Source organism: Mercurialis annua, linkage group LG1-X (genome assembly GCF_937616625.2).
Source record: "Mercurialis annua linkage group LG1-X, ddMerAnnu1.2, whole genome shotgun sequence".
Taxonomy (NCBI): domain Eukaryota; kingdom Viridiplantae; phylum Streptophyta; class Magnoliopsida; order Malpighiales; family Euphorbiaceae; genus Mercurialis; species Mercurialis annua.
In genome coordinates this window covers 33,926,576-34,070,754 of record NC_065570.1, presented here as the reverse complement: position 1 = coordinate 34,070,754, position 144,179 = coordinate 33,926,576, and the positions used below count along the sequence as shown (strand labels likewise).

The following is a 144,179-nucleotide window of genomic DNA, read 5'->3' as shown; positions in this document are numbered from 1 at the left end:
CGTTACGAAACAAATCCAAACGTTTCACCTTTTTAGCGATTTAAGCCAAACGTTTACAAACGCTACGAAACAAATCCAAACGTTTCACCTTTTTACCGATTTAAGCCAAACATTTACAATGGTTTTCAAACAAATCCAAATGTTTCACCTTTTTATCAATTTAAGCCAAACGTTTACAAACATTACGAAACAAATCCAAGCGTTTCACCTTTTTAGCAATTTAAGTGAAATGTTTACAAACGATACGAAACAAATCGAAACGTTTCACCTTTTAGCGATTTAAGCGAAATGTTTAAAAACGTATTGAAACAAATCCAAACGTTTCAACTTTTTAGCGATTTTAGCCAAACGTTTACAAATGTTACCAAACAAATCCAAACGTTTCCCCTTTATAGCGATATAAGCTAAACGTTTAGAAACGTTACGAAACAAATCCAAACGTTTCACCTTTTTAGCGATTTAAACTAAACGTTTACAAACATTACGAATCAAATCCAAAAGTTTGACCTTATTAATATTAATTTAAGCCAAACGTTTACAAAAGTTACGAAACCAATCTAAACGTTTCGCCTTTTTAGCAATTTAAGCCAAACGTATACAAACATTATGAAACAAATTCAAACGATTCTCCATTTTAGCGATTTAAGCCAATCGTTTAAAACGTTACGAAATAAATCCAAACGTTCCACCTTTTTAGCGATTTAAGCCAAACGTTTAAAACGTTACGAAACAAATCCAAACGTTTCACCTTATTAGCGATTCATGCAAAACGTTTACAAACATTACGAAACAAATCCAAGTGTTTCACCTTTTTAGCGATTGAAGCCAAATGTTTACAAACGTTACGAAACAAATACAAACGTTTCACATTTTTAGCAATTTAAGGCAAACGTTTACAAATGTTACGAAATAAAAACCAAGTGTTTCACCTTTTTTTAGCAATTTAAGGAAAATGTTTATAAACGTTACGAAACAAATCCAAGCATTTCATCTTTTTAGCAATTTAAGACAAACATTTATAAACGTTTCGAAACAAATCAAAGCGTTTCACCCTTTTAGCAATTTAAGCCAAACGTTTACAAACGTTACGAAACGAATCCAAACATTTCACCTTTTTAGCAATTTAAGTCAAACGTATACAAACGACAAGAAACAAATCCAAACGTTTCACCTTTTTAGTGATTTCAGCCAAACATTTACAAACGCTACGAAACAAATCCAAATGTTTCACCTTTTTAGCAATGTAAGCCAATAGTTTACAAACGTTTCAAAACAAATCCAAGTGTTTCACCTTTTTAGCAATTTAATCCAAACGTTTACAAACGTTACGAAACAAATCCAAGCGTTTCACCTTTTGAGAAATTTAAGCCAAACGTTTACAAACGTAACGAAAAAATCCAAATGTTTCCTTTTTTTAGCGATTTAAGCAAAACGTTTAAAAGGTTACGAAACAAATCCAAATGTTTCACCTTTTTAGCAATTTAAGCCAAACGTTTACAAACGTTACGAAACAAATCCAAGCGTTTCACCTTTTTAGCAATTTAAGCCAAATGTTTACAAACATTACGAAACAAATCCAAGCATTTCACCTTTTTCGCAATTTAAGCCAAACATTTACAAACGTTACGAAACAAATCCAAGCCTTTCACCTTTTTAGCAATTTAAGCCAAACGTTTACAAACGTTACGAAACAAATCCAAACATTTCACCTTTTTAGCAATTTAAGTCAAACGTATACAAACGACAAGAAACAAATCCAAACGTTTCACCTTTTTAGTGATTTCAGCCAAACATTTACAAAGGCTACGAAACAAATCCAAATGTTTCACCTTTTTAGCAATGTAAGCCAATAGTTTACAAACGTTTCAAAACAAATCCAAGTGTTTCACCTTTTTAGCAATTTAAGCCAAACGTTTACAAACGTTACGAAACAAATCCAAGCGTTTCACCTTTTTAGCAATTTAAGACAAATGTTTACAAACATTACGAAACAAATCCAAGCATTTCACCTTTTTCGCAATTTAAGCCAAACATTTATAAACGTTTCGAAACAAATCAAAGCGTTTCACCCTTTTAGCAATTTAAGCCAAACGTTTACAAACGTTACGAAACGAATGCAAACATTTCACCTTTTTAGCAATTTAAGTCAAACGTATACAAACGACAAGAAACAAATCCAAACGTTTCACCTTTTTAGTGATTTCAGCCAAACATTTACAAACGCTACGAAACAAATCCAAATGTTTCACCTTTTTAGCAATGTAAGCCAATAGTTTACAAACGTTTCAAAACAAATCCAAGTGTTTCACCTTTTTAGCAATTTAATCCAAACGTTTACAAACGTTACGAAACAAATCCAACCGTTTCACCTTTTGAGAAATTTAAGCCAAACGTTTACAAACGTAACGAAAAAATCCAAATGTTTCCTTTTTTTAGCGATTTAAGCAAAACGTTTAAAAGGTTACGAAACAAATCCAAATGTTTCACCTTTTTAGCAATTTAAGCCAAACGTTTACAAACGTTACGAAACAAATCCAAGCGTTTCACCTTTTTAGCAATTTAAGCCAAATGTTTACAAACATTACGAAACAAATCCAAGCATTTCACCTTTTTCGCAATTTAAGCCAAACATTTACAAACGTTACGAAACAAATCCAAGCGTTTCACCTTTTTATCAATTTAAGCCAAACGTTTACAAACGTTACGAAACAAATCCAAACATTTCACCTTTTTAGCAATTTAAGTCAAACGTATACAAACGACAAGAAACAAATCCAAACGTTTCACCTTTTTAGTGATTTCAGCCAAACATTTACAAAGGCTACGAAACAAATCCAAATGTTTCACCTTTTTAGCAATGTAAGCCAATAGTTTACAAACGTTTCAAAACAAATCCAAGTGTTTCACCTTTTTAGCAATTTAAGCCAAACGTTTACAAACGTTACGAAACAAATCCAAGCGTTTCACCTTTTTAGCAATTTAAGCCAAATGTTTACAAACATTACGAAACAAATCCAAGCATTTCACCTTTTTCGCAATTTAAGCCAAACATTTATAAACGTTTCGAAACAAATCAAAGCGTTTCACCCTTTTAGCAATTTAAGCCAAACGTTTACAAACCATACGAAACGAATGCAAACATTTCACCTTTTTAGCAATTTAAGTCAAACGTATACAAACGACAAGAAACAAATCCAAACGTTTCACCTTTTTAGTGATTTCAGCCAAACATTTACAAACGCTACGAAACAAATCCAAATGTTTCACCTTTTTAGCAATGTAAGCCAATAGTTTACAAACGTTTCAAAACAAATCCAAGTGTTTCACCTTTTTAGCAATTTAATCCAAACGTTTACAAACGTTACGAAACAAATCCAAGCGTTTCACCTTTTGAGAAATTTAAGCCAAACGTTTACAAACGTAACAAAAAAATCCAAATGTTTCCTTTTTTTAGCGATTTAAGCAAAACGTTTAAAAGGTTACGAAATAAATCCAAATGTTTCACCTTTTTAGCAATTTAAGCCAAACGTTTACAAACGTTACGAAACAAATCCAAGCGTTTCACCTTTTTAGCAATATAAGCCAAATGTTTACAAACATTACGAAACAAATCCAAGCATTTTACCTTTTTCGCAATTTAAGCCAAACATTTACAAACGTTACGAAACAAATCCAAGCGTTTCACCTTTTTAGCAATTTAAGCCAAACGTTTACAAACGTTACGAAACAAATCCAAACATTTCACCTTTTTAGCAATTTAAGTCAAACGTATACAAACGACAAGAAACAAATCCAAACGTTTCACCTTTTTAGTGATTTCAGCCAAAACATTTACAAAGGCTACGAAACAAATCCAAATGTTTCACCTTTTTAGCAATGTAAGCCAATAGTTTACAAACGTTACAAAACAAATCCAAGCGTTTCACCTTTATAGCAATTTAAGCCAAACGTTTACAAACGTTACGAAACGAATCCAAACATTTCACCTTTTTAGCAAATTAAGCCAAACGTTTACAAACGGTAAGAAACCAATCCAAACGTTACACCTTTTTAGCGATTTAAGCCAAACATTTACAAACACTACGAAACAAATCCAAATGTTTCACCTTTTTAGCAATGTAAGCCAAACATTTACAAACGTTTCAAAACAAATCCAAGTGTTTCACCTTTTTAGCAATTTAAGCCAAATGTTTACAAACGTTAAGAAACAAATCTAGACGTTTCACCTTTTTAGCAATTTAAGCCAAACATTTACAAACGTTACGAAACAAAGCCAAGCGTTTCACTTTCTAAGCAATTTAAGCCATATGTTTACAAACGCTACGAAACAAGTCCAAGCGTTTCGCATTTTTAGCAATTTAAGCCAAACGTTAACAAATGTTACGAAACAAAAACCAAATGTTTCACCTTTTTGTAGGAATTTAAGCCAAACGTTTATAAACGTTACAAAACAAATCCAAGCATTTCATCTTTTAAGCAATTTAAGCCAAACGTTTACAAACGTTACAAAACAAATCCAAGCGTTTCACCTTTATAGCAATTTAAGCCAAACGTTTATAAACGTTACGAAACGAATCCAAACATTTCCCCTTTTTAGCAAATTAAGCCAAACGTTTACAAACGGTAAGAAACCAATCCAAACGTTACACCTTTTTAGCGATTTAAGCCAAACATTTACAAACACTACGAAACAAATCCAAATGTTTCACCTTTTTAGCAATGTAAGCCAAACATTTACAAACGTTTCAAAACAAATCCAAGTGTTTCACCTTTTTAGAAATTTAAGCCAAATGTTTACAAACGTTAAGAAACAAATCCAGACGTTTCACCTTTTTAGCAATTTAAGCCAAACGTTTACAAACGTTATGAAACAAATCCAGGCGTTTCTCCTTTTTAGCATTTTAAGCAAAACGTATACAAACGTTACGAAACAAATCAAAGCGTTTCACCTTTTTAGCAATTTAAGCCAAACGTTTACAAAGGTTATGAAACGATTCACCTTTTTAGCGATATAAGCCAAATGTTTACAAACGATAAGAAACAAATCCAAACGTTTCACCTTTTTAGCGGTTTAAGCCAAACGTTTACAAACGTTACGAAATAAATCCAAACGTTTCACCTTTTTAGCAATTTAAGCCAAACATTTAAAAACGATACGAAATAAGTCTAAATGTTTCACCTTTTTAGCGATTTAAGCCAAACGTTTACAAACGTTACGAAACAAATCCAAACGTTTCACCTTTTTAGCGATTAAAGTCAAACGCTTACAAACGTTACGAAACAAAACCAAACGTTCAAAACGTTGTGAAACAAATCCAAACGTTTCACATTTTTAGTGTTTTAAGCCAAACGTTTATAAACGTTACAAAACAAAACCAAGCGTTTCACTTTCTTAGCAATTTAAGCCATATGTTTACAAACGCTACGAAACAAGTCCAAGCGTTTCGCATTTTTAGCAATTTAAGCCAAACGTTAACAAATGTTACGAAACAAAAACCAAATGTTTCACCTTTTTGAGCAATTTAAGCCAAACGTTTATAAACGTTATAAAACAAATCCAAGCATTTCATCTTTTTAGCAATTTAAGCCAAACGTTTTTAAACGTTACAAAACAAATCCAAGCGTTTCACCTTTATAGCAATTTAAGCCAAACGTTTACAAACGTTACGAAACAAATCCAAACATTTCTCCTTTTTAGCAAATTAAGCCAAACGTTTACAAACGGTAAGAAACCAATCCAAACGTTACACCTTTTTAGCGATTTAAGCCAAACATTTACAAACGTTACGAAACAAAGCCAAGCGTTTCACTTTCTTAGCAATTTAAGCCATATGTTTACAAACGCTACGAAACAAGTCCAAGCGTTTCGCATTTTTAGCAATTTAAGCCAAACGTTAACAAATGTTACGAAACAAAAACCAAATGTTTCACCTTTTTGTAGCAATTTAAACCAAACGTTTATAAACGTTACAAAACAAATCCAAGCATTTCATCTTTTTAGCAATTTAAGCCAAACGTTTACAAACGTTACAAAACAAATCCAAGCGTTTCACCTTTATAGCAATTTAAGCCAAACGTTTACAAACGTTACGAAACGAATCCAAACATTTCCCCTCTTTAGCAAATTAAGCCAAACGTTTACAAACGGTAAGAAACCAATCCAAACGTTACACCTTTTTAGCGATTTAAGCCAAACATTTACAAACACTACGAAACAAATCCAAATGTTTCACCTTTTTAGCAATGTAAGCCAAACATTTACAAACGTTTCAAAACAAATCCAAGTGTTTCACCTTTTTAGAAATTTAAGCCAAATGTTTACAAACGTTAAGAAACAAATCCAGACGTTTCACCTTTTTAGCAATTTAAGCCAAACGTTTACAAACGTTATGAAACAAATCCAGGCGTTTCTCCTTTTTAGCATTTTAAGCAAAACGTATACAAACGTTACGAAACAAATCAAAGCGTTTCACCTTTTTAGCAATTTAAGCCAAACGTTTACAAAGGTTATGAAACGATTCACCTTTTTAGCGATATAAGCCAAACGTTTACAAACGATAAGAAACAAATCCAAACGTTTCACCTTTTTAGCGGTTTAAGCCAAACGTTTACAAACGTTACGAAATAAATCCAAACGTTTCACCTTTTTAGCAATTTAAGCCAAACATTTAAAAACGATACGAAATAAGTCTAAATGTTTCACCTTTTTAGCGATTTAAGCCAAACGTTTACAAACGTTACGAAACAAATCCAAACGTTTCACCTTTTTAGCGATTAAAGTCAAACGCTTACAAACGTTACGAAACAAAACCAAACGTTCAAAACGTTGTGAAACAAATCCAAACGTTTCACATTTTTAGTGTTTTAAGCCAAACGTTTATAAACGTTACAAAACAAAACCAAGCGTTTCACTTTCTTAGCAATTTAAGCCATATGTTTACAAACGCTACGAAACAAGTCCAAGCGTTTCGCATTTTTAGCAATTTAAGCCAAACGTTAACAAATGTTACGAAACAAAAACCAAATGTTTCACCTTTTTGTAGCAATTTATGCCAAACGTTTATAAACGTTACAAAACAAATCCAAGCATTTCATCTTTTTAGCAATTTAAGCCAAACGTTTTTAAACGTTACAAAACAAATCCAAGCGTTTCACCTTTATTGCAATTTAAGCCAAACGTTTACAAACGTTACGAAACGAATCCAAACATTTCTCCTTTTTAGCAAATTAAGCCAAACGTTTACAAACGGTAAGAAACCAATCCAAACGTTACACCTTTTTAGCGATTTAAGCCAAACATTTACAAACACTACGAAACAAATCCAAATGTTTCACCTTTTTAGCAATGTAAGCCAAACATTTACAAACGTTTCAAAACAAATCCAAGTGTTTCACCTTTTTAGCAATTTAAGCCAAATGTTTACAAACGTTAAGAAACAAATCCAAATGTTTCACCTTTTTAGCAATTTAAGCCAAACATTTACAAACGTTACGAAACAAATCCAAGCGTTTCACCTTTTTAGCGATTTATGTCGAACGTTTACAAACGTTACGAAACAAAACCAAATGTTTCACCTTTTTAGCGATTTAAGCCGAACGTTTACAAATGTTACGAAACAAGCGTTTCACCTTTTTAGGGATTTAAGCCAAACGTTTAAAACGTTACGAAAAAAATTCAAACGTTTCCCTATTTTAGCGATTTAAGCCAAATGTTTAAAACGTTACGAAACAAATCCAAACGTTTCACCTTTTTAGTGATTTAAGCCAAACGTTTACAAACGTTACGAAACAATTCCAAACGTTTCGCTTTTTTAGTAATTGATGCCAAACGTTTACAAACATTACGAAACAAATCCAAACATTTCCCAATTTTAGCAAATTAAGCCAAACGTTTACAAACGTTTCCAAACAAAACCAAGTGTTTCACTTTTTTAGCAATTTAAGCCAAATGTTTACAAATGTTACGAAACAAATCCGAACGTTTCACCTTTTTAGCGATTTAAGCCAAACGTTTACAAACGTTACGAAACAAATCGAAATGTTTTACCTTTTTAGCGATTTAAGCCAAACGTTTACAAACGTTAGAAACAAATCCAAACATTTCACCTTTTGAGGGATTTATGCCAAATGTTAATAAACTCTACGAAACAAATCGAGACGTTTCCCCTTTTTAGAAATTTAAGCCAAACGTTTACAAACGTTATGAAACAAATCCAAGGGTTTCTCCTTTTTAGCAATTTAAGCCAAGAGTTTACAAGTGTTACAAAACAAATCCAAATATTTCACATTTTAGCGATTTAAGCCAAACGATTACAAACGTATGAAACAAATCCAAACGTTTCACCTTTTCAGCGATTTAAGCCAAAAGTTAACAAACATTACGAATTAAATCCAAACGTTTCACCTTTTTAGCGAGTTAAGCTAAACATTTACAAACGTTACGAAACAAATCCAAAATTTTCACCTTTTTAGCAATTTAAGCCAAGAGTTTACAAGCGTTACGAAACAAATCCAAGCGTTTCACCTTTTTAGCAATTTAAGCCAAACGTTTACAAACGTTACAAAACAAATCCAAACATTTCACCTTTTTAGCGATTTAAGCCAAACGTTTACTGACATTACGAAAAAAATCCAAACTTTTAACCTTTTTAGCGATTTAAGCCAAACGTTTACAAACGATAGGAAAGAAATCCAAACGTTTAAAACGTTACGAAACAAACGTTACGAAACAAATCCAAACGTTTGCAAACATTACGAAACATACCAAACGTTGCACCTTTTTGCGATTTACGCCATACGTTTACAAACGTTACAAAACAAATCCAAACGTTTTACTTTTTTAGCGATTTAAGCCAAACGTTTACAAACGTTATGAAACAAATCCAAACGTTTCACCTTTTTAGCGATTTAAGCCAAACGTTTACAAACGTTACGAAACAAAACGAAACGTTTCACCTTTTTAGCGATTTAAGCCAAACGTTTACAAACGTTACGAAGCAAAACCAAACGTTTTAAACGTTACAAAACAAATCCAAACGTTTCACATTTTTAACGATTAAAGACAAACCTTTACAAATGATATGAAACAAAACAAAACGTTTCACCTTTTTAGCAATTTAAGCCAAACATTTACAAACGTTACGAAACAAATCCATGTGTTTCACATTTTTAGCGATTTAAGCCATACGTTTATAAATGTTACGAAACAAATCCGAACGTTTCACTTTTTTAGCGATTTAAGCCAAACATTTACAAACGTTATGAAACAAATACAAAGATTTCACCTTTTTAGCGATTTTAGCCAAACGTTAACAAACGTTACGAAACAAAACCGAATGTTTCACCTTTTTAGCGATTTAAGCTAAATGTTTACAAACGTTACGAAAAAATCAGAGCGTTTAAAACGTTACGAAACAAACATTATATAACAAATCCAAACATTTACAAACGTTACGAAACAAAACCAACCGTTTCACCTTTTTAGTGATTTAAGCCAAACGTTTACAAACGTTATGAAACAAAACCAAATGTTTCACCTTTTAGCGATATAAGGCATACGTTTACAAACGTTACGAAACAAATCCAAACGTTTCACTTTTTTAGTGATTTAAGCCAAACGTTTACAAACATTATGAAACAAATCCAAACTTTCACCTTTTTAGCGATTTAAGCCAAACGATTACAAACGTTACGAAACAAAACAAAACGTTTCACCTTTTTAGCAATTTAAGCCAAACGTTTACAAACGTTACAAAGCAAAACCAAACGTTTAAAACGTTACGAAACAAATCCAAAAGTTTCACATTTTTTGCGATTTAAGCCAAACCTTTACAAATGATACGAAACAAAACCAAGCGTTTAACCGTTTTAGCAATTTAAACCAAACGTTTACAAACGTTACGAAACAAATCCATGCGTTTCACATTTTTAGCAATTTAAGCGAAACGTTTACAAACGTTACCAAACAAATCCAAACGTTTCACCTTTTTAGTAATTTAAGCCAATCATTTACAAACGTTACGAAACAAAACTAAGAGTTCCCGTTTTTAGCAATTTACGTCAAACGTTATCAAACGTTGAGAAACAAATCCAAGCATTAACCTTTTTAGCAATTTAAAAACGTTACGAAACAAATCCAAACATTTCACCTTTTAGCGATTTAAGCCAAACGTTTACAAACGTATGAAACTAATCCAAATGTTTTACCTTTTTAGCGATTTAAGCCCAACGTTTACAAACATTACGAATCAAATCCAAACGTTTCACCTTTTTAGCGATTTAAGCAAAACATTTACAAACTTTACGAAACAAATCCAAAATTTTCACTTTTTTAGCTATTTAAGCCAAACGTTTACAAACGATACGAAACAAATCCAAGCGTTTCACCTTTTTAGCAATTTAAGCCAAAAGTTTACAAACGATACGAAACAAATCCAAACGTTTACAAACGTTACGAAATAAATCCAAACGTTTCCCCTTTTTAGCGATTCAAGCCAATCATTTAAAAACGTTACGAAAAAATCTAAATGTTTCACCTTTTTAGCGATTTAAGCCAAACGTTTACAAACGTTACGAAACAAATCCAAACGTTTCACCTTTTTAGCAATTTAAGCCAAACGTTTACAAACATTATGGAACAAATCCAAACGTTTAAAACGCTACGAAACTAAATCATATGCCTTTGATATTTATATGTTGGCAAAGTATCTCTTTAGTCCTTTAAGTTGCCACCTCCTTTCGCTTCAATTTCTAACCTTTCTTTCGTCCGATTTAGTCCACTAATCGCTTAATCATTCGATTCTCGTTAGATTCTGTATTATTTATTTCCAAATAAATAACTTTAATTCCATATCTTATACTTTTACTTTCCAATAATTTATTTTTGCAATTTTGGCCAAAAACGCTCAAATTTCCATTTTGAGCTAACTTGCACTTTTTCTCACTTTTTCGTCTAATTTTTCATATAGTTCATGTTCGGTTCGTTTAAATTTTATAGTGTTCATGTTCGGTTCATGTTCAGCTCGTGTTCGTTCGTTTAGCCGCTAAACGAACAAGTTCACGAACGAGCTCGATAAGTACTAAACGAGCTCGTTCACGAACAAGCTCGCGAACGAACTCGATAAGTACTAAACGAGCTCGTTCGTGAGCCCGCTCGTTTAGCGGATAAACGAACGAACACGAACTTTTAAATGAACAAACACGAATATGAGCTGAATAAATTAAAAACAATCTAATCGAACTCGTTCACAAATATGAGCTGAATAAATTGCAAATATAATTATACAAATTAATCTAAATATGAATTAGTTTGCGAACACCTAATCGAGTTTCTAAACGAGCTTGTTCGTGAACTATATACGAGTTCGTTCACGAACTTGTTTACGAACTCTTAATCGAGCTTGTTCACGAGCTTGTTCATGAACTCTTATTCGAGCTGTTCGCGAACATAAACGAGCCGAACACCGCTATGTTCATGTTCGGCTCGTTTATATTAATGAACACAAAATCAAGTTCGGGCTCGGTTCGTTTAGAATACGAACGAACATGAACCGAGCTTTTATCGAGCCGAACACCGAGCTGCTCGTGAACAGCTCGGTTCATTTACACCCCTACTACCGATAACCACTTTATCGATATTATTTTTTTATATTGAGAAAATAGAGTAAAACACAACTTCCTCCGGAAGTTTGTGGTTAAAAGTCAACTTTAGTCCTTAAAGTGGTTAATTTACACTTTAGCTCTTATTCTTAATTAATCGCCAAACTTTCTTCTAAAACGATTTCGTATACTTACGAAGCTTTCACGATCATTTATTAATAATATTTCACGGACCTTGGCGTGAATATTATTAGCTCTGGTTTTTCATCTTATTTTATTTTATTCTCTTTTTATATTGATTAAATCTAATTTATCGCATAATAATTTTCCATTTAAATTATTATTCTACGATAATTCCAATAGACCCGCTTCGGTCTAAGTCCTTATTATCCAATACTAATCTGATATTCTCGTTCTTAATCTTTACGATTATGCCTCGTGGCACTACACGTAATAACTCAAAAATTTAGGTTATTACATGTTGGTTTCTTGTTCAATAGTTGGCGGTCATTGTGATTTTAAATTTGCTTGGCTTCGATTCTCTGTTTGTTCTTCTTCAATTGTTGTTGGCGGCAAAATTCATTTTCAAAAGCGTGGTGACCATTCTTTATTACTGTGTGAGTTGAGATAGTTATTCCGAAATTGATCACTAGGTGGAAAATAATGTTGGCCACTGTTGGTTTAAATTTAATATTTTGGTTGTTATTTGATTTCACGTGAATGGTTATATTATCTATGTCTTGGCTATTAAAAATTATGTGCTTATGGCAAAAAGTTATTGTGGTTGTCGTGGGTGTTCAATTGTTATTGGTTGGTTTATCATTATGATTTAATCAAAGATTTTTATTTGATTATTACTGATTTGAAACCGAACATTCGTCTATCATTTTAATTTTTAAATTTCTAATCGATAATTTTTTTTAAATAAAATCTAAGAATAATATTAGTTTCGATTCTAATTAATATTGTTTGAGTATTATAATTCGAAAACAATAATTATTTTATAATTTTTTTTTTTAAATAATTGATAATTATATATTTTTTTTAAATCTTGACTTGTTGTGCCAAATTGGCTAAATTACAAATTAGCCCTTAAACGTTTTATTTAAACTTATTTAATTAAGTTTTGATTTGTAACTTGGGTAACTTGAACTTTAAGCTATGCGGTTTGACTTTAAACTATTATTTTATTAAGATTTTTTAATAATTATAAACTAATTTTTATAATTGGATACTATATATGGATTTTATCAAGTTATTTTTGGGATTATAAACTCTGTTTTATAGCTTGATAAAATATTTGGGTCGGGCATGACTTGGGTCGCCCGACATGTGAGGTTAACTTGATAGTTATTGATAACTCGGTTAACCCACTGTTTTGGAAATTGAGTTAATTATTATTTAATATTTATTTAAATAATATTTTATGAAATGGATTTTAAAGCGAGAACTCAATATACTTGTATTAATTGGCATTATTACTTATTGGGTATTTTGTGTTGCTCTTGATTGTTTTACCCTGACGTATTGTTTGTGCTAGTCCTATGTGGTGTCTAGTACACTTTAGAGTTAGGGTCCGTTTTTAATTTATTATTTATTTGTGTTTAGACTCGTCGACTGTTCGTGTTTTTGAGGTGAAATGAGTCTAGGTTGCTTGCCAGGAGTTTTCACGTGGATTAGCAAGCAGTGAGTTTGTACTTACTATTTACAACTTTATTAAGTAAATTGTTATTTTGATATATAAATATATATTGTACGTATATTTCGAACTGTTTTTCCATTATGGCTCTTAGTTGAAACATGCTACCTAATGGGCACCATTAGGACTGCGTGCGCACCGGTATTGATCTAGATAAGTTATGTGATATGTGGGGGTAACTCGGTGGTAGCCTAGCTCTCGGAACCCAGTAGAGTAACTCGGAGTAGCTCAGCTCTCGGGACTCTTGTCATGGATTAAGTGTGGTCGGTGGTAACTCGTTGTAGCTCAGCTCTCGGAATCAGGCCTTATGAATAAAGTATACTAGTAAGAATATTGTTGTTTAGGGTTCCAACTATTATACGTAATGTTTATATTATATATTTTAAAAGGGTTTTAAAGGTTTTACACTTGATAAATGTAAATAGTGGTATGAACTCATCTCAATATATCTGACCCCGTTGTTTTCCCAATTTTTCCAAGGTTATGATTTGAGCAAGTCAGCAGCTCTCCGATTCTTTATTTCCTCGAAGGTTTACTTTATATTTTAATAAAGTTATTAAACTAATTTTATTCTTAGACCGCAGTAGTAACTAGAAGTCTTATTGTTTTAGTACTTGTTGCCAGATTTATTAGATGGATTTAATTGATTTTTGGCATTCTTATATTAACTTGGCTTAATACGTATTTCTGCTATATTTAAGACTCAGAGTTGGCTGAGCACTTTATAATAAATGTTATATATTATGAACTGCTAGAACTATGCTGAAGTCTCAGTTGCCCTCGAGCATTGGTTTTCTTGCAGGTTTATGTATTTATCGGTTATCCGCAAGGCTAGCTATGGGTTTTGGTACAACCGTACCCATACCCTAGCGCTGGTCGCGATTCATGAAAATGGGTCGTGACAGTTACGAAATAAATCCAAACGTTCACAAACATTATGGAACAAAAACAAACGTTTCACATTTTTAGCAATTTAAGCCAAACGTTTACAAACATTACGAAACAAATCAAAAGGTTTCACCTTTTTAGCGATTGAAGCAAAACGTTTATAAACGTTACGAAACAAATCCAAATGTTTCCACATTTTAGCGATTTAAGTCAAGCGTTTATATACGATACGAAACAAAATAAAACGTTTACAAACGTTACGAAACAAATCCAAACGTTTACAAACGTTTTGAAACAAATCCAAACGTTTCCCCATTTTAGCGATTTAACCCAAACGCTTACAAACATTATGAAACAGATCCAAACGTTTCACCTTTTTAGCGATTTAAGCCAAACGTTTACAAACATTTACAAACGTTGCGAAACAAATCCAAACGTTTACAAACGTTACGAAACAAAAACAAACTTTTCACATTTTAAGCAATTTAAGCCAAACGTTTATAAACGTCACAAAACATATCCAAATGTTTCACCTTTTTAACGATTGAAGCCAAACGTTTACAAACGTTAAGAAACAAATCCAAACCTTTCCCCATTTTAGCGATTTAAGCCAAACGTTTATAAACGTTACGAAACAAAACCAAACGTTTACAAACATTAAAAACAAATCCAAATGTTTATAAACGTTACAAAACAAATCCAAACATTTACCCATTTAAGCGATTTAAGCTAAACGTTTACAAACATTACGAAACAAATCCAAACGTTTCACCTTTTTAGCGATTGAAGCAAAACGTTTATAAACGTTACGAAACAAATCCAAATGTTTCCACATTTTAGCGATTTAAGTCAAGCGTTTATAAACGTTACGAAACAAAACAAAACGTTTACAAACGTTACGAAACAAATCCAAATGTTTACAAACGTTTCCCCATTTTAGCGATTTAAGCCAAACGCTTACAAACATTACGAAACAGATCCAAATGTTTCCCCTTTTTAGCAATTGAAGCCAAACGTTTACAAACATTTACAAACGTTGCGAAACAAATCCAAACGTTTACAAACGTTACGAAACAAAAACAATTTTTTCACATTTAAAGCAATTTAAGCCAAACGTTTATAAACGTCAAAAAACATATCCAAATGTTTCACCTTTTTAACGATTGAAGCCAAACGTTTACAAACATTAAGAAACAAATCCAAACGTTTCCCCATTTTAGCGATTTAAGCCAAACGTTTATAAATGTTACGAAACAAAACCGAACGTTTACAAACATTAAAAACAAATCCAAATGTTTATAAACGTTACAAAACAAATCCAAACATTTACCCATTTAAGCGATTTAAGCCAAATGTTTACAAACGTTACGAAACAAATCCAAACGTTTCACTTTTTTTCGCGATTTAAGCCAAACGTTTACAAACGTTATGAAACAAATCCAAACGTTTCCCCATTTTAGCGATTTAAGCCAAACGATTACAAACGTTACGAAACAAATCCAAATGTTTCTCCTTTTTTGCGATTGAAGCCAAACGTTTACAAACTTTATGAAACAAATCCAATTGTTTCACCTTTTTAGCGATTTAAGCCAAACGTTTACAAACGTTACGAAACAAATCCAAGCGTTTCGCCTTTTTAGCAATATAAGCCAAACGTTTATAAACGTTACGAAACAAATCCAAATGTTTCACCTTTTTTGCGATTTAAGTCAAACGTTAACAAACGTTACGAAACAAATCCAAATGTTTCCCCATTTTAGGGATTTAAGCCAAATGTTTAAAACGTTATGAAACAAATCCAAACGTTTCCCCTTTTTAGCGATATAAGCCAAACGTTTACAAACATTACGAAACAAATCCAAACATTACACCTTTTTAGAGATTTAAGACAAACATTCACAAACGTTACGAAACAAATCCAAACGTTTTCCCATTTTAGCGATTTAAGCCAAACGTTTTGAAATTAAACCAAACGTTTCACCTTTTTAGCGATTTTAGTCGAACGTTTACAAACGTTACGAAACAAAAACAAACGTTTCTCCTTTTTAGCGATTTAAGCCAAATGTTTAAAACGTTATGAAACAAATACAAGCATTTCACCGTTTTAGCAATTTAAGCCAAAAAACGTTAAGAAACAAATCTAGACGTTTCACCTTTTTAGCGATTTAAGCCAAACGTTTACAAATGTTACGAAACAAATCCAAAAGTTTTCCCATTTTAGCGATTTAAGCAAAACTTTTGAAAACGATACGAAACAAAACAAAACGTTTAAAACATTACGAAACAAAGCCAAACGTTTACAAACGTTACGAAATAAATCCAAGAGTTTCACCTTTTTAGCCATTTAAGCCAAACGTTTACAAACGTTACGAAACTGTAATATCCCGTGTTTTCAAAACTTGCTTTGATGGTTTGGTTTTTTGATTAAATTTGGTTTGTGATGGACTTTGGTTGTGTTTTCGCTTCAGAATGTTCTCGTTTTGATTCCAACTTATTTTCGGATTGATATATGTTCGGATTAGCATATGTGGTGCCTTGGTTGTGTTTTGTTGAGTGACTTATGTGTACCCCTTGAGCCTCTAAGTATTTGATGTTAAATTGATTTATTTCCGGGTTGTTATCGAAACAATGTTTGCATGTTTTTCAAATCTTCCATGTTGTAGTAAAGCGTACATATCTCCCAATTGAACCGTCGGATCGAGCTGCCCTTTGGATATGTCGTACATAAGAGGATTATCTTTCATTCGACCATTCGGATCGTCGTTTCGACCTGTTTTCGGGTCAACCGGACATGTGAGCCGGACCTGCTGGGTAGATCAAGCCGTAGGTCCGGTCCACTTTGTTTTTGGTTAGAACAGTGGGTCAACTGGCCCTATAGCCGGACCTGCTGGGTAGAACCGGCCGTAGGTCCGGTCAGCTTCGTTTTTGTATATTTAAACTCCGTTTCTGCGACCTAATCAGCCCCCTTTCGATTTTAGAAACCCTAAACTCATTCTAAACTCTTTCTAAACGTTTCTCACTCGATCTTTGGTGCCTCAATCAATTGGTAAGTGATTAATCCATCTCTTTTCATTCCAAAACTTTGAATCATCATTTGATTCGATTAGTGGTTCATCTTGTCTTTTGATTTCGTTCTTGTAGTGTTGGATCTACCTTGTTTCTGAGATTTTCTTACTCTTTGGATTGACAAGGTATCGAATCGTTTTACTCAATTGGATTGTTGTGTTGTGGTGTTGTTGTTCATATTTTGTGATGTTGTTTGTTGTGAATATGGTTTGGATGAATAGTGGCTGTTCTTACATGTTGTAGGGTTGATTTATTATGTTGATATTATTGTTATCATCCATTGCATGTTTATTGAATCAAATCAAGAATCGGTTACCTTTGATTCACAATTTCGTATTGCTTTATGTATAAACTGTTTTGAATTGATTAGGACTGTCCATAACTAAATTATCATGTTATTAATAATTGGATTTTATTATTGTTGATTCATATTAGGAGGATTATGTATAACGCCGATTGATGCATCAATTTGTCATTCTTTGTAGTAATTGACTCGTATGTTCTTGGTTGGTTAATTTGAATCGGAATTGAGTTATCCAATTGTTAGTTCATGTGTGGTTTAGAATTATGGATTCATTTGGATATTATAAATTGATTGGTTGCCTAGATTTGTCCAAGCATGATTATAGGGCTGATTTGCATGTCTTTGCGATTCAAAATTGTTGGGCTATCTATTGTTGTTTCGAATCCAAGTTTGGTGATTGTTAAATGAGTTGGTATGTTGATGAATGCCTGTAAACTGTTTTGGCTTAATTTAAATGTTTAGGGCTGTTTTGTATAATGTTTTTAGGATAATGTTATACTTGGATTGTGGTGGTTAGTTTGGTTATTGGCATTGCTTGGGTATGAGGAATACGCTTATTGTTAATTTGTTTGCTAAGGCATGTTTTGACTTGTGTTGTCTATTAAAGCGTGTTGGTTCATTATGGATTTTATCAAACACTTTGTTACGTGTTGATTAATTGGTTAGTTAAGTGATGTTGAGTTCCTTGCTTTTTCAAACTTGGGTTTTGGATTATTAATTGATTCTGGATTTTTAAACATTGGTTTACAACTTGGTTATATTGGATCGGGTTAGACTTGGGTCGCCCGACATGTGAGTTAAGCTTGGAAGTCTTGGTTGACTCGGCTAAGTACAATATTGGCTTTTGAAATGTTTTACCAAATAGATTGAAAAGGTTTCCGGATTATGTTTTCAAATGGAACTCAATAGGGCTTAACCTGTTTTGCGGTTTTGGCATATGGTTGGTGTTTGTGTAATCAATCTGCTTTAGTTTGTGCTTTGGCTTTGTTGTGTTGTGCTAGTCCTATGTGGTCTTTAGTACTCTTTAGAGTTAGGGTTCGTTTTTAATTTATTATTTACACATTGTTAGACTTGTCGATTGTTCGTGCTCAGGAGACGAACCAGGATTAGTTGCTTGCCAGGTTATCACTTGGATTAGCGAGCAGTGAGTTTGTACTTACTATTTACCGCTTTATTAAGTAAACTGTTATTTTAATATCTATATATTGTGTACGTACAATTGCGAACTGTTTTTCCATTATGGCTCTTAGTTGGAACATGCTACCTAATGGGCTTCATTAGGACTGCGTGCGCACCGGTATTGATCTAGATAAGGTATGTGATATGTAGGGGTAACTCGGTGGTAGCCTAGCTCTCGGGACCCAGTAGAGTAACTCGGTGTAGCTCAGCTCTCGGGACTCTTGTAATGGATTAAGTGTGGTCGGTGGTAACTCGTTGTAGCTCAGCTTTCAGAATCAGGCTTTATGAATAAAGTATACTAGTAAGAATATTGTTGTTTAGGGTTCCAACTATTATACGTAATGTTTATATTAAATATTTTAATAGGGTTTTAAAGGTTTTACACTTAATAAATGTAAATAGTGGTATGAACTCATCTCAATATATCTGACCCCGTTGTTTTCCCAATTTTTCCAGGGTTATGATTTGAGCAAGTAAGCCGCTCTCCGATTCTTTATTTCCTCGGAGGTTTTGCATTATATTTTAATAAAGTTATTAAACTAATTTTATTCCTAGACTGCAGTAGTAACTAGAAGTCTTACTTTTTAGTACTTGTTGCCAGATTTATTAGATGGATTTAATTGATGTTTGGCATTCTTATATTAACTTGGCTTAATACGTATTTCTGCCATGTTTAAAACTCAGAGTTGGCTGAGCACTTTATAATAAATGTTATATATTATGAACTGCTAGAACTAGGCTGAAGTCTCGGTTGCCCCCGAGCATTGGTTTTCTTGCAGGTTTATGTATTTATCGGTTATCCGCAAGGCTAGCTACGGGTTTTGGTACAACCGTACCCATACCCTAGCGCTGGTCGCGATTCATGAAAATGGATCGTGACAGTTACGAAATAAATCCAAACGTTCACAAACATAACAGAACAAAAACAAACATTTCACATTTTTAGCAATTTAAGCCAAACATTTACAAACATTACGAAACAAATCCAAACGTTTCACCTTTTTAGCGATTGAAGTGAAACGTTTATAAACGTTACGAAACAAATCCAAATGTTTCCACATTTTAGCGATTTAAGTTAAGCGTTTATACACGTTACGAAACAAAACAAAACGTTTACAAACGTTACGAAACAAATCCAAACCTTTACAAACGTTATGAAACAAATACAAACGTTTCCCCATTTTAGCGATTTAAGCCAAACGCTTACAAACATTACGAAACAGATCCAAACGTTTCACCTTTTTAGCGATTTAAGCCAAACGTTTACAAACATTTACAAACGTTGCGAAACAAATCCAAACGTTTACAAACGTTACGAAACAAAAACAAACTTTTCACATTTTAAGCAATTTAAGCCAAACGTTTATAAACGTCACAAAACATATCCAAATATTTCACCTTTTTAATGATTGAAGCCAAACGTTTACAAACATTAAGAAACAAATCCAAACGTTTCCCCATTTTAGCGATTTAAGCCAAACGTTTATAAACGTTACGAAACAAAACCAAACGTTTACAAACATTAAAAACAAATCCAAATGTTTATAAACGTTACAAAACAAATCCAAACATTTACCCATTTAAGCGATTTAAGCCAAACGTTTACAAACGTTACGAAACAAATCCAAACGTTTCACTTTTTTCGCGATTTAAGTCAAACGTTTACAAACGTTATGAAACAAATCCAAACGTTTCCCCATTTTAGCGATTTAGGCCAAACGATTACAAACTTTACGAAACAAATCCAAATGTTTCCCCTTTTTTGCGATTGAAGCCAAACGTTTACAAACTTTATGAAACAAATCCAACTGTTTCACCTTTTTAGCGATTTAAGCCAAACGTTTACAAACGTTACGAAACAAATCCAAGCGTTTCGCCTTTTTAGCAATATAAGCCAAACGTTTATAAACGTTACGAAACAAATCCAAATGTTTCACCTTTTTTGCGATTTAAGTCAAACGTTAACAAACGTTACGAAACAAATCCAAATGTTTCCCCATTTTAGCGATTTAAGCTAAATGTTTAAAACGTTACGAAACAAATCCAAACGTTTCACCTTTTTAGCGATATAAGCCAAACGTTTACAAATATTACGAAACAAATCCAAACATTACACCTTTTTAGCGATTTAAGCCAAACATTTACAAACGTTACGAAACAAATCCAAACGTTTTCCCATTTTAGCAATTTAAGCCAAACGTTTTGAAATTAAACCAAACGTTTCACCTTTTTAGCGATTTTAGTCGAACGTTTACAAACGTTACGAAACGAAAACAAACGTTTCTCCTTTTTAGCGATTTAAGCCAAATGTTTAAAACGTTATGAAACAAATACAAGCGTTTCACCGTTTTAGCAATTTAAGCCAAAAAACGTTACGAAACAAATCTAGACGTTTCACCTTTTTAGCGATTTAAGCCAAACATTTACAAATGTTACGAAACAAATCCAAACGTTTTCCCATTTTAGCGATTTAAGCAAAACTTTTAAAAACGATACGAAGCAAAAAAAAACGTTTAAAACATTACGAAACAAAGCCAAACGTTTACAAACGTTACGAAACAAATCCAAGCGTTTCACCTTTTTAGCCATTTAAGCCAAACGTTTACAAACGTTACGAAACTGTAATATCCCGTGTTTTCAAAACTTGCTTTGATGGTTTGGTTGTTCGATTAAATTTGGTTTGTGATGAACTTTGGTTGTGTTTTCGCTTTGGCATGTTCTCATTGTGATTCCAACTTATTTTCGGATTGATATATGTTTGGATTAGCATATGTGGTGCCTTGGTTGTGTTATGTTGAGTGACTTATGTGTACCCCTTGAGCCTCTAAGTATTTGATGTTAAATTGATTTATTTCCGGGTTGTTATCGAAACAATGTTTGCATGTTTTTCAAATCTGCCATGCTGTAGTAAAACGTACATATCTCCCAATTGAACCGTCGGATGGGGCTGCCCTTTGGATATGTCGTACATAAGAGGATTATCTTTCATTCGACCATTCGGATCGTCGTTTCGACCTGTTTTCGGGTCAAACGGACATGTGAGCCCGACCTGCTGGGTAGATCAAGCCGTAGGTCCGGTCCACTTTGTTTTTGGTTAGAACAGTGGGTCAACCGGCCCTATAACCGGACCTGCTGGGTAGAACCGGCCGTAGGTCCGGTCAGCTTCGTTTTTGTATATTTAAACTCCGTTTCTGCGACCTAATCAGCCCCCTTTCGATTTTAGAAACCCTAAACTCATTCAAAACTCTTTCTAAACGTTTGTCACTCGATCTTTGGTGCCTCAATCAATTGGTAACTGATTAATTCATCTCTTTTCATTCCAAAACTTTGAATCATCATTTGATTCAATTAGTGGTTCATCTTGTCTTTTGATTTCGTTCTTGTAGTGTTGGATCTACCTTGTTTCTGAGATTTTCTTACTCTTTGGATTGACAAGGTATCGAATCGTTTTACTCAATTTGATTGTTGTGTTGTGGTGTTGTTGTTCATATTTTGTGATGTTGATTTTTAATAGTGGCTGTTCTTACATGTTGTAGGGTTCATTTATTATGTTGATATTATTGTTATCATCCATTGCATGTTTATTGAATCAAATCAAGAATCGGTTACCTTAGATTCACAATTTCGTATTGCTTTATGTATAAACTGTTTTGAATTGATTAGGGCTGTCACTACAAAAAATTTGACTTGTTGGGACGAACGAAATTCATCATGTTAAGCCCAAAATTTGTCATAACAACGTTATTGTGACTACTTTGTGACAAATTTCGTTGGTCAAAACAAACAAGTCACAATAAGTCCATTTTATAGTTTGTCACCATAAATTTTCTATTGTGATAAAATTGTTTTGTCACATTCATATTTATTGTGACGAAAATGTATATCACAAGTAATCAAATCTTGTCAAAATTTGTCGTAATATACATCGACTTCTAGTGACAAAATGCTAATAACGTGACAAAAAAAATATATATCACAATTCATATAAATTTATCACTACATACACCGAATTATTAGTGACAAAAAGATTATGCAGTGACAAAACCATATTTATCACAATTAATATACATTTGTCACTACATACGCCGAGTTATTCGTGACAAAACGATTGTGAAGTGACAAAAAAAATTTATCACAAGTAATCTATCATAACGTGACGAAATTAATTGTCATAATAATCAATTAGTTGTGATAAATTTAATTTATCACAACAAGTAATTTAACATAACGTGATGAAATTAATTGCCATTATAATTAGTTAGTTATGACAAATTTAATTTATCACAAGAAGTAAATTAACATAACGTGACGAAATTAATTGTCATTATAATTTGTCAACGGTGATAAATTTAATTTATCACAACAAGTAATTTATCATAACGTGACAAAATTATTTTTCATTATAATTAGTTAGCTGTGACAAAATTAATTGTCATTATAATTATTATTTTATTTTATTATTTCCATTTTTATCGATAATAAAACAATTGAATACGATAAATTGTTGCTAAAATCAATGAATAAAAAACTAAATCAATTCAAATATTACATAAAATTATAAATGAATAAATCTTCAATAATACTAAAATAACCAATTGTATGCAAACATTTAAAATATTCGCTAAAAAACTGAACTAAGCCTAACTTTTGATATAGCTAGGAAAACGTCCATCTTGATTTCATTTCTTTCATTCCAATAATTTCCATCTGCAAGAAAAAAATTAATGATATAATATAGATACTGAAAATAAGAAATTGAACCGAAAAAACAAGAAACACATTGCAAGAAATCTATTTTATAGGCTAAATACAATTCCTAGAAATTTATAATTTCAATTGTACTGTATATAGCCTAAATTTCACCAGCAGATAAATATGCAAGTCTAATGTTCTTAAAAGTTAATATAACAAAAATGTTTTATAAAGCCAAACAGTAGGAAGTAAAATATAGGAAAGGTACGACACAGCAGAATGAGAACGGAATGGTCCAATTAACTAAAACAAACACCTAATGTAGGTATCTAACTTTGATTTGAGGACAAATATACAATAAGGCTGTGTCCAGGAATAAACAGATATTTCTACACCTTAAAAAAATATTTCCCCAAATATATAGTTTGCTTTACTTTTTGTTTCAAATGGTCAAAGTTTATGATTCAGCTTTAAGCATATTTATAATTTATAACTATTTTAGTACGAAGTTAATACTCCAAGAAATTATGATGTTGCAAAACTTACTTAGAATGTGCAAATATTTGTTGCCAATTAGACCATGACGAACCAAATACACAAGATGCTGGCACAAACTGCAAAAAGACAAGAATGTTCAATAATATCATTTAACATAGAACGCTGGCCAAGGGAAGTAGACATGCTCAAAAAGCTTGGATCAACACTATCTTGTCTAAGTCTCAATAAACTGAATAAGCATATATCAGTTCACTTGAATAAATCAGTTCATTTACGTATATTATAAAAATGATGAAACATTTAAAAGTAATGAATGAGATAGAACAAAAAAAATGAGGTTTCGTAAGTTGGAATTTCAAACTAAATAGCTTCACTAGTTGATAAACTTGCCCAGTGAACCATAATGGAACTTACTGTGAATGATGACATAAGAAGAGACCAATTACTGGTCTTTGGTATGTACCTTTGTCAAATGATAAGAAAGAAAATCAATATCCTATTGTAGATTTTTAACTCCAAAACAAATAACGGCAAGAGATAAAATTTGTGTTCTACCATAATTGAAAAAATACGTAAGTATCCATCTTATTACTTTAAAAACCACAAGTCATATACTCATAGTCGAGTTGGACAGCCACCACCATCATGTAAACTTAATACCCCAGCTGAATTTCAACTATAATTAACTTTCTTTCAGAAGAAAATGGAAAAAACAAAGATCTTTTTTGTTGTTGTTGTGTAGATTATACTTATCAACGTATAACAGTAACAGGTGCTTATCAAATCAAACCAAAAGAGTAAAATGACAAAATAAAACCTTAATGCCATAGGAATTACAGTAAGGAATTTAATAATGTCAAAAATGGAATTTCCATAAGTTTTAGTACTATCTTAAGGAATTTACTTATTAATCGATTGTAGCAAGAGGAAAAATATAATGTTTCCATTCAGTTCAGTAGGTTCATATTAACTTTATCAAGGATGTGTCATTGAGGCTTACTCCAAGAGATGTAAACGACTAGATCCTGGAGAGATGATTTATAAATGTCACAATTTGTTTTTTAAAGATGCTCTTGATGAATTACATAATTCCTCATAGGTCATTGCTGTGAATGCAGCTAAGTCCAACTAGACAATGACAAGGTTTAATCAAGTTGGACCCAGATAGATATTTAGATATATTATAGTCCAACACAAAGTCATTAACGAACAGATATTCACAACTTTGTTGCGGTACAAGAGGCAAAATTAATTCAACTTTTGAGAAGCACAACACAGTAATATGCTAAATATTATCATTCAAAGAATGGGGAATAGAACACTTACCTAGAAGCAGGGAGAGAATTAGAAGAAGCACTCCAGCACATGAGTAGAGAATCAATAGCTTGCACGAATGAGGATAGACAGGAAATAGGCAAATCGCTAGAGTCAAAACAGGCCAAAAAAAGGGGAGGAGAGTCTGCCACAACGGCCGTTGTTTTACAAATGTCCATGCAAAAGAGGCATAATATTCTGAAAATATTTGGTCCTGCCAAAAAAATAAAATGCAGATCTTAGACAACATAAAATATTTCATTTTCTCTTAATTTCTTACATCAAAAGGGAAATCCAAAATAACAAAATTACACTGATGTGAAAAGGCTATAGGATGTAGCTATGACGGTTGATTGAATATAATGCCTATGCAAAAAATAGAAGATTTAAAAACGGAAACTTCATAGAGAGTGGCAGTACTTTGTCTACTTATTCTTGTGTTAAAAGAAGAAATATCTAAATATGATTCACAAAAAAGTATAATCTACACAACACTAAAAAATAAATTAAAACGTAAATCTGCATCCAAAAAGAAGATCAATGCATAGATTCAAGAATGAACAATTGAAACTAACATAGAAAGTTAAAGAATTTAATAAAATCGAGAACAGTGGAAAAGATAGAATTGCCAAAAGATAACAATGGAAAAGGCATTTTAATCTTTGGTGGATTATATTTTCCGTTTTACTATACTTGTCTGTATTTCATTATCACACAATTAAAAAAATATAATTAATGTTATAATTATTATTTTTCTATTTTTTAATGTGTTTTTATTTAATATAGAAACTAATTCTCATTTTAGTTCCAAAAAAACTAAACTTAGACTATATTCTCTATGTAATGTCCTGAAGATAAAATTAAAGCACTAACGTAATAAGACAATAAATTGACTAGTAAAGCTGGTAGGAGAAGACTCCTTAAACATTACAGAAGACAAGGAAACCAATTCATCCGAGGCTTAATTAGTTGGGGACAGAATATAATATTGTGGCTATCTAATGGCTTAACTTTAAGACCAGAACAAGAAAGAAAAACATGAACAAATAAGCCATTTATCATTAAGGGAAAAAATCATTTTTCTTGATAAATGCACAGTTAAACAAAACTATGAAAGCAACATAAGCAACCGAAGCTACATTAAAATTTGGAGACCAGCACTGTCATTTATAATGAGATATCGGTAATTGCTCATCAGTAATGGCACGGTGAAGCCACAACAGATTTTCTCTGTTAAACCTCATTTTTCTCTGTTGGGCCTCATTTTTCTGATAAGAAATTGACACAACGAAGTTTAATTATTGGTCTATTTAATTTACAGTGGAAGAAATCCAACAAAGAATTTTTATGGACTAAAATCATCAAAACAGAGTACTTGAACACAACCTGATAACAGAAACATTTAAAATTGAAATCAAAGTAATGAATAAAAATTAATAATTTCAGAAAGAAGATGATCTTACTCACCGGTCGTTGAATGGAAGGTTAAGAGGAAACTCCGCAACCGCACCTCATCCTCGCATATAAGCTCTTCCTTCTCACTCACGCTGAAGCTCAAGTCACTGAGAAAGTCCGCTTCAAGGAGGAGGTCTCCGCCGCCGTTAAAGCTGGGACGAACCGGTTGAAGTTAGGGTGGAAATTGTGGAAACGGAACCACAAGTAATTGAAAAGGGACAAATAGGAACAGTTATCAAAATAATTAACTATTAACAAAGAAATTAAATGCACATACTTGTTGAAGAGCAGCAACAGCGATGGGTGGTGAGCAGCGGCAATGGGTAGTGAGCGGCAGTAACTGTTGATGAGGAGCGGTTACTATTTTTCAAACAATTTCAGAGAGCAGTTGCATATCCGTTTGAACCTTGCAATCAAAACCTATGTTTAGGGATCAGTTAACAATTATATTTTCTCTGCTTTTGTTGAGGATAATTCAGAGTTGTGGATACTCTAAACGCATGTTACGCATCTAATGAAAATTCCTTCTCCTCTTTATCCACTAAAACATGGCCGTCGCTTCTTCTCCCACGCTCAATTTCACACCGACGACTTCACCGCCGTTGATAATCAAACAACTAAACACATTCTTACAATTCAAGCCGCCACCGGTGACAACTATCGGCAAACCCACGACCGCAATTAATGCAAAATCGAGAAGAAGCGGACTTTTCATGATTCGAGCATTGGAGGAAAAGAGTAAAAAGAGCACGGAATCTGAGGTAGTTATTGAAACGGAATTGTTGGAGGATGAGTCGAGCAGCGAGTTAGGGCAGGAGATTAAGGAGGCGATGATGGAGAGGAAGGAAAAAGAGAAGGAAAAATTGTATTTGAGAGATTTTAGGTTTAACGATTTAGAAAAAATAAAATAAGAGGGAACAATTTTCAGTTTGCCGCTCATAAAAAATAAATTTTACTAATTTTTTTTAAAAATAACTTCTATAAAATAAATGTTACAAAAGATAATAGAATTGTTAGTATTAATAATAATTTTTAGCATTATTTGTAGAAATATCATATAAAGATAATTTTATCACTTTAAATAACATTTTTAAAAATTGTTATTAGAACAATGTCATTATAGGTCAATTTTTATTGTAGTGTAAGAAACCCTTAAAATAATAAGCTTAATCGCAAAATAAACCCAAACCTTTACGACTTGTTGTTATTATATCCAAACCTAACGATTATGCCCAAATCATACAGGTTTTGGTGTCAATGATGGTATACGAGTGATAGGAGTGGAATACAGTTTACTATTACAGTTTACTATTACAGTTTACTAACGGTTTATTATCAATATTATAAATACGTGCGAAATTTGCTTTTGTATTTACTACTAGTTTAGTAAAATAACAAGTTTGTTACTAGGCTATTATCGATTTACTTAAAAGAAGTAACTATTGGTTTATTTAAAATATATATTTACTGATAACAAGACAAATAGACCGGGAGTAAAAATCGTCCTACTCTCTTATTTATAGCATTTAGCACTTTTGGAAACTTCTGTCATCTTCAACTGCTCACGTTCCACAACTTCCCCCACTTTTCAGACTGCTCCTGAAGTGTCGCTTCGTGCGTGAGATGTGGCCAATTAATCTTTTGACAAAAATATCCTTGAGCTACTGGCCAATTAAACATAGTTTGACGGCCAATCTAATTATGGGCTTATTCTTTTGAGGATGAAAATAAAGATTATTTTTTAGCTTCTGACCAAACCTCTGACATCAGCTTCTGGCCAAACCTCTGAATTAATCTTCTAGTCAAACCTCTGGCCAAACCTCTGAATTAATCTTATGGTCAAACCTCTGGCCAAACCTTTGGAGTTAGCTTCTAGCCAAACCTCTGGAGTTAGCTTCTGAAACTATCTGTAATTAGCTTCTGGTCAAATCTCGAGAGTTAGCTTTTGGGCAAACCTCTGGAGTTAGCTTCTAGCCAAACCTTTGGAGTTAGCTTCTGGACAAACCTCTGGAGTTAGCTTCTGGACAAACCTCTGGAGTTAGCTTTTAAAATTGTTTGTAATTAGCTTCTGGCCAAAACTCTGGAGTTTGCTTCTGGCCAAACCTCTAGAGGCCAAACCTCTAGAGTTAGCTTCTGGCCCAACCTCTAGAGTTAACTTCTGGCCAAACCTCTAGAGTTAGCTTCTGAAACAAACCTCTGAGCTTAATCTTCTGGTTAAACCTCTGACCAAACCTCTGAAATTAATCTTCTAGCCAAACCTCTTAAATTAATCTTCTGGCCAAATCTTTGAAGATAACTTCTGGCCTTAATATTTTGGGCTTCTGGCCATTGTGGACTCTGAGAAGATTCTGGACTTTTAGGCCTCGGGCTATTTTTAATTTTGGTATAAACAGTTAGTAAACTGATAGTAAATTTTTTGTTAGTAAATCGTTAGTAAACCAATAGTAAACTTACCAAATTGACATCATAATTACTAATCAAAATTCAATACTAGAAAATTCCCATAATCATTCAAATGAAATATCATTATGATAATAAAAATTCATAATTATGTTTATTTTTTCGGTTATTTTCATCAAATTAGGAACAATCCACTTAAAATTTTGAATTGTGCTTTGAAACAAACCCAAAATAATAGAAACAAGACTTGAGCAGCAGTTTCCAAATCTTGAACAGGAAGCCGAAGAACAACAAACGGGACACCAAGGGGGACACGAACGGTGGCGCGGAGAGTGCACCAAAATGTTCACCGCGCTCAACACAACCATGATCCTGACGGATTGCCAACTGCGTCTTCCGTCAATAAAGTATAAAACATTTTATATTTTGATTAAGCATAACGACAAGTTACCATCACAATCGACTGTTGGTAATCCGTCGAGTTCGTAAAGTCCAATTTAATTTAACTAAACTGCTATGCTTAAAAAAATTAAATTCTTATACTGATCAGAATACTTAACTGCTTTTTCTCTATATATCCTTCTCCAATTTAAATTAGGATTATGTTTTACCTCTTTTTATTACTATTAATTAGAGCAATACATGTTTAGTTTTAGTTTATCTTAAATCCTGCTATTCTCCATCTCCAAATATTAATGTGAGAGCGATTGAAATAACGCGATCAACTCTTACTTTTAATTACACATTAATTATTTTAACCATAAATCACCTTAATATCAACCATTTATTAAATTTAGACTTTTTATTTTGCATTTTGATATGGGATACGAAGACTTTTTATTTTACATTTTGATTCTAACTATCTAAAAAAAGTGGTGAATTTTTTATTAAGTTGAAGAAAAGGCTATAAATTCGTAGAGTATTTCACATTTTATGCAATAATATATTTTGAAAAAATCTAAAATTGATTTGATTTGCCAAAATTCTGGAAAATCAAATTAGAAAAAGAGAAAAATAAAATTCAAATCGGAGGAAAATGAAATTAATATTAGCATTTTATACATGCGGAAAAACTGCTTTCTAACGATAAAATTTTAACGAGGGTGAATAACATTTCTAATTAAAGACTCGATTTGTATACTTTTTTATGAGAGTATATAATTTTCTTGATTAGAAATCTAAGGGAATCTCTACTTTCTAATAATTGTTAATATTGCCGTAACCATAAAGTAAAATTTTGAGCAAAACATTCCCACCATATATTTAAGGGTTTCCCGCTCTCTCTTTTCATTAGAGACCCACTTTCTTTTTAAGTCATATCTACTATTGTATTCTTATAAAACTCACTGCTCATGTCCACTTTCTTTTTAAGTCATATCTAATAAAAAAAACAAATTCTCTAATTTTATTCTTATGAAACTTGCTGCTATACAATTCTTATTTACTCTTCTCCTAATTAAATTCAGTTCATCACAATCATATTTTTTCAATTTTATTTTATATAATTTTCTTGCTTTTTTTTTGTTTAGCTATCTCCGAATTTCGTTTTGATTCAATTTAACGATTGAATCTGCTCTTCTCGACTCATTACAAACAATTCCTCTACTAACCTAACTCTAGAAGCCTGCAAAACAAACCCAAAATCAACAACCTTTCCTACAGATATCACAAAATTACCCAAATGGATAATCTTATAAAAGGCTGTGTTAATTTCACCGGGTGATGATCAATTGTGGTGGCGGAATTATTCAAGGTAAGAAGAGTATCTTCAGGTGTTAAACCAGCAAGAGTGATGAAATTCTTTGTTTTGGGTACATAAACAGGTTATTTATATATTCCAGGAGCTACACGGATTACTGTACGGCAAGTGGTGCTGAAATTTAGGTTGTTCCTTCCTTCTAAGTGTTCTATCCTAAAACAGTCTAATTAGAATTGTTTTCAATTTTAACTTTTCACCTTTTTCGTTTGTGTATGTATTATATAAAGGTTGTTCCTTCCCTCAGCAAGCTGCTTCTATTCCATTGAGCAAAGATATGCACCGATTGGCTTCACCATTCTTGGAGAATAGACTTGCTGAGGGAGCTGAAGTGGAAATGGAAGTAATTCCAATGAATGATAACAATCATGAGCTGTCAAACTCATTTAAGGTTGCGTCACCTTTGGTTGTGGATGAAACTCTGCTGGAGAAAGTACTAGGGGTAATAATTCTGCCTCAGTTTTTCTATTTTTCTACAGTATCCGCTATATATGGTTCTTTATTCGTCACGTGCACTGTCGAGATTTTTTTCTTTATATTTTATCTGCAAGATTCTTCTCTTTCAACAATTAACATTCATTAACATTTGGTTGGATTAAACTTGTCTTATAGCTATGCCATCGTGAATAAGTGCTTTGTGTTAATGCACTTGCTTGCAGAAACTGGTGGATGATTTTAATAGATGTTTAATTACACAGATGAAGTGAAAATTCTTGATCAAGATCTACTGTATTCTTTTACTTTTATTATCTGGTCAGTAGTTAAGAAGCGCAGGGGATTTTATCAATGTCTTAATAATCCTTATAATCTTTATTTTTCACTTTTTGGAATCTGGTTATTTTTGGAATACATCATTGCCAACTACTAAATGATCTGGAACTGTCCACTCTTTTTTCTAAATCTCAGAACTCCTTCCTTCACTCAGTATATTTTACAACTTTCATGTGTTCTTTCTTTTTAAGTAGAGTAAGCAGATTCATTAGCTAAATGCGCTTTTGGACCATAAATTTTTTTAATCATTTGAAGTTTTCTTACACTCTGCACATGACAGTAGATGCATAATATAGAACGACGTTTATCTTTCATGGAATTTGTTTATTTTTGCTTTAGTTGTAGGATTTTTTTGCGCACCCCAAAAATAGCGGTATAGAGTTCTTTTTTTTCTAAATTGTTTTATTCTATAATATTGGCGGCATGGAGATGGGCATATGTAGGCGGTTTTGGACCACGTAAAACTTTCCCTGAATCTGTTATCCTATGCTATGAGTCGGCCTAAGAAGTTAAGAACTCATAGTTGCAATATGGATTATATCTTCTGCTTCTGTCCTTGATGTGGTGAAGTTTGAAGTTCAGGTAATGCAATTTCTATAATGCATGATCAGTTTTGTTTTATTAGCTTTATGTGGATGATAATATCACAAAAACTTATATAAGCGTATTGATGCATGGTCTTGACAGCTTTACAGAACTCGGGAGGAGAAATACTTGCTCGATTTTCATGCGCTTTCAAGAATTGTTTAATGGCAGTAAATTTCATCTCATGAAGTCTCTACAATTCTATCCAACAATTTTGGGTACAATTTCTCTCCTTTCTTTCTATACAATTTTGTTAGTATAGGATTTTGATGGATATTTTTTTCTATCGCTTAATTACTTTCAATTGGATATTTTAATTGAAAATAGAATGTTGATGCTAAACTAATTAATTATTTTATCAATTTTGTTTGACAATGAGCAAAATCTCAAAACAAATTTTACTTTGGAGTTAAATTGCTAAGATGAGCTGCAAATTTCAAACCTTGTTTATATAATGGAATGGAATAGTAGAGACTTGAAGTTTAGGTGGGGCATCAGGGGTCATATAAGATGAGCTGCAATTTTAGGTGGGGCATCAGGGGTCATATAAGATACACACGTTGTTTACAAATAATGATGAAAATTGAATTTAGAAGTTTGTCTTTATGTATTTTAGTATGTAAATTCTAATAACTAATTGATATTGGGGCTATCAACTGATGTTGTTCTTTTGTGACTGCAGGTGTGCGTTACTTTTCAAAACTCATGTGCTCAATTACATTTTATATGTGCTAATTTGTTTTGTTGAAATTGAACCCCGATGTCTTAGTATGGATGAATTTAGTTAATTTTTTACCCTTTCACCCAATTTGCAGAGCTAATGTGCTACAATTATAATGAGATCTCCAGAGCCTTGAAGTCTACAATTAAAACTTATCCATTATAAATCAGATATCGTTAGCTATTTTAAACTTATCTCCAATTTCTTTCCCTGAACTACCTACGGTTCTGAAACAAGACTAACATTTGTTTAGGGTTACTGTTAAAAAGGTTGAAGACCCTCTCGAATGAGGTATTATTAGCCAGAAATTCTGTTTAAACTTGCATAGGTTATTAGACCTTAGAAATTTCATGCCATTTCAGTTATAAACATACTCGAGGTAAGGCTATATAATCGACGACTTTTAAACGTTACTCGAGTTTATACATCTTTTGCAATGTTAAAACTCGATGTCATGCTTAAGACTCGACGAGTTACATCCTTAACTCGACTTTTTTTTATCTCTGTCAAAGCACAAATTTGATGTAAGTCTTAATACTCGACGAAATGGAAGCATAACCTCGAGTTCTTGTTTTTACTGAGATACAAAACTCGAGAATAGGTGATAACTCGTCGAGTTTGAAGCCCGGCCTCAAGTTTTTACGAATTAGTTGAAAATTTAAATTATCAATTGAACAAATAAGCAATTTGAATGTGAAATTCAACCTACATTAATCAATTTAGTCTTTTTTCTTAAGTTAAAAAAATACCTGGACAAATAAGCATCAACAAACACAGAATCAATGAAAGTACGGCGGCGTGAGAAGTTTTTTTCCCTAATGAAGAGTGCTTTGATAAGATAAGAGATTAACCTAATTTGGATATTTGAATCTTAATTGTCACATACCTTTTTTATCAAAATAAAATATAATTTCATAACCCATTTAATCCTGTTATCATTCAATTTTTTTTCAATTGCATGGTGACAAAACATTTATTAATCACAATATCATTTAATTTAGCTTAATTGCTGAAAAATAAAATTATTCACAATATTTTTACATATTATGATAAAATTTATTTTATCATAATAACTGTATTTTTAATATACAGTGACAAAACAGTTTTTGTCAAAACCCATTGTCACAACAAACACAATTAATTGCTATAGTGACAAAAATATTTGACACAATATTTAATTATCACAACATTACATAATTTTAATTAATTGCTGCAAAATAAAATTCGTCACAAAAGTCTTTAAATATTATGCTAAAATTTATTTTATCATTATAACTGTATATATTTTCTATTTTACCATTTATTTTCTGCAATTAGTTTCTCTTTCTCTATTTTGTGTGTATTTTGTATTTCATAATGTTGATATATGGCCGACAAACGGTTCATTTACGGTTATTATAACTATAGTTTAAAATACAGGCACAAAACATTTGTTTTGGCAAAATACTTTGTCACAACAATATATTTACTTTTTTATATAGTGACAAATAAATATGACACAATAAACTATAAATATTTTGTGTTTATTTTGTGTTTTATAAGGTTAACATAAGGTTTACAAAAGGTTCACTTTAAGTTATTATAACTGTCTTTTTAAAATACCGGCACAAAATATTTGTTTTGACAAAATATTTTGTCACAAAAACAAATTTACTTTTTTTATTGACAAATAAATTTGACGCAATAAACAGTAGTGGAAATAGTGTTTTTCGAGTTATTATTTAACATATATATTTTCTGCAATTCCTTTTTCATTCTCTATTATTTTGTGTTTATTTTATTTTTTATTAGGTTGACATCCGGTTCATATACAGTTGTTATAACTGTAGTTTTAAAATACGGAAACAAAACATTAGTTTTGGCAAAATACTTTGTCACAAAAACATATTTACTTTTTTTTAGTGACGACAAAATTGGACACAATATTAATTTATTACAATATCATTTATTGGCAAAATACGTTGTCACAATAAACATAATTAATTTTTATAGTGACAAAATATATCTAATAGCTACAAAATAAAATTTGTCACCATCTTTTTAAATATTATGATAAAATTTATTTTGTCATAATAAAAATATTTTAAATTACGGCGACAAAACATGTTTTTGTCAAAATAGTTAGTCACAATAAACATAATTAATTTTTATAATGACAAAAATGGTTGACACAATATGTATTTGTCACAATATCATTTCATTAAACTTTCATTGTGACAAAATATTTTTTTTTGTCACAACTAACCTATTTATTATGACAAAATATAGTTTGTCACATATTTTTTTGTCACAACAAGCCAATTTTTTTGTAGTGTGTCCATAACTAAATTATCATGTTATTAATAATTGGATTTTATTATTGTTGATTCATATTAGGAGGATTATGTGTAACGCCGATTGATGCATCAATTTGTCATTCTTTGTAGTAATTGACTCGTATGTTCTTGGTTGGTTAATTTGAATCGGAATTGAGTTATCCAATTGTTAGTTCATGTGTGGTTTAGTTCTTTGTTACGTGTTGATTAATTGGTTAGTTAAGCGATGTTGAGTTCCTTGCTTTTCAAACTCGGGTTTTGGATTATTAATTGATTCTGAATTTTTAAACATTGGTTTACAACTTGGTTATGTTGGATCGATTTAGACCTGGGTCGCCCGACATGTGAGTTAAGCTTGGAAGTCTTGGTTGACTCGGCTAAGTACAATTTTTGCTTTTGAAATGTTTTACCAAATAGTTTGAAAAGGTTTCCGGATTATGTTTTCAAATGGTTGGTGTTTGTGTAATCAATCTGCTTTAGTTTGTGCTTTGGCTTTGTTGTGTTGTGCTAGTCCTATGTGGTGTTTAGTACTCTTTAGAGTTAGGGTTTGTTTTTAATTTATTATTTACACATTGTTAGACTTGTCGATTGTTCGTGCTCAGGAGACGAATCAAGATTAGTTGCTTGCCAGGTTATCACGTGGATTAGCAAGCAGTGAGTTTGTACTTACTATTTATCGCTTTATTAAGTAAACTGTTATTTTAATATCTATATATTGTATACGTACAATTGCGAACTGTTTTTCCATTATGGCTCTTAGTTGGAACATGCTACCTAATGGGCTTCATTAGGACTGCGTGCGCACCAGTATTGATCTAGATAAGGTACATGATATGTAGGGGTAACTCGGTGGTAGCCTAGCTCTTGGGACCCAGTAGAGTAACTCGGTGTAGCTCAGCTCTCGGGACTCTGGTTATGAATTAAGAGTGGTCGGTGGTAACTCGGTGTAGCTCAACTCTCGGGACCAGGCCTAATGGATTATGGTTATATTAGTATTGTGGATTAGGGTTCCAACTATTATACGTAATGTTCATATTAAATGTTTTAAAAAGGGTTTTAAAGGTTTTCCACTTGATAAATGTAAATAGTGGTATGAACTCATCTCAATATATCTGACCCCGTTGTTTTCGCAAATTTTCCAGGGTTATGATATGAGCAAGTCAGCTGCTCTCCGATTCTTTATTTCCTCGGAGGTTTTAGTATATTTAATAAGGTTATTAAACTGATTTTATTCTTAGACCGTAGTAGTAAATAGAAGTCTTATGTCGAATACTTGTTATAAATTTATTCAATGAATTATTGCTATTTTGGCATTCTTTTATTAACTTGGGTTAATATATACTTTTGCCATATGTAAGACTCAGAGTTGGCCGAGCACTTTATTATAAATGTTGTATATTATGAACTGCTAGAACTAGGCTGAAGTCTCGGTTGCCCCCGAGCATTGGTTTTCTTGCAGACTTATATATTTGTTGGTTATCCGCAAGGCTAGCTACGGGTTTTGGTACAACCATACCCATACCCTAGCGCCGGTCGCGATTCATGAAAATGGGTCGTGACAAACTTGGTATCAGAGCTTTGGTTTCAAACCAAGGCCTTATGCATGTTATGTTTTTATTCGTTTGGCATGATAAGTTGACGTCGTGTCTTAGGAACTACTGCGGAATTAGGATTCGTGTCTTGTCTTTTAAACATCATCTTTTGTTTTCAAACTTTCAGCCTACATCCTATAGGTGATATGTGTCAGTCATTATTTAGTTTTGATGCTATGATTGATAATTGTTTTCACTTGGATGTTACTTGCTGTGTTTTATCATGTTGAGGTTATTTCACTTGGGTGATCATAATCGCTTTCGATTTCTTGGGAAATCTTATGATGGCAAATTTTTCTGAAACTCATACTTGTGTATGATGTTGTTTGATAAACTTTGGCGTTTATGCCTAATAAGATTTTGAGTATATGGTATGGTTACGGCTATTTTACATGATGCGTTGAATTGCTTTTGCCTTATTAATAAAGTACATCTTGACTTTGGCCTCGATTGTTGATTTTAAATGCGATCGTATGTTGGGCGTTAGCCTTGTTTTTCTATTAAAGAGATTTTAGGTTAAACTTTAAAACGTATTTTGGTGGTCATACATTGTTTGGCCAAATGTTGTTTTAAAGATTTTTATTGAGAATATTGTTTTATCTGATTTATGTTTCGACAAAGAATCATAAGAGAAATTTGACTTTTAATTTTTTAAAGGTTTCATTTTGGTTAAGTGGCCAGTAAAAAAGAAATTTCTTGTGTTTTCAAATATAGTGTTTGGTTTAGTGTTAACAGACGATGATTTCAAAAAGATGTTTTTTTTGTTTGAGATGAATCATTGATTTAAGAATTTAACGTTGAAGTTAGTTGACCATGTTGTAGTATGTCAACATTTTGATTTTTGGGATTTACGGAATGGTTGTTTGAGATTAAAGATTTCTCACTTGAGTTTTAAAATTATTGTTCAGCGGTTGGGTTAAGTTGAGCTCAAAATTTGAAAGGGTGGAAATTTGATTAAAATATTTTTCCGAATTTACAAATATTTTGAATACGTTTTATAAACGGTTTATTTTGATTTCGGCTTGGGTCACCCAAATTTAGGAGTTAAGCTTGGTAGTTGTAATGGCTCAGCTAACTCGATGATTTTATGATTTGAGATATTTGGGTATCCGTTTTAAAGCAATTGATTAATAAGAAGAGACTTTTACAAAAAGTGATTTTGTTTTAACCGTGGGACTCAACAAAATTTGGAAGTTTTCGTATTTGACTTTTAGATTTCAAAATGAATTTTAAAGCGCATTCTTAAAAGACGACATAGTTATAACATAATTTTGGTGCGAAAATTCAAGCTGGTTGTAGCATGTCCTGATTTTGTCTCAAAGTATATTTGGATTAATTTTGTTCAATGGCATGCTTACGTGGTTTATGGGTTGTAAAAATCGTAATATTTTCGGTTTTGATTTGCGTTGTATAATTCGCTTACTTGTTGGACTAAGTTAATTGTTTTGTTTCTTCTCCTCGTGTGAAGTAGCACGTGAGATATGGTAAATACCTGATGTTTTGTTTGATTGAGAGTCGAACTTTTGTTCAGACCCTTTATTGATATAGTTTCAACTGGAGATAAGCTGGGTTTGCTGTATTGTTGTTATGGATCGAAATCTTTGGGTTTCGATATCGAGAAAAACGAGGTAAGTATTCCCTTGGAATGGTTGATGGTTTCTGATTATCCTGGAAAGGATATTGGAAATTCTGACCCGAGAAGGTAGATCAGTGTATTAATACACTGGTGGCTACATCAATTAATGATGCAATGCGGGAGCTGGCGGTAAGTTTCGTAGGAGCGTATTTAAGTGTTATTTCTTTGGGAATAAGCTCATTCTGGATTGAGTTTAGTCTGATACCTTATATGGTAGAGTTGTAATGAAGTAATTAAGATGAGTTGTTGTATAGCATCGAATATTGGTAGGTTGCAAGTACGGAGTTTGAGGAATATTTTGAGGTTATCAAGTGCACATCTCACAGAGTGTAACGTCTAGCAAATATTTATTGAGAATTTGGTTTCAAAGGTCGGTTGTTGAAATTTTTGAAATATTTTTAAAACGTAATTGTGCCCAGACATATCATGAACATGCATTTTGAATGTCACGAATAGGATTGCATTGAGCATTGAGTATGTTCACTATGTGAAAAATAAATCAATAATTGATACATGCATAATAGTACATGCATCACGTGCATAGAAATAATTAGGGTTGGATGCAACTCTTTGGGGACGAGAGATGTCATCACCCTAGCGCACAATTATGTAAAATGGATTTTTTATCGATAAAGTGTTTTGAGAAAAGTGTTTAGAAATGAGCTTGCGAATCATAGTGTGACAAACTTATTTATAAGTTATCGGATTTCAAATGATTTTGAAACTGTTACTGAAAGGTAGCTAGACAAATACTCTGTGATGAGGGTTGTAAATTTTAGACGATTATGTTGTAGTGCACCAGTCCGTATTGTCAGAATCGTGTGTTTCATAGAAAATGAAATTAAATTTGAGGTTGCACTCGCGATATAGTTGTGCCAAGTGCGTTGTATGGTTAGATTCAGATTGAGGAGTGCTTGTGATAATTTCCAAATTATGATTTAAGGATTTGTGAATTAAGGGTGTTGGTTGTGCTCAGGTTTGTATACCCTATATTTTTGTTTTAACGAAACTTTATCTTTTCAGAATTAAATTAAAAATTATTGTTTTCCCGTAAATAATCTTTTAATTGTTATTCTCGAGATTTAATTGGCTAATTTACATTTTGGTCCTTGAACTTTTCAAAAGTTGCAATTTAAACCAAAAACGCATCCGCGTCCAAATTTTAAAAGGTCTTTGATTGACTCGAAACTTTAACCACTATTACTATATAGTATTTCGCGGATCTTGGCGAAATAATTTCCATTACGGGATTTATTTTTTATTTTATATTAATTTTCTAACCTTTTTTCTCAAATCCGGCTAATATGCTTAATGAAAATTAGTTTAAATTTCCAGTACTATTAAATTAAACCCATATTAGTTTAATTTATCGGAATTTACTACACGTGGCACAATTTAAATATTTGGGACATTACATTCTTCCCCTCTTATAAAAATTCGTCCTCGAATTTTCATATACTTTTCTTATATACTGTATTCTATCGATATCCTTACCAATTTCCATAATAGTATATGGAATTGATATTCCAATTCCTGTTCTACTTAAACCACAACTTCAGTTGTCGTTGACAGCTTTCATGTCATTATCTTCTCCTATCGTGGCGTCAGTTGTATTCTTATGCCTCATGATTCCTTACCTTTAATTTCTTTTCCTTGATCTTATATACATGATCTTTTCACCTGTTCCTTGTCTGGCCTTCAATATTATACACTCTTGTCCCTGTAATTGAACTTTTAGTTCCTTACTGATGTCCAATGGTAGTTCGTCCTAATGATGTCTTATTACTAAAGATGATAATCTTTGTCATTCGATATCTTCCTTTTATGACGACACTAGTCGTATTCATATGTACTTACGATTTACCGTTCTTGATTATTTACTTTTGTTCAATACGTCTAATCCTATGATCACTTCTTATTGAGTGATATGGACACTCAATTAATACGTATTTTACTACTTACGTTTTCCTTTTCGTATTACTATTGTCGTTACCCAATTGTTATTCGTCGTAGTGCTAGGAACTTATTCCATTATTTGCTATCCTCTTTTGTCTCGTTACTTCTCTTCTCGTATGAAGATCATTTTGTTATTGTTGCTTATCATGGTTATCCATGAGGTGAATCTTTATGATGTATCTTTATAAGGTCTTTGTTTACTTTCCTTGTAAGGCTTACTTGCCTTTCTTCTTACGTGAATGTATCTCGTATAGTGTTGACCTACTTCCTTTTTCTTTAGCGTGACGCGCTATTCTTGAAAATCTTTGTCATCTCTTACTTTTCATCAATTTATTTATCTTTCATTCTTTATAACCTTGGATAACTGTCTTTGTTATCCCGTTCTTTACTTCCTTTTACGATCATTGCTATCATCTTCTAAAGATTGTTAGTCTTACTACGTTTCTTTACATCACCGTTGCCCGTACCTTCATGCTTGATGTCCTATAAGAAAGAGATGTTTAATCTCTTTGTGAACCTTCTTGGTTCGCGCACAGCTGTTACATATACGATCTTCGTACTAGTAGAACAACGATTGTTACCACATTGGAGTTTTACTCTCGATTTATTCGATGTACTTCATTTACTCATTTTCGTTGAGGATCCTCGATTCTTTTAACTTTTATCGTCGTCTTTTTCTTTTGGCAGTGTCGTCACTGTCACCATCATCGCGTATAGTGTATACTCTTATTGATCTTCAAATTCGCTAATCCATTATCTTATCTTACCAAACTTGTCTCCGCATCCTTGCGAAGTCCTTTGTTTATCCTTATCAAGAACGTAGACTTTCCTTACGTTATACTAATCTTTGTACGCACTATTATATCAAGTCCTCGTTGGCATACTTGGCAAAATTTGTACTCTATTTACCTTAATCTTCTTTCGATGTTCCTTTCTCTTTCTAGTGAATATCTCACTATATACTTCGTCGTGATTTATCTTTTGAAACTTAAATGTTAACCTTAGTATTAAACTTTAGGTTATATTCATCTTTAACTTCTTTTCCACACTACTATCTTATCTTACCTAGGCTCTTCTTTCCTTTGTCGTCTCCTCGACATTGATCGTCATTTGATCTTCAACGATGCTTTTAGCATTCACTGTTAAAATCTAATTATTCCTTATCTTCCCTTTCTTATACTCAATCTTAGTTTGACTCTTAGTTTCCAAATTATCTCCTTTTGCAATCATGTAGCTTTAGGTTTACCTTTTCTCACTATCCATAATTTTATTAATTCCATTCGCAACTTCTTCCTTTAATCTATATCGTAGATATATTTCTTTATGTTTCTTCTTTGGCTTCCTATTCCTAATCAACCATTAGGATTAATAGCTTCAATGTTAAAATCCTATAATACTTTTCTTATATTCCATATTCATGCTCTTATCGTGCTTCTCGATCATCTTCTATTGCAGTTTTTTGCATTTCCCCCTTCATCGCATCTTGTACATCGTATACCTCTTCTTTTTGCATCCACAACATCGACCATGAGTGATAGTCTTAGCATATTTCTTCTAAATTTCTCGACGTGGTGCTTTCTTGATTGTTTACATATTGTCTCTGTCCTCGTTATCCTTCTTTGTTTCTATGTGTCCGCGACTACATAGAATTCCATTTCTCTAATCTCCTTGTCAACTCTCCACGTGACTTTACTCTTTTTCTTTTCCCGGTCTCTTTAATCGAGTTTCGTGCGATATACGTAGGTAACCTATACTTTCTTGATACTTATATTTTAACTGATCTCTTGCTATCCTTAATCCATTTTTGAATCCTTATACCTTATCAAATATGCCTTATACCTTGGTATATCTTACTTTCATCTTTCATCTTCTATCTCCATTTATCTGATATCACTTTCTTTCACTTATCTTGATGTACGAAGTTTCATCCATATGTCCGATGAATTCGATTCTACATAATGCATCTAACCTTTCAAAGGTCATCATCAATCTCGTATATTGACCGCATTATGCACTTTACTCCTTATCATTCCAGCGGAAAGCTTGAGACTCGACACACCACATACGTTCGTTACATTTATACCGTTCGTGGTATACTAATTTACTTTATAATTACAATTGGTGTTGAAGAATCAGACTCCTAATTCACCGATCGCGACACTTATCGGATATCTCATAATCTCCCTTCTAATGCTCTTCAAACCATTTAATTCGTTACATGCTTGATGTTAGTTATTCTTAATTGATCCAATTCCCTTCTCCACACTTTATATTCTTACCACACGTCTACTTAGCTCGTCACTTTTATCAGTATACATCCATCATTGATACTCTTATGAAAACTACTTCAAGTTCTTGGTTTGACAATCCTATCGGTTAATACGCAGGTAATCATCTTATGAATATCGTATCCCTATATCAATTTGATCCAACGGCTTAGTAGGGGGCTGTCACAGTTTTACTAAACCTTCACGACTTATGGATCATATCTATAGCTTATCACATCGATGCATAGTAGACTATGCATGTTCCTTGCACTATGGTATACACCTGTCGATCCTTTGATTATATTTTTATATATACTTCTCCTCTTTTATAACGTAGTTTAATATCTTTAACGTCCCGTCAAGAGATACTTATTTTATAACTTACCACTAATCGGGGTGCGCATCACTTTCCGATACATCTGTGATTTTAGCTATATTCTAGCTCGTTAATTCAAGACTAAGTTCATATCCTAGAAGCATAACTTCTATGTTCTCGCAATTATATGTATTTGATCTTCTCGTGGCCTTGATCGTAGCTTGCTCGCGAGCACTTCACTTCCGTCGCAGAGTTTTGGTCTAGGTATACTTACATAAAAACAAAACTTCTTGAAAACTCTTCCAAATAAAATGTCTCGTTTCGAAATTTAAATCAAAATTCATTGAAATCTTAGCAAAATTGTGCACTAGGGTGATGATGTCTCTCATCCCCAAAGAGTTGCCACAGCTCACCTTTTCGTATGAGCATAATGCATATGATGCATGTACTATTAATGCATGTCTTCATTTATTATTCTCTTTATTAATTATGTATGTAGTGATGCATTCCTATCAATGTCGTGTCTAGCATACATTTCTATATCGGGTCTAGGCACAATTATGCTTGCAAAATCATTTAGATAAACAACTTTAACAAGTTATAAACATTGAGTTTTGTAAGTTCTCTAGACCTTTAAACTCTGTATTCGGCAAGTTCTATCACCTCTGTAGCTTTATTCTTCTTTGCTATCCGCCTCCTGGCGTTTCAATCGATCATTTTGATAGTATCTAGCCTAGACGTGCCAAAACATGAACTGCCTCATAGTAGAATTTCATCTCCTCGAGGTTCCATCTGGGTATGCATATCACATATGCATATCTTATCGAAAACGAAATACGCGCGTGTATCTCATATGCGTATGTCGCAACAAACAAACAAGCACTTCACAAATCAATCAATCATACTTATCGCAAAACAACAATGCAAACTACTTGGATCAGACAGAACTCAACTCTATAGCTGCAGTAGTTCATAGGTAACTTAATTGACAAAACACATATTAGTAGAGGTAACTGGACCACCTGCTCTGATACCACAATTGTCACGACCAAAAATATTGAGCCGAGACCGGCGCTAGGGAACGGGAGTGGTAGCTCCAAAATCCGTAGCAAGCCTAAATCACTATAAACTTTTCGCTATTGTTATATATAATGCGTTATCAGAAATCTTCTTTAAGTAATATAATTCAAATATCAAAATAACGTATTCCTTTTCTGAAAACATTCTCGAAACATTTCTTAGAAACCAGGGTCTTACTGAGCGCCATCTCATATCCAGCACCGCCCTGTTTCTAGTCACAATCATAACCAATTCCACTCATGGTAATTGGTACCAAATTCGAACAGAGAAAACGTCATTTTTATAAACAACTTATTTATAAAATTATATCAGAGTTTACATTTCAAATACCGTTTGAAATCAAATCATAAACCTTATACTGACACCTACTGACTACTGCAGCTCTATGAAAACTCGTACTTTGTGTAAGCCAAAAGGGTGCCGACATAAAGGAGATTGTCTGTCTAATCCTACTCCGATCACCTGAAAGAGAACACTGTGAGGGGGTCAGTATTTTGGGAAATACTGAGTGAGTTTGCATATTTCTATCGGTATTGAAAAAACGTAACATCGCATTGCACATAAACTTTAGTATAAAAATACATATATCAAGCATTTGATCCGTTAGAAACTAATATCCTAAAATGTGAGACAACTTCACGAATATTCAAATCATACTGATCCAAATGGTCCGATCCGGGAGTGTTCACACTCTACCACGTCGATCGTGACCAATCGCTTAATCCCAAAGTGTGAGTCCAACTCACTAGATACGGGGACTCCAGGTTACACCGTAACCGAGTGCTCACTCGTATCGAATTCATTGTCCAAATTCGAAATTCATACTCATATTCATATTCATATTTATATTATGCATGTATATCAAATCATTTATCATATGCAAACACACTAGACTGACTAGATACTGGTAATCACACAGCCTATTGACACTCAATAGGTAGCTAGTTTCTTCGGATCTCATACTAGAGTTTCAGCTCAAAACAATCATTCAAGTAATCAAATCATATAAATGTGATATATATATAATCATAATATATGAAAATAGCTTTAATAAACAATACGCGAAAGTAAAATGCAACTCACAGAACTCGCTATCCTAAAACTGCATTATCGCCATCTAATCATGTAGGTTCCATGCATCGTTCGATCATTTAGCTACTCCAGCTCGTCGGCTCGTTAGCTTGTAGGTACGTCGGTTACTTATCCAAATTATTTGTACGTTTAATTCATAAACGTAAACTTAATACTAAAATCCTAAGTGATAAAACTTAGGTTAGCATGATCGTATCCCAAATACGACTCTTAACTTTGATAATCTCTCAATCACATTTCATTATTAAACGTCCTAGTTTATGTTTTGAAATTCAATCGAATTATGATTGATTACGCGACTTGAAATTGTCCGAAATCAAGTTTCTGCGTCGCGTCAGGGCCCAGAAAAGCCCATTTTGAAAATCCCCATTGGCGAAGGACTGCACGTTCGAAACCCTAAACCAGAACGTCAAGCTTACCTTGATTTGATGCTCGAAATAGACAGAGAATTTAATTTTGAACAAATCGATATAAAGAACTCGCGATTTGGAAGAGATATGGCGAAACGGCGGCGGATGGACGATGATCGTCGTTTTTCTTTCTCTGCCCTAATCACTTTCTTTCTTTCCTTCTTCATAAGGAAACACATACACACACACATATATATATATAAATATATATATATATATATATATATATATATATATATATATATATATATATATATATATATATATCTTGGCTAATTAGCCACTTTAGTCCTTCATTTCTTTAACATAAACCAATTCTCTTTTAAACCTTCTAATTTAACCAAATGGTTAAATTATCCTTTTAACTCTATTACATACGTATTATTTATATACATATAAATAATACTTATTCAAAATTATTTTTTTCCCATCAATAATATCTTATTTGGTATTCTCGAGATTTAATTGGCTAATTTATATTTTGGTCCTTGAACTTTTCAAAAGTTGCAATTTAGCCCAAAAACGCATCCACGTCCAAATTTTAAAAGGTCTCTGATTGACTCGAAACTTTAACCACTATTACTATATAATATTTCGCGGACCTTGGCGAAATAATTTCCATTACGGGATTTATATTTTATTTTATATTAATTTTCTAACCTTTTCCTCAAATCCGGCTAATATGCTTAATGAAAATTAGTGTAATTTTCCAGTACTATTAAATTAAACCCATATTAGTTTAATTTATCGGAATTTACTACACGTGGCACAATTTAAATATTTGGGGCATTACATTTTTCCCCCCTTATAAAAATTCGTCCTCGAATTTTCATATACTTTTCTTATATATTGTATTCTATCGATATCCTTACCAATTTCCATAATAGTATATGGAATTGATATTCATATTCCTGTTCTACTTAAACCACAACTTCAGTTGTCGTTGACAGCTTTCATGTCATTATCTTCTCCTATCGTGGCGTCAGTTGTATTCTTATGCCTCATGATTCCTTACCTTTAATTTCTTTTCCTTGATCTTATATACATGATCTTTTCACCTGTTCCTTGTCTGGCCTTCAATATTATACACTCTTGTCCCTGTAATTGAACTTTTAGTTCCTTACTGATGTCCAATGGTAGTTCGTCCTAATGATGTCTTATTACTAAAGATGATAATCTTTGTCATTCGATATCTTCCTTTTATGACGACACTAGTCGTATTCATATGTACTTACGATTTCCCGTTCTTGATTCTTTACTTTTGTTCAATACGTCTAATCCTATGATCACTCCTTATTGAGTGATATGGACACTCAATTAATACGTGTTTTACTACTTACGTTGTCCTTTTCGTATTAATGTTGTCGTTATCCAATTGTTATTCATCGTAGTGCTAGGAACTTATTCCATTATTTGCTATCCTCTTTTGTCTCGTTACTTCTCTTCTCGTATGAAGATCATTTTGTTATTGTTGCTTATCATGGTTATCCATGAGGTGAATCTTTATGATGTATCTTTATAAGGTCTTTGTTTACTTTCCTTGTAAGGCTTACTTGCCTTTCTTCTTGCGTCAATGTATCTCGTATATTATTGACCTACTTCCTTTTTCTTTAGCGTGACGCGCTATTCTTGAAAATCTTTGTCTTCTCTTACTTTTCATCAATTTATTTATCTTTCATTCTTTATAACCTTGGATAACTGTCTTTGTTATCCCGTTCTTTACTTCCTATTACGATCATTGCTATCATCTTCTAAAGATTGTTAGTCTTGCATTACGTTTCTTTACATCGCCGTTGCCCGTACCTTAATTCTTGATGTCCTATAAGAAAGAGATGTTTAATCTCTTTGCGAACCTTCTTGGTTCGGGCGCAGTTGTTACATATACGATCTTCGTACTAGTGGAACAACGATTGTTACCACATTGGAGTTTTACTCCCGATAAATTCAATGTACTTCATTTACTCATTTTCGATGAGGATCTTCGATTCTTTTAACTTTAATCGTCGTATGTTGCTTTTGGCAGTGTCGTCACTGTCACAACCATCGCGTATAGTGTATACTCTTATTGATCTTCAAATTCGTTAATCCATTATCTTATCTTACCGAACTTGTCTCCGCATCCATGCGAAGTCCTTTGTTTACAAACGTTACGAAACAAAATCAAACGTTCACCTTAGTAGCAATTTAAGCCAAACGTTTACAAACGTTATGAAACAAATCCAAACGTTTAAAACGTTACGAACCAAACGTTACGAAGCAAATCCAAATGTTTACAAACATTACGAAACAAAACCAAACTTTCACCTTTTTAGCGATTTAAGCCAAACGTTACAAACGTTACGAAACAAAACCAAATGTTTCACCATTGGCGATTTAAGCCATATGTTTACAAACATTACGAAACAAATCGAAACGTTTCACTTTTTTTAGCGATTTAAGCCAAATGTTTACAAACGCTATGAAACAAATCCAAACATTTCACCTTTTTAGCGATTTAAGCCAAACGTTTAAAATGTTACGAAACAAAACCAAACGTTTCCCCTTTTTAGCTATTTAAGCCTAACGTTTACAAACGTTACGAAACAAAACAAAATGTTAAAAACGTTACGAAACAAATCCAAACGTTTCACATTTTTAGCGATTTAAGCCAAACCTTTACAAATGATACGAAACAAAACCAAGCGTTTTACCTTCTTAGCAATTTAAGTCAAACGTTTACAAACGTTACGAAACAAATCCATGCGTTTCACATTTTTAGTAATTTAAGCGAAACGTTTACAAACGTTCCGAAACAAATCCAAACGTTTCACCTTTTTAGTAATTTAAACCAATCGTTTACAAACTTTACGAAACAAATCCAAGCATTTCACCTTATTTGCAATTTAAGCCAAACATATAGAAACCTTACGAAACAAATCCAAACGTTTCACCTTTTTGGCAATATAAGCTGAATGTTTATAAACATTACGAAACAAAACAAAACATTTCACCTTTTTAGCAATTTATGCCAAAGGTTTACAAATGTTACGAAACAAATCCAAATGTTTTCCCATTTTAGCGATTTAAGCTAAACGTTTTAAACGTTATAAAAAAATCGAAACATTTAACCTTTACCGATTTATGCTAAACGTTTACAAACATTACGAAACAAATTCAAACGTTTCACCTATTTAGCAATTGAAGCCAAACGTTTACAAACTTACGAAACAAATCCATTCGTTTTGTAATTCCCCGTAAAATTAAAGGATTAAATTATTCCACGTAAGGAATAATTTATAGGACCGGGAGAACGTAAATTAAATTTAAGGATAAATTTAATTTATAGTATCTCCGGAAATATAAAATAGTTATAGAAGTTAAAATATAAAAAAATTGGATATTTATATTTTAACTAACGGGTATTAAGAAATGCTTATAAATTAAAATAGGATAATTTATAAGTCCCGTGTGAATATTTTTGGAGTCAATATTCACGAAATATTTTTAGAAAGTTACCCCTAAAATTTAATAGAATTTGGAGATAGAAATTTTATTAAGTGGGTCTAATTTAGCCCTAATAAATCTTTAATGAATTATTAAAGATAAAATATAAGTCCCGTGAGAATAAAAATTACGTTTTTATTCTAATTACGAATTATGGAATTCGTGGTTAAAATTTCATAAAATTTGGAGTTCGTTGTCCGTTTTAGTTACGGACGAGTATTTAAGAATTTGGGTTAAAGTAACGCGTGAATACCTAAGGGCTAGTTTGGAATTTAACCAAACTATATATTATAACAATTCAAATGAATTGTTCATATGCAGCAGAAATAGAAAACTTAGGTTTTCATTACAGAGAGAACGGCGACGACGCACGCGACGGTAGGTTCGACGATTTCGATCCGATTTCTCGTTTCTAACTCAAATTTCTTCGGTAATCCATTAATAATCGAAGTTATAACCGTTATTTTGAATTTGGATATATAGAAAATGGATTATATTCGAATATATAACGGTTACCGTATCGAATCGAATGTATACGTAATGATTTTACGTTCCGATAGTGAAAATGGATAGATTGGCATTTGTATATGCGTTTAGGATCGGAAAAATGGGTTTACCTCGACGGAAATCAGCCTGGGAACGGAGTTCCCGTGGCTGTGTGGCACAGCCACTGTGCGTCGCACAGTGACTGTGCGCACGCACAGCCCGACTGTGCGAGCGCACAGTCTCTTTAAGACTGTGCGACCGCACAGTCACCTGTGCAGACGCACAGGGACACTGTGCGGGCGCACAGGGCCTCGCGCCAACGCGTGTTTCCGACGTGCTTTCGCACGTCGGGTTCCGAACCAACGAGTTTTGAACAATTTTGAACGGTACGTTCAATAAGGACTAAAAAGAACTTGGACGTTTATGGAAGTTCGATTAATTAAAACTTAGAAATGTTTTAATTAGGTCCTCAATTAATCAAAATGATTAATAGCTAGAGGACTATGAGTTGAGATTAAAAATGAGTATAGACTAGATATGCTATATGTTTAGTAATGTCAATAGAGAGTCTACTCTTTAGAGTTAGAATTCTTGTTTCAATTGTGTTTAATAATTGTTTTCTAACTAGATCCGACGAGCAAGCAAGCTACCAGACCAGGAGAGTAGAGGGTGAACGAGAACTGTTTTGTGGATAACGGTTTTGTGAGTTCGCATATTTACTTTTGAATATTAATGCCAAAACATTTATAACTAAAAATGTGTTTGAAATTGCATTGCATAGAGTCGATTTGAAACCAATATATAGATCCACTGGAACGTGCTATCTATTGGGCAACAATAGAACTGTGTGATCACCGGTATTAATAAATCATTGCATTGCATACTAGTTGGGTTCTTTGGCCAGATGCTTGCAAAGCGGCCAAGACCTAACAGGTTATCCTGGGGAGCCAGTAATTTAATTTACGGCCCAGCAAACCTTACACAGAGATAAGATGATTATGATAACGTGAGTTCACATTTCATCCTGTGTTAAACAAGAGAGCATGAACTGTGACATTAATCACAGTTAACCAAATGGGGTTTCTCTTAGGGTTTCATTTGGATCGGTTATTTGGCTGCACAAAGTGCGTTTACATGCGATTTCTGCTTTTATTAATATGCTTGAGTAATTATGTGAATTCACTCATATTTGACCCCCGTTGATTTCCCTTTTCACAGGTAAATGATATTTTGACGTGACCAGACTTCCAATTCTTTCTCTGGAAGTTGTAACTAAATAAAGGTCACTCTAGAGCTGCAGAGTAGTTCTAGCTCCGAACAGTAGTTCAATTGTAAATGCTTAAACTCTGATATGAAACTACTGTCAGTATCATTTTGGGACAAAAGCATGTTTTTATAAAAAGGGCTTTTGCCAGTTGTTTATAAGAAACCTGGTTTTGATAAAAGCTTTGTGATTAATTAAGTGGCATGCTTAAACCAGTTACTTGACGTGATAACTGGTTTGCACCGCTGGCATTGTTTTTGGACAGGGTTGTGTCAAGGTGTGTGCAGTATACATGTATTACCCTGAGTCCAGAAATGTGATTGCATGGTTTTGATTACACATTTATTTGAAGGTTTTCAAATACTTGCGAAAAGAAATTCAAACCTCTTATGTTTTCAAAACGCGAAAAGTTTTTACTGTTTTTCTTAGGCTTGCTACGGGTTTCGGAACAACCATTCCCATTCCCTAGCGCCGGTCTCGACACGAGTTTCTAAACGGAAATCGGGTCGTGACAAAGTTGGTATCAGAGCAATGTTGTAGAACTGGAGTGTCTACAGTAACATTGCCGATACTCGAGTAATAGGGTTTAAGGAACTACTGCAGCAATAGGATTTGAGTCATGTCCTTGATATGTCATCATTTAATTGTGAAATATTCAGTTTTTCCTTAGGTTGTGAATTTAGAATGTGTCTGATATGAGTTATATATTGTGATACGCATGAGCACGTGGAGTGTGACCATGGAGATGGTTATATGCGTTCATGTTGGATTTGTATTTGTTGTTCTTCATTTGATTGCAGTGTGGTTTGAATTGGTTAGGATGGCTGACCAAAGGCAAACTCGTGGTCGAGCTGCGATGATACGAGATGCACCTGAAGAGGCTCATGATGAGTCGTATGTGCATATAGGGCAACATGAACCGGCCAACGTAGCAGGTAGAGGCCGTGGGCGTGGTAGACCTAGAGGTAGAGCTAGAGGTCAAGCTGTGGAGGAACAAGAACCGGTTCAGGCTCCTGGGATACCACAACAACCTAACGCGCCAGGCTTTGACTTTAATCAGTTCTTAGCTGGAGTTGCAGCTATGCAAGCTAACCAAGTGGAGAATCAGGCTATGCATAGGGAGCAATTATTGAACCAACAACAGCGTGTTGGTGCAAATGTCGATAGAGACAGTGTTTTGGCTTATATGCGGCTCAAACCAGCAGAATTTGATGGTTTAGGAGATGCATTAGATTTTCTTGAGGAAGTTGAGCGTAATGCTAGACGTTTGCAGGCTGACGAGAGACATTCAATCTTGTTAGTTGAAATGTCAATGAAAGGACCAGCAAAAGATTGATTTCGACGTATAATTCAACCTACGATGAATCAAATGACCTGGGCAGAGTTTGTTAATCGGTACAGAGAATTTTATCTGCCATTTTCTGTGACCGAGAGTTATCGAGATCAATTGCTGAATTTGAGAAGAGGAAATAGGTCAGTGCAAGAATATGTGACGGAGTTCACTAGGTTGGGAAGATTTGCACCTGATTTGATGGCTGATCCAGCAAGGGCGAATGCGAGTTTTATCAAGGGTTTAGGACCCGAGTTTATTAGCCTTGTTTCTGATGTGAACCGAGATTTGATCAAGCTGATAGACAGTGCACGTCAGATGGAGACTTCGTTGGTACAGTTTGGCAGAATTGTAAATTCTACTACACCAGTGTCGACAAGGAGTGATCAAGTTGGTGCGACAGCCAATACACAAATGTGGTTTTACTGGACCGCGACGTAAAAATTTTAAAGGGAAGAGTAATAAGCGTTTCAATACCCCTGGAGCTAGTTCAAGTGGACATAGCTCAGGAAGTTCTGGAGTTTTAACTCCATATTGCCAGAATTGTCGGAGGAAACACTATGGAGTGTGTCATCTTGCTCCAGGAGCGTGCTTTGTTTATGGCCAACCAGGCCATTATGCAAGACAGTGTCCGATGTCAGGGGCACAAGGGTCTGCTGCCAGTGTTGCTCAACCTTTTCAGCAGCAGCGGAGACCTATGTTTCCGGCGGCATCTGGGCAAGGTCAAACTGGTAGTACGTTTACTAGTTAGAGAGCAAGAGGTTTTGGTAATAATCGAGGGGGAGGAAGAAATGGTGTAGGAAGAGGTACTGGTCAGAACTCTCAAGCGGAGGGGAGTCAAGCCAGGGTGTTTGCACTAAACCCACAAGAGGCTCAAGCATCTAATGCAGTTGTGCAAGGTATTTTTACTATAGCCTCTATAGATGCTTTAGTATTATTTGATCCGGGTGTAACACATTCATTTGTTTCACCGAGTTTTGCGATTAAGATGGGAAAGCAACCCGCTTACTTGCAAAATCCATTATCAGTAGCCACGCCAATGGGTGAAAGTATGGATGCGGACATAGTTTATTCGTCTTGTCCTGTGAATGTTCAAGGACGAGAATTGCTTGCCGATCTAATTTTGCTAGAAGTACTAGCATTTGATGTTATATTAGGTATGGATTGGTTAGCTCGACATTATGCGAGTGTGGATTGTCGCGAGAAGTTAGTGACATTGTCACGACCCGATTTCCGCCTCGAAACTCGAGCCGAGACCGGCGCTAGGGAATGGGAATGGTTGTTCCGAAACCCGTAGCAAGTCTAAAACCTCTATAAATTTTTCGCCTCCTAAATATAAATATAGATCGTACCTCGCGTACGACCCGTTTTCAGAAAACACCGTTAAAACATTTTTCCGTTTAACGTGGAAATCACATTATGAAAATATTCATATAAGCGAAATCGCGTTTTCAGAAATGCTGGTTGAATAACCCTAGTTATTCTGACCCACGCGCATTTCTGAAAACCGGTGCGGTGGTACAGGGACTTAGCTCACGCGCCTTGCCTCGCAGGCAGCCCTGTCTCAAACCACGCAGCCGAACAATATGTTTAATAAAATTTATCGAACACTTTCCTTTTCAAAGCGTTATATCAAACATATTAAAAACATGCACAGCAGGCACACAAACGTAAGGCCAGCTAAAACTACACACAGTGTCTTTGCAGACCAAAGACACGAAGCTCGGCCACCCGTAGGGGACACCATAAAACACCATATGCCTATTAAGTAGCCACTTATTAGAACTAGACAAAGTCAAGTTCCTATCAGAGTATATAGACAGAGGAACCATGACGTGGCCACAGGCATATCAAACATATATACACTATTGCAGCATCTAAGAGTTTAAAGTGTTATTTACATAACAACAGAATAAGCTTCCCTGATGGAAAAAGGGTGGAAGCTCGACCAGAACCCGGTAGCTAGGTAACTGAAAAATGATAAACATCAACGGGGTCAGAAATATAAATATTTCTGAGTGAGTAGATAGGTTTACAGTTAAATACCAAAATCACGTATAGACAAAATATCGGTATATAAAAATATTACCAGTCCTCGATCCAAATGAAACCCTAGTCCTGTTTACGTTATAGTGCTATCATATATAATGCATATGCACAACTCTTGTTTAATACAGGATGTGCTGTATACATATGTATCACAGCCATCTTGACTCTGTATAGGGTTGCTGGGCCGGAACTTAAATCACTGCCACCTCAGGACTACCCATTAGGTTTAAGCCGCTTAGCAAGCATCTGGCTTAAAACCTAATCTCAATTTGTATGCTTATAATATTTACCTCTCATCTAGTTCATTAACACCGGTGATCACACAGTCCTATTGTTGCCCAATAGATAGCTCGTTTCAGTGGATCTTCCTTGGCTAAGTTTCATACTTAGTGCGATTTATGGAGTTAAAACAATTGAATACTAATATTCAAAAGTAAACAAATGAACTCACAAACACCGCTAGGTCTGGAACTTAATCCTGTGATTGTGGTCAGACTGCTGGCTAGCTGGTCGGACTAAACACACAAAGCAAACAGGATAAAACACATCAATATATGTTTCCTATAAAACTTCAAGGTCCTTAAACCCAGATCTAGGTCAAACATATAATCATTTAACACGTAACACTTATGGTCTGTTTTCTTTTAAAACCATATTATAAATTCTCGTTTTGAGAAAACGTTCTAACTTCTCTCTGGAAGTTATTTTAGGTATCACAATACCTAAAGAAAACCATTTATAGTATAGACCTAGTTGTCAAAACAATTTTCGGTCATATACTAAGTATTTAGCAAAACTGATTGCTAAATCTTTAAAACCGTTTAAACGTTGACTTTAACTCTTTTAAAGTCCATTATAAACGTTTAACCTTACTTTTAAAATCTCCTTTTAAAAGTCTTTAGGTATATGTTATAAAACCTTTTCACTTTCTTCTATCACAAGTTATCATTTTAAAATATCTAACTTTAGTTTAAAAACATTTATTAAAAATGTTTTAGGTTCGGTTGGAAAACACCTCGGGTTATTAGGCGAAAGCACGTCGGAATCGCCCCCGGAAAGTCCCCCGAAAATCTCGAAAGAAACAAACCCCGACAACCCGTCGGGGTTGCTGTGCGCCCGCACAGCAGTACTGTGCGGTCGCACAGTACAAACTGTGCGATCGCACAGCTTGGCTGTGCGGTCGCACAGCATTATCATGCTGTGCGTCCGCACAGCATAGTGTGCGCCCGGACACTATGTTGTGCGGTCGCACAGCGGGCTGCGTACCCGCACAGCCCCGGAAACGAATTTCCGGGACCTCCCGTCCTGCTTAAAACGTCCAAAACGCTATTCTAACGTCCAATAATCACGTATACACAATTCAAAATCAATACAGACGTTAAAAACGATAATTCGATACGGTAACCGTTTATAAACGAGTTTATATTCGAAATAAATCGAAATAAACGTGTAATACGGATATAATACCTCGATTACGTGAGTAATCGTTGAAAAAATTGAGTTAGAATCGAGAAACGGATCGAACGGCCGAAACCCTAATTGTCGCCGCACTTCAGAGAGCTAAGCAGCTCTTTTTATTCTTTCAAAATGAAAGAATGAGGCCTCTGCCTCTAATTTACAACCTAATGTTTATATATGTAGTTTTGGATAAAGTGCAGTTTAATACTAGCTCAATCATGCACTTTAAACCAACTTCTAAACTAGTCGTCCGTGGCCTAAACGGAAACGATTTCCAAATTTCGTAAAAATTTTACCAAAAATCAAATAAAATATAGAAAGAATAAAAATATTATTTTTATTCCCATCCGACTTATATTTTATTCTTAATAAATTATTTTTGATTTATTAAGCCCGCATTAACTGCGCTTGATAAAATTTCTGCTTCCAAATTTTATCAAATTTTCACGATAACCTTTTTAAAATATTCCGCGAATATTGGCACCAAAAATATTCGCTAGGGACTTATGAATTATTCTGCACCCAATTCATAAATCCATATTCTCTCCGTTAACTATATAGTTAATCAAATTTAAATTCTAAAAATTTAAATTTGTAATCTTATAGCCATATTAAAATTTAGGGACACTTGTAAATTAAATTTATCTTTAAATTTAATTTACCTACTCCCGTCTAATAAAATATTAGACACGTGGCTATATTTTAACTCTTAAATTTGCGGGTTATTACATTCTCTCCCCCTTATAAAAATTCGTTCTCGAATTTACATATACTTACTTTTCACTTATAATCCAAACTTTACTCATACTTAATCTTACTTCATGCTTCGGAAAGCATAGCACCATCTTGACTGGCATTCTCAATCATATCTCTCTTCCTCGCTGTTGTTCATATCATCTGTTTGAACTTCCGTTCTACAAACAGATTATCCACTTTCTATACTCCTCTTGATCCTATAACCCGTATAGAATACCTTTTACTCCTTAACTTAGCGTCCTGCAATGCATTTTAAGAACTAATTTCTAGTCTCTTTCTTGCTAAGCGATCCAAGTAGGTAGGTATAAGTTAATACCATTTAACTTACTCCAGGGTTACCATAAAACTAGGTTACCTTTGCTAGCTTCTGATAACTCCTCTTTTAGTATATCACCTTTGTCATACATACTCATTTATTCTATTTTTCTTTCTTTTGTTTTCTTTTCAACCTTAGTTGTTTGTTTATGGCTCATCTTATTATTGAGATGACTTTTAGTATGTTTTATGATTACAGTTTTATAAACTAACTACTCATCTTTTAGTTTCCTTACATTTCTATACCTTGTATAGAATGTCCTTTTATTTACTCCTCAATCTATTGTAACTTCCTGTTACAGATTGGGTAACTAATCTTCTCTCTTACCGGAATGTGGTTGTATAAGAGTGGGTGTGGTTATAATCTAACTATCTTATCGTAAAACACCTTTTAACGTCCTTTACAATCACCGCAAAACTATATTTCCATTACTAGTTTTCGGGATATCCAATGTTAATTAGACTTCTTAACTTCTTCTCCATATACATATCTTCCTTGTTCACAGCTAACAGTTTTTTTTTTCATAACTGTACTATAGCTGTTACTATCGCGTTTAATTAACTGATTATCAACTTTAGCTCCAATTTCAAAACATTTTACACTAAAACAAAATGTTCAATAAATATTTTCCACTTTTAGTCGGCCATGCATTATGCATTTCTGGCCTGACACTTAAAATACATGTATACTACATGTATATTCCGTTACCAGTCAGCCTCGACTTCCTATTCATAAGCCTCGGTTCTCGGAATTTTTATCTTTTGAAATTACTGTCTCAATACAGTTTTCAAATTTATTTTTTATACATATATGGAGCTTATGTTGATAATTCCAAGTTAATTAAAGTTTACACTTATTATCGTGATCACTTGCGCTTTTGGCTCACTGTCAAAAATTCACGCAAGTTTCACAGCATCACCTCCATCATCGAACACCTTGTAACGCTCCATTCAACGATCGCAACGGTTAAAACTTAGATAACCGTCCTGGGATTATCCTATCCCAATATCAAACCGATCTAACGGTTCGATTACTAGTTACTAGGGTTTTACTACTCTTTGTTAGTTTCCAGATAATATCTGAAACTTAATCCTTCAGTTCACTATTTTTATCTCTTTCTCACCTTGATAACATTTCCATTTATGTTAATCCAAGGTTTATTATACTATTTAAGTATATTGTTTATTCATTAAATAATTAATAATTATTTATTAATGAATACTTTCTTTGATACGACTTCACAAAGTCTGTCAGTCGTTAACATAATCAACGACTCTCTTTATTCAAATCAGATCTAGTAGTATAACTACTTAGTTCTGAAAATTATTTTCCTTTTTTTTTCATCTTTCTTTTAACTATTCGTTGTTATTTATTGGTTAAGTGCTGAGGTTTACTCCTCTCAGACTTATGAGTTTTGGTTTATCTAACCACTCGTTTGGATTTAAGAGATATGTCCATTACTGACATCTGCTCTGTCTGTAAGACCAATCTCAAATCCATTTTAATTAAACACATGCGTATGACTTTGTTCACCGACAGTTACTTGAAGTCAAACTAACCGAGTTGTGTTTAATTATATCCTACTCTCTCTTATCTTAATCGCAATTATCTTCTATTATCTACTCTTGAACTTTTATTTATCATAAAAGTCCATCACTAGACTTACCTCTCAGTCTATCTCAGAGTAAGAATGTAAATTCTCATTTTTTTCTCAATCCTTAGTATTTCTGATGTTTCGGAATGAAACATTAGAATCCAGATCTTTATTGTTTATTATGAACAATAAAAATCACATCTTATCTTGGCTATCTTGTATCCTACCTTGACTTTATTACAGAGTTTTCGTTCGAGTATACTTACATTTTAAAACAAATACAGTTTGTTTTATAAATAAATTGTTTCTCAACAATTTATTTCACAAAAATTTTGTTTAATAAACAAATGGTTTCTCAAAACAATCGTTTCAAACATATGTGCATATACACATATTCACCCACATATATAAGTATATATGTGTGTACCAGCTGGATTTTCTTTAATTTCATCTCTTCAAAACTGTGAATCTAACAATTCACATTTTAAAAGTTTTGTATAATTGTGGCTCAGGGTGATGACATCTCTCATCCCCAAAGAGTTGCTATACAATTCAGTTTCTCTTTGATATACAATATACATGATGCATGTCCTAACAAAATCATTTTTGTATAGGTATATGGAATTCAAGTGATCCTTTTTCTATAGTGATTGTTGCAATGTGCATTCATGATGCATCTGAGCACAATAATACATTATTTAAAAACAAAACTATATACTCACTCTGTAAGCTTCTTTCAAACTACTTCTCCGTAACATTTCAAGTTTCTTAATCCTAATAATTTATTCTCACATTAGGATTATTATTACTTCACATCATTTGGTTGTTTATCAATAATTATTGATTTCTATTTTAAGGATGCACGTTTCTAACATCCCTAACTTATCAATTCTCATTTATCATTTACTTTTAATGTTTACTTATATGTGTATTTCTTTTTGTTTAAGGATATGATTTATATTTGTAGTTTATGTTTTCCAATTCTAATGTGAATATTGAAAACACATAAACATACTAACTTAAACATTAAACACATAACTAAACATTACCTGATGATGATCGCGAAGACGGAAACGCCTCACGAATCATCGGGCCTTTACCTCGCCCTCCGCGGAATTTTAGTTTTCCCTTATCCTTTCCCCCTCGCGGAACAAAGTAGGGGTTGTAGTGCCTCGCGGGTCCAGAGTTTCCTACCCTAGGAAATGTAGCAGTAGGTTCTTCAGGTTTGATGTAATAGTACGGCTGGAGGGGTATATCATTCCTCCTCAACTTACTCTCTATCTGCTTCGCACGCCCAGCCAGATATGCCACAGAATCTGACTTTACCGCCATGAGTTCCTCGAACTCAGGCCCCAAACCTTTGACGTACCTACTCGCAACTTCCTCACCATCACGAACTAACTCAGGTACCTCTTCGCATAAACGCGTAAACTCAACAGTGTATGCCTCCACATTCAAATCTTCCCTAGTATACTTGTCCATATAATCCCTCAACCTATCCAAACTTTGGTTCTCTTGCACCTCCCACTCGCTCACGTATTCCCATGACTGATTTGGTGAGTGTCTTATTTGCTGTTGAACCCTCCTTAGATGGTCCACCTCAGCTAAGAACTCTTTTACCTTAAATCCCAGATAAGCTGACGTAGCAGTCGATTCAGACACAGAGCTATGACTATTTCCAGTACTGTTTATGTCTTCATTCAACATTCTCTCTAATTCCTCTACTCCAATAGCATCCTCCCATATGTCCATGTCACATGCTGATGTTGAGTCAACAGCCTCTATGGGAACAGATGTATCAGGTATAACAGGCAAACCTGGTACATTATGTGGATCAGACCCCACATGCGTATGAGCTCTACTTGGCCCAGACATACTGAAACACATGAATTTTCAGCATAAGTACCGTATGTAATAATTATAGAAAAATCACATTTTCATATAACAGGTATTAACTATTAAACCCATATAAGCAAAACACATAACAATCACACACAATCCAGAGAAAATCTAACTATTTTCTCGAACAAAAATTCAAAGGAAATCTTCGCATTGTCCTGTGTTCAAACAGAACCATTCTCCTCGAATACGGGTCATCTGTTCTGACCATTCCACTTCATGATTGTAACATGTTTCCAACTTAGGAACATCTCACATGTTCTATCAGTTGTAACGTGTCTCGAACACAAAAACAACTCATGTGTTCCTGATCAAAATATCAATACATACTACACACATGTATAGTTGCTATCTATAGTTGATTGTATTCAATAACTGACAACTGATCAAGACATGACTCGAATCCTATGTTGCTGCAATAGTTCACTAGGAATTTTTTATGACTTCTAATACCTCTACTTAATATATATCAGCAACAATACTTCGGACATTGAAGTCCTAAAACATTGCTCTGATACCACACTTGTCACGACCCGATTTCCGCCTCGAAACTCGAGCCGAGACCGGCGCTAGGGAATGGGAATGGTTGTTCCGAAACCCGTAGCAAGCCTAAAACCTCTATAAATTTTTCGCCTCTTAAATATAAATATAGATCGTACCTCGCGTACGACCCGTTTTCAGAAAACATCGTTAAAACATTTTTCCGTTTAACGTGGAAATCACATTCTGAAAATATTCATATAAGCGAAATCGCGTTTTCAGAAATGCTGGTTGAATAACCCTAGTTATTCTGACCCACGCGCATTTCTGAAAACCGTTGCGGTGGTACAGGGACTTAGTTCACGCGCCTTGCCTCGCAGGCAGCCCTGTCTCAAACCACGCACCCGAACAATATGTTTAATAAAATTTATCGAACACTTTCCTTTTCAAAGCGTTATATCAAACATATTAAAAACATGCACAGCAGGCACACAAACGTAAGGCCAGCTAAAACTACACATAGTGTCTTTGCAGACCAAAGACACGAAGCTCGGCCACCCGTAGGGGACACCATAAAACACCATATGCCTATTAAGTAGCCACTTATTAGAACTAGACAAAGTCAGGTTCCTATCAGAGTATATAGACAGAGGAACCATGACGTGGCCACAGGGATATCAAACATATATACACTATTGCAGCATCTAAGAGTTTAAAGTGTTATTTACATAACAACAGAATAAGCTTCCCTGATGGAAAAAGGGTGGAAGCTCGACCAGAACCCGGTAGCTAGGTACCTGAAAAATGATAAACCACAACGGGGTCAGAAATATAAATATTTCTGACTGAGTAGATAGGTTTACAGTTAAATACCAAAATCGCGTATAGACAAAATATCGGTATATAAAAATATTACCAGTCCTCGATCCAAATGAAACCCTAGTCCTGTTTACGTTATAGTGCTATCATATATAATGCATATGCACAACTCTTGTTTAATACAGGATGTGCTGTATACATATGTATCACAGCCATCTTGACTCTGTATAGGGTTGCTGGGCCGGAACTTAAATCACTGCCACCTCAGGACTACCCATTAGGTTTAAGCCGCTTAGCAAGCATCTGGCTTAAAACCTAATCTCAATTTGTATGCTTATAATATTTACCTCTCATCTAGTTCATTAACACCGGTGATCACACAGTCCTATTGTTGCCCAATAGATAGCTCGTTTCAGTGGATCTTTCTTGGCTAAGTTTCATACTTAGTGCGATTTATGGAGTTAAAACAATTGAATACTAATATTCAAAAGTAAACAAATGAACTCACAAACACCGCTAGGTCTGGAACTTAATCCTGTGATTGTGGTCAGACTGCTGGCTAGCTGGTCGGACTAAACACACAAAGCAAACAGGATAAAACACATCAATATATGTTTCCTATAAAACTTCTAGGTCCTTAAACCCAGATCTAGGTCAAACATATAATCATTTAACACGTAACACTTATGGTCTGTTTTCTTTTAAAACCATATTATAAATTCTCGTTTTGAGAAAACGTTCTAACTTCTCTCTGGAAGTTATTTTAGGTATCACAATACCTAAAGAAAACCATTTATAGTATAGACCTAATTGTCAAAACAATTCTCGGTCATATACTAAGTATTTAGCAAAACTGATTGCTAAATCTTTAAAACCGTTTAAACGTTGACTTTAACTCTTTTAAAGTCCATTATAAACGTTTAACCTTACTTTTAAAATCTCCTTTTAAAAGTCTTTAGGTTTATGTTATAAAACCTTTTCACTTTCTTCTATCACAAGTTATCATTTTAAAATATCTAACTTTAGTTTAAAAACATTTATTAAAAATGTTTTAGGTTCGGTTGGAAAACACCTCGGGTTATTAGGCGAAAGCACGTCGGAATCGCCCCCGGAAAGTCCCCCGAAAATCCCGAAAGAAACGAACCCCGACAACCCGTCGGGGTTGCTGTGCGCCCGCACAGCAGTACTATGCGGTCGCACAGTACAAAATGTGCAGTCGCACAATACAAACTGTGCGATCGCACAGCTTGGCTGTGCGGTCGCACAGCATTTTCATGATGTGTGTCCGCACAGCATAGTGTGCGCCCGCACACTATGCTGTGCGGTCGCACAGCGGGCTGCGCACCCGCACAGCCCCGGAAACGAATTTTCGGGACCTCCCTTCCTGCTTAAAACGTCCAAAACGCTATTCTAACGTCCAATAATCACGTATACACAATTCAAAATCAATACGGACGTTTAAAACGATAATTCGATACGGTAACCGTTTATAAACGAGTTTATATTCGAAATAAATCGAAATAAACGTTTAATACGGATATAATACCTCGATTACGTGAGTAATCGTTGAAGAAATTGAGTTAAAATCGAGAAACGGATCGAACGGCCAAAACCCTAATTGTCGCCGCACTTCAGAGAGCTAAGCAGCTCTTTTTATTCTTTCAAAATGAAAGAATGAGGCCTCTGCCTCTAATTTACAACCTAACGTTTATATATATAGTTTTGGATAAAGTGCAGTTTAGTACTGGCTCAATCATGCACTTTAAACCAACTTCTAAATTAGTCGTCCGTGGCCTAAACGGAAACGATTTCCAAATTTCGTGAAAATTTTACCAAAAATCAAATAAAATATAGAAAGAATAAAAATATTATTTTTATTCCCATCCGACTTATATTTTATTCTTAATAAATTATTTTCGATTTATTAAGCCCGCATTGACTGCGCTTGATAAAATTTCTGCTTCCAAATTTTATCAAATTTTCACGATAACCTTTTTAAAATATTCCGCGAATATTGGCACCAACAATATTCGCTAGGGACTTATGAATTATTCTGCACCCAATTCATAAATCCATATTCTCTCCGTTAACTATATAGTTAATCAAATTTAAATTCTAAAAATTTAAATTTGTAATCTTATAGCCATATTAAAATTTAAGGACACTTGTAAATTAAATTTATCTTTAAATTTAATTTACCTACTCCCGTCTAATAAAATATTAGACACGTGGCTATATTTTAACTCTTAAATTTGCGGGTTATTACAGACATTCAATACCCCTGGAATTGAGGTGGTTTCACTTCAAAGTGAAAAATTAAAATCCACTGCTAGCATAATCTCAGCTATGAAAGCTCAACGAATGATGAGAAAAGGATGTCAAGCATTCTTGGCTATTGTGTTGGATACAGAGAAAGCTCAAGGAACTGTACAGAATGTACCGGTGGTAATGGAGTATCCAGATGTTTTTCCAGACGAATTACCGGGATTACCACCAGATAGGGAGATAGAGTTTTGTATTGAGTTAGCTCCTGGTACCAAACCGATATCAATACCTCCTTATCGAATGGCGCCAGCAGAGTTAAAGGAACTGAAAGATCAACTAGAGGAACTACTTAGTTGTGGTTTTATCAGACCAAGTGTTTCACCATGGGGAGCACCTGTTTTATTTGTTAAAAAGAAGGACAGATCATTTCGGCTCTGTATAGATTACAGACAGCTGAACAAAGTTACAATCAAGAACAAGTACCCATTGCCAAGGATTGATGATTTGTTCGATCAACTGCAAGGAGCAAGGTACTTTTCTAAGATTGACTTGCGATCAGGATACCATCAGTTAAAGATCCGAGAGGATGATGTTTCGAAAACTGTTTTTAGGACTCGGTATGGTCACTACGAGTTCCTAGTTATGTCATTTGGATTGACAAACGCACCAGCGGCTTTCATGGATTTGATGAATAGGATATTCAAACCCTTCTTGGATCAGTTTGTAATTGTTTTCATTGATGATATTTTGATCTATTCGCGTACGGAGGAGGAGCATGCACATCATTTGCGCATAGTTCTTCAGACATTGAGGGAGCATCAATTGTACGCCAAGTTTTCAAAGTGTGAATTTTGGTTAGAAGAAGTGGCATTTTTGGGACATGTTGTGTCTCAAAATGGAATCAAAGTAGATCCAAAGAAGATTGAAGCAGTCGTGGAATGGAAACGACCAACTTCGGTGACTGAAATTCGTAGTTTCCTTGGTTTAGCAGGATACTACAGAAGATTTGTGCAAGATTTCTCAAAAATCTCTGCACCATTGACGAAGTTATCTCAGAAGAATGCAAAGTACGAATGGACAGAGAAATGCGATAACAGTTTTCAGAAATTGAAGGAGTGTCTAACGACAGCTCCAGTGCTAGCATTACCTGAAGGTATTGAAGGATTCACTGTTTACTGTGATGCTTCAAGGGTTGGTTTAGGATGTGTTTTAATGCAACATGGACGAGTAATAGCTTACGCTTCTCGCCAACTGAAAAAGCATGAAGTGAACTACCCTACTCATGACCTGGAATTAGCAGCAGTGATTTTTGCATTAAAAATCTGGAGACATTACTTGTACGGTGCAACGTGCGAGATATTCACGGATCATAAAAGTTTGAGGTATATCTTTGATCAACGTGAATTGAATCTCAGACAGAGGAGGTGGTTAGAGTTGCTTAAGGACTATGATTGCACTATACAGTATCATCCGGGTAAAGCCAATGTGGTAGCTGATGCGCTAAGCAGAAAGTCTGCAGGAAGTTTAGCACACGTTACAATAGAGTGGCGAAGGCCATTGATCAAGGAGATCTATATGATGTTCAGTCAGAACATTAGGTTTGAAGTTTCTTATCTTGGAAGCTTGATAGCCCAATTAAGTGTGCGACCAACTCTAATCGACAGGATTAGGGAAGTACAAGGTGAAGATCCTCAACTAAAGCGTGTAATGGAGGAGGTAGAAAAAGGAAAGTGTCAAGACTTCAGTGTTGTTAACGGAACACTGAAGTATAATACCAGATTGTGTGTACCAGATATTGAAAATTTAAGGCAAAAGATCATGGAGGAGATCCATGGATCAACTAATAGTATTCATCCGGGTTCTACCAAGATGTATAGAGATATTAAGGAGATGTATTGGTGGAACGGAATGAAGCGAGATGTTGCGGAATTTGTAGCAAGATGTCCAGTGTGTCAGCAAGTTAAGCTTGAACACCAAAGGCCATATGGATTTTTACAACCCCTACCCATACCAGAGTGGAAGTGGGAGAGGATTACAATGGACTTTGTGGTTGGATTGCCTAAGACGCAGAAAGGTTTTGATTCTATATGGGTTATAGTGGATCGTCTGACGAAGTCGGCCCACTTTATACCTATTAAGATATCACATACTGCGGCGAAATTGGCACAAGTATATATTGTCAAGATAGTCAGTTTACATAGAATTCCTGTGTCAATAGTTTCAGATAGAGGTTCAGTATTTACCTCTAGATTTTGGGGAAGTTTGCAAGAAGCGATGGGAACGCGGTTAGATTTTAGTGCCGCATTTCATCCGCAAACTGATGGACAGTCTAAAAGGACTATTCAGACTTTGGAAGATATGCTTCGACTGTGTGTACTGGATTTTGGAGGTAGCTGGGATGTGTATTTGCCATTAGTAGAGTTCTCATACAACAACAGCTATCATTACAGTATCGAGATGGCTCCATATGAGGCATTATACGGTCGTAAGTGTCGATCTCCTATCTGTTGGGAGGAAGTTGGAGAAAGAAAATTGACAGGGGCAGATATTATCCAAATTACCTCAGAGAAGGTACCATTAATTAAGCAGCGATTAGAAACTGCTTTTAGTCGCCAGAAACGTTATGCGAATCTAAAGAGAAAAGAGATGGAGTTTCAAGTTGGTGACTCTGTATTTCTGAAAGTATCACCAATGAAGGGTGTTATTCGTTTTGGAAAGAGAGGCAAGTTATCTCCCAGGTATGTGGGACCTTACGAGATTATAGAGCGCATCGGAGCGGTAGCATATAAATTAGATCTACCGCCAGATATGTCACAAGTTCATCCGGTGTTTCACATATCGATGCTGCGAAAGTATATCGCAGATCCTTCTCATGTGATTCAACCACAAGCTGTGGAGGTTAACGAGGAACTTTCTTACGAGGAACAGCCTGTTGAGATAGTAGATACTCAACTGCGGAAACTTCGTACTAAGGAGATTCCTATGGTGAAAGTGTTGTGGAGAAATCATTCTGTAGAAGAGTGTACGTGGGAGACAGAGATGGATATGCGTCAGCGATATCCTTACCTATTTTTACAAGGTACGTAGTTCTTATTGAAATTCGAGGACGGATTTTAATAAGGTGGGGAGAATGTAATACCCCGTAAAATTAAAAGATTAAATTATTCCACGTAAGGAATAATTTATAGGACCGGGAGAACGTAAATTAAATTTAAGGATAAATTTAATTTATAGTATCTCCGGAAATATAAAATAGTTATAGAAGTTAAAATATAAAAAAATTGGATATTTATATTTTAACTAACGGGAATTAAGAAATGCTTATAAATTAAAATAGGATAATTTATAAGTCCCGTGTGAATATTTTTGGAGTCAATATTCACGAAATATATTTAGAAATTTACCCCTAAAATTTAATTGAATTTGGAGATAGAAATTTTATTAAGTGGGTCTAATTTAGCCCTAATAAATCTTTAATGAATTATTAAAGATAAAATATAAGTCCCGTGAGAATAAAAATTACGTTTTTATTCTAATTACGAATTATGGAATTTGTGGTTAAAATTTCATAAAATTTGGAGTTCGTTGTCCGTTTTAGTTACGGACGAGTATTTAAGAATTTGGGTTAAAGTAACGCGTGAATACCTAAGGGCTAGTTTGGAATTTAACCAAACTATATATTATAACAATTCAAATGAATTGTTCATATGCAGCAGAAATAGAAAACTTAGGTTTTCATTACAGAGAGAACGGCGACGACGCACGCGACGGTATGTTTGACGATTTCGATCCGATTTCTCGTTTCTAACTCAAATTTCTTCGGTAATCCATTAATAATCGAAGTTATAACCGTTATTTTGAATTTGGATATATAGAAAATGGATTATATTCGAATATATAACGGTTACCGTATCGAATCGAATGTATACGTAATGATTTTACGTTCCGATAGTGAAAATGGATAGATTGGCATTTGTATATGCGTTTAGGATCGGAAAAATGGGTTTAGCTCGACGGAAATCGGCCCGGGAACAGAGTTCCCGTGGCTGTGCGGCACAGCCACTGTGCGCACGCACAGCCCCACTGTGCGCACGCACAGCCCGACTGTGCGAGCGCACAGTCTCTTTGAGATTGTGCGACCGCACAGTCACCTGTGCGGACGCACAGGGACACTGTGCGGGCGCACAGTGTCTTGTGCGGGCACACAGGGCCTCGCGCCAGCGCGTGTTTCCGACGTGCTTTCGCACGTCGGGTTTCGAACCAACGAGTTTTGAACAATTTTGAACGGTACGTTCAATAAGGACTAAAAAGAACTTGGACGTTTAAGGAAGTTCGATTAATTAAAACTTAGAAATGTTTTAATTAGGTCCTCTATTAATCAAAATGATTAATAGCTAAAGGACTATGAGTTGAGATTAAAAATGAGTATAGACTAGATATGCTATATGTTTAGTAATGTCAATAGAGAGTCTACTCTTTAGAGTTAGAATTCTTGTTTCAATTGTGTTTAATAATTGTTTTCTAACTAGATCCGACGAGCAAGCAAGCTACCGGACCAGGAGAGTAGAGGGTGAACGAGAACTGTTTTGTGGATAACGGTTTTGTGAGTTCGCATATTTACTTTTGAATATTAATGCCAAAACATTTATAACTAAAAATGTGTTTGAAATTGCATTGCATAGAGTCGATTTGAAACCAATATATAGATCCACTGGAACGTGCTATCTATTGGGCAACAATAGTACTGTGTGATCACCGGTATTAATAAATCATTGCATTGCATACTAGTTGGGTTCTTTGGCCAGATGCTTGCAAAGCGGCCAAGACCTAACAGGTTATCCTGGGGAGCCAGTAATTTAATTTACGGCCCAGCAAACCTTACACAGAGATAAGATGATTGTGATAACGTGAGTTCACATTTCATCCTGTGTTAAACAAGAGAGCATGAACTGTGACATTAATCACAGTTAACCAAATGGGGTTTCTCTTAGGGTTTCATTTGGATCGGTTATTTGGCTTCACAAAGTGCGTTTACATGCGATTTCTGCTTTTATTAATATGCTTGAGTAACTATGTGAATTCACTCATATTTGACCCCCGTTGATTTCCCTTTTCACAGGTAAATGATATTTTGACGTGACCAGACTTCCAATTCTTTCTCTGGAAGTTGTAACTAAATAAAGGTCACTCTAGAGCTGCAGAGTAGTTCTAGCTCCGAACAGTAGTTCAATTGTAAATGCTTAAACTCTGATATGAAACTACTGTCAGTATCATTTTGGGACAAAAGCATGTTTTTATAAAAAAGGCTTTTGCCAGTTGTTTATACGAAACCTGGTTTTGATAAAAGCTTTGTGATTAATTAAGTGGCATGCTTAAACCAGTTACTTGACGTGATAACTCGTTTGCACCGCTGGCATTGTTTTTGGACAGGGTTGTGTCAAGGTCTGTGCAGTATACATGTATTACCCTGAGTCCAGAAATGTGATTGCATGGTTTTGATTACACGTTTATTTGAAGGTTTTCAAATACTTGCGAAAAGAAATTGAGACCTTTTATGTTTTCAAAACGCGAAAAGTTTTTACTGTTTTTCCTAGGCTTGCTACGGGTTTCGGAACAACCATTCCCATTCCCTAGCGCCGGTCTCGACACGAGTTTCTTAGCGGAAATCGGGTCGTGACACGTTTCTCCTTTTTAGCGATTTACGCCAAACGTTTACAAAGTTACGAAACAAATCCAAATGTTTCACCTTTTTAGCGATATAAGCCAAACGTTTACAAAGGATATGAAACAAATATAAAAGTTTCACATTTTTAGCATTTCAAGCCAAACGTTTACAAACGTTACAAAACAAATCCAAGCGTTTCACCTTTTTTAGCAATTTAAGCCAAACGTTTACAAACGTTACAAAACAAATCCAAACGTTCCACCTTTTTAGCGATATAAGCCGAATGTTTACAAACGTTATGAAAAAAATCCAAATGTTTTCACATTTTAGCGATTTAAGCCAAACGTTTACAAACATTACGAATCAAATCCAAACGTTTCATCTTTTTAGCAATTTATGCCAAACGTTTACAAACGTTACGAAAGAAATCCAAATGTTTTCCCATTTTAGCGATTTAAGCCAAACGTTTACAAACATTACGAATCAAATCCAAACGTTTCACCTTTTTAGCGATTTAAGCCAAACATTTACAAACGTTATGAAACAAATCCAAAATTTTAACCTTTTTAGCGATTTAAGCCAAACGTTTACAAACGTTACGAAACAAATCCAAGCCTTTGACCATTTTAGCAATTTAAGCCAAACGCTTACAAACGTTACGAAACAAATCCAAGCGTTTCACCTTTTTAGTAATTTAAGCCAAACGTTTACAAACGTTATGAAACAAATCAAAACGTTTCATTCTTTTAGCGATTTTAGCAAAACGTTTACAAACGTTACGAAACAAAACCAAACGTTTCACCTTTTTAGCGATTTCAGTCAAACGTTTACAAATGTTACGAAACAAATCCAAACGTTTAAAACGTTACGAAATAAAGGTTACGAAACAAATCCAAACGTTTACAAACGTTACGAAACAAAAGCAAACGTTTCACCTTTTTAGTGATTTAAGTCAAACGTTTACTAACGTTACGAAACAAAACCAAACGTTTCACCTTTTAGCGATTTACGCCATATGTTTACAAACGTTACGAAACAAATCCAAACGTTTCACTTTTTTAGCGATTTAAGCGAAATGTTTACAAACGTTAAGAAACAAATCAAAAATTTCACCTTCTTAGTGATTCAAGCCAAACGTTTACAAACGTTCCGAAACAAAACCAAATGTTTCACCTTTTTAGCTAATTAATCAAAACGTTTACAAACGTTACGAAACAAAACCAAACGTTTAAAACGTTACGAAACAAATCCAAACGTTACACATTTTTAGAGATTTAAGCCAAACCTTTACAAATGATATGAGACAAAACCAAGCGTTTCACCTTTTTAGCAATTTAATCCAAACGTTTCCAAACGTTACGAAACAAATCCATGCGTTTCAAATTTTTAGCAATTTAAGCGAAACCTTTACAAACGTTCTGAAACAAATCCAAACGTTTGACCTTTTTAGTACTTTAAGCCAATCGTTTACAAATGTTACGAAACAAATCCAAGCGTTTAACCTTTTTAGCAATTTAAGCCGAACATTTACAAATGTTACGAAACAAATCTAAACGTTTCAACTTTTTAGCGATATAAGCCGAATGTTTACAAACGTTACGAAACAAAACGAAACATTTAACCTTTTTAGCAATTTATGCCAAACATTTACAAACGTTACGAAACAAATCCAAATGTTTTCCCATTTTTGCAATTTAAGCCAGACGTTTAAAACGTTACAAAACAAATCCAAACATTTCACCTTTTTAGCGATTTATGCTGAACGTTTACAAACGTTACGAAACAAATCCAAACATTTCACCTATTTAGCAATTGAAGCCAAACGTTTACAAACTTCCGAAACAAATCCATACGTTTCTCCTTTTTAGCGATTTAAGCCAAACGTTTACAAACGTTACGAAACAAATCCAAATGTTTCACCTTTTTAGCAATATAAGCCAAACGTTTACAAAGGTTAGGAACAAATCCAAAAGTTTCACCTTTTTAGCATTTTAAGCCAAACATTTACAAACGTTACCAAACAAATCCAAACGTTTCATATTTTTTGCAATTTAAGCCAAACGTTTACAAACGTTATGAAACAAATCCAAGAGTTTCACCTTTTTAGCAATTTAAGCCAAACGTTTACAAATGTTAAGAAACAAATCCAAACGTTTCACCTTTATAGCAATTTAAGCCAAACGTTTACAAACGTTACGAAACAAATCCAAACGTTTCACCTCTTTAGCGATTTAAGCCAACCGGTTTCAAATGTTACCAAACAAATCCAAACGTTTCACCTTTTTAGCGATTTAAGCCAAACGCTTACAAACGTTACGAAACAAATCAAAACGTTTCGCCTTTTTAGCGATTTAAGCCAAACGTTTACAAACATTACGAAACAAATCAAAACGTTTTGCCTTTTTAGCAATTTAAGCTAAACGTTTACAAACATTACGAAACAAATCTAAACGTTTCACCTTTTAAGAGATTTAAGCCAAACATTTACCTACGCTACGAAACAAAACCAAACGTTTAAAACGTTAGGAAACAAATCCAAACGTTTCACATTTTTAGCGATTTAAGCCAAACCTTTACAAACGTTACGAAACAAAACCAAGTGTTTCACCTTTTTTGCAATTTAAGCCTAACGTTTAAAACGTCACGAAACAAATCCAAATGTTTCTCCTTTTTAGCAATTTTAGCCAAATGTTTACAAACATTACGAAACAAATCCAAACGTTTCACTATTTTAGCAATTTATGCCAAACGTTTACAAACGTTTTGAAACAAATTTAAACATTTCTCCTTTTTAGCGATTTAAGCCAAACATTTACAAACCGTACGAAACAAATCCAAACGTTAGTGATTTAAGTCAAACGTTTAAAAACGCTACGAAACAAATCCAAACATTTCACCTTTTTAGCAATGTAAGCCAAAGGTTTACAAACATAACAAAACAAATCCAAGCGTTTCACCTTTTTAGCAATTTAAGCCAAACGTTTACAATCGTTATGAAACAAATCCAAACGTTTCACCTTTTTAGAAATTTAGGCCGAACGTTTACAATCGTTACGAAACAAAACCAAACGTTTCACCTTTTTAGCGATTTTAGCCGAACGTTTACAAACGTTACAAAACAAATTCAAACATTTCACCTTTTTAGCTGTTTAAGCCAAACGTTTAAAACGATACGAAACAAATCAAAACGTTTCCCCATTTTAGAGATATAAGCCAAACGTTTAAAATGTAACGAAACAAATCCAAACGTTTCCCCTTTTTAGCTATTTAAGCCAAACGTTTACAAACGTTACGAAACAATTCCAAACATTTTCTTTTTTAGCAATTGAAGCTAAACGTTTACAAACATTACGAAACAAATCAAAACGTTTCATATTTTTCGCAATTTAAGCCATACATTTACAAACGTTACGAAATGAAACCAAGTGTTTCACCTTTTTAGCAATTTAAGCCAAACGTTTACAAACGTTACGAAACAAATCCAAGTGTTTCCACCTCTTTAGCAATTTAAGCCAAACGTTTACAAACGTTACGAAACAAATCCAAACATTTCACCTTTTTAGCAATTTAAGCGAAACGTTTACAAACGGTACAAAACAAATCCAAACATTTCACCTTTTGAGGGATTTAAGCCAAACGTTTATGAACTCTACAAAACAAATCCAAACGTTTCACCTTTTTAGCAATTGAAGCCAAACGTTTACAAACGTTATGAAACAAATCCAAGCGCTTCTCCTTTTTAGCAATTTAAGCATAACGTATACAAACGTTACGAAACAAATCAAAGCGTTTCACCTTTTTAGTAATTTAAGCCAAACGTTTACAAAGGTTATGAAACAAATCCGAACACTTCACCTTTTTAGCGATTTAAGCCAAACGTTTACAAACGATACGAAATAAATCCGAACGTTTCACCTTTTTAGCGATTTAAGCCGAACGTTTACAAACGATACGAAACAAATCCAAACGTTTCCCCTTTTTAGCAATATAAGCCAAACGTTTACAAACGTACGTAACAAATCTAAATAGTTCACCTTTTTAGCGATTTAAGCCAAACGATGACAAACGTTACGAAACAAAACCAAACGTTTCCCTTTTTTTATAAATTTAAGCCAAACGTTTACAAATGTTACGAGACAAATCCAAGTGTTTAACCTTTTTAAGAATTTAAGCCAAACGTTTACAAACATTACGAAACAAATCCAAACATTTCACCTTCTAGCGATTTAAACCAAACGTTTACAAACGTAAGAAATAAATCCAAACGTTTCACCTTTTTAGCTATTTAAGCCAAACGTTTACAAACATTACGAATCAAATCCAAACGTTTCACCTTTTTAGCGATTTAAGCCAAACGTTTACAAACGTTACGAAACAAATCAAAAAAATTCACCTTTTTAGCGATTTAAGCCAAACGTTTACAAACGTTATGAAACAAATCCAAGCGTTTCCCCTTTTTACCAATTTAAGCCAAACTTTTACAAACGTTATAAAATAAATCCAAGCGTTTCACCTTTTTAGCAATTTAAGCCAAACGTTTACAAACGTTACTAAACAAATCCAAACGTTTCACCTTTTTAGTGATTTAAGCCGAACGTTTACTGACGTTACGAAACAAATCCAAACGTTTCACCTTTTTAGCGATTTAAGCCAAACGTTTACAAACGTTACGAAACAAATCAAAAAAATTCACCTTTTTAGCGATTTAAGCCAAACGCTTACAAACGTTATGAAACAAATCCAAGCGTTTCCCCTTTTTACCAATTTAAGCCAAACTTTTACAAACGTTATAAAATAAATCCAAGCGTTTCACCTTTTTAGCAATTTAAGCCAAACGTTTACAAACGTTACTAAACAAATCCAAACGTTTCACCTTTTTAGTGATTTAAGCCGAACGTTTACTGACATTACGAAACAAATCCAAACGTTTCACCTTTTTAGCGATTTAAGCCAAATGTTTATAAACGTTAGGAAACAAATCCAAACATTTAAAACGTTACGAAACAAACTTTACGAAACAAATCCAAACGTTTCACCTTTTTAGCGATTTAAGCCAAACGTTTACAAACGTTACGAAACAAAACCAAACGTTTCACCTTTTTAGCGATTTAAGCCATACGTTTACAAACGTTACGAAACAAATCCAAACGTTTCTCCTTTTTAGCGATTTAAGCCAAACGTTTACAAACGTTATGAATCAAATCCAAACGTTTCACATTTTTAGCGATTTTAGCCAAACGTTTACAAACGTTACAAAACAAAAGTTCACCTTTTTAAAGATTTGAGCCAAATGTTTATAAACGCTACAAAACAAATCTAAATGTTTCACCTTTTTAGCAATTTAAGTCAAACGTTTACAAAAGTTACGAAACAAATCCAAGTGTTTCTCCTTTTTAGCAATTTAAGCCAAATGTATACAAACGTTACAAAAAAAATCAAAGCGTTTCACCTTTTTAGCAATTTAAGCCAAACGTTTCACCTTTTTAGTGATTTAAACCAAACTTTTACAAATGATATGAAACCAATCCAAACGTTTGATCTTTTTAGCGATTTAAGCCAAACGTTTACAAACATTACGAAACAAATCCAAATGTTTTACCTTTTGAGCGATTTAAGCCAAAGGTTTACAAACGTTACAAACAAATTCAAATATTTCACCTTTTCAGCGATTTAAGCCAAACGTTTTCAAACGTTAGGAAACAAATCCAAACGTTTCACTTTTTTAGCGATATAAGCCAAACATTTACAAACGTTACAAAACAAAACTAAACGTTTATACATTACGAAACAAATTCAAACGTTTCACATTTTTAGCGATTGAAGCCAAATGTTTACAAACATTACGAAACAAAACCAATCGTGTCATCTTTTTGGCAATTTCAGCCAAACATTTACAAACGTTACGAAACAAATTCAAACGTTTAACCTTTTTTAGCGAATTAAGCCAAACGTTTAACCTTTTTAGCGAAACAAATCCAAATGTTTCACCTTTTTAGAGATTTAAGCCAAAACGTTTAAGAACGGTACGAAACAAATCCAAACGTTTCACCTTTTCAGCGATTTAAGCCAAACGGATACCTACGTTACGAAACAAAACCAAGCTTTTTCCCATTTTAGCGATTTAAGCCAAACGTTTAAAACGTTACGAAAAAAATCAAAACGTTTTACCTTTTTAGATATTTAAGCCAAACGTTTACAAACGATACGAAACAAATCCAAACATTTCGCCTTTTTAGCAATTTAAGCCAAACGTTTACAAACGTTACGAAAAAAAAATCCAAACATTTCACCTTTTTAAAGATTTAAGCCAAACATTTTACCTACATTACGAAACAAAACCAAACATTTAAAATATTACGAAACAAATACAAACATTTCACATTTTTAGCGATTTAAGCCAAACGTTTACAAACGTTACGAAACAAATCCAAACGTTTCACCTCTTTAGCGATTTAAGCCAACCGGTTTCAAATGTTACCAAACAAATCCAAGCGTTTCACCTTTTTAGCAATTTAAGCCAGACGTTTACAAACGTTACGAAACAAATCCAAACGTTTCCTCTTTTTAGCGATTTAAGCCACACGTTTAAAACGTTACGAAAAAAATCCAAACGTTTCACCTCTTTGGCGATTTATGCCAACCGTTTACAAACGTTACGAAACAAATCCAACATTTTGCCTTTTTAGTTATATAAGCTAAACGTTTCCCCATTTTAAGAATGTAAGCCAAACGTTTACAAACCTTACAAAACAATTCCAAGTGTTTCATCTTTTTAGCAATTTAAGTCAACCTATTACAAACGTTACGAAACAAATCCAAGCGTTTCACCTTTTTAGCAATTTAAGCCAAACGTTTACAAATGTTACAAAAAAAATCCAAACGTTTCCCCTTTTTAGCTAATTAAGCCAAACATTTACAAACGTTACGAAACAAATCCAAACGTTTCACCTTTTTAGCGATTTAAGCCAAACATTTACAAATGTTACCAAACAAATCCAAACGTTTGAACTTTTTTGCGATTTAAGCAAAACGTTTATAAACGGTACGAAAGAAATCCAAACGTTTCACCTTTTCAGTGATTTATGCCAAACACTTACCTAGGTTACGAAAAAAAACCAAACGTTTTCCCAGTTTAGCGATTTAAGCCAAACGTTTAAAACATTACGAAACAAATCCAAACGTTTCGCTTTTTTAGCAATTTAAGCCAAATGTTTACAAACGTTACGAAACAAATCTAAACGTTTCACCTTTATAAAGATTTAAGTCAAACATTTACCTACGTTACGAAACAAAGCCAAACGTTTAAAATGTTAAGAAACAAATCCAAACATTTCACATTTTTAGCGATTTAAGCCAAACTTTTGCAAACATTACGTAACAAAACCAACCGTTTCACCTTTTTAGCAATTTAAGACAAACATTTACAAACATTACAAAACAAATCCAAGCGTTTCACCTTTTTAGAAATTTAAGCCAGACGTTTACAAACGTTATGAAACAAATCCAAACTCTTCCTCTTTTTAGCGATTTTAGCCACACGTTTAAAACGTTACGAAACAAATCCAAACATTTCACCTTTTTAGCGATTTATGCCAAACGTTTACAAACGTTACGAAAAAAATCCAAACATTTTGCCTTTTTAGCAATTTAAGCCAAACGTTTCTGTCACGACCCAATTTCATGAATCGTGACCGGCGCTAGGGTATGGGTATGGTTGTACCAAAACCCGTAGCAAGCCTTGCGGAAATCAATTAAACATTTAAACCTGCAGAAACTGCTCGGGGGCAACCGAGACTCCAACCTAGGTCTAGCAATTTATATTACGGTTCTAATATAAATAACTTAAATATCTTGAATATTCCACAGCATGCCTTAAATATAATAATATCGTAATCCAGAGTAATCATGCCAAATATAAATAATCGAAAATATCGACAAATCCAAACTGAAATATCAAATGAAATAAATAACTAGTTCTACTGCGGTCGTCTAAGAGTTCGAAAACATAAACTAGTTTAATAACATGAAAACCTCTGAGGAATCAAAAGAATCGGAGTGGACCAGCTTTCAAATCATAAACCTGGAATATTTGGAAAAACAACGGGGTCAGATATACTGAGATGAGTTCGCAATATTATTTACATTTATTAAGTTTAAAACCCTTAAATCAAAACATTTTTTATACTATAATATGATTATGGAAAACAGTATTGAAATGATCCCAGCGTAAGTATGACATAGCATACCGATAAACCCAGAGTGGACGGGAACAAATCCTCGTCATATAAATATACCAGCGTAAGCAAGACTTTAGTCTGCCGTTTCCCAGAGTACTTACCGGTGCACACAATCTCGATACAAGCCTATCGAGTAGCTTGTTTCAATCCAGATCCATAATCCGTAAAAACAGTTCACAAACATTTATAATATTAAAATATGATGCGGTACTTAATAAAGCGGTAAATAGCACTACAAACTCACTGCTTGCTTATCCACGTGATCTTGGCAAACAGCTAACCCTGCGTAGACACCGAAGCACGAGCAGTCGACGGGTCTAAAATAATAAATAGGTCAATATCCGAACGACCCCTAACTCTAAGATCACTAAACACCACGTAGGACTAGCACAATTAAATAACCAGATAAATCACATAGAAATACAATTCTCAAATAAATTGTAATGTCGTAATTAATTCAAGATTATTGAGTTCGCACTTAAATCCAATCCGAAAATATTATTAAAATAATATTTAATTGATAAATAAAATCAATTCCTCAAATAGTGGGTTAGCCGAGTTTTTTTTTTAAAACCACCAAGCTAAACCCACATGTCGGTGACCCAAGTCCAAACCGACCCAACTGAAATTACAGAGTTATAAACCACAGTTTATAATTAATATTAAACAAAATATTAATTAATATCAAAAATAGATCTCAATAGCTTGAAATCCAAGTAGTTATAACTATCGACAAAAATATCTCAAATAATTAACTATCAAAATAAGGCTAAAATATAACTTTAATTCCAAAGGCATTCTAACCCAAAAATATTAATTTAACAATTAAATAATAATTAATGATAATTATTAATTTAATTTTTAAATATTCAAATATTATTTTTATGCCTTAAAAATAATATAATTTATTTGACAAACTTTCAAATTAATATGAAATTCCCAATACTCTTTTGATATAGTCCAAATAAATAATTTAATTTAAAATTCTTTAAATTTTTTTATAAAATTAATATTAAATAAAAATATAAAATATTAATGCCCAAATTAAATTTCAAATTATAAATAATAATAATATTATTTAAATCGCTAATTAATAAGTCGAAACCAATTTCGTAAATTAATTTAAAAAAAAACAATATAGAACAATGAATAAAGTAACTTAAAGGATTAAACTATTTAACACCAATTAAGCTAGTGGTTTAAAAGAACTTTTAACCAAAAATAAAACAAGCTAAGCCAACCACATGTTGCCACACCTTCATCTTCTACAATTACACAACCAAACTTACAACCCATCTGCTATACAATTGCAGAAACCGATTTCACAACCAAACTAACCAATTTTAACAATTTCCTATCTCAACTAAGAACAACATTTAATTATTAAATCATGAGTTTCATATTCATAATAAAAGAAGAAACCGTACCCAACATACTTAGGTTGACAGTAGTTAAAATTTAATGACAATCGATAACACGTAATACAAGAACAACGAACCAATCCGAAACGACGAGTTAAATTTCAAAACGAGGGCTTGAACCATTAACGACTATAATTCAATAAGATTTATAATCCCTAACTCATAAAATTTTAGCCAGAATGAAATGAAGCATTCGGCTGAAAGTATTTGAAAAACATCACAGTTTATAATCTTATAAAGCGGTGAGACGGCGGCGATTAAAACGGATTCGTTTATGTACCGTTTGACGAACGAAAGGCGTAGAGACGTAGAGGAATGAGTCTACTGTCACGAGAAACAGACGGAACTAATTTTGATCTCCGAACGGCTGCGGAACGGATTAAAATTCAGAGAGGTCGATTAGAATCAAAACAGAAAATTTCCAGAAAACGGTAAAACAGCGGCGATTGATACGAGAAATATAACGTACCGTTTTACGAAACAAAAATTGGAATTTGTAGATACGTGAGTCTTCTTCGAATGGAACGTTTCGGAACTGAAAATAACGTTCGAACGAGTGAGAACGATCCAGAAAACGAAAGGGTCGTTTTCAGCCAAAACAGAATTTAAAGGTTTCAAAAACTCACCTACGGCAGCAACTTCGGAAGGGATTTTGATCGATGGTTTCTCAGCGAAAAAGGGAAAAGATGGCGGCTAGGGTAAGTTTGAAGAGTGGTGAAGATATTTGCTTTAGAAAGCGTTTTTAAAATGCTTTTAGATTGAGAGAAATCAGGGGGCGAAACTGCCCTCCTGAAATCTCGCAGCAGGTCTCGAACGAGACGTGCTAACAAAACGCAGGTCTCGTACGAGACCTGCACTTCTCGTACGAGGCCAGGTCTCGGTTCAACGAGACCTGGTCCAACCGATTCTGGTTGGACCGAACCCGACCCGAACTTTTTTTTTTTAAATAATTATTTTCGAAACCCGGACTTTAATTAAACCATTTCCGAATCAACTCATAAAACAATTTAATTACGACAACAATTAAAATGTTACCGGAACTCGTAATTTAAACTTTAAAATTTTACGGGATATTACATTCTCCCCAACTTATTAAAAATTCGTCCTCGAATTTAATCACAATTAACACATAGCACTTAAAATAACACAAACACAAGTAAAACTCACAAAAATTCACATAGCAAATAATTTTCGTACCTCAAGGAAAAAGAAAAGGATAGCGACTCCGCATATCCGACTCGGTCTCCCAAGTGCACTCCTCAACAGAATGGTTTCGCCAAAGAACCTTGACCATCGGAATTTCCTTGCTCCGTAACTTACGAACCTGCATATCAACAATCTCGACAGGCTGCTCCTCATAAGATAACTCGTGGTCAATCTCAACACTCTGCGGTACTATCACGTGATAAGGATCAGAAATACACTTCCTCAACATGGAAATGTAAAACACTGGGTGAACCAACGACATATCTGGTGGCAATGCTAACTTGTACGCCACTGCTCCAATACGCTCAATAATCTCATACGGACCAACATACCTCGGTGCTAACTTGCCCTCAACACCAAAACGCATATAATACCCCGTACTTTTAGAAGTGCCAAGTAAGGTGCGACGAAGCATAAGTGTGAGATTTTAATTGGGAAATCGGAAATTAAGTTCAATAAATAAGAATTTACACCGAAGCGGGTCTATTGAAAGTTATTGTAAAATAATAACTTAAGTGAAGATTATTATTTGATAAATTGGATTTTAGCGAGATTAAAAGAAAGTCAATAAATTAAAATAAAATAAATGGTAAATCCCGAGCTAATAAATTTTACGATAAATTTCGTAAAATGAAATTAAGGAGCTAAGATTAAATTTTATAGAAATTGGACGAAAGGATTTTAATTAAACGGAATTCGATTGCCGGAAAAGGAAAACGACATAAATAAATGTTTGGACCCGGATAAATAAATAATGCGGAAAGATCCATTATTTATCGGTATAAAATAATCATCAACGTTCCGTGTAATTATGAAAACGATTTGGATTAAATTGGTAAAATTGAAAATTTAAGGATTGAGTTGCAAGAGGTGCACAATTCAAGTGTTAGAGTGTTATTTTTCCCCATAGTTAATAAGATAAGGACACCTTGCATTCCACCTCTTCATTTCCTATAGCAAACTAAAATCAGAGAAAGAATTTGAACCAAAAACCTTCCTTTTTCCCTATGTTTGCCGAACCATTCATCATCAAGCTAGGGGTATCAATTCTCAACCAAAATCCATGGTTCTTGAGGCAAATAAATCATAAAGCAATGGTGATCAAGGTAAGCTTAGGAATTGGTAAGTTCAATTGTGAATTTTGATGGAATTTCAATAAGAAAACTAAGGATTTTTAAACTTTGAGTTAACTTTAGATGTTTAATGCTTGTTAAGGAATAAACTATGGATATGGAGCTTGAGTTGTTGAGTTTTGATGATGGAAACTTGGAGCAAGGATTCGACCGAATGGGTTATTAATCAAACTTAAGGTAAATTCTGAATTTAAAAGGTTTATGATGATAAGTTTGATGAGTTTAATTTGAGGTGCAAACTGTTTTTGAAATGAATTTTGGATAAGTGTTTAAGTTGGAATTTTGATGGATATAGGGGCTTTTTTCGGGGATGTTTTAAAGGGCTTTAGACACGTCGGAATTTACAAATTTTTAAGTCGATCCCATGCCCGTATAATGCAGAAAACTGCTGCAATTGGCAGCAGAAAACTGCTGCAATTGGCAGCAGTAAACTGCTGCAATTGACAACAGTAAACTGCTGCAAATTGGCAGCAGTTGCTGCTGCAAATTGGCAGCAGTTGCTGCTGCAAATGGCGGAGCTGCCATTGACCTCCGGCAGCCATAAAAATGGCACACCGACACTAAGTCGATGTACGCATACTCGAGTCCAAAACGTAATTTTCGGAACTTCAAAATCATGGTTAAAGGGGTTTAAAACTGGGTTTATAAAATGCAGAAAATTAAACTCAAAACAGTTTATGACACTCAATTTCGACCGCGTTTCGGAAGACTTTGAGCGATGGTTTTAGAAAAGGTTTAAGTGGTATGTCGTAATGAATATACGGAGAATAAAACGTGACAATTGGATTAGGATTTGGATAAGTATAAGTGACTAGAATGATTGAAATATGTAGCATGATAGTTATATTAAAAATCTGGACATGTTGTCGACCAAGCTGTGAAGCCTACTTCGCAAGCAAAAACGGACCTTAATTCGTAATAATATTAACCAAAAAATGAGTAAAATAGATAAATGATGTTGCATAGATGGGATTTAAGGAAAATAAACGTGGTGTTGTTAAGTCGGATTAAAAATTATCCGTGTTTGAAGTTGAGTCAAAAATTGGAAATATAAGTTAGAAAAATAAACTAAGTGTAAAAACATAACAAAAGGGCAACTTTGGAATTAAATTGTGAACAAATGGTAAGTCGGAATCAATTGAAATCTTCACGGATATTGTAGAGGGAAGTGTAAAGTTTAAGAATGTCAGATTGTTTTTGGAAAATATCCGCTGTAGCTACCCTGGTCCGCTGTCTGAAACAGCAGCATTAGAAGGCTGTTTTTAACAGCTTTAATTTCCAGATTTGAGGTACCAACTTCAGGATTGATTTCCGATACCTTCGGGTGCTAGTTTCAGTCCGAGGTCTAAACAAAAGTTTTAGACGACATTCCGAACTTTAGGAATGTCAATTTTATTTTGTATTTGGACCACTTTAATTGACAGTTTTAGTAACTCAAAGATGGTCCAAAAACACGAAATAAATAGGAAAAATTTAAAGGGCTATCTTTGAGAAAAGTTTTGGAAACATTAAAGACGTCAAATGAAGTTTGAATCTAAATGAAAGTCGTAGACGATGTTACGGACAATGGAAATGTCCAATTTGTTTTGAGTATGGGCTATTTTAAATAAGCGGTTTCGATAGCCGAAGTTGGCTAGAAACCCAATTTTTAGATAAGTGATTCTAGTTAGATTTTTATTAATGAGTGCAATTATCAAATTTTCGTAGACCCGGCGAGACGATTACTAACGGGACCCGGAACATGATGAATGCGATACCGCTTTACGAATTCTCGAAGATTGTGGTTAGCAAGTGGTGAGTTTACAATTTACTTTTCTGTGTTATTAAATAAAGCTAATTATTTTATTATCATTATTATTAATGCATCGCATAAAGCATTCTTATTCATAATGATTATTATTTCTTATTGAATGTTTATTTCTTATAAAATAAAACTAGTATAGTGATCCAAGGAAACGAGCTACCTATTGGGCGTCAATAGGCTGTGTGATAACCAGTGTCCTGTCAGTCATAGAATTAGCATTAATAGATGTCGGTATCTAAAAATGTTTGATATGAGCTCATGATATGATGACTATGTTTGGGAGTAAGGAGGATTATGTTTTTGGTAGATACGTGAGTAACTCGGTTGAACTATCTCGGGACCCGTATCTAGTGAGTAACTCGGCTGAACTATCTCGGGACTCACACCTTGGGATTAAGCGGTGACATGATGTAACTCGGTTGAACTATCTCGGGACTATGTCACGTGGTAACGAGTAACTCGGTTGAACTATCTCGGGACCGGATTAAAAGGATTCGATATAATATGAACGGATACAGTATGAGTAGGATATTTATAGGAGATAGTATTAGTTTAAGATTAAGGTTTCGATCGGATCTAATACTTGATATATATTATGTTCTTTTATATATGTTTTATTTTTAAATGCGATGTTATTTTATATAACACCATTAGTAACGTGTAAACTCACTCAGCGTTGTCTGACCCCCCATCAGTGTTTTATTTCAGGTGATAGTATTTGAAGAGATGGACTTCCATTCTTGTTCCGGAAGTCTACAACATATAAAGTATGTATTGAAGTACGCTTCAATTCGTAGCGCTGCAGTAGTCAGTAGATGTCAGTCTATATTTGATTATTTGTACCGAACGAGATCCAACTGTTAACTCTGATTTTATAAAATATATATACACGATTTATAAAACTATATTTTTACCCGTTTGATATTTTCACCAATTGTCTATGAATGAAATTGGTATGAAATTGTATGATTCGAAACAAGGCAATGCTGAGTTATGTTATCGCAGAGTAAGACCTTAGTTCCAATCGATTATGCATCGGTTTTGAAAGAACGTTTTCGACGATTATGAAATATTATTTTACGAAGTTTTTCCCGAAAACGTTTTGTGCATAATTTTGTGTTTGATTTGCGGAAAAAAATTTTACTCGTCTTTAGGCTTGCTACGGGTTTCGGAACCAAAATTCCCATTCCCTAGCGCCGATCGCGGCCCTCGATTTCGGGTCGTGACAACGCACAACGCTCTTCATAGGCAAAACCCGAAGAAACACGAAATCTCCAACCTGAAACTCCATGTCTTTTCTCTTCGGATCAGCATAACTCTTATGCCGACTAAAAGCTGTCTCCAGTCTCCGCTTGATCAATGGTACCTTCTCTGAGGTAATCTGAATAATCTCTGCTCCCGAGAGCTTGCGCTCGCCAACCTCCTCCCAGCAGATAGGAGATCGACACTTGCGCCCGTACAAAGCCTCATAAGGTGCCATCTCGATACTAGCGTGGTAACTGTTGTTATAGGAAAACTCAATCAAAGGCAAATGAGTATCCCAGCTACCCTGAAAATCCAGAACACACATCCTGAGCATGTCCTCCAAAGTCTGAATAGTCCTCTCAGACTGAACGTCAGTCTGAGGATGAAAAGCAGTACTGAAATCCAATCTCGTACCCAAGGATTCCTGCATCGCCTTCCAAAACCGAGAGGTGAAAACTGAACCTCTGAGGATGAAAAGCAGTACTGAAATCCAATCTCGTACCCAAGGATTCCTGCATCGCCTTCCAAAACCGAGAGGTGAAAACTGAACCTCTGTCCGAAACTATCGACACTGGTACACCATGGAGACTCACAATCCGATCGATGTACAATTGTGCCAACTTCGAAGCCTGATAAGTAACCTTGATCGGTAAGAAGTGAGCTGACTTGGTCAAACAGTCAACTATCACCCAAATCGAATCATACCCCTGTCGGGTACGTGGCAAACCAACCACAAAGTCCATAGCGATTCGCTCCCATTTCCACTCTGGAATAGGTAGCGGTTGCAGATATCCAAACGGTCTCTAATGCTCTAACTTTACCTGCTGGCAAGTCAAACACTTAGACACAAACTCTACAACATCCTTTTTCATTCCGCTCCACCAGTACGTACCCTTGAGATCACGGTACATCTTGGTAGAACCCGGATGAACACTGTAAGCTGACTTGTGCGCTTCCTCCAGAATCTGGTCTCTCAAACCATCCGAATCCGGAACACACAGTCGAGAACCGTACCTGAGAACTCCATCTGCCAGAACAAACTAAGAATTTCCATCCAGATGGATCTCATCCATAATTCGTTTCAATTGTGGATCCTCAGCTTGTGAAGCTTTGATCCTATCAATCAAAACCGGTTGCACCTGCAACTGTGCCAACAAACAACCCTTCTGCGAAACCTGAAATCCGTATCCCGAAGCTAACAAACTATACCATTCACGAACCATGGGTCTCCGCCCAACCTCAGAAATATGAGCCAAACTGCCCGAAGACTTGCGACTCAACGCATCGGCTACCACATTAGCCTTACCCGGATGGTAATGAATAGTACAATCATAGTCTTTCAGTAACTCCAACCATCTCCGCTGTCTTAGATTCAGTTCACGCTGATCAAAAGTGTACTTCAGACTCTTATGATCAGTGAAGATCTCGCAAGTCGCACCGTACAAATAGTACCTTCAAATCTTGAGAGCAAAGACCACAGCTGCGAACTCCAGATCATGAGTAGGATAATTCACCTCATGCTTCTTTAGCTGACGAGAAGCATAGGCAATCACCTTACCATGTTGCATCAGAACGCAACCCAAACCGATACGGGAAGTATCACAATACACAATGAATCCCTCGATGCCAGATGGCAAAACCAATACAGGAGCTGTAGTCAAAATCTCTTTGAGCTTCTCAAAGCTCGCATCGCACTTGTCAGTCCACTCAAACTTAACACCCTTCTGTGTCAGTTTAGTCATCGGTGCAGATATTCTGGAGAAATCCTGCACGAACCGACGATAGTAGCCAGCTAACCCCAGAAAACTTCTGATCTCGGTAACTGACCTCGGCCTCTGCCAATCCATAACTGCCTCAATCTTCGTCGGATCAACCTTGATCCCATCCTTTGACACCACGTGTCCTAAGAAAGTAACTTGATCCAGCCAGAATTCGCACTTCGAGAACTTGGCATACAGCTAATGCTCACGCAAAGTCTGCAGTATCGTTCTCAAGTGGAAAGCATGCTCCTCCTCACTCCGAGAGTAAATCAGTATGTCATCAATAAACACAATAACAAACTGATCCAGAAACGGCTTGAAAACCCGGTTCATCATATCCATAAACGCTGCTGGTGCGTTAGTTAACCCAAAAGACATGACCAGAAACTCGAAATGCCCATACCGCGTTCTGAAAGCAGTCTTAGGCACATCGACATCTCGTATCCGAAGTTGATGATACCCGGATCTCAAGTCAATCTTCGAAAAGCACTTAGCACCCTCCAATTGGTCGAACAAATGATCAATACGAGGAAGAGGGTACCGGTTCTTGATAGTAACCTTGTTCAGCTGTCTATAGTCAATACACAGACGAAATGACCCATCCTTCTTCTTGACAAACAACACAGGAGCACCCCACGGAGAAGTACTCGGTCTGATAAAACCACTATCAAGCAATTCCTGTAACTGTTCCTTCAGCTCTTTCAGCTCTGCAAGAGCCATCCGATACGGAGGTATCGAAATAGGAGCTGTTCCCGGAGCAACATCGATACAGAACTCAATGTCACGATCAGGTGGTAATCCAGGCAACTCCTCTGGAAACACATCAGTGAACTCATTCACTATCAGAACACTATGCACATCACCACTGTCACCCTCTAAATCACGAACCACTGCTAAGAAAGCCTGGCAACCCTTGCCCATCATACGCTTGGCCTTGATCGCCGAAATTAGATTCTTAGGTGCTTCTGTCTTTTCCCCTTGGAAGGAAAAAGGCATATCACCAGGAATCCCAAACAATACCGACTTCCCTCGACAGTCGATAGAAGCAAAATGGCGTGAAAGCCAATCCATCCCCAAGATGACATCAAAAGATAACACATCAAGCATAATCAAATCAGCACTAAGATCCCTACCATGTATAACCACAGAACAAGACGGAAAGACCACGTCCACCATAACACTATCAGACAAAGGCGTAGATACAGATAAAGGTTCTAACAACCTAGATGGTGTCACACCCAACTTAGCAGCAAAACTCGAAGAAACAAAAGAGTGTGTTGCACCCGCATCAAATAAGACCAAGGCATCTACAAATGAAATGGGAACAGTACCTTGCACCATGGCGTTTGATGCACGAGCATCCTGAGGAGTCAGAGCAAATACTCTGGCCTGACCCTGTCCCTGCTGCGGTGCCTGAGAAGAACTGTAGCTACCCGAGCCTCTACCACCGTTCCCACGGCCACCAAAACCACGCCCTCCTGAACCACGGCCCCGCTGGCCACCAAACGAAGCGGCAGGTTGAGAATACCCTGCCGAAGGAGTGAAAACGGGCCTCTGCTGCTGAAAGAACGGCTGAGCAACACTAGCCGATGACATATGTTGTCCAGATGACGGACACTCCCTAGCAAAGTGACCCTGCTGGCCACAAGCATAGCAAACTACCTGGTGCCACTGTGCACTGTCCCGAATGTCTGCGCCTGCAGTTCTGACAAACCGGGACGCTAGAATTACCACTGTAACCGCAACCAGATCCACGGCTACTCCCACTGTAACCAGAACTGTGAGAATACGGCTGATACCCTTTTCGAACACCCCCTTTCTGACTCTTGTACTGGGAAGGCTTGTGCTGATAGCTGCTGCTACCACCATGCTGCCCACTATTCTTACCAACACCGCTCGCCTTCTTTGTCTCAGTCATTCTCCCAAAGTGCAGTAAATTTGCCTCCATCCGACGGGCACTGTCCACTACAGCAGAAAATTCCTTGGTCGTCTCAGTCAGAAGACTAATAAAGTCAGCACCCAGACCCTTCACGTATCTGTCGTTCACCCTCTGCTGGTCAGTCTGCAGATCTGGGGCAAAGCGACTCAGTCTCACAAACTCTGTAGTGTACTCATGTACCGATCTGTCTCCTCTCCTCAGAACCAGCAGTCTGTCTTTGAAACCTTCTGTCACTGAGAAAGGTAGATAAAATTCCTTGAATTGTATCACAAAGTCCGCCCATGTAATAGTAGCCATAACTGCGCGAATCTCCCTGCGAAACCAGTCATTTGCAGCACCCTTCAAGGACATCTCCACTAGCATAACGATCTGTCTCTCAGAAGCCTGTAGTCTCTGAGCATTCCGCTCAACCTCCTCTAGAAAATCTAGGGTGTCGCCGTCGCCCGCAAACTCAGTCGGCTTCAGCCTCAAATAAGCCAACACCAAGTCTCTGTCAGTGATTCCAGCACCACAAACCGCAACACCACCAGCCTGTGGTACCTGTTGCTGCACAATCTGTCCCAGCATAGCATACTGGTTCTACATGGCGATCTGTCCCGCCTGCAGTTGCACTTGATTATTCGGGAGTGCAGTGATCCCAGCCAGAAATATCGTGAAGTCAAATGGATCGATAGGAGCTTGTGGTACGCCTGGTGCCTGAAAGCCTACACCACCACGTCCCCTACCTCTTTCTCCAACAGCCTGACCTCTACCACCCCGACCTCTGCCAGCTCGGCCTCTACCAGCCGGAACTCCACCTGCACGTCCCCTGCCAACTTGAACCTCTGGTTCATGCTGGTTAACCTCAATCGACATAGCGTCATCAACTTCAGCCTCAGCCTGAGCTGCAGCACGCCCACGAGTGTTCATTCCTAAGAATGAAACAACAAATCTCAAACAATGACCATATGGCAACACCCAGAGTATAATTTAATAGTTCACAAATCAACAATTTATCCAGAGTAATAACACTAACATTCCAGAGTAAAGCAAAAATTTCGCAAAGTAAAACATCAACAACATATAAGACCGACTCAACACTCCTAAAGGTGAAGGTAGAAAGTTTTGAAAACAAATGATGACGTTTCAAAAGAAAAAACTTGAATCCTAATTCCGCAGTAGATCATATGACACAACAGTAACACTTAACATGCCTTAAAGCGATAAACACGTAACATGCAAAAAGTTTGGCCTTAGTTCGAAACTAAAGCTCTGATACCAACTTTGTCACGACCCAATTTCATGAATCGTGACCGGCGCTAGGGTATGGGTATGGTTGTACCAAAACCCGTAACAAGCCTTGCGGAAATCAATTAAACATTTAAACCTGCAGAAACTGCTCGGGGGCAACCAAGACTCCAACCTAGGTCTAGCAATTTATATTACGGTTCTAATATAAATAACTTAAATATCTTGAATATTCCACAGCATGCCTTAAATATAATAATATCGTAATCCATAGTAATCATGTCAAATATAAATAATCGAAAATATCGACAAATCCAAAGTGAAATATCAAATGAAATAAATAACTAGTTCTACTGCGGTCTAAGAGTTCGAAAACAGAAACTAGTTTAATAACATGAAAACCTCTGAGGAATCAAAAGAATCGGAATGGACCAGCTTTCAAATCATAAACCTGGAAAATTTGGGAAAACAACGGGGTCAGATATACTGAGATGAGTTCGCAATACTATTTACATTTATTAAGTTTAAAACCCTTAAATCAAAACATTTTTTATACTAATATAATATGATTATGGAAAACAGTATTGAAATGATCCCAGCGTAAGTATGACATAGCATACCGATAAACCCAGAGTGGACGGGAACAAATCCTCGTCATATAAATATACCGGCGTAAGCAAGACTTTAGTCTGCCGTTTCCCAGAGTACTTACCGGTGCACACAGTCTCGATACAAGCCTATCGAGTAGCTCGTTTCAATCCAGATCCATAATCCGTAAAAACTATTCACAAACATTTATAATATTAAAATATGATGCGGTACTTAATAAAGCCGCAAATAGCACTACAAACTTACTGCTTGCTTATCCACGTGATCTTGGCAAACAGCTAACCCTGCGTAGACACCGAAGCACGAGCAGTCGACGGGTCTAAAATAATAAATAGGTCAATATCCGAACGACCCCTAACTCTAAGATCACTAGACACCACGTAGGACTAGCACAATTAAATAACCAAATAAATCACATAGAAATACAATTCTCAAATAAATTGTAATGCCGTAATTAATTCAAGACTATTGAGTTCGCACTTAAATCCAATCCAAAAATATTATTAAAATAATATTTAATTGATAAATAAAATCAATTCCTCAAATAGTGGATTAGCCGAGTTTTTTTATTTTAAAACTACCAAGCTAAACCCACATGTCGGTGACCCAAGTCCAAACCGACCCAACTGAAATTCCAGAGTTATAAACCACAATTTATAATTAATATTAAACAAAATATTAATTAATATCAAAAATAGAACTCAATAGCTTGAAACCCAAGTAATTATAACTTTCGACAAAAATATCTCAAATAATTAACTTTCAAAATAAGGCTAAAATATAACTTTAATTCCAAAGGCATTCTAACCCAAAAATATTAATTTAACAATTAAATAATAATTAATGATAATTATTAATTTAATTTTTAAATATTCAAATATTATTTTTATACCTTAAAAATAATATAATTTATTTGACAAACTTTCAAATTAATATGAAATTCCCAATACTCATTTAATATAGTCCAAATAAATAATTTAATTTAAAATTCTTTAAATTTTTTTATAAAATTAATATTAAATAAAAATATAAAATTTTAATGCCCAAATTAAATTTCAAATTATAAATAATAATAATATTATTTAAATCGCTAATTAATAAGTCGAAACCAATTTCGTAAATTAATATAAAAAAAACAATATAGAACAATGAATAAAGTAACTTAAAGGATTAAACTATTTAACACCAATTAAGCTAGTGGTTTAAAAGAACTTTTAACCAAAAATAAAACAAGCTAAGCCAACCACATGTTGCCACACCTTCATCTTCTACAATTACACAACCAAACTTACAACCCATCTGCTATACAATTGCAGAAACCGATTTCACAACCAAACTAATCAATTTTAACAATTTCCTATCTCAACTAAGAACAACATTTAATTATTAAATCATGAGTTTCATATTCATAATAAAAGAAGAAACCGTATCCAACATACTTAGGTTGACAGTAGTTAAAACTTAATGACAATCGATAACACGTAATACAAGAACAACGAACCAATCTGAAACGATGAGTTAAATTTCAAAACGAGGGCTTGAACAATTAACAACTATAATTCAATAAGATTTATAATCCCTAACTCATAAAATCTTAGCCAGAATGAAATGAAGCATTCGGCAGAAAGTATTTGAAAAACATCACAGTTTATAATCTTATAAAGCGGTGAGACGGCGACGATTAAAACGGATTCGTTTACGTACCGTTTGACGAACGAAAGGCGTAGACACGTAGAGGAATGAGTCTACTATCACGGGAAACAAACGGAACTAATTTCTATCTCCGAACGGTGGCGGAACGGATTGAAATTCAGAGAGGTCGATTAGAATCAAAACAGAAAATTTCCAGAAAACGGTAAAACGGCGGCGATTGATACGAGAAATATAACGTATCGTTTTACGAAACGAAAATTGGGATTTGTAGATACGTGAGTCTTCTTCGAATGGAACGCTTCGGAACTGAAAATAACGTTCGAACGAGTGAGAACGATCCAGAAAACGAAAGGGTCGTTTTCAGCCAAAACAGAATTTAAAGGTTTCAAATACTCACCTACGGCAGCAACTTCGGAAGGGATTTTGATCGATGGTTTCTCAACGAAAAAGGGAAAAGATGGCGGCTAGGGTAAGTTTGAAGAGTGGTGAAGATATTTTGTTTAGAAAGCGTTTTTAAAATGCTTATAGATTGAGAGAAATCAGGGGGCGAAACTGCCCCCCTGAAATCTCGCAGCAGGTCTCGAACGAGACCTGCTAACAAAACGCAGGTCTCGTACGAGACCTGCACTTCTCGTACGAGACCAGGTCTCGGTTCAACAAGACCTGGTCCAACCGATTCTGGTTGGACCAAACCCGACCCGAACCTATTTTGTTTTTTAAATAATTATTTTCGAAACCCGGACTTTAATTAAACCATTTCCGAATCAACTCATAAAACAATTTAATTACGACAACAATTAAAATGTTACCGGAACTCGTAATTTAAACTTTAAAATTTTACGGGATATTACAGTTTCACCTTACGTTTCCCATTTTTAAGAATGTATGCCAAACGTTTACAAACGTTTCAAAATAAATCCAAGAGTTTCACCTTTTTAGCAATTTAAGCCAAACGTTTACAAACGGTACGAAACAAATCCAAGCGTTTCATCTTTTTAGCAATTTAAGCCAAACGTTTACAAATGTTACGAAAAGAATCCAAACGTTTCACCTTTTTAGCGATTTAAGCCAAACGTTTAGAAAGGTTAAAGAAACAAATCCAAATGTTTCACCTTTTTAGCAATTTAAGCCAAACGTTTACAAAAGTTACGAAACAAATCCAAGCGTTTCACCTTTTAAGCAATTTAAGCCAAACGTTTACAAACGTTACAAAACAAATCCAAGCGTTTCACCTTTTTAGCAATTTAAGCCAAACGTTTACAAACGTTACGAAACAAATCCAAGCGTTTCATCTTTTTTGCAATTTAAGCTAGACGTTTACAAACGTTACGAAACAAATCCAAAAGATTCACCTTTTTAGCGAATTAAGCCGAACGTTTATAAACGATATGAAACAAATCCAAACGTTTCACCTTTTTAGCATTTTTAGCCAAATGTTTACAAACGTTACAAAACAAATCGAAACGTTTCACCTTTTTAGCAATTTAAGCCAAATGTTTACAAACGTTATAAAACAAAAGCAAACGTTTAAAACGTTGCAAAACAAATTCAAGTGTTTCCCCAATTTAGCGATTTAAGACAAACTTTTAAAATGTTACGAAACAAATCAAAACATTTAACCTTTTTAGCGATTTAAGCCAAACATTTACAAACGATAAAAAATAATTCCAAACGTTTCCCGTTTTTTGCGATTGAAGCCAATCGTTTACAAACAGTACGAAACAAATCAAAACGATTCCCATTTTTAGAAATTTAAGTCAAACGTTTACAAACGTTACGAAATAAAACCAAGCGTTTCACCTTTTTCGCAATCTAAGCCAAACGTTTACAAACATTACGAAACAAATCCAAGCGTTTCCACCTTTTTAGCAATCTAATCCAAACGTTTACAAACGTTACGAAACAAATCCAAACGTTTCACCTTTTTAGCGATTTAAGCCAAACGTTTATTAACGCTACGAAACAAATCCAAACGTTTCACCTTTTTAGCAATTTAAGTCAAACGTTTAAAAACTTTATGAAAAAAATCCTAGTGTTTCTCCTTTTTAGCAATTTAAGCCAAACGTATACGAACGTTACGAAACAAATCAAAGCGTTTCACCTTTTTAGCAATTTAAGCCAAACGTTTACAAAGGTTACGAAAAAAATCCAAACGTTTCACAGTTTCAGTGATTTAAGCCAAACGTTTACAAATGATACGAAACAAATCCGAACGCTTCACCTTTTTAGCGATTTTCACCAAACGTTTACAAACATTACGAAATAAATCCAAACATTTCACCTTTTGAGCGATTTAAGCGAAACCTTTACAAACGTTACGAAACAAATTCAAATGCTTCACCTTTTCAGCGATTTATGCCAAACGTTTACAAACGTTACAAAACAAAACCAAATGTTTAAAACGTTACGAAACAAATCAAAATATTTCACATTTTTAGTGATTTACGCAAATTGTTTATAAACATTACGAAACAAAACCAAACTATTCATCTTTTTATCAATTTAAGCCAAACATTTACAAACGTTACGAAACAAATCCAAACGTTTCACCTTTTTAGCAATTTAAGCCAAACGTGTACAAACATTACGAAACAAATCAAAACGTTTCGCCTTTTTTGCAATTTAAGCCAAATGTTTACAAACGTTACGAAACAAATCCAAACGTTTCACATTTTTAGAGATTTAAGCCAAACTTTTACCAACGTTACGAAACAAAAACAAACGTTTAAAGCGTTGCGAAACAAATCCAAACGTTTCACATTTTCAGTTATTTAAGACAAACCTTTACAAACGTTACGAAACAAAACCAAGCGTTTCACCTTTTTACCAATTTAAGCCAAACTTTTACAAACATTACAAAACAAATCCAAGCGTTTCACCTTTTTAGCAATTTAAGCCAGACGTTTATAAACGTTACGAAACAAATCCAAACGTTTACTCTTTTTAGCGATTTAAACCACACATATTAAACGTTCCGAAACAAATCCAAACGTTTCACCTTTTTAGCGATTTTTGCCAAACGTTTACAAACGTTATGAAACAAATCAAAATATTTTGCCTTTTTAGCAATTTAAGCCAAACGTTTACAAACAGTACGAAACAAATCCAAACGTTTCACCTTTTTAGCGATTTAAGCCAAACGTTTACAAACGCTATGAAACAAATCCAAACGTTTCACCTTTTTAGCAATGTAAGCCAAACGTTTACAAACGTTACAAAACTAATCCAAGCGTTTCACCTTTTTAAAAATTTAAGCAAAACGTTTACAAACTTTATGAAACAAATCCAAATGATTCACCTTTTTTGCAATTTAAGCCAAACGTTTACAAACGTTACGAAACAAATCCAAGCGTTTCACCTTTTTAGAAATTTAAGCCAAACGTTTACAAACGTTACGAAACAAATCCAAGCGTTTCACCTTTTTAGAAATTTAAGCCAATCGTTTACAAACGTTACGAAACAAATCCAAGAGTTTCACCTTTTTAGCGATTTAAGCCAATCGTTTACAAACGTTACAAAACAAAAAAAAAACGTTTCACCTTTTTAGCGATTTTAGCCAAACATTTACAAACATTACGAAACAAATCCAAGCGTTTCGCCAATTTAGCAATTTAAGCCAAACGTTTACAAACGTTACAAAACAAATCGAAACGTTTCACCTTTTTAGCGATTTAAGCCAAACGTTTAGAAACGTTTGGAAACAAATCTAAATGTTTCACCTTTTTAGCGATTTAAGCTAACCGTTTACAAATGTTACGAAATAAATCAAAGCGTTTAGAATGTTATGAAACAAAAGTTACGAAACAAATCAAAGCGTTTACAAACGTTACGAAACAAAACCAAACGTTTCACCTTTTTAGCGATTTAAGTCATACGTTTACAAACTTTACGAAACAAATCCAAATGTTTCACGTTTTTAGCGATTTAAACTAAACGTTTAAAACCGTTAAGAAACAAATCCAAACGTTTCAACTTTTTAGCGATTTAAACTAAACGTTTACAAACGTTACGAAATAAAACCAAACGTTTAAAACGCTACGAAACAAATCCAAACGTTTCACATTTTTAGTGATTTAAGCGAAGATTTTACAAACAGTACAAAACAAAACCAATCGTTTCATCTTTTTAGAAATTTAAGCCAAACGTTTACAAACGTTACGAAACAAATCCAAGCGTTTCACCTTTTTAGCGATTTATGTCCATCATTTACAAACGGTACGAAACAAATCCAAACGTTTCACCTTCTGAGCGATTTAAGCCAAACATTTATACACGCTACGAAAAAAATCCAAACGTTTCACCTTTTTAGGAATTTAAGTCAAACGTTTACAAACGTAACAAACAAATCCAAGTGTTAATCCTTTTCAGCAATTTAAGCCAAACGTATACAAACGTTACGAAACAAATCAAAGCGTTTCATATTTTTAGCAATTTAAGCCAAATGTTTACAAAGGTTACGAAAAAATCCAAACGTTTCACCTTTTTAGTCATTTAAGCCAAACGTTTACAAACGATACGAAACAAATCCGAACATTTCACCTTTTTAGCGATTTAAGCCAAACGTTTACAAACGTTACGAAATAAATCCAAATGTTTCACCTTTTGAGCGATTTAAGCCAAACGTTTACAAACGTTACGAAACAAAACCAAATGTTTTACCTTTTCAGCGATTTAAGCCAAACGTTTAAAACGTTACGAAACAAATCCAAACGTATCACCTTTTTAGAGATTTATGCCAAACATTTACGTTACGAAACAAAACCAAATGTTTAAAATGTTACGAAACAAATCCAAACGTTTCCCATTTTTAGCAATTTAAGCCAAACCTTAACAAACTTTACGAAACAAAACCAAGTGTTTCACCTTTATAGCAATTTAAGCTAAACGTTTACAAACATTAAAAAACAAATCCAATCGTTTCACATTTTTAGCAATTTAAGACAGACGTTTACAAACGTTAGGAAACAAATCCAAACGTTTCCTCTTTTTCGCGATTTAAGCCACACGTTTCATATATTACGAAACAAATCCAAACGTTTCACCTTTTTAGCGATTTATGCCAAACGTTTACAAACATTACGAAACAAATCCAATTTTTTTGCCTTTTTAGCGATTTAAGCCAAACATTTACAAACGGTACGAAACAAATCAAAACGTTTCATCTTACGTTTCACCCTTTTAGCAATGTAAGCCAAATGTTTACAAACGTTACGAAACAAATCCAAGCGTTTCACCTTTTTAGCAATTTAAGTCAAACGCTTACAAACGTTACGAAACAAATCCAAATGTTTCACCTTTTTAGAAATTTATGCCAAATGTTGACAAACGTTACGAAACAAATCCATATATTTTTCCTTTTTAGCGATTTAAGCCAAACGTTTACAAACGGTACGATGCAAATCTAAACGTTTCCCCTTACGTTTCACCTTTTTAGCAATGTAAGTCAAACGCTCACAAACGTTACAAAACAAATCCAAGCGTTTCACCTTTTTAGAATTTTGATCCAAACATTTACAAAGGTTACGAAACAAAACAAAGAGTTTCACCGTTTTAGCAATTTAAGCCAAACGTTTACAAACGTTACGAAAAAAATCCAAACGTTTCACATTTTTAGCGACTAAAGCCAAAAGTTTACAAAGGATAAGAAACAAATCCAAGCGTTTCACCTTTTTAGCAATTGAAGCCAAACGTTTACAAACGTTGCGAAGCAAATCCAAGCGTTTCACCTTTCTAGCAATTTAAGCCAAATGTTTACAAACGTTACGAAACAAATCCAAGCGTTTCACCTTTTTAGCAATTTAAGCCAAACGTTTACAAACGTTACGAAACAAATCCAAGCGTTTCACCTTTTTAGCGATTTAAGCATAACGTTTACAAACGTTACGAAAAAAAACCAAACGTTTCACCTTTTTAGCAATTTTAGCCAAACGTTTACAAACGGTACGAAACAAATTCAAACATTTCCCCATTTTAGCGATTTAAGCCAATCGTTTAAAACGTTTCGAAACAAATCCAAACATTTCACCTTCCTAGCAATTTAAGCCAAATATTTACAAACGTTACGAAACAATTCCAAACGTTTCACCTTTTTAGCGATTGAAGCAAAACGTTTACAAACATAACGAAACAAATCTAAACGTTTCCCATTTTTAGAAATTTAAGCCAAACGTTTACAAACGTTACGAAACAAAACCAAGCGTTTCACCTTTTTAGGAATTTAAGCAAAACATTTATAAACGTTACGAAACAAATCCAAGCGTTTCCACCTTTTTAGCAATTTAAGCTAAACGTTTACAAACATTACGACACAAATCCAAATGTTTACCTTTTAAGCGATTTAAGCCAAATGTTTACAAACGGTATGAAACAAATCCAAACGTTTCCCTTTTGAGCGATTTATGCCAAACGTTTATAAATGCTACAAAACAAATCCAAACATTTCACTTTTTTAGCAATTTAAGTCAAACGTTTACAAACGATACGAAACAAATCCAAGTGTTTTTCCTTTTTAGCAATTTAAGCCAAACGTATACAAACGTTACGAAACAAATCAAAGCGTTTCACCTTTTCAGCAATTTAAGCCAAACGTTTACAAAGGATACGTAAAAAATCCATACGTTTGGTTTTGTTTCACCTTTTTAGCAATTTAAGCCTAACAGTTACAAACATTACGAAACAAAACCTTTTTAGCGATTTAAGCCAAACGTTTATAAACGGTACGAATTAAATCCAAACGTTTCACCTTTTGAGCAATTTAAGCCAAACGTTTATAAACGTTACGAAACAAATCCACACGTTTCGCCTTTTTATCTATTTAAGCCAAACGTTTACAAACGATACGAAACAAATCCAAATGTTTCCCCTTTTTAGCGATTTAAGCCAAACATTTACAAACGTTAGGAAACGAATCCAATCGTTTCACCTTTTTAGCGATTTAAGCCAAACGTTAATAAACAGTACGAACGTTTCACCTTTTTAGCGATTTAAGTCAAACGTTTACAAACATTACGAAACAATTCCAAATGTTTCACCTTTTTAGCGATTGAAGCCAAACGTTTACAAACATTACGAAACAAATCCAAACGTTTCCCATTTTTAGCAATTTAAGACAAACGTTTACAAATGTTTCGAAACAAAACCAAGCGTTTCACCTTTTAAGCAATTTAAGCAAAATGTTTACAAACATTACAAAACAAATTCAACGTTTCAACCTTTTTAACAATATAAGCTAAACTTTTACAAACATTGCGAAACAAATCCAAACATTTCATCTTTTTAGGGATTTAGGCCAAAGGTTTACAAACGGTACGAAAAAAATCCAAATGTTTCCCTTTTGAGCGATTTAAGCCAAACGTTTCCCATTTTAAGCAATTTAAGTCAAACGTTTACAAACGATACGAAACAAATCCAAGTGTTTCTCCTTTTTAGAAATTTAAGCCAAACGTATACAAACTTTACGAAACAAATCAAAGCGTTTCACCTTTTTAGCAATTTAAGCCAAACGTTTACAAAGGTTACAAAAAAAATCCAAACGTGTCACCTTTTTAGTGATTTAAGCCAAACATTTACAAACGATACGAAACAAATCCAAATGTTTCCCCTTTTTAGCGATTTAAGCCAAACGTTACGAAACAAATCCAAACGTTTCACCTTTTGGGCGATTTAAGCCAAACATTTACAAATGTTACGAAATAAATCCAAATGTTTCACCTTTTCAGCAATTTAAGTCAAACGTTTACAAACGTTACGAAACAAATCCAAACATTTCACCTTTCTAGTGATGTAAGACAAACATTAACAAACGTTAAGAAACAAAACCAAACGTTTAAAACGTTATGAAAGAAATCCAAACGTTTAACATTTGTAGCGATTTAAGCGAAACGTTTACAAACATGACGAAACAAAACCAATTGTTTCTTCTTTTTAGCAATTTAAGCTTACCATTTACAAACGTTACGAAACAAATCCAAACGTTTCACCTTTTTAGCGATTTAAGTCAAATGTTTATAAACGGTACGAAACAAATCCAAACGTTTCACCTTTTGAGCGATTTAGGCCAAACGTTTATAAACGGTACGAAACAAATCCAAATATTTCGTCTTTTGAGCGATTTAAGCCAAACGTTTACAAACGTTACGAAACAAATCCAAACATTTCGCCTTTTTAGAAATTTAAGCCAAACGTTTACAAACGTTACGAAACAAATCCAAACGTATAAAACGTTACTAAACAAACGTTACGAAACAAATCCAAACGTTTACAAATGATACGGAAAAAAACCAATCATCTCACCTTCTTAGTGATTTAAGCCAAACGTTTACAAACGTTACGAAACAAAACCAAACATTTCACCTTTTTAGCGATTTAAGCCATACGTTTACAAACGTTTAAAACATTACGAAACAAATCCAAACATTACAAAATAACACAAAACGTTTCCCCATTTTGGTGATTTAAGCCAAACGTTTATAAACGTTACGAAACAAAAGCAAATGTTTGTAAACGTTACGAAATAAATCCAAACGCTTTACATTTTTAGTGATTCAAGCCAAACTTTTACAAATGTTACGAAACAAATCCAAACGTTTCCAAACAAATCCAAACGTTTGAAACGTTACAAAACAAATCCAACCGTTTCACCTTTTTAGCGATTTAAGCCGAACGTTTACAAAGGTTACGAAAAAAATCCAAGCGTTTCAGCTTTTTAAACATTTAAGCCAAACGTTTAAAAAAGTTACGAAAGAAATCCAAACGTTTGGTCGTTTTAGCAATTTATGCCAAATGTGTACAAACGTTACGAAAAAAATCAAAATGTTTAACCTTTTTAGCGATTTAAGCCAAACGTTTAAAAACGTTACAAAACAAAACAGGACGTTACACCTTTTTTGCGATTTAAGCCAAACGTTTACAAACATTACGAAACAAAACCGAGTGTTTCACCTTTATAGCAATTTAAGCTAAACGTTTACAAACATTAAAAAACAAATCCAATCGTTTCACGTTTTTAGCAATTTAAGACAGACGTTTACAAACGTTACGAAACAAATCCAAACGTTTCACCTTTTTAGTAATTTAAGCCAAACGTTTACAAACGATACGAAACAAATCCGAACATTTCACCTTTTTAGCGATTTAAGCCAAACATTTACAAACGTTACGAAATAAATCCAAATGTTTCACCTTTTGAGCGATTTAAGCCAAACGTTTACAAACGTTACGAAACAAAACCAAATGTTTTACCTTTTCAGCGATTTAAGCCAAACGTTTAAAACGTTACGAAACAAATCCAAACGTATCACCTTTTTAGAGATTTATGCCAAACATTTACGTTACGAAACAAAACCAAATGTTTAAAATGTTACGAAACAAATCCAGACGTTTCACCTTTTGGGCGATTTAAGCCAAACATTTACAAACGTTACGAAATAAATCCAAATGTTTCACCTTTTCAGCGATTTAAGTCAAACATTTACAAACGTTACGAAACAAATCCAAACATTTCACCTTTCTAGTGATGTAAGACAAACATTAACAAACGTTAAGAAACAAAACCAAACGTTTAAAACGTTATGAAACAAACCAAACGTTTAACATTTGTAGCGATTTAAGCGAAACGTTTACAAACATGACGAAACAAAACCAATTGTTTCTTCTTTTTAGCAATTTAAGCTTACCATTTACAAACGTTACGAAACAAATCCAAACGTTTCACCTTTTTAGCGATTTAAGTCAAATGTTTATAAACGGTACGAAACAAATCCAAAAGTTTCACCTTTTGAGCGATTTAAGCCAAACGTTTATAAACGGTACGAAACAAATACAAATATTTCGTCTTTTGAGCGATTTAAGCCAAACGTTTACAAACGTTATGAAACAAATCCAAACATTTCGCCTTTTTAGAAATTTAAGCCAAACGTTTACAAACGTTATGAAACAAATCCAAACGTATAAAACGTTACTAAACAAACGTTACGAAACAAATCCAAACGTTTACAAATGATACGGAAAAAAACCAATCATCTCACCTTCTTAGTGATTTAAGCCAAACGTTTACAAACGTTACGAAACAAAACCAAACATTTCACCTTTTTAGCGATTTAAGCCATACGTTTACAAACGTTTAAAACATTACGAAACAAATCCAAACATTACAAAATAACACAAAACGTTTCCCCATTTTGGTGATTTAAGCCTAACGTTTATAAACGTTACGAAACAAAAGCAAATGTTTGTAAACGTTACGAAATAAATCCAAACGCATTACATTTTTAGCGATTCAAGCCAAACTTTTACAAATGTTACGAAACAAATCCAAACGTTTCCAAACAAATCCAAACGTTTGAAACGTTACAAAACAAATCCAACCGTTTCACCTTTTTAGCGATTTAAGCCGAACGTTTACAAAGGTTACGAAAAAAATCCAAGCGTTTCAGCTTTGTAAAGATTTAAGCCAAACGTTTAAAAAAGTTACGAAAGAAATCCAAACGTTTGGTCGTTTTAGCAATTATGCCAAATGTGTACAAACGTTATGAAAAAAATCAAAATGTTTAACCTTTTTAGCAATTTAAGCCAAACGTTTACAAACGTTACAAAACAAATCGAAACGTTTAGAATGTTATGAAACAAACGTTACGAAACAAATCAAAGCGTTTACAAACGTTACGAAACAAAACAAAACGTTTCACCTTTTTAGCGATTTAAGTCATACGTTTACAAACTTTACGAAACAAATCCAAATGTTTCACGTTTTTAGCGATTTAAACTAAACGTTTAAAACCGTTAAGAAACAAATCCAAACGTTTCAACTTTTTAGCGATTTAAGCTAAACGTTTACAAACGTTACGAAACAAAACCAAACGTTTAAAACGCTACGAAACAAATCCAAACGTTTCACATTTTTAGTGATTTAAGCGAAGATTTTACAAACAGTACAAAACAAAACCAACCGTTTCATCTTTTTAGAAATTTAAGCCAAACGTTTACAAACGTTACGAAACAAATCCAAGCGTTTCACCTTTTTAGCGATTTATGTCCATCATTTACAAACGGTACGAAACAAATCCAAACGTTTACAAAAGTTACGAAACAAATCCAAGCGTTTCACCTTTTAAGCAATTTAAGCCAAACGTTTACAAACGTTACAAAACAAATCCAAGCGTTTCACCTTTTTAGCAATTTAAGCCAAACGTTTACAAACGCTACGAAACAAATCCAAGCGTTTCATCTTTTTTGCAATTTAAGCTAGACGTTTACAAACGTTACGAAACAAATCCAAAAGTTTCACCTGTTTAGCGAATTAAGCCGAACGTTTATAAACGATATGAAACAAATCCAAACGTTTCACCTTTTTAGCATTTTTAGCCAAATGTTTACAAACGTTACAAAACAAATCGAAACGTTTCACCTTTTTAGCAATTTAAGCCAAATGTTTACAAACGTTATGAAACAAAACCAAACGTTTAAAACGTTACAAAACAAATTCAAGTGTTTCCCCAATTTAGCGATTTAAGACAAACATTTACAAACGATAAAAAATAATTCCAAACGTTTCCCGTTTTTTGCGATTGAGGCCAAACGTTTACAAACAGTACGAAACAAATCAAAACGATTCCCATTTTTAGAAATTTAAGTCAAACGTTTACAAACGCTACGAAATAAAACCAAGCGTTTCACCTTTTTCGCAATCTAAGCCAAACGTTTACAAACGTTACGAAACAAATCCAAGCGTTTCCACCTTTTTAGCAATCTAATCCAAACGTTTACAAACGTTATGAAACAAATCCAAACGTTTCACCTTTTGAGCGATTTAAGCCAAACGTTTATTAACGCTACGAAACAAATCCAAACGTTTCACCTTTTTAGCAATTTAAGTCAAACGTTTAAAAACGTTACAAAACAAATCCTAGTGTTTCTCCTTTTTAGCAATTTAAGCCAAACGTATACGAACGTTACGAAACAAATCAAAGCGTTTCACCTTTTTAGCAATTTAAGCCAAACGTTTACAAAGGTTACGAAAAAAATCCAAACGTTTCACAGTTTCTGTGATTTAAGCCAAACGTTTACAAATGATACAAAACAAATCCGAACGCTTCACCTTTTTAGCGATTTTCACCAAACGTTTACAAACATTACGAAATAAATCCAAACATTTCACCTTTTGAGCGATTTAAGCGAAACCTTTACAAACGTTACGAAACAAATTCAAATGCTTCACCTTTTCAGCGATTTATGCCAAACGTTTACAAACGTTACAAAACAAAACCAAACGTTTAAAACGTTACGAAACAAATCAAAACATTTCACATTTTTAGTGATTTACGCAAATTGTTTATAAACATTACGAAACAAAACCAAACTATTCATCTTTTTATCAATTTAAGCCAAACATTTACAAACGTTACGAAACAAATCCAAACGTTTCACCTTTTTAGCAATTTAAGCCAAACGTGTACAAACATTACGAAACAAATCAAAACGTTTCGCCTTTTTTGCAATTTAAGCCAAATGTTTACAAACGTTACGAAACAAATCCAAACGTTTCACATTTTTAAAGATTTAAGCCAAACTTTTACCAACGTTACGAAACAAAAACAAACGTTTAAAGCGTTGCGAAACAAATCCAAACGTTTCACATTTTCAGTTATTTAAGACAAACCTTTACAAACGTTACGAAACAAAACCAAGCGTTTCACCTTTTTACCAATTTAAGCCAAACTTTTACAAACATTACAAAACAAATCCAAGCGTTTCACCTTTTTAGCAATTTAAGCCAGACGTTTATAAACGTTACGAAACAAATCCAAACGTTTACTCTTTTTAGCGATTTAAACCACACATATTAAACGTTCCGAAACAAATCCGAACGTTTCACCTTTTTAGCGATTTTTGCCAAACGTTAACAAACGTTATGAAACAAATCAAAATATTTTGCCTTTTTAGCAATTTAAGCCAAACGTTTACAAACAGTACGAAACAAATCCAAACGTTTCACCTTTTTAGCGATTTAAGCCAAACGTTTACAAGGCTATGAAACAAATCCAAACGTTTCACCTTTTTAGCAATGTAAGCCAAACGTTTACAAACGTTACAAAACTAATCCAAGCGTTTCACCTTTTTAAAAATTTAAGCAAAACGTTTACAAACTTTATGAAACAAATCCAAATGATTCACCTTTTTTGCAATTTAAGCCAAACGTTTACAAACGTTACGAAACAAATCCAAGCGTTTCACCTTTTTAGAAATTTAAGCCAAACGTTTACAAACGTTACGAAACAAATCCAAGCGTTTCACCTTTTTAGAAATTTAAGCCAATCGTTTACAAACGTTACGAAACAAATCCAAGAGTTTCACCTTTTTAGCGATTTAAGCCAATCGTTTACAAACGTTACAAAACAAAAAAAAACGTTTCACCTTTTTAGCGATTTTAGCCAAACATTTACAAACATTACGAAACAAATCCAAGCGTTTCGCCAATTTAGCAATTTAACCCAAACGTTTACAAACGTTACAAAACAAATCGAAACGTTTCACCTTTTTAGCGATTTAAGCCAAACGTTTAGAAACGTTAGGAAACAAATCTAAATGTTTCACCTTTTTAGCGATTTAAGCTAACCGTTTACAAATGTTACGAAATAAATCAAAACGTTTAGAATATTATGAAACAAACGTTACGAAACAAATCAAAGCGTTTACAAACGTTACGAAACAAAACCAAACGTTTCACCTTTTTAGCGATTTAAGTCATACGTTTACAAACTTTACGAAACAAATCCAAATGTTTCACGTTTTTAGCGATTTAAACTAAACGTTTAAAACCGTTAAGAAACAAATCCAAACGTTTCAACTTTTTAGCGATTTAAGCTAAACGTTTACAAACGTTACGAAACAAAACCAAACGTTTAAAACGCTACGAAACAAATCCAAACGTTTCACATTTTTAGTGATTTAAGCGAAGATTTTACAAACAGTACAAAACAAAACCAATCGTTTCATCTTTTTAGAAATTTAAGCCAAACGTTTACAAACGTTACGAAACAAATCCAAGCGTTTCACCTTTTTAGCGATTTATGTCCATCATTTACAAACGGTACGAAACAAATCCAAACGTTTCACCTTTTGAGCGATTTAAGCCAAACATTTATACACGCTACGAAAAAAATCCAAACGTTTCACCTTTTTAGGAATTTAAGTCAAACATTTACAAACGTAACAAACAAATCCAAGTGTTAATCCTTTTCAGCAATTTAAGCCAAACGTATACAAACGTTACGAAACAAATCAAAGCGTTTCATATTTTTAGCAATTTAAGCCAAATGTTTACAAAGGTTACGAAAAAATCCAAACGTTTCACCTTTTTAGTCATTTAAGCCAAACGTTTACAAACGATACGAAACAAATCCGAACATTTCACCTTTTGAGCGATTTAAGCCAAACGTTTACAAACGTTACGAAACAAAACCAAATGTTTTACCTTTTCAGCGATTTAAGCCAAACGTTTAAAACGTTACGAAACAAATCCAAACGTATCACCTTTTTAGAGATTTATGCCAAACATTTACGTTACGAAACAAAACCAAATGTTTAAAATGTTACGAAACAAATCCAAACGTTTCCCATTTTTAGCAATTTAAGCCAAACCTTTACAAACTTTACGAAACAAAACCAAGTGTTTCACCTTTATAGCAATTTAAGCTAAACGTTTACAAACATTAAAAAACAAATCCAATCGTTTCACATTTTTAGCAATTTAAGACAGACGTTTACAAACGTTAGGAAACAAATCCAAACGTTTCCTCTTTTTCGGGATTTAAGCCACACGTTTGATATATTACGAAACAAATCCAAACGTTTCACTTTTTAGCGATTTATGCCAAACGTTTACAAACATTACGAAACAAATCCAATTTTTTTGCCTTTTTAGCGATTTAAGCCAAACATTTACAAACGGTACGAAACAAATCAAAACGTTTCATCTTACGTTTCACCCTTTTAGCAATGTAAGCCAAATGTTTACAAACGTTACGAAACAAATCCAAGCGTTTCACCTTTTTAGCAATTTAAGTCAAACGCTTACAAACGTTACGAAACAAATCCAAATGTTTCACCTTTTTAGAAATTTATGCCAAATGTTGACAAACGTTACGAAACAAATCCATATATTTTGCCTTTTTAGCGATTTAAGCCAAACGTTTACAAACGGTACGATGCAAATCTAAACGTTTCACCGTACGTTTCACCTTTTTAGCAATGTAAGCCAAACGCTCACAAACGTTACAAAACAAATCCAAGCGTTTCACCTTTTTAGAATTTTGAGCCAAACATTTACAAAGGTTACGAAACAAATCCAAGAGTTTCACCTTTTTAGCAATTTAAGCCAAACGTTTACAAACGTTACGAAAAAAATCCAAACGTTTCACATTTTTAGCGACTAAAGCCAAAAGTTTACAAAGGTTAAGAAACAAATCCAAGCGTTTCACCTTTTTAGCAATTGAAGCCAAACGTTTACAAACGTTGCGAAGCAAATCCAAGCGTTTCACCTTTCTAGCAATTTAAGCCAAATGTTTACAAACGTTACGAAACAAATCCAAGCGTTTCACCTTTTTGGCAATTTAAGCCAAACGTTTACAAACGTTACGAAACAAATCCAAGCGTTTCACCTTTTTAGCGATTTAAGCATAACGTTTACAAACGTTACGAAAGAAAACCAAACGTTTCACCTTTTTAGCAATTTTAGCCAAATGTTTACAAACGTTACGAAACAAATTCAAACGTTTCCCCATTTTAGCGATTTAAGCCAATCGTTTAAAACGTTTCGAAACAAATCCAAACATTTCACCTTCCTAGCAATTTAAGCCAAATATTTACAAACGTTACGAAACAATTCCAAACGTTTCACCTTTTTAGCGATTGAAGCAAAACGTTTACAAACATAACGAAACAAATCTAAACGTTTCCCATTTTTAGAAATTTAAGCCAAACGTTTACAAACGTTACGAAACAAAACCAAGCGTTTCACCTTTTTAGGAATTTAAGCAAAACATTTATAAACGTTACGAAACAAATCCAAGCGTTTCCACCTTTTTAGCAATTTAAGCTAAACGTTTACAAACATTACGACACAAATCCAAATGTTTACCTTTTAAGCGATTTTAGCCAAATGTTTACAAACGGTACGAAACAAATCCAAACGTTTCCCTTTTGAGCGATTTATGCCAAACGTTTATAAATGCTACGAAACAAATCCAAACATTTCACTTTTTTAGCAATTTAAGTCAAACGTTTACAAACGATACGAAACAAATCCAAGTGTTTTTCCTTTTTAGCAATTTAAGCCAAACGTATACAAACGTTACGAAACAAATCAAAGCGTTTCACCTTTTCAGCAATTTAAGCCAAACGTTTACAAAGGATACGTAAAAAATCCATACGTTTGGTTTTGTTTCACCTTTTTAGCAATTTCAGCCTAACAGTTACAAACATTACGAAACAAAACCTTTTTAGCGATTTAAGTCAAACGTTTATAAACGGTACGAATTAAATCCAAACGTTTCACCTTTTGAGCAATTTAAGCCAAACGTTTATAAACGTTACGAAACAAATCCGCACGTTTCGCCTTTTTATCTATTTAACCAAACGTTTACAAACGATACGAAACAAATCCAAATATTTCCCCTTTTTAGCGATTTAAGCCAAGCATTTACAAACGTTAGGAAACGAATCCAATCGTTTCACCTTTTTAGCGATTTAAGCCAAACGTTAATAAACAGTACGAACGTTTCACCTTTTTAGCGATTTAAGTCAAACGTTTACAAACATTACGAAACAATTCCAAATGTTTCACCTTTTTAGCGATTGAAGCCAAACGTTTACAAACATTACGAAACAAATCCAAACGTTTCCCATTTTTAGCAATTTAAGACAAACGTTTACAAATGTTTCGAAACAAAACCAAGCGTTTCACCTTTTAAGCAATTTAAGCAAAATGTTTACAAACATTACAAAACAAATTCAACGTTTCAACCTTTTTAACAATATAAGCTAAACTTTTACAAACATTGCGAAACAAATCCAAACATTTCATCTTTTTAGGGATTTAGGCCAAAGGTTTACAAATGGTACGAAAAAAATCCAAACGTTTCCCTTTTGAGCGATTTAAGCCAAACGTTTCCCATTTTAAGCAATTTAAGTCAAACGTTTACAAACGATACGAAACAAATCCAAGTGTTTCTCCTTTTTAGAAATTTAAGCCAAACGTATACAAACTTTACGAAACAAATCAAAGCGTTTCACCTTTTTAGCAATTTAAGCCAAACGTTTACAAAGGTTACAAAAAAAATCCAAACGTGTCACCTTTTTAGTGATTTAAGCCAAACGTTTACAAACGATACGAAACAAATCCAAATGTTTCCCCTTTTTAGTGATTTAAGCCAAACGTTACGAAACAAATCCAAACGTTTCACCTTTTGGGCGATTTAAGCCAAACATTTACAAATGTTACGAAATAAATCCAAATGTTTCACCTTTTCAGCGATTTAAGTCAAACATTTACAAACGTTACGAAACAAATCCAAACATTTCACCTTTCTAGTGATGTAAGACAAACATTAACAAACGTTAAGAAACAAAACCAAACGTTTAAAACGTTATGAAACAAATCCAAACGTTTAACATTTGTAGCGATTTAAGCGAAACGTTTACAAACATGACGAAACAAAACCAATTGTTTCTTCTTTTTAGCAATTTAAGCTTACCATTTACAAACGTTACGAAACAAATCCAAACGTTTCACCTTTTTAGCGATTTAAGTCAAATGTTTATAAACGGTACGAAACAAATCCAAACGTTTCACCTTTTGAGCGATTTAAGCCAAACGTTTATAAACGGTACGAAACAAATCCAAATATTTCGTCTTTTGAGCGATTTAAGCCAAACGTTTACAAACGTTACGAAACAAATCCAAACATTTCGCCTTTTTAGAAATTTAAGCCAAACGTTTACAAACGTTACGAAACAAATCCAAACGTATAAAACGTTACTAAACAAACGTTACGAAACAAATCCAAACGTTTACAAATGATACGGAAAAAAACCAATCATCTCACCTTCTTAGTGATTTAAGCCAAACGTTTACAAACGTTACGAAACAAAACCAAACATTTCACCTTTTTAGCGATTTAAGCCATACGTTTACAAACGTTTAAAACATTACGAAACAAATCCAAACATTACAAAATAACACAAAACGTTTCCCCATTTTGGTGATTTAAGCCTAACGTTTATAAACGTTACGAAACAAAAGCAAATGTTTGTAAACGTTACGAAATAAATCCAAACGCATTACATTTTTAGCGATTCAAGCCAAACTTTTACAAATGTTACGAAACAAATCCAAACGTTTCCAACCAAATCCAAACGTTTGAAACGTTACAAAACAAATCCAACCGTTTCACCTTTTTAGCGATTTAAGCCGAACGTTTACAAAGGTTACGAAAAAAATCCAAGCGTTTCAGCTTTTTAAACATTTAAGCCAAACGTTTAAAAAAGTTACGAAAGAAATCCAAACGTTTGGTCGTTTTAGCAATTTATGCCAAATGTGTACAAACGTTACGAAAAAAATCAAAATGTTTAACCTTTTTAGCGATTTAAGCCAAACGTTTAAAAACGTTACAAAACAAAACAGGACGTTTCACCTTTTTTGCGATTTAAGCCAAACGTTTACAAACATTACGAAACAAAACCGAGTGTTTCACCTTTATAGCAATTTAAGCTAAACGTTTACAAACATTAAAAAACAAATCCAATCGTTTCACGTTTTTAGCAATTTAAGACAGACGTTTACAAACGTTACGAAACAAATCCAAACGTTTCACCTTTTTAGTCATTTAAGCCAAACGTTTACAAACGATACGAAACAAATCCGAACATTTCACCTTTTTAGCGATTTAAGCCAAACATTTACAAACGTTACGAAATAAATCAAAATGTTTCACCTTTTGAGCGATTTAAGCCAAACGTTTACAAACGTTACGAAACAAAACCAAATGTTTTACCTTTTCAGCGATTTAAGCCAAACGTTTAAAACGTTACGAAACAAATCCAAACGTATCACCTTTTTAGAGATTTAAGCCAAACATTTACGTTACAAAACAAAACCAAATGTTTAAAATGTTACGAAACAAATCCAAACGTTTCACCTTTTGGGCGATTTAAGCCAAACATTTACAAACGTTACGAAATAAATCCAAATGTTTCACCTTTTCAGCGATTTAAGTCAAACGTTTACAAACGTTACGAAACAAATCCAAACATTTCACCTTTCTAGTGATGTAAGACAAACATTAACAAACATTAAGAAACAAAACCAAACGTTTAAAAAGTTATGAAACAAATCCAAACGTTTAACATTTGTAGCGATTTAAGCGAAACGTTTACAAACATGACGAAACAAAACCAATTGTTTCTTCTTTTTAGCAATTTAAGCTTACCATTTACAAACGTTACGAAAAAAATCCAAACGTTTCACCTTTTTAGCGATTTAAGTCAAATGTTTATAAACGGTACGAAACAAATCCAAAAGTTTCACCTTTTGAGCGATTTAAGCCAAACGTTTATAAACGGTACGAAACAAATCCAAATATTTCGTCTTTTGAGCGATTTAAGCCAAACGTTTACAAACGTTACGAAACAAATCCAAACATTTCGCCTTTTTAGAAATTTAAGCCAAATGTTTACAAACGTTACGAAACAAATCCAAACGTATAAAACGTTACTAAACAAACGTTACGAAACAAATCCAAACGTTTACAAATGATACGGAAAAAAACCAATCATCTCACCTTCTTAGTGATTTAAGCCAAACGTTTACAAACGTTACGAAACAAAACCAAACATTTCACCTTTTTAGCGATTTAAGCCATACGTTTACAAACGTTTAAAACATTACGAAACAAATCCAAACATTACAAAATAACACAAAACGTTTCCCCATTTTGGTGATTTAAGCCTAACGTTTATAAACGTTACGAAACAAAAGCAAATGTTTGTAAACGTTACGAAATAAATCCAAACGCATTACATTTTTAGCGATTCAAGCCAAACTTTTACAAATGTTACGAAACAAATCCAAACGTTTCCAACCAAATCCAAACGTTTGAAACGTTACAAAACAAATCCAACTGTTTCACCTTTTTAGCGATTTAAGCCGAACGTTTACAAAGGTTACGAAAAAAATCCAAGCGTTTCAGCTTTTTAAACATTTAAGCCAAACGTTTAAAAAAGTTACGAAAGAAATCCAAACGTTTGGTCGTTTTAGCAATTTATGCCAAATGTGTACAAACGTTACGAAAAAAATCAAAATGTTTAACCTTTTTAGCGATTTAAGCCAAACGTTTAAAAACGTTACAAAACAAAACAGGACGTTTCACCTTTTTTGCGATTTAAGCCAAACGTTTACAAACATTACGAAACAAAACCGAGTGTTTCACCTTTATAGCAATTTAAGCTAAACGTTTACAAACATTAAAAAACAAATCCAATCGTTTCACGTTTTTAGCAATTTAAGACAGACGTTTACAAACGTTACGAAACAAATCCAAACGTTTCACCTTTTTAGTCATTTAAGCCAAACGTTTACAAACGATACGAAACAAATCCGAACATTTCACCTTTTTAGCGATTTAAGCCAAACATTTACAAACGTTACGAAATAAATCAAAATGTTTCACCTTTTGAGCGATTTAAGCCAAACGTTTACAAACGTTACGAAACAAAACCAAATGTTTTACCTTTTCAGCGATTTAAGCCAAACGTTTAAAACGTTACGAAACAAATCCAAACGTATCACCTTTTTAGAGATTTATGCCAAACATTTACGTTACAAAACAAAACCAAATGTTTAAAATGTTACGAAACAAATCCAAACGTTTCACCTTTTGGGCGATTTAAGCCAAACATTTACAAACGTTACGAAATAAATCCAAATGTTTCACCTTTTCAGCGATTTAAGTCAAACGTTTACAAACGTTACGAAACAAATCCAAACATTTCACCTTTCTAGTGATGTAAGACAAACATTAACAAACATTAAGAAACAAAACCAAACGTTTAAAAAGTTATGAAACAAATCCAAACGTTTAACATTTGTAGCGATTTAAGCGAAACGTTTACAAACATGACGAAACAAAACCAATTGTTTCTTCTTTTTAGCAATTTAAGCTTACCATTTACAAACGTTACGAAAAAAATCCAAACGTTTCACCTTTTTAGCGATTTAAGTCAAATGTTTATAAACGGTACGAAACAAATCCAAAAGTTTCACCTTTTGAGCGATTTAAGCCAAACGTTTATAAACGGTACGAAACAAATCCAAATATTTCGTCTTTTGAGTGATTTAAGCCAAACGTTTACAAACGTTTTGAAACAAATCCAAACATTTCGCCTTTTTAGAAATTTAAGCCAAACGTTTACAAACGTTACGAAACAAATCCAAACGTATAAAACGTTACTAAACAAACGTTACGAAACAAATCCAAACGTTTACAAATGATACGGAAAAAAACCAATCATCTCACCTTCTTAGTGATTTAAGCCAAACGTTTACAAACGTTACGAAACAAAACCAAACATTTCACCTTTTTAGCGATTTAAGCCATACGTTTACAAACGTTTAAAACATTACGAAACAAATCCAAACATTACAAAATAACACAAAACGTTTCCCATTTTGGTGATTTAAGCCTAACGTTTATAAACGTTACGAAACAAAAGCAAATGTTTGTAAACGTTACGAAATAAATCCAAACGCATTACATTTTTAGCGATTCAAGCCAAACTTTTACAAATGTTACGAAACAAATCCAAACGTTTCCAACCAAATCCAAACGTTTGAAACGTTACAAAACAAATCCAACCGTTTCACCTTTTTAGCGATTTAAGCCGAACGTTTACAAAGGTTACGAAAAAAATCCAAGCGTTTCAGCTTTTTAAAGATTTAAGCCAAACGTATAAAAAAGTTACGAAAGAAATCCAAACGTTTGGTCGTTTTAGCAATTATGCCAAATGTGTACAAACGTTACGAAAAAAATCAAAATGTTTAACCTTTTTAGCAATTTAAGCCAAACGTTTACAAACGTTACAAAACAAATCGAAACGTTTAGAATGTTATGAAACAAACGTTACGAAACAAATCAAAGCGTTTACAAACGTTACGAAACAAAACCAAACGTTTCACCTTTTTAGCGATTTAAGTCATACGTTTACAAACTTTACGAAACAAATCCAAATGTTTCACGTTTTTAGCGATTTAAACTAAACGTTTAAAACCGTTAAGAAACAAATCCAAACGTTTCAACTTTTTAGCGATTTAAGCTAAACGTTTACAAACGTTACGAAACAAAACCAAACGTTTAAAACGCTACGAAACAAATCCAAACGTTTCACATTTTTAGTGATTTAAGCGAAGATTTTACAAACAGTACAAAACAAAACCAATCGTTTCATCTTTTTAGAAATTTAAGCCAAACGTTTACAAACGTTACGAAACAAATCCAAGCGTTTCACCTTTTTAGCGATTTATGTCCATCATTTACAAACGGTACGAAACAAATCCAAACGTTTACAAAACTTACGAAACAAATCCAAGCGTTTCACCTTTTAAGCAATTTAAGCCAAACGTTTACAAACGTTACAAAACAAATCCAAGCGTTTCACCTTTTTAGCAATTTAAGCCAAACGTTTACAAACGTTACGAAACAAATCCAAGCGTTTCATCTTTTTTGCAATTTAAGCTAGACGTTTACAAACGTTGCGAAACAAATCCAAAAGTTTCACCTTTTTAGCGAATTAAGCCGAACGTTTATAAACGATATGAAACAAATCCAAACGTTTCACCTTTTTAGCATTTTTAGCCAAATGTTTACAAACGTTGCAAAACAAATCGAAACGTTTCACCTTTTTAGCAATTTAAGCCAAATGTTTACAAACGTTATGAAACAAAACCAAACGTTTAAAACGTTACAAAACAAATTCAAGTGTTTCCCCAATTTAGCGATTTAAGACAAACTTTTAAAATGTTACGAAACAAATCAAAACATTTAACCTTTTTAGCGATTTAAGCCAAACATTTACAAATGATAAAAAATAATTCCAAACGTTTCCCGTTTTTTGCGATTGAAGCCAAACGTTTACAAACAGTACGAAACAAATCAAAACGATTCCCATTTTTAGAAATTTAAGTCAAACGTTTACAAACGTTACGAAATAAAACCAAGCGTTTCACCTTTTTCGCAATCTAAGCCAAACGTTTACAAACGTTACGAAACAAATCTAAGCGTTTCCACCTTCTTAGCAATCTAATCCAAACGTTTACAAACGTTACGAAACAAATCCAAACGTTTCACCTTTTTAGCGATTTAAGCCAAAGGTTTACAAACGGTATGAAACAAATCCAAACGTTTCACCTTTTGAGCGATTTAAGCCAAACGTTTATTAACGCTACGAAACAAATCCAAACGTTTCACCTTTTTAGCAATTTAAGTCAAACGTTTAAAAACGTTACAAAACAAATCCTAGTGTTTCTCCTTTTTAGCAATTTAAGCCAAACGTATACGAACGTTACGAAACAAATCAAAGCGTTTCACCTTTTTAGCAATTTAAGCCAAACGTTTACAAAGGTTACGAAAAAAATCCAAACGTTTCACAGTTTCAGTGATTTAAGCCAAACGTTTACAAATGATACGAAACAAATCCGAACGCTTCACCTTTTTAGCGATTTTCACCAAACGTTTACAAACATTACGAAATAAATCCAAACATTTCACCTTTTGAGCGATTTAAGCGAAACCTTTACAAACGTTACGAAACAAATTCAAATGCTTCACCTTTTCAGCGATTTATGCCAAACGTTTACAAACGTTACAAAACAAAACGAAACGTTTAAAACGTTACGAAACAAATCAAAACATTCACATTTTTAGTGATTTACGCAAATTGTTTATAAAAATTACGAAACAAAACCAAACTATTCATCTTTTTATCAATTTAAGCCAAACATTTACAAACGTTACGAAACAAATCCAAACGTTTCACCTTTTTAGCAATTTAAGCCAAACGTGTACAAACATTACGAAAGAAATCAAAACGTTTCGCCTTTTTTGCAATTTAAGCCAAATGTTTACAAACGTTACGAAACAAATCCAAACGTTTCACATTTTTAGAGATTTAAGCGAAACTTTTACCAACGTTACGAAACAAAAACAAACGTTTAAAGCGTTGCGAAACAAATCCAAACGTTTCATATTTTCAGTTATTTAAGACAAACCATTACAAACGTTACGAAACAAAACCAAGCGTTTCACCTTTTTACCAATTTAAGCCAAACTTTTACAAACATTACAAAAAAAATCCAAGCGTTTCACCTTTTTAGCAATTTAAGCCAGACGTTTATAAACGTTACGAAACAAATCCAAACGTTTACACTTTTTAGCGATTTAAACCACACATATTAAACGTTCCGAAACAAATCCAAACGTTTCAACTTTTTAGCGATTTTTGCCAAACGTTTACAAACGTTATGAAACAAATCAAAATATTTTGCCTTTTTAGCAATTTAAGCCAAACGTTTACAAACAGTACGAAACAAATCCAAACGTTCCACCTTTTTAGCGATTTAAGCCAAACGTTTACAAACGCTATGAAACAAATCCAAACGTTTCACCTTTTTAGCAATGTAAGCCAAACGTTTACAAACGTTACAAAACTAATCCAAGCGTTTCACCTTTTTAAAAATTTAAGCAAAACGTTTACAAACTTTATGAAACAAATCCAAATGATTCACCTTTTTTGCAATTTAAGCCAAACGTTTACAAACGTTACGAAACAAATCCAAGCGTTTCACCTTTTTAGAAATTTAAGCCAAACGTTTACAAACGTTACGAAACAAATCCAAGCATTTCACCTTTTTAGAAAGTTAAGCCAATCGTTTACAAACGTTACGAAACAAATCCAAGAGTTTCACCTTTTTAGCGATTTAAGCCAATCGTTTACAAACGTTACAAAACAAAAAAAAAAACGTTTCACCTTTTTAGCGATTTTAGCCAAACATTTACAAACATTACGAAACAAATCCAAGCGTTTCGCCAATTTAGCAATTTAAGCCAAACGTTTACAAACGTTACAAAACAAATCGAAACGTTTCACCTTTTTAGCGATTTAAGCCAAACGTTTAGAAACGTTAGGAAACAAATCTAAATGTTTCACCTTTTTAGCGATTTAAGCTAACCGTTTACAAATGTTACGAAATAAATCAAAACGTTTAGAATATTATGAAACAAACATTACGAAACAAATCAAAGCGTTTACAAACATTACGAAACAAAACCAAACGTTTCACCTTTTTAGCGATTTAAGTCATACGTTTACAAACTTTACGAAACAAATCCAAATGTTTCACGTTTTTAGCGATTTAAACTAAACGTTTAAAACCGTTAAGAAACAAATCCAAACGTTTCAACTTTTTAGCGATTTAAGCTAAACGTTTACAAACGTTACGAAACAAAACCAAACGTTTAAAACGCTACGAAACAAATCCAAACGTTTCACATTTTTAGTGATTTAAGCGAAGATTTTACAAACAGTACAAAACAAAACCAATCGTTTCATCTTTTTAGAAATTTAAGCCAAACGTTTACAAACGTTACGAAACAAATCCAAACGTTTCACCTTTTTAGCGATTTATGTCCATCATTTACAAACGGTACGAAACAAATCCAAACGTTTCCCCTTTTGAGCGATTTAAGCCAAACATTTATACACGCTACGAAAAAAATCCAAACGTTTCACCTTTATAGGAATTTAAGTCAAACGTTTACAAACGTAACAAACAAATCCAAGTGTTAATCCTTTTCAGCAATTTAAGCCAAACGTATACAAACGTTACGAAACAAATCAAAGCGTTTCATATTTTTAGCAATTTAAGCCAAATGTTTACAAAGGTTACGAAAAAATCCAAACGTTTCACCTTTTTAGTCATTTAAGCCAAACGTTTACAAACGATACGAAACAAATCCGAACATTTCACCTTTTTAGCGATTTAAGCCAAACGTTTACAAACGTTACAAAATAAATCCAAATGTTTCACCTTTTGAGCGATTTCAGCCAAACGTTTACAAACGTTACGAAACAAAACCAAATGTTTTACCTTTTCAGCGATTTAAGCCAAACGTTTAAAACGTTACGAAACAAATCCAAACGTATCACCTTTTTAGAGATTTATGCCAAACATTTACGTTACGAAACAAAACCAAATGTTTAAAATGTTACGAAACAAATCCAAACGTTTCCCATTTTTAGCAATTTAAGCCAAACCTTTACAAACTTTACGAAACAAAACCAAGTGTTTCACCTTTATAGCAATTTAAGCTAAACGTTTACAAACATTAAAAAACAAATCCAATCGTTTCACATTTTTAGCAATTTAAGACAGACGTTTACAAACGTTAGGAAACAAATCCAAACGTTTCCTCTTTTTCGGGATTTAAGCCACACGTTTGATATATTACGAAACAAATCCAAACGTTTCACTTTTTTAGCGATTTATGCCAAACGTTTACAAACATTACGAAACAAATCCAATTTTTTTGCCTTTTTAGCGATTTAAGCCAAACATTTACAAACGGTACGAAACAAATCAAAACGTTTCATCTTACGTTTCACCCTTTTAGCAATGTAAGCCAAATGTTTACAAACGTTACGAAACAAATCCAAGCGTTTCACCTTTTTAGCAATATAAGTCAAACGCTTACAAACGTTACGAAACAAATCCAAATGTTTCACCTTTTTAGAAATTTATGCCAAATGTTGACAAACGTTACGAAACAAATCCATATATTTTGCCTTTTTAGCGATTTAAGCCAAACGTTTACAAACGGTACGATGCAAATCTAAACGTTTCACCTTACGTTTCACCTTTTTAGCAATGTAAGCCAAACGCTCACAAACGTTACAAAACAAATCCAAGCGTTTCACCTTTTTAGAATTTTGAGCCAAACATTTACAAAGGTTACGAAACAAATCCAAGAGTTTCACCTTTTTAGCAATTTAAGCCAAACGTTTACAAACGTTACGAAAAAAATCCAAACGTTTCACATTTTTAGCGACTAAAGCCAAAAGTTTACAAAGGTTAAGAAACAAATCCAAGCGTTTCACCTTTTTAGCAATTGAAGCCAAACGTTTACAAACGTCGCGAAGCAAATCCAAGCGTTTCACCTTTCTAGCAATTTAAGCCAAATGTTTACAAACGTTACGAAACAAATCCAAGCGTTTCACCTTTTTAGCAATTTAAGCCAAACGTTTACAAACGTTACGAAACAAATCCAAGCGTTTCACCTTTTTAGCGATTTAAGCATAACGTTTACAAACGTTATGAAAGAAAACCAAACGTTTCACCTTTTTAGCAATTTAAGCCAAACGTTTACAAACGTCACGAAACAAATTCAAACGTTTCCCCATTTTAGCGATTTAAGCCAATCGTTTAAAACGTTACGAAACAAATCCAAACATTTCACCTTCCTAGCAATTTAAGCCAAATATTTACAAACGTTACGAAACAATTCCAAACGTTTCACCTTTTTAGCGATTGAAGCAAAACGTTTACAAACATAACGAAACAAATCTAAACGTTTCCCATTTTTAGAAATTTAAGCCAAACGTTTACAAACGTTACGAAACAAAACCAAGCGTTTCACCTTTTTAGGAATTTAAGCAAAACATTTATAAACGTTACGAAACAAATCCAAGCGTTTCCACCTTTTTAGCAATTTAAGCTAAACGTTTACAAACATTACGACACAAATCCAAATGTTTACCTTTTAAGCGATTTAAGCCAAATGTTTACAAACGGTACGAAACAAATCCAAACGTTTCCCTTTTGAGCGATTTATGCCAAACGTTTATAAATGCTACGAAACAAATCCAAACATTTCACTTTTTTAGCAATTTAAGTCAAACGTTTACAAACGATACGAAACAAATCCAAGTGTTTTTCCTTTTTAGCAATTTAAGCCAAGCGTATACAAACGTTACGAAACAAATCAAAGCGTTTCACCTTTTCAGCAATTTAAGCCAAACGTTTACAAAGGATACGTAAAAAATCCATACGTTTGGTTTTGTTTCACCTTTTTAGCAATTTAAGCCTAACAGTTACAAACATTACGAAACAAAACCTTTTTAGCGATTTAAGCCAAACGTTTATAAACGGTACGAATTAAATCCAAACCTTTCACCTTTTGAGCAATTTAAGCCAAACGTTTATAAACGTTACGAAACAAATCCACACGTTTCGCGTTTTTATCTATTTAAGCCAAACGTTTACAAACGATACGAAACAAATCCAAATGTTTCCCCTTTTTAGCGATTTAAGCCAAACATTTACAAACTTTACGAAACAAATCCAATCGTTTCACCTTTTTAGCGATTTAAGCCAAACGTTAATAAACAGTACGAACGTTTCACCTTTTTAGCGATTTAAGTCAAACGTTTACAAACATTACGAAACAATTCCAAATGTTTCACCTTTTTAGCGATTGAAGCCAAACGTTTACAAACATTACGAAACAAATCCAAACGTTTCCCATTTTTAGCAATTTAAGACAAACGTTTACAAATGTTTCGAAACAAAACCAAGCGTTTCACCTTTTAAGCAATTTAAGCAAAATGTTTACAAACATTACAAAACAAATTCAACGTTTCAATCTTTTTAACAATATAAGCTAAACGTTTACAAACATTGTGAAACAAATCCAAACATTTCATCTTTTTAGGGATTTAGGCCAAAGGTTTACAAACGGTACGAAAAAAATCCAAACGTTTCCCTTTTGAGCGATTTAAGCCAAACGTTTATAAACGCTACGAAACAAATCCAAACGTTTCCCATTTTAAGCAATTTAAGTCAAACGTTTACAAACGATACGAAACAAATCCAAGTGTTTCTCCTTTTTAGAAATTTAAGCCAAACGTATACAAACTTTACGAAACAAATCAAAGCGTTTCACCTTTTTAGCAATTTAAGCCAAACGTTTACAAAGGTTACAAAAAAAATCCAAACGTGTCACCTTTTTAGTGATTTAAGCCAAACGTTTACAAACGATACGAAACAAATCCAAATGTTTCCCCTTTTTAGCGATTTAAGCCAAACGTTACGAAACAAATCCAAACGTTTCACCTTTTGGGCGATTTAAGCCAAACATTTACAAATGTTACGAAATAAATCCAAATGTTTCACCTTTTCAGCGATTTAAGTCAAACGTTTACAAACGTTACGAAACAAATCCAAACATTTCACCTTTCTAGTGATGTAAGACAAACATTAACAAACGTTAAGAAACAAAACCAAACGTTTAAAACGTTATGAAACAAATCCAAACGTTTAACATTTGTAGCGATTTAAGCGAAACATTTACAAACATGACGAAACAAAACCAATTGTTTCTTCTTTTTAGCAATTTAAGCTTACCATTTACAAACGCTACGAAACAAATCCAAATGTTTCACCTTTTTCGCGATTTAAGTCAAATGTTTATAAACGGTACGAAACAAATCCAAACGTTTCACCTTTTGAGCGATTTAAGCCAAACGTTTATAAACGGTACGAAACAAATCCAAATATTTCATCTTTTGAGCGATTTAAGCCAAACGTTTACAAACGTTACGAAACAAATCCAAACATTTCGCCTTTTTAGAAATTTAAGCCAAACGTTTACAAACGTTACGAAACAAATCCAAACGTATAAAACGTTACTAAACAAACGTTACGAAACAAACCCAAACGTTTACAAATGATACGGAAAAAAACCAATCATCTCACCTTCTTAGTGATTTAAGCCAAACGTTTACAAACGTTACGAAACAAAACCAAACATTTCACCTTTTTAGCGATTTAAGCCATACGTTTACAAACGTTTAAAACATTACGAAACAAATCCAAACATTACAAAATAACACAAAACGTTTCCCCATTTTGGTGATTTAAGCCTAACGTTTATAAACGTTACGAAACAAAAGCAAATGTTTGTAAACGTTACGAAATAGATCCAAACGCTTTACATTTTTAGTGATTCAAGCCAAACTTTTACAAATGTTACGAAACAAATCAAAACGTTTCCAAACAAATCCAAACGTTTGAAACGTTACAAAACAAATCCAACCGTTTCACCTTTTTAGCGATTTAAGCCGAACGTTTACAAAGGTTACGAAAAAAATCCAAGCGTTTCAGCTTTTTAAAGATTTAAGCCAAACGTTTAAAAAAGTTACGAAAGAAATCCAAACGTTTGGTCGTTTTAGCAATTTATGCCAAATGTGTACAAACGTTACGAAAAAAATCAAAATGTTTAACCTTTTTAGCGATTTAAGCCAAACGTTTAAAAACGTTACAAAACAAAACAGGACGTTTCACCTTTTTTGCGATTTAAGCCAAACGTTTACAAACATTACGAAACAAAACCGAGTGTTTCACCTTTATAGCAATTTAAGCTAAACTTTTACAAACATTAAAAAACAAATCCAATCGTTTCACGTTTTTAGCAATTTAAGACAGACGTTTACAAACGTTACGAAACAAATCCAAACGTTTCACCTTTTTAGTCATTTAAGCCAAACGTTTACAAACGATACGAAACAAATCCGAATATTTCACCTTTTTAGCTATTTAAGCCAAACATTTACAAACGTTACGAAATAGATCCAAATGTTTCACCTTTTGAGCGATTTAAGCCAAACGTTTACAAACGTTACGAAACAAAACCAAATGTTTTACCTTTTCAGCGATTTAAGCCAAACGTTTAAAACGTTACGAAACAAATCCAAACGTATCACCTTTTTAGAGATTTATGCCAAACATTTACGTTACGAAACAAAACCAAATGTTTAAAATGTTACGAAACAAATCCAAACGTTTCCCATTTTTAGCAATTTAAGCCAAACCTTTACAAACTTTTGGAAACAAAACCAAGTGTTTCACCTTTATAGCAATTTAAGCTAAACGTTTACAAATATTAAAAAACAAATCCAATCGTTTCACATTTTTAGCAATTTAAGACAGACGTTTACAAACGTTAGGAAACAAATCCAAACGTTTCCTCTTTTTCGCGATTTAAGCCACACGTTTGATATATTACGAAACAAATCCAAACGTTTCACTTTTTTAGCGATTTATGCCAAACGTCTACAAACATTACGAAACAAATCCAGTTTTTTTTGCCTTTTTAGCGATTTAAGCCAAACATTTACAAACGGTACGAAACAAATCAAAATGTTTCATCTTACGTTTCACCCTTTTAGCAATGTAAGCCAAATGTTTACAAACGTTATGAAACAAATCCAAGCGTTTCACCTTTTTAGCAATTTAAGTCAAACGCTTACAAACGTTACGAAACAAATCCAAATGTTTCACCTTTTTAGAAATTTATGCCAAATGTTGACAAACGTTACGAAACAAATCCATATATTTTGCCTTTTTAGCGATTTAAGCCAAACGTTTACAAACGGTACGATGCAAATCTAAACGTTTCCCCTTACGTTTCACCTTTTTAGCAATGTAAGTCAAACGCTCACAAACGTTACAAAACAAATCCAAGCGTTTCACCTTTTTAGAATTTTGAGCCAAACATTTACAAAGGTTACGAAACAAATCCAAGAGTTTCACCTTTTTAGCAATTTAAGCCAAACGTTTACAAACGTTACGAAAATAATCCAAACGTTTCACATTTTTAGCGACTAAAGCCAAAAGTTTACAAGGGTTAAGAAACAAATCCAAGCGTTTCACCTTTTTAGCAATTGAAGCCAAACGTTTACAAACGTTGCGACGCAAATCCAAGCGTTTCACCTTTCTAGCAATTTAAGCCAAATGTTTACAAACGTTACGAAACAAATCCAAGTGTTTCACCTTTTTAGCAATTTAAGCCAAACGTTTACAAACGTTACGAAACAAATCCAAGCGTTTCACCTTTTTAGCGATTTAAGCATAACGTTTACAAACGTTACGAAAGAAAACCAAACGTTTCACCTTTTTAGCAATTTTAGCCAAACGTTTACAAACGTTACGAAACAAATTCAAACGTTTCCCCATTTTAGCGATTTAAGCCAATCGTTTAAAACGTTACTAAACAAATCCAAACATTTCACCTTCCTAGCAATTTAAGCCAAATATTTACAAACGTTACGAAACAATTCCAAACGTTTCACCTTTTTAGCGATTTAAGCAAAACGTTTACAAACATAACGAAACAAATCTAAACGTTTCCCATTTTTAGAAATTTAAGCCAAACGTTTACAAACGTTACGAAACAAAACCAAGCGTTTCACCTTTTTAGGAATTTAAGCAAAACATTTATAAACGTTACGAAACAAATCCAAGCGTTTCCACCTTTTTAGCAATTTAAGCTAAACGTTTACAAACATTACGACACAAATCCAAATGTTTACCTTTTAAGTGATTTAAGCCAAAGGTTTACAAACGGTACGAAACAAATCCAAACGTTTCCCTTTTGAGCTATTTAGGCAAACGTTTATAAATGCTACGAAACAAATCCAAACATTTCACTTTTTTAGCAATTTAAGTCAAACGTTTACAAACGATACGAAACAAATCCAAGTGTTTTTCCTTTTTAGCAATTTAAGCCAAACGTATACAAACGTTACGAAACAAATCAAAGCGTTTCACCTTTTCAGCAATTTAAGTCAAACGTTTACAAAGGATACGTAAAAAATCCATACGTTTGATTTGTTTGGTTTTGTTTCACCTTTTTAGCAATTTAAGCCAAACAGTTACAAACATTACGAAACAAAACCTTTTTAGCGATTTAAACCAAACGTTTATAAACGTTACGATTAAATCCAAAAGTTTCACCTTTTGAGCAATTTAAGCCAAACGTTTATAAACGTTACGAAACAAATCCACACGTTTCGCCTTTTTATCTATTTAAGCCAAACGTTTACAAACGATACGAAACAAATCCGAATGTTTCCCCTTTTTAGCGATTTAAGCCAAACATTTACAAACGTTTCGAAACGAATCCAATCGTTTCACCTTTTTAGCGATTTAAGCCAAACGTTAATAAACAATACGAAACAAATCTGAACGTTTCACCTTTTTAGCGATTTAAGTCAAACGTTTATAAACATTACGAAACAATTCCAAACGTTTCACCTTTTTAGCGATTGAAGCCAAACGTTTACAAACATTACGAAACAAATCCAAACGTTTCCCATTTTTAGCAATTTAAGACAAACGTTTACAAATGTTTCGAAACAAAACCAAGCGTTTCACCTTTTAAGCAATTTAAGCAAAACGTTTACAAACATTACAAAACAAATCCAACGTTTCAACCTTTTTAACAATATAAGCTAAACGTTTACAAACATTGCGAAACAAATCCAAACATTTCACCTTTTTAGGGATTTAGGCCAAAGGTTTACAAACGGTACGAAAAAAATCCAAACGTTTCCCTTTCGAGCGATTTAAGCCAAACGTTTATAAACGCTACGAAACAAATCCAAACGTTTCCCATTTTAAGCAATTTAAGTCAAACGTTTACAAACGATACGAAACAAATCAAAGTGTTTCTCCTTTTTAGAAATTTAAGCCAAACGTATACAAACTTTACGAAACAAATCAAAGCGTTTCACCTTTTTAGCAATTTAAGCCAAACGTTTACAAAGGTTACAAAAAAAATTCAAACGTGTCACCTTTTTAGTGATTTAAGCCAAACGTTTACAAACGATACGAAACAAATCCAAATGTTTCCCCTTTTTAGCGATTTAAGCCAAACGTTTACAAACGTTACGAAACAAATCCAAACTTTTCACCTTTTGGGCGATTTAAGCGAAACGTTTACAAACATGACGAAACAAAACCAATCGTTTCTTCTTTTTAGCAATTTAAGCTTACCATTTACAAACGTTACGAAACAAATCCAAACGTTTCACCTTTTTAGCGATTTAAGTCAAACGTTTATAAACGGTACGAAACAAATCCAAACATTTCACCTTTTGAGCGATTTAAGCCAAACGTTTATAAACGGTACGAAACAAATCCAAACGTTTCGTCTTTTGAGCGATTTAGGCCAAACGTTTACAAACGTTACGAAACAAATCCAAACATTTCGCCTTTTTAGAAATTTATGCCAAACGTTTACAAACGTTACGAAATAAATCCAAACGTATAAAACGTTACTAAACAAACGTTACGAAACAAATCCAAACGTTTACAAATGATACGGAAAAAAACCAATCATCTCACCTTCTTAGTGATTTAAGCCAAACGTTTACAAACGTTACGAAACAAAACCAAACATTTCACCTTTTTAGCGATTTAAGCCATACGTTTACAAACGTTTAAAACGTTACGAAACAAATCCAAACATTACAAAATAACACAAAACGTTTCCCCATTTTGGTGATTTAAGCCTAACGTTTATAAACGTTACGAAACAAAACCAAATGTTTGTAAACGTTACGAAATAAATCCAAACGCTTTACATTTTTAGTGATTCAAGCCAAACGTTTACAAATGTTACGAAACAAATCCAAACGTTTGAAACGTTACAAAACAAATCCAACCGTTTCACCTTTTTAGCGATTTAAGCCAAACGTTTACAAAGGTTACGAAAAAAATCCAAGCGTTTCAGCTTATTAAAGATTTAAGCCAAACATTTAAAAAAGTTATGAAAGAAATCCAAACGTTTGGTCGTTTTAGCAATTTATGCCAAATGTGTACAAACGTTACGAAAAAAATCAAAATATTTAACCTTTTTAGCGATTTAAGCCAAACGTTTAAAAACGTTACAAAACAAAACAGGACGTTTCACCTTTTTTGCGATTTAAGCCAAACGTTTACAAACATTACGAAACAAAACCAAACGTTTAAAACGTTACAAAACAAATCCAAGTGTTTCCCCTTTTTAGCAATTTAAGTCAAACGTTTATAAACGTTGCGAAACAAATCCAAACCTTTCACCTTTTTAGCGATTTAGGCCAAACGTTTACAAATGTCACGAAACAAATCCAAACGTTTCACCTTTTTGGAAATTTAAGCCAAACGTTTACAAACGTTACAAAACAAATCCAAGCGTTTCACCTTTTTAGCAAATTAAGCCAAACATTTATGAATGTTAAGAAACAAATCCAAGCGTTTCATCTTTTTAGCAATTTAAGCCAAACGTTTGCAAAGGTTACGAAACAAATCCAAACATTTCACCTTTTAAGCGATTTAAGCCAAACGTTTACAAACGCAAGAAACAGATCCATAGGTTTCACCTTTTTAGCAATTTAATCCAATACAAAAGTTACGAAACAAATCCACAATTTTCACCTTTTTAGCAATTTAAGCCAATCGTTTACAAACATTACGAAATAAATCCAAGAGTTTAACCTTTTTATTAATTTAAGCCAAACGTTTACAAACGTTACAAAACAAATCCAAGCGTTTCACCTGTTTAGCCATTTAAGCCAAACGTTTACAAACGTTATGAAACAAATCCAAAAGTTTTACCTTTTTAGCGATTTAAGCCAAACATTTACAAACGTTACGAAACAAATCCAAACGTTTACAAATGTTACGAAACAAAACCAAACTTCTCACCTTTTTAGGGATTTAAGCCAAACGTTTACAAACGTTACGAAACAAAACCAAACGTTTCACCTTTTTAGCGATTTAAGCCATACGTTTTTCAAACGTTACGAAACAAATCCAATCATTACAAAACAACACCAAATGTTTCCGCATATTAGTGATTTAAGCCAAACGTTTATAAACTTTATGAATCCAAAACGTTTGTAAACGTTGCGAAACAAATCCAAACGTTTTACATTTTTAGTGATTGAAGCCAAACGTTTACAAAAGTTACAAAACAAATCCAAACGTTTCAAAACAAATCCAAACGTTTAAAACGTTACGAAACAAATCCAAGCGTTTAACCTTTTTAGCAATTTCAGCCAAACATTTATAAACGTTTCGAAACAAATCCAAACCTTTCACCTTCTTAGCAATTTAAGCCAAACGTTTATAAATGTTACGAAACAAATCTAAACGTTTCACCTCTTTAGCAATTTTAGCCAAACGTTTACAAACGTTACGAAACAAATCCAAACGTTACAAAACAAAACCGAACGTTTACAAACGTTACGAAACAAATCCAAGCGTTTTACCATTTTAGCAATTTAAGCCAAACGTTTACAAACGTTATGATACAAGTCCAAGCGTTTAACCTTTTTAGCAATTTAAGCCAAACATTTACAAATGTTATGAAACAAATCCAAACATTTCACCTTTTTAGCGATTTAAACTAAACATTTACAAACGTTACGCAACAAATCCAAACGTTTCACCTTTTTAGTGATTTAAGCGAAACGTTTACAAACGTTACGAAACAAATCCAAACGTTTAAAACGTTACTAAACAAACGTTACAAAACAAATCCAAACGGTACAAATGTAACAAAACAAAACCAAACGTTTCACCTTTTTAGTGATTTAAGCCAAATTTTTACAAACATTACGAAACAAATAAAAATGTTACAAAAAAAACACCAAACGTTTCCCCATTTTTGTGATTTAAGCCAAACGTTTATAAACGTTACGAAACAAAACCAAACGTTTGTAAACGTTACGAAACAAATCCAAACGTTTACAAAAGTTACAAAACAAATCCAAACGTTTCAAAACAAATTCAAACGTTTAAAACGTTACGAAACGAATCCAACCGTTTCACCTTTCTAGGGATTTAAGCCGAACGTTTATAAAGGTTACAAAAAAATCCAAGCATTTCATCTTTTTAAAGATTTAAGCCAAACGTTTAAAAACGTTACGAAACCAATACAAGCGTTTCGTCGTTTTAGCAATTTAAGTCAAACGTGTACAAACGTTACGGAAAAAATAAAAATGTTTCACCATTTTACCAATTTAAGCCAAACGTTTACAAACGTTACAAAACAAAACAGGATTTTTCACCTTTTTTGCGATTTAAACCAAACATTTACAAACATTACGAAACAAAACCAAACGTTTAAAACGTTACAAAACAAATCCAAGCGTTTCTCCTTTTTAGCAATTTAAGTCAAACATTTACAAACATTACGAAACAAATCCAAACGTTTCCCCTTTTTAGCGATTTAAGCCAAACGTTAACAAACGTTACGAAGCAAATCCAAACATTTCACCTTTTTAGCGATTTAAGCCAAACGTTTACAAACGTTACGGAACAAATCCAAACGTTTAAAACGTTGTTAAACAAACGTTACGAAACAAATCCAAACGTTTACAAATGTTACGAAACAAAACCAAACGTCTCACCTTTTTAGTGATTTAAGCCAAACGTTTACAAACATTAAGAAACAAAACCAAACGTTTCACCTTTTTAGCGATTTAAGCCATACGTTTACAAACATTACGAAAAAAATCAAACGTTTAAAACGTTACGAAACAAATCCAAACATTACAAAATAACACAAAACATTTCCCCATTTTGGTGATTTAAGCCTAACATTTATAAACGTTACGAAACAAAACCAAACGTTTGTAAACTTTACGAAATAAATCCAAACGCTTTACATTTTTAGTGATTCAAGCCAAACGTTTACAAATGTTACGAAACAAATCCAAACGTTTCAAAACAAATCCAAACGTTTGAAACGTTACAAAACAAATCCAACCGTTTCACCTTTTTAGCGATTTAAGCCGAACATTTACAAAGGTTACGAAAAAAATCCAAGCGTTTCAGCTTTTTAAAGATTTAAGCCAAACTTTTAAAAAAGTTACGAAAGAAATGCAAACATTTGGTGGTTTTAGCAATTTATGCCAAATGTGTACAAACGTTACGAAAAAAATCAAAATGTTTAACCTTTTTAGCGATTTAAGCCAAACGTTTAAAAACGTTACAAAACAAAACAGGACGTTTCACCTTTTTTGCGAATTAAGCCAAACGTTTACAAACATTACGAAACAAAACCAAACATTTAAAACGTTACAAAACAAATCCAAGCGTTTCCCCTTTTTAGCAATTTAAGTCAAACATTTACAAACGCTGCGAAACAAATCCAAACCTTTCACCTTTTTAGCGATTTAGGCCAAACGTTTACAAATGTCACGAAACAAATCCAAACGTTTCACCTTTTTGGCAATTTAAGCCAAACGTTTACAAACGTTACGAAAGAAATCCAAACGTTACAAAACAAAACTAATTGTTTACAAACGTTATGAAACAAATCCAAGCGTTTCACCTTTTTAGAAATTTAAGCCAAACGTTTACAAACGTTACAAGACAAATCCAAGCGTTTCACCTTTTTAGCAAATTAAGCCAAACATTTATGAATGTTACGAAACAAATCCAAGCGTTTCTTCTTTTTAGCAATTTAAGCCAAACGTTTATACACGTCGCGAAACAAATCCAAACCTATCACCTTTTGAGCGATTTAAGCCAATCGTTTACAAATGTTACGAAACAAATCCAAAAATTTCACCTTTTTTACAATTTAAGCCAAACGTTTACAAACGTCACGAAACAAATCCAAACGTTACAAAACAAAACTGAACGTTTACAAACGTTACGAAATTAATCCAAGCGTTTCACCTTTTAAGCAATTTAAGCCAAACGTTTACAAACGTTACAAATAAAATCCAAGCGTTTCACATTTTTATCGATTTAAGCAAAACATTTACAAACGTTACGGAACAAAACCAAACGTTACTCCTTTTTAGCGATTTAAGACAATCGTTTACACACGTTACGAAACAAATCCAAATGTTTCCCCATTTTTAGCGATTTAAGCCAAACGTTTAAAGCGTTACGAAACAAATCCAAACGTTTCCCCTTTTTAGCGATTTAAGCCAAACGTTTAAAAACGTTACGAAGCAAATCCAAACGTTTCACATTTTTAGCTATTGAAGCCAAACGTTACGAAACAAATCCAAACGTTTCCCATATTTAGAAATTTAAGCCAAATGTTTACAAACGTTACAAAACGAAACCAAGCGTTTCACCTTTTTAGCAATTTAAGACAATCGTTTACAAACGTTACGAAACAAATCCAAATGTTTCACGTTTTTAACGATTTAAGCCAAACGTTTACAAACGGTACGAAACAAATACAAACTTTTCACCTTTCTAGCAATTTAAGCCAAACGTTGACAAACGCTACGAAACAAATCCAAATGTTTCCCCTTTTTAGCAATTTAAGCCAAATGTTTACAAACGTTACAAACCAAATCAAAGCGTTTCATCTTTTTAGCAATTTATGCAAAACATTTACAAACGTTACGGAACAAAACCTAACGCTTCGCCTTTTTAGTGATTTAAGTCAAACGTTTACAAAAGTTACGAAACAAATCTAAATGTTTCCGTATTTTAGCGATATAAGCCAAACGTGTAAAGCGTTACGAAATAAATCCAAACGTTTCACCTTTTTAGTGATTTAAGCCAAACATTTACAAACGTTACGCAACAAATCCAAACGTTTCACCTTTTTAGTGATTTAAGCCAAACGTTTACAAACGTTACGAAACAAATCCAAACGTTTAAAACGTTACTAAACAAACGTTTCGAAACAAATCAAAACGGTACAAATGTAACAAAACAAAACCAAACGTCTCACCTTTTTAGTGATTTAAGCCAAATTTTTACAAACATTACGAAACAAAACCAAACGTTTCACCTTTTTAGCGATTTAAGCCATACATTTACAAACGCTACGAAACAAAAACAAACGTTTAAAACGTTACGAAACTAATAAAAACATTACAAAACAACACCAAACGTTTCCCCATTTTTGTGATTTAAGCCAAACGTTTATAAACGTTACGAAACAAAACCAAACGCTTATAAACGTTATGAAACAAATCCAAACGTTTTACATTTTTAGTGATTGAAGCCAAACGTTTACAAAAGTTACAAAACAAATCCAAACGTTTATAATGTTACGAAACAAATCCAACCGTTTCACCTTTTTTAGCGATTTAAGCCAAATTTTTAAAAACGTTACGAAACAAATCCAAACGTTTCGCCTTTTTAGAAATTTAAGCCAAACGTGTACAAACGTTACGAAACAAATCAAAATGTTTCACCTTTTTAGCGATATAAGCCAAATGTTTACAAACGTTACAAAACAAAACAGGACGTTTCACCTTTTTTGCAATTTAAGCCAAACATTTACATACATTACGAAACAAAACCAAACGTTTAAAACGTTACAAAAAAATCCAAGCGTTTAACCTTTTTAGCAATTTAAGACAAACATTTATAAACGTTTCGAAACAAATCCAAACCTTTCACCTTTTTAGCGATTTAAACCAAACGTTTACAAATGTTCCAAAACAAATCTAAACGTTTCCCCTCTATAGAAATTTATGCCAAACGTTTACAAACGTTACGAAACAAATCCAAACGTTACAAAACAAAACCAAACGTTTACAAACGTTACGAAACAAATCCAAGCGTTTTACCTTTTTAGCAATTTAAGCCAAACGTTTACAAACGTTACAAAACAAATCCAAGTGTTTCACCTTTTTAGCAATTTAAGCCAAACATTTACAAACATTAAGAAACAAATCCAAACATTTCACCTTTTTAGCGATTTAAGCCAAACGTTTACAAACGTTACGCAACAAATCCAAACGTTTCACCTTTTTAGTGATTTAAGCCAAACGTTTACAAACATTACGAAACAAATCCAAGCGTATAAAATGTTACTAAACAAACGTTACGAAACAAATTCAAACGGTACAAATATAACATAACAAAACCAAACGTCTCACCTTTTTAGTGATATAAGCCAAATGTTTACAAATGTTACGAAACAAAACCAAACGTTTCACCTTTTTAGCGATTTAAGCCATACATTTACAAATGTTACGAAACAAAACCAAACATTTAAAACATTACGAAACGAATAAAAACATTACAAAACAACACAGAACGTTTCCCCATTTTTGTGATTTAAGCCAAACGTTTATAAACGTTACGAAAAAAAACCAAACGTCTGTAAACGTTACGAAACAAATCCAAACGTTTTACGTTTTTACTGATTGAAGCCAAACGTTTGCAAAAGTTACAAAACAAATCCAAACGTTTAAAACGTTACGAAACAAATCCAACCGTTTCACCTTTCTAGGGATTTAAGCCGAACGTTTAAAAAGGTTACGAAAAAATCCAAGCGTTTCAGCTTTATAACGATTTAAGCCAAACGTTTAAAAACGTTACGAAACAAATCCAAACATTTCGCCGTTTTTGCAATTTAAGCCAAACGTGAACGAACGTTTCGAAACAAAAATAAAATATTTCACCTTCTTAGTGATTTAAGCCAAATGTTTACAAACGTTACGAAACAAAACAGTTAGTTTCACCTTTTTTGCGATTTAAGCCAAACATTTACAAACATTACGAAACAAAACCAAACGTTCAAAACGTTACAAAACAAATCCAAGCGTTTCTCCTTTTTCGCAATTTAAGTCAAAGATTTACAAATGTTACGAAACAAATCCAAACGTTAACAAACGTTACGAAACAAATCCAAACGTTTCACCTTTTTAGCGATTTAAGCCAAACGTTTACAAACGTTACAAATCAAATCCAAACGTTTAAGACGTTGCTAAACAAACGTTACGAAACAAATCCAAACGTTTACAAATGTTACGAAACAAAACCAAACGTCTCACCTTTTTAGTGATTTAAGCCAAACGTTTACAAACATTAAGAAACAAAACCAAACGTTTCACCTTTTTAGCGATTTAAGCCATACGTTTACAAACGTTACGAAACAAAACCAAACGTTTAAAACGTTACGAAACAAATCCAGACATTACAAAATAACACAAAACGTTTCCCCATTTTGGTTATTTAAGCCAAACATTTATAAACGTTACGAAACAAAAGTTCAAACGTTTATAAACGTTACAAAACAAATCTAAACGTTTTACATTTTTAGTGATTGAAGCCAAACGTTTATAAAAGTTATGAAACAAATCCAAACGTTTCAAAACAAATCCATACGTAACAAATCCAACCGTTTCACCTTTTTAGCGATTTAAGCCGAACGTTTACGAAGGTTACGAAAAAAATCCAAGCGTTTCAGCTTTTTAACGATTTAAGCCAAACGTTTAAAAACGTTACGAAACAAATCCAAACATTTCGCCGTTTTTGCAATATAAGCCAAACGTGAACGAACGTTTCGAAACAAAAATAAAATGTTTCACCTTCTTAGCGATTTACAAACGTTACGAAACAAATCCAAACGTTACGAAAACAAATCCAAACGTTTACAAAACCGAATGTTTACAAAACAAAACCGAATGTTTACAAACGTTACAAAACAAATCCAAACGTTTCACCTTTTTAGCAATTTAAGCCAAACATTTACAAACGTTATGAAACAAATCCAACCTTTTAACCCTTTTAGCAATTTAAGCCAAACGTTACGAAACAAATCCAAACGGTTCACCTTTTTAGCGATTAAAGCTAAACGTTTGCAAACGTTACGAAACAAATCCAAATGTTTCAACTTTTTAGTGATTTATGCAAAACGTTTACAAACGTTACGAAACAAATCCAAACGTTTAAAACGTTACTAAAAAAACGTTACCAAACAAATCCAAACGTTTACAAATGTACGAAATAAAAACAAACGTCTCATCTTTTTAGTGATTTAAGCCAAAGTTTACAAACGTTACGAAACAAAACCAAACATTTCACCTTTTTAGCGATTTAAGCCATACGTTTACAACCGTTACGAAACAAAACCAAATGTTTAAAACGTTACGAAACAAATCCAAACATTACAAAACAACACCAGACGTTTCCCCATTTTAGTGATTCAAGCCAAACGTTTATAAACGTTACGAAACAAAACCAAACGTTTGTAAATGTTACGAAATAAATCCAAACGCTTTACATTTTTAGTGATTCAAGCCAAACGTTTACAAATGTTACGAAACAAATCCAAACGTTTCAAAACAAATCCAAACGTTTGAAACGTTACGAAACAAATCCAACCGTTTCACTTTTTTAGCGATTTAAGCCGAACGATTACAAAGGTTACGAAAAAAATCCAAGCGTTTCAGCTTTTTGGCAAATCCAAGCGTTTAAAAACGTTACGAAACAAATCCAAACGTTTCGTCGTTTTAGCAATTTATGCCAAATGTGTACAAACGTTACGAAAAAAATCAAAATGTTTAACCTTTTTAGCGAGTTAAGCCAAACGTTTAAAAACGTTACAAAACAAAACAGGACGTTTCACCTTTTTTGCGATTTAAGCCAAATGTTTATAAACATTACAAAACAAAACCAAACGTTTAAAACGTTACAAAACAAATCCAAGCGTTTCCCCTTTTTAGCAGTTTAAGCCAAACTTTTATAAACGTTGCGAAACAAATCCCAAACTTCTAACCTTTTTAGCGATTTAAGCCAAACGTTTACAAATGTTACGAAACAAATCCAAACGTTTCGCCTTTTTGGCAATTTAAGCCAAACGTTTACAAACGTTACGAAAGATATCCAAACGTTACAAAACAAAACTAATTGTTTACAAACGTTATGAAACAAATCCAAGCGTTTCACCTTTTTAGCAATTTAAGCCAAACGTTTACAAACGTTACAAAATAAATCCAAGCGTTTCACCTTTTTATCAAATTAAGCCAAACATTTATGAATGTTACGAAACAAATCCAAGTGTTTCTCCTTTTTAGCAATTTAAGCCAAACGTTTATAAACGTTGCGAAACAAATCCAAACCTATCACCTTTTTAGCGATTTAAGCCAATCGTTTACAAATGTTACGAAACAAATCCAAAAGTTTCACCTTTTTTGCAATTTAAGCCAAGCGTTTACAAACGTCACGAAACAAATCCAAACGTTACAAAACAAAACTGAACGTTTACAAACGTTCCGAAATAAATCTAAGTGTTTCACCTTTTTAGCAATTTAAGCCAAACGTTTACAAACGTTACATATAAAATCCAAGCGTTTCACCTTTTTAGCGATTTAAGCAAAACATTTACAAACGTTACGGAACAAAACTAAACGTTTCACCTTTTTAGCGATTTAAGACAATCGTTTACACATATTACGAAAAAAATCCAAACGTTTCCCCATTTTTAGCGATTTAAGCCAAACGTTTAAAGTGTTACGAAACAAATCCAAACGTTTCACCTTTTTAGCGATTTAAGCCAAAAGTTTAAAAACGTTACGAAACAAATCCAAATGTTTCACATTTTTAGCGATTGAAGCCAAACGTATACAAACGTTACGAAATCAATCCAAACGTTTCCCATATTTAGAGATTTAAGCCAAATGTTTACAAACGTTACGAAACGAAACCACGCATTTCGCCTTTTTAGCAATTTAAGCCAAACGTTTACAAACGTTACGAAACAAATCCAAACGTTTCACCTTTTTAACGATTTAAGCCAAACGTTTACAAACGGTACGAAACAAATACAAACTTTTCACCTTTCTAGCAATTTAAGCCAAACGTTTACAAACGCTGCGAAACAAATCCAAATGTTTCCCCTTTTTAGCAATTTAAGCCAAACGTTTACAAACGTTACAAACCAAATCCAAGCGTTTCACCTTATTAGCAATTTATTCAAAACATTTACACACGTTACGGAACAAAACCTAACGTTTCACCTTTTTAGTGATTTAAGTCACGGAACAAAACCTAACGTTTCACCTTTTTAGTGATTTAAGTCAAACGTTTACAAAAGTTACGAAACAAATCTAAACATTTCCGTATTTGAGCGATATAAGCCAAAGGTGTAAAGCATTACGAAATAAATCCAAACGTTTCACCTTTTTAGCGATTTAAGCCAAACGTTTAAAAACGTTACGAAACTAATCCAAACATTTCACATTTTTGCCGATTGAAGCCAAACGTTTACAAACGTTATGAAACAAATCCAAACGTTTCCCATATTTAGCAATTTAAGCCAAACGTTTACAAACATTACGAAACAAAACCGAGCATTTCACCTTTTAAGCAAATTAAGCCAAACGTTGACAAACATTACGAAACAAATCCAAACATTTCACCTTTTTAGCTATTTAAGCCAAATGTTTACAAACGGTAAGAAACAAATCCAAATGTTTCACCTTTCTAGCGATTTAAGCAAAACGTTTACAAACGCTACGAAACAAATCCCAACGTTGCACCTTTTTAGCAATTTAAGCCAAACGTTTACAAATGTTACGAAATAAATCCAAACGTTTCACCTTTTTAGCAATATAAGTCAAACGTTTACAAATAATACGAAACAAATCCAAATGTTTCACCTTTTTAGCAATTTAAGCGAAACGTTTAAGGCCAAACGTTTACAAACGTTACGACACAAAACCAAACGTTTAAAACGTTACAAAACAAATTCAAACATTTCACATTTTTAGCGAATTAAGCCAAACGTTTACAAAAGTTACGAAACAAAACCAATTGTTCACCTTTTTAGCAATTTAAGCTAAACGTTTACGAACATTACAAAACAAATCCAAGTGTTTCACCTTTTTAGCAATTAAAGACAAATGTTTACAAACGTTACGAAACAAATCCAAGCGTTTCACCTTTTTAGCAATTTAAGCCAAACGTTTGCAAACGTTACGAAACAAATCCAAACATTTTACCTTTTTAGTGATTTAAGCAAAACGTTTACAAACGTTACGAAGTAAATCCAAATGTTTCACCTTTTTACCACTTTATTCCAAACATTTACAAAGGTTTTGAAACAAGTCCAAACGTTTCATCTTTTTAGCGATTTAAGCCAAACGTTTACAATCGGTATGAGACAAATACAAACGTTTCTCCTTTCTAGCGATTTAAGCCAAGCGTTTACAAACGCTACGAAACAAATCCAAACCTTTCCCCTTTTTAGCAATTTAAGCAAAAAATTTACAAACGTTACGGAACAAAACCTAACGTTTCACCTTTTTAGCGATTTAAGCCAAACGTTTACAAACGTTACGAAACAAATCCAACCGTTTCCCCATTTTAGCGATATAAGCAAAACGTTTAAAGCGTTACGAAATAAATACAAACGTTTCACCTTTTTAGCGATTTAAGCCAAACGTTTAAAAACGTTACGAAACTAATCCAAAAGTTTCACATTTTTACCGATTGAAGCCAAACTTTTACAAACGTTAAGAAACAAATCCAAACGTCTCCCATATTTAGCAATTTAAGCCAAACGTTTACAAACATTACGAAACAAAACCAAGCGTTTCACCTTTTTAGCATTTCAAGCCAAACGTTGACAAACATTACGAAACAAATCCAAACATTTCACCTTTTTAGCGATTTAAGCCAAACGTCGGAACGAAACAAATCCAAACCTTTCACCTCTTTAGCGGTTTAAGCTAAACGTTTACAGACGCTACGAAAAAAATCCAAATGTTTCACCTTTTTAGCGATTTAAGCCAAACGTTTACAAACGTTACGAAATAAATCCAAACAATTCACCTTTTTAGCTATTTAAGCCAAACGTTTTCGAACGATACGAAACAAATCCAAATGGTTCACCTTTTTAGCAATTTAAGCGAACGTTTACAAACGCTACGAAACAAATCTAAACGTTTCACTTTTTTAGCAATTAAGGCCAAACGTTTACAAACGTTACGAAACAAAACCAAGCGTTTAAAACGTTACGAAACAAATTCAAACGTTTCACATTTTTAGCAAATTAAGTCAAACGTTTACAAAAGTGACGAAACAAAACCAAGTGTTTCACCTTTTTAGCAATTTAAGCCAAACGTTTACGAACATAACAAAACAAATCTAACCGTTTCACCTTTTTAGCAATTAAAGACAAACGTTTACAAATGTTACGAAACAAATCCAACTGTTTCACCTTTTTAGCAATTTAAGCCAAACGTTTGCAAACGCTACGAAACAAATCCAAACATTTCACCTTTTTGGCGATTTAAGCAAAACGTTTACAAACGTTACGAAACAAATCCAAACTATTCACCTTTTTGGCGACTTAAGCCAAACATTTACATAGGTTTTGAAACAAGTCCAAATGTTTCACCTTTTTAGCGATTTAAGCCAAAGTTTAGAAATGTTACGAAACAAATCCAAGCGTTTCACCTTTTTGGCAATTTAGGCCAAATGTTTACAAACGTTACGAAAAAATTCAAGCGTTTCACCTTTTTAGCAATTTAAGCAAACGTTTACAAACGTTACGAAACAAATCCAAATGTTTCACCTTTCTAGCGATTTAAGCCAAACGTTTAGAAACGCTACGAAAAAATCCAAACGTTGCACCTTTTTAGCGATTTAAGCCAAATGTTTACAAACGTTACAAAACAAATCCAAATGTTGAACATTTTAGCGATTTAACAAAGTTTACAAATATTACGAAACAAATCAAAACGTTTCACCTTTTTAGCGATTTAAGCCAAACGTTTACAAACGTTTCAAAAACAAATCCAAATGTTTCACCTTTTATCAATTTAAGCCAAACGTTTACAAACGCTAGAAAATAAATCCAAACGTTTCACCTTTTTATCGATTTAAGCCAAACGTTTACAAACGTTACGAAACCAAACCAAATGTTTGATACACTACGAAACAAATCCAAACGTTTCACATTTTTAGCGATTTAAGCCAAACCTTTACAAATGTTACGGAAAAAAACCAAGCGTTTCACCTTTTTAGCACTTTAAGCCAAACGTTTACAAACGTTATGAAACAAACCCAACCGTTTTACCTTTTTATCAATTTATATGTCCTTATTTATTTCACATTGCGGTTGAGGGTTTGAAATGAATCTTGAACAAATCGGAAGAGTTAGGGTTCGCTCGAGGTTTGGTCTTTTTATAGAACCATGACCCTTTATCTCTGTTGCAGTTTGCAGATGACACCATTTTGTATATGCCTTATGATGTTGAGAAGCTTAGAAATTGACTCGGATACTTCGCTCTTTGGAACTGATATCGGGTCTTCAAATTAATTTTCATAAAAGCTCTGTTATGGGAATTAATGTGAATGAGGATGATTTGGTGAATGCGGCGCAGATTGTTGGGTGCAAAGTTGATTATTTTCCTATTAAATATCTAGGGCTTCCTCTCTCGAACAGGACGCTCTCTACTTGCTCTTGGGATCCAGTGGTTGAACGATTCAAATCTCGTATGGCTTTGTGGAAAGGTTCTCTATTATCTCCGACTGGAAGGTTAGTTCTCATTTAATCGGTTCTTTTTAGTGTGCCTATCTATTTCATGTCGTTATTCAATATGCCGGGAGCAGTTCAAAACAAATTAGAGTCGTATATGATTTGTTTTTTGTGGAAGGGAGATATTTCTTCTAGGGTGTTGTCTAAGGTCTCTTGGAGGTTTGGGTATTCATAATCTTAAAGTAAGAAATCAAAGCTTGCTTTTTAAATGGGTATGGAAGGTGAGAATTAACAATAGAGAATCGCTTTGGTATAATATTATCTCAAGTTGTTCAAACATCACGAATTGTAACTCGTTGTTGAATGGTGATGTTAAAAAAATGTCCTTCATTTGGAAAGGAATAAAAAAGGCTTGTATTTTTATTAACAACTTTAAATACAATGTTGGAGATGGGTGTTCAATTTCCCTTTGGAATGACAATTGGAGTGGTTTGGGTCCTCTCTGATTTTTTGCTACCGCGTCCTTATAATCTTTTCGAATCAGAAACAAGCAACTATTTGTGTGGTTTGGAGAGATGGATGGAGATGGAGAAGAAGGTTAAGAGGAGCTGCGTTGGTTTTATTAAACGATTTACCGTCAATTTGTAATGTTATTCCTCAGAATTTAGGACAAGTTGATAATATTTGGTGGAATATACGATCTAAATCTTATACTGCAGGATCTATGGTTCATTTTTTAGCTGAGAATGAAACCATGGATTGGAGTTTCAATCGCTTTCCTTCAATGGATGATGGTCGAGTGTTATACGTTGCTGCTGATTTAAATATAGGGGCTGTTATTATTCAGATTTTGAGTACTGCTGTCAATTCTCGGATTCTAGATGACACTACTGCTAGTTTGAGGATTAAGACAGCTGATATGGATGATTTTGCTACTGGAAATGGTGATGGAGATGTCGTTGACGCTGCTGATGAACGTAATAACAATGTTGCTACTGTTGTTTGAATCTTGGGGACTGCTACTGGTTTGATGAATATTGCAGCTGCTATGGTCGGGTTTGTTGCTGGAAATGGTGACGGAAATGTTGTTGATGCTGATGATGGAGGAAATAATACAGTTGTTGCTGCTGGAAACGATAGTGACACCGCTGCCGACGCGATAAGGAATAGGGACGACACTGCTGCTGTTGGGCGTGTTAACTCTAGTGCTGGAATTGCTTCTTTGATATCATGATAAAGGAATTGTTAATCAACTTCTAACCAAGATACAGTTTGCACAACACCTTTTATGTCGGTATGGAATTCGAAAGCTCCGCCACGAGTTACGTTTTTCATTCGGTTAGCCATGCATAATCGAGTTACTTCACTTGATTTTTTGGCACGTCGGTCAATTATCTCTGTGGATGATTCTATTTGTTTACTTTGTGGAGTGGTGGAGATGCATGACCATATTTTCATCCATTGTGACTTCGCCAGAGATGTTTGGTTTGCTATTTTGCGCAAGTTGGACATAGTTTGGATTTTCCCTTCTTCGTTTGTGGATTTCATGCATCAATTTCAATATATTATTTCGAGAGGTAATTATTGTCATCTGTGGAGGATTTTATGGTTTCCAGTTGTCTGGGAAATTTGGAAATGCAACAGGAACAATAGAGTGTTTCAGAACATGTTGCAGGATAAGGAGAGTGTTATTTTTGACTGCTTCAATAAAGCAGTTTTTATTTTTAAACTTTGTAATAAGGAGTTTGCTTATTCAGGCATGGATTTCTATCAAAATCCCATTTGCATTCTCCTTTCGGGGTGTTGATTTTTTAGGCCTTTCTCTTGACCATAGCCTCTAGTGCGCCACCATGAGTGTGCCACTTCTTGTGCGAAGGCTTTGAACTGGTCCTTTACCACTCCTTGTGATTAATATACATACTATTCATCAAAAAACAAAATCCAAGCGTTACACCTTTTTAGCAATTTAAGCCAAACGACAAAAAACGTTACGAAACATATCCAAACATTTCCCCTTTTCAACGATTAAAGCCAAACGTTTACCTACGTTACGAAACAAAACCAAACGTTACGAAACAAATCCAAACGTTTCATATTTTTAGCGATTTAAGCCAAACCTTTACAAACGTTACAAAACAAAACCAAGCATTTCACCTTTTTAGCAATTTAAGCCAAACGTTTAGAAACGTTACAAAACAAATTCAAGCGTTTCACCTTTTTAGCAATTTAAGCCAAACGTTTACAAACATTATGTAACAAATCCTAGCGTTTCAAATTTTTGGGAACTTAAGCCAAACGTTACAAAAACAAATCCAAGCGTTTCACCTTTTTTAGCAATTTAACCCAAACGTTTACAAACGTTACAAAACAAATACAAACATTTCACCTTTTTAGTGATTTAAGCCGAACGTTTACAAACGTTATGAAACAAAACCAAACGTTTCACCTTTTTAGCGATTTAAGCCAAACGTTTACTAACGTTACGAAACAAATCCAAACGTTTCCACTTTTTAGCGATTAAAGCCGAACGTTTAAAACATTATGAAACAAATCCAAACGTTTCACCAGTTTAGCGATTTATGCCCAAACATTTAAAAACGTTACGAAACAAATCCAAACGTTTCACCTTTTTAGCGATTGAAGCCAAACGTTTACAAACGTCACGAAATAAATCCAAACGTTTACCATTTTTAGTAATTTAAGCCAAACGTTTACAAACGTTACGAAACAAAAACCAAGCGTTTCCCCTTTTAGCAATTTAAGCCAAACGTTTACAAACGTAACTAAATAAACCAAGCGTTTCCCCTTTTTAGCAATTTTAGCCAAATGTTTACAATCGTTACGAAATAAATCCAAGTATTTCACCTTTTAAGCAATTTAAGCCAAACGTTTACAAACGTTATGAAACAAATCCAAACATTTCACATTTTTAGCGATTTAAGCCAAACATTTACAAACGGTACGAAAAAAAACCAAACAATTCACCTCTTTGGCAATTTAAGCCAAACGTTTACTAACGCTACGAAACAAATCCAAACGTTTCACCTTTTTAGCAATGTAAGCCAAACAATTACAAGCGTTACAAAACAAATCCAAGTGTTTCACCTTTTTAGAACTTTAAGCCAAACGTTTACAAACGTCATGAAACAAATCCAAGCGTTTCACCTTTTTTCAAATTTATGCCAAACGTTTACAAACATTACGAAAAAAATCCAAACGTTTCACCTTTTTAGCGATTTATGCTAAACATTTACAAAGGTTATGAAACAAATCCAAATGTTTCACCTTTTTAGCGATTTAAGCCAAACGTTTACAAACGATACGAAACAAATGCAAGCGTTTCGCCTTTTTAGCAATTTAAGCCAAACGTTTACAAACGTTACGAATCAAATCCAAGCGTTTCACATTTTTATTAATTTAGGCCAAACGTTTACAAATGTTACGAAACAAATCCAGGCGTTTCCCCTTTTTAGCAATTTAAGCCAAACATTTACAAACGTCACGAAACAAATCCAAATATTTCACCTTTTTAGCAATTTAAGCCGAACGTTTACAAACGTTACTAAACAAAACCAAATGTTTCACCTTTTTAGCGATTTTAGCCAAACGATTACAAACTTTACGAAACAAATTCAAACGTTTCCCCATTTTAGCGATTTAAGCCAAACGTTTAAAACGTTACGAAACAAATCCAATCGTTTCACCTTTTTAGAGATTTAAGCCAAACGTTTATAAACGTTATGAAACAAATTCAAACGTTTCCCCTTTTTAGCTATTGAAGCCAAACTTTACGAAACAAATCTAAATATTTCGCCTTTTTAGCAAATTAAGCCAAACTTTTAAAAACGTTATGAAACAAATCCAAATATTTTACCTTTTTAGCGATATAAGCCAAACGTTTACCTACGTTATGAAACAAAACAAACATTTAAAACGTTACGAAACAAATCCAAACGTTTCATATTTTTAGCGATTTAAGCCAAACATTTACAAACGTTATGAAACAAAACCAAGCGTTTAACCTTTTTAGCAAATTAAGCCAAATGTTTACGAACGTTACGGAACAAATCTAAGTGTTTCACCTTTTTCACAATTTAAGCCAAACGTTTACAAACTTTCTGAAACAAATCTGAGCGTTTCACATTTTTAGGATTTTAAGCCAAACATTTACAAACGTTACAAAACAAATGCAAGCGATTCACCTTTTTAGCAATTTAAGCCAAACGTTTACAAACGTTGCGAAACAAATCTGAATGTTTCAACTTTTTAGCGATTTAAGCCGAAAGTTTACAAATATTGCGAAACAAATCGAAACATTTCCACTGTTTAACGATTTACGCCAAACGTTTAAAACGTTGCGAAA

At 33.8% G+C, this 144,179-nt stretch overlaps 1 protein-coding gene and 4 long non-coding RNA genes across 6 annotated transcripts; 2 read left to right on the top strand and 3 right to left on the bottom strand.

Moving 5' to 3' along the window:
• Positions 1–23,235: 23,235 nt before the first annotated feature.
• On the bottom strand, positions 23,236–25,364 carry LOC126664958 (uncharacterized). Its single transcript, XR_007637490.2, has 3 exons — positions 25,251–25,364; positions 23,973–24,040; positions 23,236–23,441 (listed from the first exon to the last, which is right to left on the bottom strand). It is a non-coding gene; the product is annotated as an uncharacterized LOC126664958 (long non-coding RNA).
• Positions 25,365–25,372: 8 nt separating this feature from the next.
• LOC126664957 (uncharacterized) lies at positions 25,373–27,597 on the bottom strand. The gene is made up of 3 exons (XR_007637489.2): positions 26,971–27,597; positions 26,706–26,845; positions 25,373–25,452 (listed from the first exon to the last, which is right to left on the bottom strand). It is a non-coding gene; the product is annotated as an uncharacterized LOC126664957 (long non-coding RNA).
• Positions 27,598–30,995: 3,398 nt separating this feature from the next.
• On the top strand, positions 30,996–32,396 carry LOC126665151 (uncharacterized). The gene is made up of 3 exons (XR_007637544.2): positions 30,996–31,291; positions 32,050–32,202; positions 32,308–32,396. It is a non-coding gene; the product is annotated as an uncharacterized LOC126665151 (long non-coding RNA).
• A 48,882-nt stretch (positions 32,397–81,278) lies between these two features.
• Positions 81,279–84,165, top strand: LOC126665530 (uncharacterized). 2 transcript variants are annotated; one of them, XR_007637656.2, is made up of 4 exons: positions 81,279–81,440; positions 81,534–81,628; positions 83,159–83,245; positions 83,951–84,165. It is a non-coding gene; the product is annotated as an uncharacterized LOC126665530 (long non-coding RNA). The 2 variants fall into 2 exon arrangements; XR_007637655.2 differs by having other exon boundaries at positions 81,279–81,424; positions 83,951–84,158.
• A 2,293-nt stretch (positions 84,166–86,458) lies between these two features.
• LOC126668415 (uncharacterized) lies at positions 86,459–139,571 on the bottom strand. Its single transcript, XM_056104385.1, has 6 exons — positions 139,531–139,571; positions 89,215–89,281; positions 88,356–88,730; positions 88,148–88,202; positions 87,975–88,060; positions 86,459–86,869 (listed from the first exon to the last, which is right to left on the bottom strand). Exons 1-6 carry the CDS (start codon positions 139,569–139,571, stop codon positions 86,459–86,461), a joined length of 1,035 nt encoding a protein of 344 aa, XP_055960360.1.
• Positions 139,572–144,179: the final 4,608 nt, after the last annotated feature.

Coding starts and splice junctions, on each gene's coding strand:
- LOC126668415 (XM_056104385.1), bottom strand. CDS start 139,571: ATGGTGTCATCTGCAAACTGCAACAGAGATAAAGGGTCATG. Junction 89,282..139,530: donor AACAGAGATAAAGGGTCATG/GTTCTATAAAAA, acceptor CTTCACCTTTAG/GAGTGTTGAGTCGGTCTTAT. Junction 86,870..87,974: donor GTGGTAATTCTAGCGTCCCG/GTTTGTCAGAAC, acceptor TTGTTTGTCAAG/AAGAAGGATGGGTCATTTCG.